This window comes from Strix uralensis, chromosome 1, assembly GCF_047716275.1.
Source record: "Strix uralensis isolate ZFMK-TIS-50842 chromosome 1, bStrUra1, whole genome shotgun sequence".
NCBI lineage: Eukaryota > Metazoa > Chordata > Aves > Strigiformes > Strigidae > Strix > Strix uralensis.
Window position 1 is genome coordinate 163,845,270 of NC_133972.1, and position 143,216 is coordinate 163,988,485.

The 143,216-nt window shown below is 46.5% G+C and overlaps 1 protein-coding gene and 1 long non-coding RNA gene across 2 annotated transcripts; both read left to right on the top strand.

Annotated features, from left to right (window-relative positions):
- Positions 1 to 12,253: 12,253 nt before the first annotated feature.
- Positions 12,254 to 16,226, top strand: MYC (MYC proto-oncogene, bHLH transcription factor). The gene is made up of 3 exons (XM_074887902.1): positions 12,254 to 12,384; positions 13,348 to 14,062; positions 15,090 to 16,226. The coding sequence occupies exons 2-3, from the start codon at positions 13,363 to 13,365 to the stop codon at positions 15,650 to 15,652; spliced, it is 1,263 nt and encodes a 420-aa protein (XP_074744003.1). The 5' UTR covers positions 12,254 to 12,384; positions 13,348 to 13,362; the 3' UTR covers positions 15,653 to 16,226.
- Positions 16,227 to 31,412: 15,186 nt separating this feature from the next.
- Positions 31,413 to 81,197, top strand: LOC141954734 (uncharacterized). The gene is made up of 4 exons (XR_012632230.1): positions 31,413 to 31,590; positions 41,290 to 41,470; positions 73,460 to 73,820; positions 80,920 to 81,197. It is a non-coding gene; the product is annotated as an uncharacterized LOC141954734 (long non-coding RNA).
- Positions 81,198 to 143,216: the final 62,019 nt, after the last annotated feature.

Sequence of the window (143,216 nt, forward strand, 5' to 3'; positions counted from 1 at the left end):
CTTCACTCCAGCTACAGGAATCACACAAGTGGCCCATTACGAGTGAAAGCTCTTCTCCAACTGCCTATATGGTCTCCATATCAGAAGATTGTGGGTGAAACTGGAATGTAGCCTTGCCTACAGGGCTCAGTCTAAAAAAAGGATTACTCAGGGAGTGGAAATCCAGCACAGAGATTGGGAATTTAAGAACCCCTCTTTAGCTCCCCATCAAGAGTGGGATCAGCAGGTGGGACCCACAATGACATCACTGTCCATGCCGAGTTTACAAGCACCCTCAGGTATGCCTCTGAGCTCCCAGCTACCCACGCTTTAATCTTATTCCCAGAGACTCTGCCTAAGGCAATGAGGGGCACCAAATTTTGTGCTCAGTAAGAATATCAAACCATTCCCATGTCCCAAATTTTTCCCTTCCCACTCCCCTTTGGACACTGGTCTAGCCCACAGTCTTTCACCCTGCAACCTATTTTTATCTTCCCTCCAGAGGAAGCAGCATTTACACCAGTTCAAATCCTCCAGCTCCCTCGAGTGCAGGCTGCTGGCCTCTATTTACACGTCACCTCCAAAGCTTTCATTTGGCAGGCAGTCTGGAAAATGCCAGCGTGCTACATTAACCTGCATTTCTTTCTTCATTCACCATTCTTAATCAGTGTTTGGGAATGTATTAACATGGGACTAAGCCACAAAGTTTGCATCTGGGATTTTCTCATGTTCGGAGGAGCTGAGCTAGCACCAGAGCCTGGTGAAGAGTCACCCCTTCTTCACGTAGCACCTCAAAGCTAGCATACAGCAGTGACTCCCTGTTACAGAATTCCCTCTTCTGCTTGAACATACAGTCACTGTGATTTTTTTTCCCCTGCTTTCCCAACTCTAAGCCTCCAAACAGTCATTTGGTCCAGATACTGAAGCTTTTTCAGAAACTACCAGCATTTCTAGCTTAGCCAAAGTCTTTGCCTTCAGGCAATGATGTAACAAAAAGGGAGCAGGGGTAGTGGATGAGTTAACATTAAATCTTTCTATAGCCACTTTAGGAATTAATATATGAGCTAGTTATTACTGAGTTTCATGTGTGTGTGTGATAGATGAGTCTAAGTTTGCAGCAAGATAGTTACTCTGATACCACAGGCTCTGAAATAGCTGCAAGGTCAAAGAGAGGTGGCAGAGGAGACAAGATGACCTCCTCTGCCCTTCCTCAGGTGGCCCATCTCACCAGCCAGGTGCTAGGAGGCAAGCTGAGGTCTGAACTTCACACACCACGATGTCATAGGGAAACATGTAAGTAACAGTCAGCATAACCAAGTGAACAACCCTGCTAAGGATAACTACCAGACACAGCATTGTGCCAAGGACAGAAGTTACTGAGGCAAACTACCAGCACACATCTGTAGATGACCACCCCTCTTCTTTCACCAGATCTTTCCCTTAGGTTTTCAGCAGTACCAACCCATTTGGCAGTAGGGGTAGGTCTACACTTCACCTTTTGTGCAAAGCAGTAATTCAGTGATGCACTGACATATCTGAGGCACTCAGAGCTACCCAGCTTATGGTACAGGCCCTTCTCCACCAATTGCTGATCTCAGAAGACACTGTAAAACCTGTATGGGCAAAGCAAGGTAAGTGAATTTTGTCTAAGCTCTGAGCTGCCATGGGACTACAGGTACTGAGGTCTGCTGGATTAAAGATGTTCAATATCTGTCTCGATCATAATATTGCAGGCACATAACATCACCTACACTCCTTATGCTGTATCATTTTGAGTGACCTACAAATGAGTTCTCCAATTTTCCAAGTACAGAAAAGCTACGGGCAGTTGGGAATCTTCATCACACAACATAATCCAGGAGATTTCCCATTTTTTGATTCCTGGAGAACATCATCTACTCAGTGTTTGGCAAACAGCAGCTTCTGGGACTCTGAGGGAGGTGTACGACAACTCTCACATTGCCAGCAGTGCAGGAGAGAATGACCGAGAATGTAAATGTAAGGATGATCTTGCACCTTCCAATTAGAAATATCACGACTAAATTCCACAGCAAACACACACAGCCTTTGGCTTCACAGACATAATATCATCAGAGATCATTCTCTTTTTGTTTTAAGGGAAAAAAACCAAAGGAAGCTGAGAAAAGCATAAACTGAAGACAGACACACTTTCTGGTTAAATATTATAGCACTAACAACATAATAGTTGTAGATATTAGCACATTGTGGGGGCTGGCATACATATCTACCTAAAGTTCTCATCACATGTGTAGGTAGAACTTGATATTCTGAAGCATTCAGTAGTCTCAACTCTTAACTCATAGAATTTTTGTGATGGTCCATTAAAAAAAAGAAAAAAAAGAAAAAAAAAAAAAAGAATGCACAGTACTTAGTAAGGAGCAGAGCTAGATGGACCTAAAGTGATATATTCTTATTTTTTATTTCTGTTCTCACCAAAAGTGAGATCCATCTCTCATCGCCCATTCCCATGACACTCACAGGAGTGTATATCTACACTGGAACTACACTGGAGCTATATCGGTATAGGAGGGTTATCCTAGATCCTTTAGGCACTATGGTTTGGATCTGCAGATAAGTCCAAATGAAAGTGAATAGGAAGGAGAGATGTTCCCTGCTTCCCAAACAGACAGGCCACGATAGGTTAGAGAAAATCTGGGGCTTCCTAGATTCCCTTGCTGTATTCCTGTATGATGTGTTGGTCCTCTAAACCTCCCTCCCCGCTCCCTATTGCACATCTCACAAGCCCTCTCAGAGCTAACCAGGCAGTACGATCTGTAAAACACACTTGGCCCTACATGATGGGGTCTGAGCATGGTTAAGTGCCTTTGCAATACAAATGATAACAGCAACAATAATGGTTGTAGCTCACTCAGGACCTCTTCTTTCCTTTCTAAGGCTGGGTGTAAATAATGTTCTTATCTTCTAAGAAATACCTCTGGCATCTCTGACTAGGCGATAAGTAGAAAGAAGAGAGACACTCTTAACTGCTGATCAAGAGGGAGAAGAGTGATTAGCATCCTCTGGGGAACACCTTGTTGATGATGGCTGCTTTGCATTGTTGAGGTGTAAGAAGCACCTACATTCCTCCTCCAGACCTCTCAGCTGCTGATGAAGTCAGTTCTACATTAATCCCTCAGCACACTCCTAGTCAGCCCAATTTCTGATCAAAGCTTTTCTTGCCTCTGCAGTCATAATTGCAACCCTCTGTAACCCTCCCCAGTTTGAGAAAGGGACATAGTCTGAACATCAGTAGGAAATAAGACTGTATTTAAGCAACACCAAAAATCTTCTGAAGTAAGAAAATAAAACAAAAACATCCTGCAGAGGGACTAATTAACAGAAAGGCTGAAACAATTTTTGGAGTTGTCACACTGGGGGTTGTGGCCATAGTTCCCTGGTAGCTGGGTTTGATAGGCTAGGCCTCAGCAGTCTCCTGGAATTGCCCATCAGTGCACAGTGCACTGCCCCTTCTGGAGGTTTAGCCCAGTTTCTGCCGTGCACAGACTTAACCAAGGCAAGAAGCAACAGGCTCAGTGAAACAGCACTGCTTGTACAAGGTCAAAGACTGGACTAACACGCAAGGTTTCTGAAACTCACTTAATCTCGAGGAGGAGTGGATCAATGCAGATGTGTGGGCACAACCCACTGCATTGATTTGCATTGTGAGTACCAACAGATCCAAGCTCTCTGTCCTCACCACCCTCAGCAGTGCAAGCAAATGGCATTCATGTGGCTCTGAACCCACGCTGGGATCCAGATCCAGGATCGCAGCCAGACCCAAGATGGTTAGTCTGGGTAGCACCGCCACGAAGCCTGACATCTTCTTGCTGAGGCCTCCCCAGCTTGGGCAACAAAACACAGATATAAGGACATGCACATTTAGGCTCTTTCTGCGCAGCAGGATCAAACTGTGCTTTAAACATCTCAGAAAATATCTGTGAAAGAATGTCCCTCTATCCCAGATATACTTGGTCTCCTGGCAAAGGTGGGCCCCAACGTTGTGTGGGCCTGGTTGCACAATATGAAAAACATGCCAACCAGATCAGAAATACATCTATATCTAGCAACAGCCTACATTTGGATAGTGTAGGAAGAAAATACAACCTCACACTTCCAATTACAGCCCACCTCTTAAATTAGGCAATCCTAGCCCATAGCAATGATGTCCTTTCTCCCCTCTTCTTACACTTTTTATCTCTCCATATTATTGCTCACATGAAACATCCATTTTCAAGTATGGCATTTCCCTTTCTAATAAAATGCAGCAGGAGGTTCCACAGGTTAATTATAAATTGGTTTAAAAAGCATTTACCAAGAAGTGTTTAAAATCCATTTCCCTTAATTTCATTTGATGCAGCATATGTCTTGCAGTGCAAAAGGGAGATGCGGCTTTATTGCCACTATCTGCCAGATGAACATGTTCATCATCAACAGTGCAGGGAGTGATAAGTCCCTTATCTGATACAGAGAGACAAAACACTCCCTCTTTCTTATCAACAAATTGAGTTATCAGCCAAGTGAAGTAGTTTTTAGGTAGCCTTTCTGACTGCGTTTTGCTTTTAAATCCATACTGGCAGCAAATGTTCATGGATGTATTTGCCTCTCTTATGCTCATTTCAAAATGCAGCAGCAGCCACAGATAAGAATGCTTCATCTCCCCAAGACATCTGGTCTGAGTGCTGTTAAACAGTTCTGAATTTGCTCTGATTGCTGGTAAACTAAACTACACCAAAAGTAACAAAAATGATTCTAAAACAATCATACAAAGAACTTAGAGGAACCCTGCATGACCAAAGCCTGCTGACATGACCATCACTAATGGCTTAGGCCACATTTCTCAGTGCTATCCCTTACTTTTGGGTGCCTGACCTGAGAGAATTAGGACCCAGAAACCTTGAAAAGTGCAAGCCCTGATCTAGCCAAGGTAAGGCTTTGCCTATACCTGGCTATGTATGTGCAAATCCATTCAGAATGAACTGCACAGCAAAATAAAGCTAGAGTTAGGGTTGTCAGCCATGTGACATTATGAGGAAACTGTAACAACTGAATGCATTAAAAGGTTTTTAGGTGTGAAGAGTTAGAAACCATCTGACATCTTTTTAGAACTCAGTCTGATGGTATGTTCCCTGCTGGCGTGATCTGTGCTGTGAGCAGCTACTCTGAAAGGCGATGCACAGAGTACTACCCATGAGAAAGGTGTCAGCATCGCACTAACGTGAGCAGAGAACGAACGTGCTCAGTTGTTGGCATGTATTTCTCAGTGATGAAGTCAGTATCATTTTGGTTGAGTGTGGCTGGAAAGTTAACATCATTGGGATAGCACTGGAGAGGATTCATCCCTGACTGCAGGGGTCAACTGTGCTCATTCCCAACTCACCAACATAATTTTTAAATGTGGCTGTTCTCTTCCATAAACCAGCCCTGAGAAGACATGACTTGATAGCAGAAACTCATGGAGGAGACACTTTTAAGTTAGAAATGTTTCTTGTAAATACCTACAAACTCCCTGCTACAAGCTCATCTTCCTCCCTCCCATAAAGACATGATCAAACAGGAGCTCCAAGATTAATATAAGGCTTGTCGACAAGAACGAACATCATCATTTCACCTGCTGAGCAAGACAAGCAAAACCCATGAGTGCTCTTGAGCTTGCTCAGCACAGAGCCAGACAAAAGAGCTCAGACAATCTTCACCAGCAGCTTGAACCAGAGCTCTGGACTTTGCATTGATTCAGATGAGTAGATTGCATACGTCCTTCCACCTCCCCAAAAAATCAAATACAATCACCTAAGAGCTTCAACAACATCAGTAACACCTTCAATCTCCAGTGTTTTCCAAAGCCCATACATACCTACTTTTTTAGAGATTCTCCCTCTACAGTGCTTTCTTTCCCAGAATGTTTTCCTGTGGCTGAACCTGTTAATTTGGTAGCAATCAGATGCCTCATCTTTAAAGCAGCTATTTTGCAACCAGCTGCATTATTCCTGGAAGGGTTGTATACTCTCACCTGTTTGTAGACAGGACTGGATTGTTGGATATTAATTCTTGAAGAGACAAGAGATAATTATAATAATGGCCCAGCTGACAATAGTTTCAATAGTTTCCAGCCTTGCTGTCAGCTGACACATTCCTTCCTCCAGATAATATCTGATACACTCAGATAGTTCTGAAGCTGTGCCTCCACAGGACGTGCCATAAGAACTACAGCAAACTCCGTGCTCCTCTGTTTTCATCCCAAACTTGCAAGAAGTTGTTACAGAAGGGATTGCTTATTTTTCTTGAACATTAATAAGAAACCTGCCTTCTAATCCTTCCCTCCCTTCCAGCTGTGCTGGTGTTCTGGAGCTCCTTCCCATCCCCGATGGCATTAACGCTGAGTGGAGGGGGACTTTCTGCACTTGCAGATGCAATATAGCAGTGGCTCCACATGCATGGGTATGCAGAAGGACTCATTCCTGCTGCCTCACACATGATATTCAGTCCTGTGCAGGACCCAGAACAGGGAGCATGATTCAAAAACTCTCCCCCACCAATGTTGAAGGGCTGGAGGAAGGCGATGGGAGAAGCTCTGATCCCATCTTGGCTCTGAAGATCAAGGCTTTTAAAATTAAAAAGTCTTGACAGTGTTGGTACCTGAAAGGATCATTAAGTAGTTGCAAACAGCCTTAATACTTTAAAGAGGACTTAATCAAGTAGAGCTGGGACGTCTTGACAATCTGATAATTGCAGCATAAAATTCAGAGAATGCAGAGGTCCTGGAGATGCATGACTGGCCTTTTGGGGCTGATTGTTCTGAAACAGCCCTTCCTTCTCTTTTTGAAGAGAAATTTAAATTACCCAGACTTTCAAAAATAACTGTTTATCTTTCACAAGAGCCTTGAAGATCTTCTCATTTATCATGCCCTTAAATCAGTGCAGATTTCCTGTAATTCACCCTTAATCCACAGCTGGACAAAACTTTCTATCAAGGAATGCCAAACTGCTGGTTTTAGTTCAGTCCCTCCCACTTATCCATGTCAAAAGGTGTTAATTTGTGTAGGAAGGGCCGATTCAAACTCTACTCGTATTTTTGGGGCTGCTTCAAGGGACTTAGATTAGTTTACAGGTAGTATATTTAAACAACAAAAATAGCTAGCATTACATAGCTGGTATTGAGATTCTAACATAGTATATGCATCTGAATAGTTTTATTTTATATAGTTAAGAATAAACTTATCAAGGGCTGCCCTGTTAGAAAACAAACTAAAATTTGATACCCAAGACACTCTGATGGTTTGAAAGAATTGCAAAGTGAAACTGTCTGTAAACAAAGTTAAATTAACAGCTGTGGTAATTTTACCTTGAAGCAAAAAAGGTAAAGGTTGTAACACAATGGAAAGACCAAAGATGATAAAAAGGATTTATTCTCTGTATTCAAAAAAGTTAGTTACATTGCAGTGAAGATATTTTCCTTTCTTTCGATCCTGATGTCCTCTTCAATTTTACAGTCACATAGAGCAGGATAAAGCAGGTCAAATACATATGTGTGTGTCTAATGCCAGACCACCTTTAAAAATCACTAATGTTTCTGTTTCACTGAAGACTTGATTTCATATGCAGCTACAGATTGAAAAGTTAACATCTAATATGTTTGGTTTCAACAACCAAAAAATGAAAAAAGTCCTAACTCTGAATCCTGTGTGGGATTGTTTCAAATCTCCTTTGTTTGATTTGAAGACTGGTGTTTGCAGGCCAAGGCAGAGGAGTGGTTCAGGCTCTGTCCCAGTTCTCTTGATGACAAAACTTACTTTTCTGGGACTTCAGTGGGTTTCCATGAAGGACGTGGTACTCGCTACAGTGCTGAGGGAGTAATTTAATATCAACATAACCCTTTCTTTCCCCATCCCTCTACCCATTTAATTTTCTTCTATTTCCTTCTATGTGTTGCCCTTTTCCTGGTGGGAATAAATGGCCTGAATTTTTCTATAGTGAGGATCATAGGCTGGCAGATTATGAGAAGCATGGTGCAGAGGAAGAAGCTGCCATGTTTGCTGCAAGCACTCTTGGGCACATCGCTGAGACTATGTGGGAAAGTAAAATAAATATATTACTCCAGATGCCACTTCCACTTACCCCATGACATCACTCTCTGAAGAAGGACATCCACAAGGCGAGGATGCACAGCCTTGGCTTCCAACAGCGGACGAGAGCTTAGGATTCAATATGCACTACTCCTAGTTTAAAACTAGTGCCTTTTTCTTTTTTTTTTTTTTTTTAATTTATTTTGTGATACTGTTGTGAACCTCACTTTCATATCTACTGATGACACATCATCCACAAAACCCACCGTTTTCTCCTGCACACTTTATCATCATTCTAAAGACTTGTAGCCTATGGCTGGAGCTGCTATACTAGGCTAGCTATGATGGAATCTGCAGAGGAGCTGGTCCCTCTTCATCTTCAACAGGAGGTGTATTTCTGTCTCTGTTTTTCACCACGGTACACAGACAAGGACAGTGGCCCTCCCAGACGTCTGCATTTCTGCAAAGATCGCACTGGGGAAGTCCGTTGAGAAGGTACTTGCTAGTGCAGCATATGAGTCTTTCTGAGCCTGGAAAAGGGGGGTAGGAAGATGTTTTTAATTTAGTCAGTTCTGTGCAGCTTGCAGAAATACTGTCAGCTTCTGCCTACACACATCGCACCTCCTATTATTAAAGAAAGTACAGCCACTGAAAGAGATGAAAAAGTAACATGTTTCTTGTCTGGTTTTTACAGTGATAAGGTGAATCCGATTCTTCTTGCCCCTGTAGCGTGGACCTGCTTTTTGGACTGGGGTAGCTGTTGGAGACATCATTCCCTGCATGGGTGCTATCAGACGCACATAGGTGCACTAAACCTCTTTTAACAGGCAGCTCTGAGTGTGAGGACCACATTTGCTTGGGTAAATCTCTCTCATACATGGAGTTAACACTTTCCAGGACTAATTAATATCTGGTTAATGCTTTCCCATTTCTCACCAGTGGAAGAGCAGCAACCTGCAATGCTGTGGTGAAGTCAAGTGAAAGTTTCAGGAGAAATTTCTGAAGATAGCTACGAATTCGTGGTGACCCTACAACTATTAGACAGCTTATTGTCCACTGAAAAAGAAATTGCAGATGTCTCCTGAAAATAAAACATGCAGTAGGTGGCACAGGCACACATAACATTACAAACTGTCTCAGGGGTTTCCAGATGCAGAGAGGTGTGAGAGCTTTTTCCACCATCTCCACTTCTCTCTCAGGTTTTGCTTTCGTTTCTGCTTCTCACAGGTTCCTGCTCTGCCATCACACATAAATTCCTCCCAGGCTCCCAGTTCAGCCCCCTCCCATTTCCTATATATCACTAAACCCCCCGTGTCAAAACAATCACGTTGACTCTGCTGTCTCCTTAATGTTATACTTGTGTATTTATTCTTTCCGTATAACAGCTATTTTGTCAAAATGGCCTTTTTACTGAAGATTTATACTTACTGATTTCATACCTTGCCTGTGTTCTTTTATAGCTGGGGCTGGACATAAGAAATCAGAGAGATATGTCTTTCTTCATCCATGCTAAAACTGCCACGTAAGAGCTGTGCTGGTACACCTCAGAGTTGGCTCCCCAAGAAAAAGTGAACTTTCAGTCTGCATGAGACCTGAAGAAATCCTATAGAGTATTTTAAAGACTGTTTCCTCTGAAGGCTGTATTGTTTCAATAGCACATTTCTTCCAATCCTCCTTTCCTGTTTTTCCATTCATGTGAACACAGGGTATTTTAAGAGTCCATCTGCTCATGTTACTTATTCCTCACTTCAAGTCATAATCCTCTGTGATACTACAGTTAATTGCTCTGCCTATGATTATATTGCAATCACGAATGGGATTATGATTTTCAACCCTATCTGTAGTGGAGTAATTTCAAGACATTTCTGTTCCGGCTGAACTTCAACAGCTTTTACAATTTTGAGGACGTTTATTGTGTAGCTGGCTATTCTGATGCTGTTCTTAAATAGATAAAAGTGCCCACACCGTGTTTTACACTAGTTGTAACTAGATCAATTTGGATCTTGCACCTTTCTGGCTGAGTTCAGGCCTGCCTTTAGTCACGTTATTTCCATTCACAGCAGCGAGGTTTACTATAGACAGAGGGTGATGTTATTTAAAAATAGCACAATGTATTTTAAGCCATTTCTGAGCAAGGGTAAATCCAATTCTGAAAATGCCAGTAGGTGAAGCATCTACATCACAACTATACAACAGCTCTTGGTTGTTTTATCGCCCTTTCTGCGTAAAGCTGTCCCTCCTTTAGCAACAGGACACGGGACAGGAGAAAACGGTCCAAATTTTGCTTGCAGCCCTCTGCTCCGGGAGGAGTTTGATGTTTGCAAATACCGCCTGGCGAAACGCTGCTCAAAAGAAATGGTTGACAAAAAACAAAAACAAAAAAAAAAAAAAAGAAAAAAAAAGGAAGGGGGGTTTATATTTGGGGTGGGTGGGTGGGGTGCAGCCCACGGGCCCGCGGGGGGGTCGGGGAGCCGCAGGTGCGCGGGGCGGGGGCTGCGCGCTGCCTCCCGCGGGCGCGGACCGGCCGGGAGAGGGCGCGATGGCCCCACGGTAACGGCGGCGGCCGTGGGAACCCGGGGCCGCCCCCAGCGCCGGCGGGCGCTCTCCGGGAGCGGGGAGGGGGGTCCTCCCGCCTGGCGGGAGCCGCATCTCACCATCCCGAGGGCTTGTGCTCGCCGTGCGCGTAGGGAAAAAGCTGGGAAGGGGAATGAATAAATAAATAGACCTGTAGGAATAAAAAAATCCCTGCGGGGTGCCCGCGGTGGGGACGGGACAGCCGCATGGAAGCGTTTGGGGAGCGGGGGGGCACACGGGGTGTCCCTTCATCTCCCGCGGGTGCGAAGCGCAGCGGCGGGGGGGAGGGAGGATGCGCGGGGCGCAGCTCAGCGGGGGCTGGCGGCGGCCCCGGGGGGCGGCGGGGGAACCGCAGGTGCGTGAGCTGCGCCCGCCCGGGCGGCGGGAGAGGGTCGGGGGTGTCCCGACCGCTAACGGTGTGGCGGGGCCGCGGTCCCGGCGGGACCCGCCTGCCCGCCGCGATGGGGGGGGGGGGTCGGGGGGCGCCCCGTCGGGGCTCCGCAGCCGCCGCGGCTCCGCTCCCCTCGGGGGTGACCCAAGGGAAGGGGGGGAATCACCCTGGGACGGGGGGAAGGGGCCGCTGGTGGGGGTCAGAGTCGGGGCGGCACAAGCCGGGGCGGGGGCACAGCCGGGGCCGGTCAGAGGGAGCGTAGCTGCAAGGTGACCCCCGTGGGGCTCTGCCTCCGCCCCCCCGCAGCCTCCTTCTCCCGGTTTAATCCTCAGCAGGCGCCGGCAGAGGCGGGATAATCGAGCGGCGACCGGGGCGGGGGGTGCCCGAGCCACACACGCTCCTTTGTGCCGGCAGCCAGCGCCTCCCCCGCCGCCCCTCGGCCACCCCGCTGCCCCCCCGGGCCCGGCTCGCCCTCGGTGCGCGCCGAAGCCTCTTTGAGGTGGGGAGAGGAGGGTGAAGCCCCTTCCCCGGCCGCCGCCATCGGGGGGCATCGCGCTCTCCCTGCTGGAAAGCCGGCGGGAGGAGGGGAACGACGAGGAGCTGCCTTTTAATCCCTACTCGTATTTTTTTTTTTTTTTTTTTTACTATGTTTACTTCCGACCTCTCCTTGCGCGGCTCGTAGTAAAAAGCCAAAAAAAAAAAAATAGTAAAATAAATAAAAAGGGCCGCGGAGCGCTGCATCGCCTCCCCCCGGCGCGTCTCCCTCCCGTCCGGCGGAGGCAGGGAGAAAACCGTCGCCGCGGATCTCTCCGCAGCCGAGCGGCGGGAAGAGAGGCGGGGAGGGGAGAAGAAGCGCGGAGCAGTAACGCGGGGCAGCGCGGCCGCCCCTTCGCGGCGCGCCCTCCCCGCGGCGGGAGCGCGGAGCTTGCGCGCCTGCCAGCGGCAGGCGGGGGCGCGCCGGCGCGCACGGCGGGAGCGCGCCCAGAGCCCCGCGGTACTGCCCCCGCCCCGCGGCGAGCTCCTGCCCGCCCCTCGCTACCGCTTTAAAGGAGGAAAGCAACTAAACTTCTATTGTACCGGACAGAGCGCGCCGCGCCGCCTTGGACCCTACAGTCTTGCTGCACGCCGCGAAGGCGGCTTCTTTCCGCGGCTCCGTGTGTTTTTTTTAAACCGTGGTGGAAGAGAGCTACGTTCTCTCGGCGTTTTGTCTTTTTCTTTTTTTTTTTTTTTTTTTTTACCGTCCTTTCCGGCGGTTCTTCTTATTTTTTTATTATATATTTTTCCCTTGTTTTGTCGTTCCCCGCACCGCCCGCAATAATTGCCTCGCTACGTCTCGCAGCTGGCGCGTTGGAGAAGCCGGTGAGTTGCGGGGCCCCATCACTCGTTTCCCCGCGGTCGTGGCGTTTGGACTGACACAGGCTGGTGACACCCGGGCTGCCGGCGGGGCTGCGCTCCGCGGACGTGGATACCGACGGTCCCTCCCGAGGGACGCTCGTCTCTGCCGGGGCACCGGCGTTCCCCATCCTTTTTCTTGCGCTCGGATTTTAATTTTTTTTTTCTTTTTTTTAGGGGGGGGCGGGAAAGCATTTGTTTCTCCTGCGTATGCGCGAGCAGGCTATGGTTATTACACATATGGCTTATATGCATATATATATGCGTGTATATATGTATATATGACAAGATTTGGCAAAGTTTGCCAAGGTCCCTGCCCGTGCATTGCCAGCACGCCCAGGTGGGTGGCTGGGGCGCAGCCTGGCTCTTGGCTGGAAGCTGCCCGGCGCCCGCCGCCCCTTCCCGCCCGGCTCCCGGGACGCGGGCTGGGGATGGCGCGGCGACCCGGGAGGGAAGGGGCTCCGTGCGGGCGCCGGCCGGAGCGGTGCCCCGTGGGAGCGCGGCGGAGGGGCGGCAGGCGGGGAGCCGAGCCGAGCCGAGCCGAGCCGGGCGGCGCAGGGCGGCCGAGGTGCGGGAGCCCCTCCGGGGGAGCCGCCGGCCGCGGGGAGGGTGGTCCGGGAGCCGGCGGCAGCCGATCCCTCGGTGGATCAGGTCGCGCCGCCCGGGTGTCCTGTCGAGCTTGGGAGAGGGTGAAGGGAGGTCGTGCATTTGATCTTTTTTTTTTCTTTATTATTATTATAATTTTTTTTTTTTTTTAATTACGAAACGCGGCTGCGCGTTTCCCCGCCGGCGCGGCGCGGGGGGCCGGGAGGGAGCGCTGCGCGCCGGTGGGGGGGGGGGGGGGGGGCCGGTGGCCCCGCCGAGGCCGGGGGGAGCCGGTCCCCGCGGCGAAGCGCGGCTCACCCCCCTCTCCCCTGCTCCTGCCCGCAGGCACCAGCCGCCGCGATGCCGCTCAGCGCCGGCTTCCCCAGCAAGAACTACGACTACGACTACGACTCGGTGCAGCCCTACTTCTACTTCGAGGAGGAGGAGGAGAACTTCTACCTGGCGGCGCAGCAGCGGGGCAGCGAGCTGCAGCCCCCCGCGCCGTCCGAGGACATCTGGAAGAAGTTTGAATTGTTGCCCACGCCGCCCCTCTCCCCCAGCCGCCGCTCCAGCCTGGCCGCCGCCTCCTGCTTCCCCTCCACCGCCGACCAGCTGGAGATAGTGACCGAGCTCCTCGGGGGGGACATGGTCAACCAGAGCTTCATCTGCGACCCGGACGACGAGTCCTTCGTCAAGTCCATCATCATCCAGGACTGCATGTGGAGCGGCTTCTCCGCCGCCGCCAAGCTGGAGAAGGTGGTCTCCGAGAAGCTGGCCACCTACCAGGCGGCCCGCCGGGAGGGGGGCCCCGCCGCCGCCGCCCGCCCCGGCCCGCCGCCCGCCGGCCCGCCGCCGCCGCCGCCCGGCCTCGCCGCCTCCCCCGCCGCCTCGGCCGGCCTCTACCTGCACGACCTGGGCGCCGCCGCCGCCGACTGCATCGACCCGTCGGTGGTCTTCCCCTACCCGCTCAGCGAGCGGGCCCCGCGGGCCGGGCCGCCCGGCGCCAGCCCCGCGTCCCTGCTGGGCGACGACACGCCGCCCACTACCAGCAGCGACTCGGGTGAGCGGGGGCCCACGCGTGCTCGGGGGAGGGCGGGGGGGCTCCGCCGGGGCAGCGGGGGGCGGCCCCGCGCCCGCCTCCCTCCTCACCCCCCCCCTTCCCGCGTGGGCTCTTCTAAATGCCACGTTAGCGAGGCACGGAGAGACTGCCGACGAATTTATTTCCTGGAAAACCAGCCCAGTTTTCCCTCCAGGGGTGGAGGGAAGAAAGGAGCGGGGGGGGGGAAAGGGGGAAGGAAGAGCGGGAGAGAGAAACTTTCATAACGGGGTCAGAGCCGGTCTCCAGCGCGGGGTCCCGGGGCAGCGGGGTCGCGGTGCCCCCGTGGGCTGGGAAGGAGTTAACTCCCGCCCGAGAGCTGCGGGGGGAATGTGCAGTCAGGGAGGCGCTAGTGAAAGTGACTGCAGAGAGTGAATGGGGCTGGGAAAGTTTTAGAAATGCTTCCTTAGGTATTTGACAGCGTGTTCCGCTCCCTCATAAATTTGGTTTGAAAGTGAGTTTCTACTCAAAGCGCTACAGCCTTCTTTTTTTTTTTTTTTTTTTCCTTCCTCCCCTCCCTTGGATTTTCCACAAATTAGCAGATCAAGAGAGATTCAGAAAATGTCTCTGAATACACATGTGTGTTAAGTAAGCTTTCTTTTGAGGCGTGGCCAAAGCCTTCTAAATCCTTAATTAAGGGCAGCTTGAGTCTGGGAGCTTTATTGCGCTGTACTGCTGACAACCGAGGTTAAACTTCCCTTCTATCTTTCATGGGCTCCTTGGAATTATGCAAGATCTTTGAAACTTTTGAAATCAGGGAGCCTGAGTTTGGAGCGAGGTCCGTGTGTCTTATTGCACTTGAAGCCTTGCTTCCTTAAAGGAAAGGCTCTTGGGGGAAGCGGAGTCCAGCAGTATCAAATGGGTTTAAGGAGGGTTTGGTCAATGGGTTCCTCATTGTGCAGCTCAGGAGTAGCCTTCCCTTATAAATACAGTGGTCTTGAGAGTATTTGCACAGATCAGCTTATGAGTAATTTTTTTTTTCCCCTTGCAGAAGAAGAACAAGAGGAAGATGAGGAAATCGATGTCGTTACATTAGCTGAAACAAATGAATCTGAATCCAGCACAGAGTCCAGCACCGACACATCAGAGGAGCACAGTAAGCCCCACCACAGCCCACTGGTTCTCAAACGGTGTCACGTCAACATCCATCAGCACAATTATGCTGCTCCTCCCTCCACCAAGGTTGAATACCCAGCTGCAAAAAGGCTAAAGTTGGACAGTGGCAGAGTTCTCAAACAGATCAGCAACAACCGAAAATGCTCAAGTCCCCGCACGTCAGATTCGGAAGAGAACGACAAGAGGCGAACACACAATGTCCTGGAGCGCCAGAGGAGAAACGAGCTGAAGTTGAGTTTCTTTGCCTTGCGTGACCAGATACCTGAGGTGGCCAACAATGAAAAGGCACCCAAGGTTGTCATCCTGAAAAAAGCCACAGAGTACGTTCTTTCCATCCAGTCAGACGAACACAGACTGATCGCAGAGAAAGAACAGTTACGGAGGAGGAGAGAACAGTTGAAACACAAACTCGAGCAGCTAAGGAACTCTTGTGCGTAGGAACTCTTGGGCATCGCTTAGAATAACCCAGACTAGACTGAAAATATGATAAAATATTAACGTTTCTAATATCATTCATGAACTACACCAGTCCATCGCGTATGGAACTATTGCAACTGCATGCTGTGCGACTTAACTTGAGACTACACAACCTTGGCTGAATCTCCCAAGGGTTTGGCCAGAACCTCAAAACTGCCTCATAATTGATACTTTGGGCATAAGGGATGATGGGACATTCTTCATGCTTGGGGATGAACTCTTCAACTTTTTTTCTTTTAAAATTTTGTATTTAAGGCATTTTTTCATATGAGAATCCAAAAAAAAAGTTGTCCCCAGAATGCTGTATATATTTACACATCTTATTGCCATGTAAATACCTTTAATAAAGCCTTTATAGAAAAATGTGCAACATTAATACACAACAGTTGTGGCAACTGGATTTATACTTGTCTTGAACTTCTGTGCCATAACATTTCACAGTTTTGTTTTTTATTTAAATACATTTTTCTTTTTAAAATGATTTTTATTTTGTTTTTAGATAAATAAATATTTGCCCAAAATATAATTAGCTAAATCCTGTGTAAAGACTTTGCTTTGTCTCCTGCTGTTGTCCATTAGATGCTTATTTCTATGACATCCCTCTCCCTGTCATAGCAGTGAGCTGACAAAGTAAAAAGGGAGTTAGGTGAGAGGAAATGATGATAGTTTTGCAGCTTAGGAGGGAGTTGAGTTTCTTCCTCCCTACTTCTATTAATTCGAGTAGATAAAATCATTGGTCTAATGTGCTTTGTTGGTTCAACCAGTGTTGCCACCAGAGCCTCCATGAAGGTGGTTGTACCAATGTCTGTCTTGGCCATAGTCATATGTCTGCTGAAAGTAAAGCTGAGGTGTTGTATTTTTACCCCAGTGTATGGGGCTCTGCATTCCTTACAAATAATGTATAATTGCATTTTTGGGGCATGACCTTCATTCTGCACTAAGGACGGGGCTACGTATTTTGAGGGTTGCTTTGTAGTAGGCTCACCTTAATTGCTTCCTGTTTGATTTTGAACAGAAGTTAAATAGGATAAGAAAATAAACTGAGATGGTGAGAGTTGAAGTGGTTAAAACAACAGAGTGGTTTCCATATTTAAGTGCTGAAATCAGCAGAGCCAATCTTCCTGGTCAAATGCCCTAACGCTTTATTAATGTGAATAGATGCTTGGGATTTCAGGGAATACAAAGTTTGAGGACACACAAAAGAGAACAAAGGAAAAGAATTCTTGAAGACTATGCTTGGACAGATTCCTAACATTTGCCAGACAAATCATATTTACATTCAGGAATTGTCTCATCAGCTTTGGATGAACCATAAAGTACTTGCTTGACATAGCTCCTAAGATTAGATTTGTTCTTTTTCTCTCCTCCTTTCACCCATTTAGCTTCACTTTGGTCAGAACTTCAGCAAGAAATCCATGAGCCCTTTGATGTGGGGGAAGAAGGTGCTTTTCAAATAGTTGAACCTTGTACTTCTGATTTTCATAATTCCCGTTAAATACACATTTGTTTGGCTTCTAACCATTCGTGGAGCAATGCTGCCAGATAACACCAGTGCCAGAAACCAAGCTGGTTTTCTATTGCTTTTGAGTTTGGAGCGGGAAGAAGAAGGGTTGAGTGTGGGTGTATATGGGATGGGGGGAGGTAGCATTTTATAGACGGGTAGATGCAAAGCCTAGGGTAACCATCCCAACAATTTTGCACATGGGGCTTCCAAAAGCAGGTAAGTGTCTAGATCCCATTTGATGAAGTGCTTTAGGTGCTGGGCTGAAGGTTTCTTGGGGAAAAAAATAATTCTGTTAGAAAAACAGGAGAAAGCAAGGCTTATTTCTTCAATTTGTCTGCACCACCTGCTTGTAACTGGGTTTATAGAAGAGGTCTGCAGTTGCTTTTTTCAGTGTGTGCTTCAGATATTCGCTGATGAGGAAAAAGAATGATGTGAAATGAAGCTGTCAATTGTATCTGAACTGTAAATCAGGACATCTTCCACCTCTGAATAACAGAAAAGTTCTACCTTTTATTAGACAGGATAACTTATTTTAAAAGAACATGAATTTCACTTGTCTTTTGGCTTGTGCCCAGTTTTAGGAATTACTTTGGAACAGAAGCAAGGTCTTCAAGAATTTCTAGCTGCATCCTCATCCTCTGAAACAAACCAAGAGGTGCAGATCCATCCACAAAGTATGAAAAATACATGTCACCTTTGGGTTCCAGTTTCATGTGTTAGCAAAACCTGCTCACTTCCCATTAAGTGAGGTTAGACCACACTGAATAATAAACCTCTTCTTATTTGTTGGCTTCTTAAATCATTTGGAGAATAGTTTGGGTTTTTTCTTCTATATGCAGAAGATCAGTCTCAGTCTTTTGATGAGTAAGATACTTGCAGTTATTTGATTTCTTACTCTGCTCTTTTAATTGAGAATCAGTTCCAGTTACCACTTTCGTACTGGAAGAGCACACCAGATCATGAACAAGATCCCAAACTGCCACTTGAAAGAGTATGATTTTGTGTGATGACACTTTATGACATTTCTTTGTTGAAAGGTTGCAAAGTACCTAAATAATGTAGTATAAAATAAATTTAAAACAGCCTATGGGTGTAGGGGTAAGAAACTTCTGCTCATTAAAATGCTGCTACAATAAAGTGGAAGGTGGCTTCCACTTTCCAACTCAGCGCAAAAGGTTAGGATGTTCGGAAAACACGGACATCCCACAGGAGTTTCCAGGCTGGATTCAGTTAGTAACACATTGTATATGGATAGGAAAGTGTTGGGTTTTGCTGCTGTTTTGGAGCAATAAAGGAGAAAAGCTTATAAAAGAAGCCTCTGAGCCTTGAAATAAAATGCAGTAAGTATTTACGGTGCTTGCCAAACAGCTGTACCAAAACACTACTTGAAGTACAAGGAGCATTTTTAACTTCGGCTCTCTGCTCCTTTTCTTTCACAGGAGATTTCAAGCTACTTCTCTTCCAGAAAAACATTAGGCAAAATATGGCATCAAAGGAAACTAGAAACAAACCATCATGGTGAAAATAAAATTGCCTTTATCATATAACCTCATTGTTTTCATTTAATAATACTGATTTTTAGGGTTCCAATTTAATTTATTTCCTTGTGTATAAATTCTGTCTTTCCAGACAACTAATAATCTAAATTACTTCAGTGTATCAATACAGAATATGCTGGGAGAGCATTGGGATATACAAAAACACCTGTGTCTGCTTAATTCAGCTCCCATCAGAGCCTGTGGAAATTCCATGTTTCTTCCAGGGAAACAGATTCGTGCCAGTGGAGTTGAAAATTTTATCACTGCCTACAAAGAAATCACTTTACTTGCCACTGCCAGAACCACTCTTGCTCCTGCAGCACTCTGCAACCATTGCAGGCAGTTGAGAGATGACAAACATTTCATCAGAGTAGTGTGAAAAGGAGAATTTCAGGTAAGTGGAATAGAATTACTGTAAACTGGAAATAAGCCAGGCCACTTCAGTTAAAATCTGAATTTATTCAAAACAGAAGGTAGAGGTGGTTTGTTTCATCTACAGAGATGAACCATCTTCTAAATACACCGGATTTTTTTAACTAATTTTTTTGATTGATCTGTGTTAGAGTCATCGGCCAGTGAATTATCAGAAAAATAAAACTAAACACTAGGAGATCCTAACAGAGGCAGACAGCTTGTGAAAAGACTCAGAACTTACTTCCCAGCTTACAGTTTTGCTATTACCTCATTTTAAAAGGACATCTATGGGAGTTTCTGAAAAAAGGCTCTGCTGACTGAAAACTAACCCCTGGTTTCCCCTTGAGGTTTCCATGCAGGCAAGGCCTAAACCTGCCTAGAAAAAAAGAAAAAAAAAATCAAGAAATGAGATAGATGAGCCACAAAAGCCGGATTTCATTTCCAGTACAAAACGTCTGACGTTCAGCAAGTTTTACTTACCTTCATGCCATTTACTCATCTCAGGCATAGCTGTAGCATCAGTGGGCACAGGCAACGGAGAGAACGTTATCCCAGATTCAGACTAACAGCTAGGAAGTCAAAGGGCTTTTTTTTCCTAATTCTGCCATTCATCTTCTACAGAGATCTTGGGCAAGGGGAGGGTGCAAGTGTTTGGAGCATCTTGCTGATGGCAGTGGACTCTGCGGTGCAAGTAATGCACATCATGGAAGAGTTGCAGTTACCATGTGTCCAGGTGGGAACAGAGATGGGTGAGACACTGGTCAGGTAGTGACAATACCACCTTTTAATCAGTTCTTGACTATATGACAGAGTATTTTTTCACATCTCTACAGAAGCCGAGCGTCTTGTCTCTAAATGTGTCCAGACTCCCATCTTCCCAGGAAATAAGGTAAGTTATTTTTTCTGATAACAGAGTATGACCTTTGGAGGTGAATATCAGTGCATATAAAAAAGTTTTATTTGCCACCTGCCAAAACTTTAATATTTGTAGTTACCGAGCAAACCTTGCTTCAAGTTGCCACCAATGCATGGGAGCCTGAGCTATGAGGCACATTTGGATGGTCGTGCTTGAAGCCATGGGACATGAGGGAGAAGTTGTTGGCTGAGAATGGAGCTGCACGACTCTGGCTGGCTTTGATGACAAAACATCTTATTTCCACAAGTACCGTTTCCAGTTTCCAGTTTGGTATATGAATTGTGGAGCTATTCCTTGTTCTACACAAGTCTGGGAGAAAGCAGCTAGGTAAGTGAGTTCCTGATATTATGTATTATGGTGATATATTTTGTTGCTAAATTCACCTTTTATGTACGTCTCCCTACAGATCTTGCCATGGCTACTGTTCTGTTGAACACGTTTCCATTCAAGGCAAAACCTTTCTTGCAACCATGTGTAATTTCCATCACAAGCTTCTATGTCCCAGTTATATGGAATTATGTTTTCCCTATAGGCTGAAAAAGAAAACAAAAAAGAAGAAATAAAGGATTAGGTGCTATGAATGAAGAGGTTTTAAAATATAAGCTGCAAAAATGGAGCAACCTGACTGGGTAACAAAGAGTTCCAAGCAGAGACATTAACACTGCTTGGAACTATTTAGCCCCATCAACTTCCTTCATGCTAATTTATCCATGATGGAAAAGGATAGAAATATCAGGAGGAAAAAAAAAAATACAGGAATTGTGCTTTATATACAACTACTATGGGCAGGCAAACCCCCCCCAAACTCTTCAGGCTAAAGTACGAGCATGCATGATCAAACGCAAAGCCCTGCTCCCGCGGCCACGTCCCCTCGGACACCCCCCGCATCGCCACAGGCCTCAGTTGCACAGCACCGCTCCCGTTCCCCAGCACATTTTACTTGCAGGTGCCACACGTGTGCAAGGGGCTGCTCATAGGGATGCAGCTGCTGGCGGGAGAGCTTCTTTCCACTCTTTTTTCTCCCATTAATCTGCTCCGTGACGACAGCAGAAACAAACAAAGCCTCTTGGTGCAGGTAGTTCCTGTGATCTAGTGCCCAGCTGAGCGTCTGACAAAGCGTTTTTTGGCTTGTGACCAAGGCCGTGCTGTGCTAGGGATGAATTAGGGGAAGAGGGATCGACTCTGCAACTGTGTAGATACAGCAAATGCGAACTAAAGGTTTGCACGCTTCCTCGGGGTACAAAAATATCCCCGCTCTTCCTCCCCTGCAGAAAAGTGGTGTCTGCAACACCAGGTGGGCTTCTACCCCTGAACTGCACAGACCCCACATTGCTTAGCTTCCAGACTCGTTCAGTCTGATTTATGTAGTTTATTTAGGTTTATTCAGTCTGATATGGGCAATGCTGTTTCCTAGAATTCTTTGGGTTTTCATTTGACTGCACTACAATCACTCCTTAAATAATTTGTTTTTATTCATGTTATATGTGTCCCAAGGAAAAAAAAAAAACCTGCTCTGTAATAACTGCTGTCAGAACAAGGCTTTCCAACAAGAGTGCTTTTGAGAAACTGGTGTTGAAGTACCTAAAAACAAGTAAAAATCTAGAAAATATAGTGAGGATACTGGATCAGACAGCAAAGATGACCTTCCACCCTCAGTTTCTTTCAGGGCTTTTTCACCATTCCACACTTACTAATTTACTTTTAGGCTACACATTAAACAGGAATAAAGGAGTAACCTGAATCTAAATTAAAAGAATGTAATAAGGTATATTGCAAGCATTATGCTATAAGCCATGTTCCATGTACATACAAATTTCAGAGAGAAATCAAATGTCATCTGTTAGTTTCTGATGAACCTGAACAAAGATACTTTTGCCTTGGACTGGGCTGGGTTTTCAACAGTAAACATTATCACCGTATAACATTTGCAACCCAGCTTTCAAATGTTAGACTTTTTATATTGTATAAATGTGATGGACAAGAGAGGAAAAAGGAGATTTTTTTTTTTTTTACTTTTATCAAACAAGTATTTTTCATAGACAGAGATTTTACAAAAAAATCAATCAGGGTAATAGTTCACCATGAATTTGCTGCAGACGTTATGATTCACAACGGATTCAGAGAAGAAAAGACATATTATTTTGATAAATTGTACTGTTTTGTAATATTAATTTGATCTGCAAAATTCCTCTCATCTGGGGTAAAGCAGATTTTTCTTTGGGCACAAGTAAAATCTTATTATGTGTTCTCGTTATCGTTCATCATTATGGTAAAGAGTAAGATAATATTGTATTGTGCCTAGACTTCTACACTTTGAGGGAATGTAAAAGGCTATATGAATATCTTATGAAGTGATTGCAAAATAAAATTGACATTAAAGTGATTCAACTATGTAACATACTATTCCCTCCCTGGAAAATTGGATTCTTACTGAAAAATGCTTTCCTCCTTTTGCATTTGTGAAAGAGAAAAAAAATGAGTCTCCTGCCCTTATGGAACAATACAGCATTTTCCCATGTTTTACAGGGACAAAAGTATTCATCAGCATCTGTACTTTTATTCAAAATTTAATTTTTGGTGCTTGATTAAAATGAATCCACCCCTTCCCCATTCATTTCAGCATGCTGCCTTAAAACTGAGACCCAAGTGTGACACCCAAAACAGTGAACACAAACTGCAAAAGCATTAATGGGGCTACAGGGGCCAAAAAAATCACCAGATATTTATGACCTGCTTAGCAGCTGGAGCAAAATATCTGGGCAGTGAGGTGACTGCCACGGAGGTCTGTGCAGCTGCACTGTGTTGCCTGGTCATGGGAGTTCCCCCGTCTTTCTAACTCATTTTCAGACTCTTTTTCTTGAAATCAGTGGGCAGATTCCCATTAATGTCATGCACTCCTGTTTGGGAATGCTACATGCCAGAAGATTTTAAGCTCAGTTGATGTTTCCATGAAGTTACTCTGTAAATGTGCCTGTTGCTGGCCCTTGGGGAGCTTGCTCGGGGGAACAGTAAATCCCACCAAAGACTGCTGGCTTCTAGAACAGACACACTACATCCAGACGATGCAAAGTGCTGATCCAGTGTGAACTCACTTTGCCGGTTCAAATCTCTTTAAAATGCTTTGAATAGAAAGCTCTGTCCTGCCAGACATTATGGCAAATCTGGTATCCTACCACAGCCGCTCTAAAATCATCATGAGCACCCCATGTGCACTCAGTGATAATGTTGTTGATAGGAATCATATTGATCTTGCTGGGTGCTCCAGCCATGCATGGTTTCAATTTTGTGACTATGAGGCCACCACAACTTATTTACTCACTAATTTAATTGGGTCTGTCTAAATTAGCTCTCAGTTCATACCTTCCTTTGTCTTGGTGTGCATTGGGAGCAAAATCTCGGCCTCTTCACGAAGCACCACACAAACCACAAAACACTTACTGACTCCAGCAGGGCCAGGATTACAGCCTTAATTTTGCAATCTTTCTTTAATCTTCTCTTAATTAATTTAATTCCGATATCATCATCTAGATTGCCCCATTCATTCAGCATCACAGCATCTATCTCCTCATTCTCACTGGAAGGCTTTGGTAACTTTGCAAATGTTGCAGCTCTATCTCCCATTCCTACCTTTTGATCTTCACTAACAACCTTCTTTTAATGTCTGCTGAGCTCAGCCTTTTATCAGGCAAAGCACTCCACCCTCCCTGGTAGAGGGGGCACTGCTCTGATTAATGTAGGCACAAGGAGCTGATTTTCTACCGTCTGCCTCTCGAGGTGATCCTGCTGGCCTGTACCTGGCTCTGCAGGCAGCTTTAAAACCAGTTCAGCCAAATCCAATTTAAAACTGAAGGGCAGACAGGATTTCATAAAGTTTTATGGCCCGTTCCAGTTGTAACTAATTTCAGGACCTGCATTGTCTCTGCTGGGGGGTTTCTTCTGGTAACATCCTTGGGTGTACAATTCTGGTAGGGGTGGGAAAACGCAGTAACCCACAGATTGCAGCAGGCAGTTCAGGTTGAAAAGTATATAATCCATCTGTGCTCTTGTTCCATTTGCTTTGGTTTATGAAATGAGCTCAGCTGATGCCTCATTTTTTTTTTGCCTAGCCACACAAAAATACCATGCTGTTGCCATATGTACAGTCAATCTCAATAGCACCATCTCAGTATAGAGAAGTTGTCCCCTCTTCTCCTTGGCCTCAGTGTGACTGTGGCTCAGCTGGTGTGAAGGAGGGACCCAGTGAGGAGGACAGGTATTGCAGCTGGGTCAGGGCAAGAGAAGCCCAGAGGTCATGGTGCAGACTTGCGGGACTTGTACCAGCACCCCTCACTGGCCCTCAGTCCATCCCATACCACTGGAACAAAAAGACTTGTTCTGGTATAATCTCTGCCTAGGTGGAAAAAAATCATATTAGCATGACTATGCCCATACTACGTCACTGTAATTCATTGGATTTTTAAAAATGTGTAAATCTTGGTATAACGAGCTCTCGAAAATGCTGAGGCAAGTTAGGCTGTGGAGTTACACAGTAATTTCCCCTGTGCCATACATGATCCAGCCTTTTGGTTCCCTCAGTAAATGGCTGGTAATTTATCTCTATACTGAGCTACCTCCTGCTGACAGTGGACCATTGTGAAATAGCTGTCATGCTGGATATCCTTGTGCCCTTCATCACAGACTCACAGGTGGGTTGAGGTTGGAAGGGACCTCTGGAGGTCATCTGGTACACCCCCCTGCTCAAGCAGGGCCACCTTGAACAGGCTACCCAGGACCATGACCTTTTGACTATGAGCATGGCTTCTGACTATCTCCAAGGATGGAGATTCCACAACCTCCCTGTGCCAGTGCTCAGTGATCAACATCCTGGTCATGACTGCTTTGCAGGGTGGGTCTTATTGTTACACATGATTTAGCACAGAGTATGCCAATTTTCAGAGCTGCTGAGCAGGTCCCATGGTTGCCTCCAACCATGGTTGGGGATGCTCATTGCTTTTAAAGATCAGGCAAAAAAACAGCTGCCGTTTTCCTCTCCTGAAGCAGTAACGATTTCTGGATGAAAAGATAGCGGAGAAAGGATAAATCTGGGGTACAGACACATACAAGTGCACTGCCTGCCCTCTGCCATTTTTTTCAGGGTAACTTTAAACTCTGATGCACTCTGGCTCCCTGGCGAGGCACATTTTCAGAAGCTCTCAGATGTCAGTGGATGCAAAGCTCAGCTGAAACTGAGCACAAATGGAAAATCCTGTCCTTCGGTCTCTCCTGGCACATCAAGGTTTTGCTCTGACCTCTTTAAAATTTACCTGCTCTGCCCTCATTTTCTTACTTCCATTCACTTGTATCTGTTGGGATCATCCGGCTGTAAGACAAACCACCCAAACAGATTGGCATGGCTTCACTGTCATGAGCTAGGGAAAAAAATAACATCCCCAAACTCTGACGGCAGAGACTGGACACTGGCAGGAAGGCAAGTAACAGCACACAGCATCTGTATGGTGCTGGTTTTCTGGAGAGATAGTCTATTTACACGATGCTTTTCATACAACACATGCTTTCTCTACCCATCGTTGCTGAGGTGAAGCTATGCAGCATGACAATAAAATAAGGTGCTCTGCCTAGTAGTGGAAAGGTCTTTTTCCAGCACATATTTCTGTTTGCTTAGATGGGTGGCTAAAAATGGTGTGTTGATTTTAACGAAGATTGATAGTCAACACGAATATACCACCTGCCTCGCTTCTCTGCTGGACGCTCAGCAGAGAGCCTGGAAAAACTTAAACAATGGGATTGCCCGTTGATTTGGGGATTAAAAGCTGTCTGTGGAAGAGCACGCTGAGAAAATGTGCTGAGAGCTGCTGTTGAAGGGGCTAATTCACAGTCTAGTCAAGTAGCTTCATAACCATGTCTATCATGAAAATTTGTTATCAGCATACTGTTTGAATCACAGATCAATGCACACTGATTTTGGCAAATCTAATTAGATTTGATGAGGAAGAACATGTTTGCATTTTTTAGGCTCTGTAGTTCCCATCTCTTTACGTGTAATTTCATTTTTGATTTGTTTAACAGTGATGAAGGGTTGTGAATCATGATACTGCGGAGATGTTAGCCATGGTTACCCCACTCGCTTAGCCTACCCTGTCTGTCACCCTATGCTGAGAATGAGAGCCTGGGAGTTGAGACTCCAGTGCCTCCCAGTTACACCAGCCAGAAGTCAATGTGCGCTCCCTGTATGGCCACAGGCAAGATATTTTACATATCTGCACCTCAGTTTATGTATCTGTGAACTTGGGTGTAGCATATATATGCATCTTGGGGGCATTATAAGACTTCATTGATCACTACTATTTCTAAACTGTTTCCATTTCTTCTCCTTCCAGGGCAAAACACAAAATTATCATCATTTGAGATGTGGAAGGGGCACAGCCTGCTGCTTATCTACCTTTGTGAGTACTGTGCTGCTCTGATTTCAATTTTTGCCTGTAATATGCAATTGATTAGATCTCTTCTTGGTACAGCGAGGATACCAGCTACATGGGAGTCCATTGCGAGGTCAGGGCTTAAATGGGACTCTGGGACTAAACCAGTGAGCCAGTGAGCAGCTTATGACAGACGTCCACACCAGATACTTCTCCCTCCCCCCGTAGGTCTTTCCTACAGTGCCTGTGGAGTTTATTTAGTGGCTGTTAACCAGTTTGCCTATATTCATATTCCCCTCCCAGGGGGAATCCTGTGTCTTGTAGCATAGGAGCAGCAGCATCACGGCTATGAAATGGGCTTCCAACTCCCAGGACAGTGTCCTGGTCCAGTGCACACCTTCACCTCTGACACGGGAGATGGGAAGAAAGAGGCCGGCACAGGACAAAGGCTGAGATGGCTCATTACACCCAGGGTGCAGCCACTGTCTGAGTGGCAAAGAGATGCAAAGGAGGGTGTTGAACCAGGTCTCCCACTTCTTAGGGAGGTGCTGGATCATTATATGAAATGTGGGCAGTGGTGCCACTGTCACCAGCTGTGCTAAAAAGAGCACAAGTCTCCCAACTGCCTCTGAGGGAGATCCCAGCCCTGCAGCCACAATCCAGCCAGCCTGAGCCCCCAGAGGACCCAGCCCCAATGCCTGCCCCATGGCTGCGCCCACTCAGGCACTGCAGGCAACGTCCATAAACAAGCACTTTGGGAAGGTTAAACTTTAAACATGAGTGCGTAGACAGCGACTGGGCTTGAGAGGAGAGGAACACCAGGTCCAGCGTGGGCTTCACACTGTCCCCTGCTCCCATCCTGCTGCTGGAGGAGCACCGTGTGTTGCCCCTGAGCACAAGTCGTGGCTTCATGGGCTGTCAGTGTCACTCTCCCTTGAAAATCGCTCACATGAACGTTGTATATTTGTTATAGATGGAGAGATTAGCGTAAAGGCTAAAAAAAGAAAGTAAACAAAATGGGAAGGACCCTGGGGATACCGCGGTGTTGTATGCCAGCTTGGCTGGTCCAACCTGTTTATAATGTCTAACACAATCACAGGTGCCAAAGAATAACCGACAAGTTAAACAGTTTCCTCTTTGCGATTTAGCAACGGGATCTTTCAGCGAGGAGGGCAGGGCCCCTGCTGTTTTCCCAGGAGCTGAATGCTTCAGAAACAGGAAAGCAGACATGAAGCTCTCCAGAGACGGGTGGCGTTTTACCTGCTTAGTGTGTCTTCTGCTGCTGTTGAGACATACAGTCCTCATGTGGGCACTGCCAGGTGCACAGGGCTCTCCTGGTCTCCTCCTCTCTTCATAGGGCTCAGGGAACCCAAATCAATGTACCCTGGACCTCTGCATGCCCACAGCTGGGTATCTCCAGTCACTTCTCAAGCTGAGCATCTGCTGGTGGATGACCCCTCGGTGTGCCATGCTTAGTGTGGGACATCTCCCTAATGACATGGCATTGGCTTCAGTAGGCTTACACTGTCTCCTGTGACCAGACTATGACTCTTACCTCTCATCTGACCATGTCTTCATGTCCTGGGTTTTCTATCCTGGCTGACAGCACCACTTTCCACTTCTTCTCCCAGGCTTGCAACTTCTGTAGCGATTTTTCACCCCTCACACAAAACAAACAAACTTCTCTCCAAGGACTTGGTCTGTCCCTTTCCCAGGGGCTTCCTTGGGAAATCTGCCTGGGACCCAGATGGTGCTTCCTCCCTCTTTCTTGAACTCTGTCTTCTTTTGCTCACAACATTTGTTTTTTCACTACTGATGCTAAACCTCCAGCTCACAGGTTTGTGAACTCTCCCCCAAACTCAAGCATACTCATCTCTGGATCTACTTTCCATCCTGTCAGTCCATCACAGATTCAGTAATGCAGACACTTGGTTTCACTTTATTCCACTGCTTTCTTGTTTCTTAAATCACATTCAAGCTAATCGTCTTAAATGCTTGCCATAATCTCAAATGGAGTTTTTGCACCTCTCTGCCCTACTAGTTCAGTCTGCACACTCAGAAAGGCATCACTTTAAAATGTCATATTTAGTTTCCTTTTTCTATTCCACAGATTTGGGGAATATATGGAGCATCTGAGTCACATGGTCCCATAGCTGGGCCATCAGTGACAAGTCTGTTATTTCCCTGCTTCATATCAACCCTGCATATCCTCTTTCTCTGGTCTGGAGTCACAGTTAAGCAACCCTGAATGAGAGCCTTAAGAAAACTCCCACTCCTTAGAAGATGTTCCCAATTATTTGCCAAGCATCTTCCCTACAGTCTTTCAGAGAAAGATGAATCATACAGTTTTGGGGCTCTAGCAAAATTGAGTCCAGCTTCATTAACATAGCTGTGTTACAAAATGGATCATCTCTGTTTCCTTTATCCTGTCTCCGTGCTTAATATAGTCATCAAGTAAGGCACCAGCCTTCATTTATGGATAATCTGTATGAAGAAAAGGACAGGCAAAAATTTAGCAACATAATTATATTGGAAGAAAATTACATAAATTCTGGGGAGTGGAACTGGCGTTGATGATGGTGTAATCTGCTCCCACAACTCTAGACGAGGACATTTCTTATACACCTGAGTAGCTGCTGTACTACTCTAACACCTTCCCTCTCTCTATTCTTCATCTTACATTCAACACAGAAGGCAGTGGAAGTCTTTCCAGCAGCTTCAGAAAGTTTCCAGTGTTTGCTCCTGCTCTATTATTGCCACCCGCTCCTGGCTCTTAGAGCTTCGTCCCTACCAAAATCACAGGTGAGTCACCGTCACCTTGAGATGGATCACTGTCTGGGGACAGGTATGCATTTTCTTTAGATTAATACAAGTACTTAAATTAAAAGCCTGGGGAGTAGAAATAAATTATGTTAAGCACCATTGTTTTATACCTTTATTTCATCACAAAATGAAGTTGGTATTGGTAAATACAGCAGGGAGGTGTGTGTAAGGGTGAGGAGAAAAGCCAGTTGTGTCAAATCATAACACCTGCTGCAGAACAAATGGGTGTACACTGGCTTTGAATGCATTCTGGATGGAAATTAGGTGGTTTCTAACCTGCAGAGAAAAAAAGTTCCAAGATAATATCCAGGAAGGTGAAGTGAGGACAAGACACTGATGCTCAACTTGATGCCTTTATGGGCAGGCAGATGTGAAATGATGGCTTCTAGTAGGAGAGGAGCAGATGCAATGACACAGCCCTTTCTTCTGAGCATCTGAGATGACTTAGGTTTTTGGACAGTTCTAGAATTAACCTGGAACAAACTTAATCCCTGGATGAGAGAAGGTATAATTATTGCTACGATTACACACTCTCAGCTGCTTTTTCTGCTCTGCTTCTCCACAACCCATGTTTGGAGGGGGATGTGCAGTGGTTCATTCCAGCCTTAGCTCCACCTACTTGCCCTGGCTGAGGACACTTCACTTTCCAGCTGCCTATGGTCACCAGCTGGAGACTGTCACCTCCGCGCTGTGATAACCACAGGGAGCACGTCACAGCTCTTGTTGGCTCCACTGGTGTTTCACCTAACTTGGCCAGCTTTGCCTGACATGGATTAAGAAGCACTTGTGTGATCCCTGCAGTTGGCAAAGCTGGTGGGGCCACAGACGGAGAGCAATAACAGAGTGCTGGAGGGCAGAAGCCTTCAGCTGGCACAGCCTTGTTACAGCCTGACCCCTGATCTTTGCCTCAGATCTTCTTTTGGCCTCGAAAGAGCGCTCTGCGTCATTTGGCCTTGACTTTGCAGTGTTTAACTTGCAGGGGTGAACTTAGAGCAATGCAATTGCCTCGCATAAGTGTGCTAAGCTGTCATAAAGATGTTTATACACAAGTGCTTTATTGACATGGACTGAGTATATTCAGGCCAGAATACCAGATGATTTTTAGAGTACAACCACTAGAAAGGCTGCAGGGCTGAGCAATACAAACACGGGACATATTCTACAAGCCAGATCCTCTTTTACAGACCAGGCACCACAACCCATGCTGGTGCTAACAGGTACTCACTCAGGTTGTACACACCGCAGGAAAGACACACCGTGTTGTTGCAGAGGTGTTGGCACAGCAGGATTTCAGGTTCCCTCCTGGAAAGAAGCAAAAATAGTACCGGGAAAAAAAATCACTAGTCATTGAAGCTTCTGCTTCATTTCAGTTCCAGCTTGGAATCGAGGAGGATATATTTCATTTTTTCTGTGGTTTTTTTTTTTTTTAAAAAAAAAAAAAAGGAAAATAAAGCTTGTTTCCTCCATATACGGGAGATTTGCTTTTGTTTTAGTGTTTCACCAGTCTGCAGTCTGGTCTGTATTTTTGATGTTGTTTTTTCCAGCACTTGGATGACCGCGAAGCTACTTTCTCTACTTGTATGTGGGATGCTTGTATCCTTCTCTCCTGTGATTATTTGGAGACATCCGTGGCATTTCAGCACTTGAACTCGGGGACATTGGGGTATTTATTTAAATCTACGATTTCCATTAGCAAGTAAACTCGCGGAGTTCGGGAGAAACGGGGCCGGAGGCACCTTTTCAGGTTAAAGGCTGCGGGAGACAAGCAGTGCAGGCTCCCAGATTCCCCATTCGCTGTTCTGGACGCTAATCCCGTTCTTCCGCGGCGTGTGCCTGGACGAGCGGGCCACCCGGCACGGGACGGGGGCCGCGCAGCCTCCCCGCGCACGCTGCGCGCCTCAGCGCCGGCTGCCTCCGCACCTGCGGAGCGCCACCGCCGCCCGCGCGGGTTGTTTCTTTCTTTCTTTCTTTTTGAAGGTTCTGGGGGACGCCGCGGCGCGGGGCGGTGCCGGCGGGGCCGCTCGGCTGCGCGGGGCAGGAGCGCGGAGGCGGGCGCTGCGCGCTGCCCCGGGCTGCGGCCGCCGGCGGCGGGGGGCGGTGACGTCACAGAGCCGCTCGCCAGCACAACGTTCCATTGAGGCGAGCGCGTGCTCCGGCGAGCACATGGGCAGCGGGGCCCGCGCAGCTCCGCGCCCGCCCGCGCCCCTCCGCGCTCCTCCGCGCCGCCCGGCCCTGCCTCGGCCCCACGGCCGGCCCGCCGGACCCCTTCCCGGGGACGGGGGGGCGCGGTGAGTACCGTGGCTGCAGTTGACGGCGGTGGGTGCGGGGAGGTTGTTTGCATGTTTGTGGGGTTCCTTTTATTTATTTATTCTTTTGATTTCCACCCTCTTTTTTTTTTTTTTTTTTTTTTTTTTTCTCCTCACCCCCTTGCTTTATTATCTGTGTCTCCCCGGCGGGGCTTGCAGGTCACGGCGGAGTTTACAGCTTAGGCGCGGGGGCTCGTGCAGATGGAAGTGGGGGGGGGGGAATTGCATTTCATTTTATTTATTTATTTTTTTATTTTTAAAAGCGCTGGCTCGACGGTGGGCTAAAAATAGCAATTGCAAGCCGAAATCCGTGCGGATGGGGAGGCGAAGGGCTCGGGATGCCTCCCAACGTAAATAAATGGCCGCGATAAGGGCCGGCGATGTTTGGGGTCCAGCTTTGCTCCGGAATGACACGGCTCGGTGCGCCCATCCCCCGCGCAGCCCTCCCCCGCCACCCGGCTCCTCCGCGGCCCCGGCGGGGGGACATGGATGACCCCCCCCCCCCCGCCCCCCCTTGCCTCGGGGGGTACCTCGGGGCGGGGGGTGATGGTGGGGTTCCCCGCGGCTCGGGGCCGTGGTGGTTGGTTGCGTCCTCAGCAGCTGCGCGGAAAATGCGCGCTGTGCTCTGGCCGGGTGCGCGGAGGTGCGTGCGGAGCAGGCCTGCTGCTGCCTGCGTGCGTTTGCGAGGTGAATTAAGCTTTTAATCTGCAGAGCCGAACTGTTTTGCTCGGGCCGTCGTTAATATGGGCAATCGAGTTTTAAGCTGGGTAGCACGAGGGCCTGAGGAATAAAAAGGGAAGATTCTTCAGGGGCTCCAAAGACCGTTTTTACAAAGGGTTTTTTAGGCCGTATTTTCCTTAAAGAGCTGTGGAGTTTTCAAGTACAACTTGAATAGGCCGCATTTTATATTTATATGTATAATATTGAAATGTTTTCATTGACAGGGTGCTTTAGGACTTCGGTCTCGATCTTTTAGACTGTTGGTTGCTGCATCTTAAAATACTGTGCGGTGAAATCCCGGCAGAACTGATAATTGTATCTGGAAGATGCTGGAGGCCTTCAGTGAGATCTTTTCAATCCCATATGTGTTGACAAGTTTAGACATGTTTGCCTGTCCACATATCTGGTCAGACACAGTGAGTCGTGAACCCCGCGCTAGTTCCTTTTTCCCAATATGTTAAAAAGTAGACATTATTTAAGTCATTGATTTGGAACAAAAGAGCTTTTCGGGGGGTATATTAGAATGTATTAGCTATTGCTGAATACAAAGAGCACAATATATTATGTACAAGTTATGGCTGTATGAAATGGGAGCATTTATTTCTTCATCGAGCAGAAATACAATCTCACTAATGTCAGTTTGTGCCAACCGCTCTGGATTATCGTAAGAGCACTTATATGTTGTAAAATATGAGGATATTAAAAAAATCTAGCTCTGAAGTGTTGACATCACTGTAAGAAGGATACAGTCTGATATTTAGTCGTGTCTCATAAACATACAGTTTCCTTTCTATTGTGATTTTTAAAATTATTTAATAAATATGTGTATTTTCTAAGCACGTGGACCACTCAGATGCTCTTTTGTGCTAGGTGCTGCATATCTCTTGTAAATGCCAGTTCACACCCCAGGGAGTTTCAAGGGATCTTCTATATATATCGCATCATTTTAGAAATTCACCTCTAACTTTATATTTTTTCCCTCTCTCTCTTCTGTCTCTCACAGCATTAAGTCATGAGTCTGGCTTACAGCTAGCTTAGCATTGTTATAATTCCGATCGATCTCGCTGTGCCCTTGTGTGTTTTAAGTTATATTAAGGTAATCAGTTGTACAGGTGCGGTTTGTCAGCCAATGGGAATGCCTCTGTACCTGTAAAGAGTAAAATATACTGTACATCTATACATCTAGCATCCCTGGGAGAGGGGTTGTGCTGGTCTGACAGCACGGGAACAGCGAGAGCAGTGCCCAGCTCTCTGCCTCTGCAAGGCCTGAAGGGTTCTGCACCCTTTGCATCTGCACCCTGATGTCCACACGTCAGAGCTATTCTGCAATAGCGAAAATAAGGAAGGGCTTAGGCCTGCCACCATTGAAAAGCCCATCTGTTGCAGAAACGAATTGTGTGTTTGAATTAGTTTGTAAAACGGGAATATTGGCTCCCTGGGTGAACGTGCGTGCGTGGAATGTAACTTTGGTGGGAGCTAACGGCTTTCAGAGACGATGGTGAGTTGTGTCTCCTGACAGCACAGCGCGTTTGGGCACCTCTGCAGTCACGGTGTGCTCCCTGCTGAACCTACGTGTACATTTTGGTTTAATTAAGGACTTTATCTGCTAAATTTGGAGTTTATGCTTAATTCTTTGCAAGATTCAAACCGTATCTTCCTGTTTTTAATCAGAATGCTTTACAAAGACAGCTTGTGCTTCCTGGCTGTATATATTACACTAACTTTTATACAAGGAATTGCTGGCAGGGGTAGTGACCCATAGTACTGATGTGGAGCAAGACTAGGGGAAAAAAAAATGCGTATCTGTATGCTTTTAAGATATCGGTGCATCTTGTATTTGTTTGTCACCTTTCAGTTGAAGATATTTAGTGGGTTATTACAGCATCACTATTTTTCTACAGGCCTCTTTCTTCAGGCTTTTTCTGTAATTACAATGGCGCAGTTCTACTACGAATTGCAAGGTAGGGGTTACACCTTACTAAAAAAATATATTTTTTTTTTCCCCATCGGTCTATGCAGATGACAGCACTGGCAGGCCATGGGCAGGGGAAATACTGTTTTTTGAGACCTGGGAGGTGTTTCTGCTGTTCGCAGGAATACTGGGGGTTCGTCCTTTTGCTTCCAGTACATGAATTGAGCAAAGGCTGGTGTCAGGAACCCATGGTGTGGTGCCCTGCAGCTTGGAGCAGTGCGCTGCAGCTGTATATCCATCAGTTAAGCAATGGAAGTGAGTCTGTCAGAGCCTCAGGGGAGCCTCTGTGCTGATCTCAGGGCATTACTGGTAGAGAGGTCGAGGTGGCCGGCAAGTTGCCCCGACTCCTTGCTTCTGGCCAAGGGGATGGTGGTGTGGTCGGAGGTCATGCTTTGTGAGCCAGGTAGGGTGCAGAGCTGCAGACTGAACTAGCGGAGAGGAAGATGCATACCTGGTCAGGAAGCTTTTGCCTGTTTGCAGCAAGGTGATACAGATCTTATTTTGAAGCATGGTGTGTTATTTTCTGTCTCCTCGCTGGCTGGTGGCTTTAGTACTGAACACTGGCAAGATTTATGAAGAGTGAGGTGGGAATAAAGACATAATCTGTCTCTTGGACCCATCAGCACTGCGTATAGGGCACGTTTTCCCTCATCACAGCTGCATCTGTTCCTGAGCCGGTCCGTCATCTTATGTAGCGAAGTGCTTAGTGCCCTGGCAAGCAATACTGCTGTACATCTGCACTGGGTTTATTTGTACCTAGAGATGCAGTGCCTGCTGTTTGCTTGTTGGCACAGTTCAGCGAGGGACAGCATTTTCCGGAGTCACTAGTGTTGTGATAAAGCAGTGTTCCTGAGTCTTTCCTCAGTTCTCTCTCTGGCAAGTGCCAGAGGTTGTTTAGTACAGGGCTTGCTGGTGGTGCTTTTTTCCCGGTCGCTCCAAGGGTGACAGATGAGAAGCAGCAAGATGGTTACCTGGTGCGTGAGCTCCGCTCAGTCAACGACAGCAGTCTGCAGGGTGACACGAACATGGGGACCAGCCAGGCACGCAGAGCGGTCTGGATGGTTTGCAAGCATCCAGATCTGTGTGATCTAAAAGCCTGTTAATGCATCGTTGGTGGTATCATTCTTTATGTGAATTCAAGGTATGGATGTGAATACCAATGTGGATCTGTATCCTGCAAATCAGGGGCTGATTGGTTATCACCCAGGGTTTCCAGGCAGGTTTGTCCCACCCACTCTGATGCCTGTGCTGTCACATCTTCACTGCTATCGATACCTTATATTTCTCAGCGGATATTACAGTTGCATCCCCCATCGCCTCAAAGGAAAAGTGTGCTGGTATAACACATCAGGCAGTACCGGGCTCTCGAATGCAGCAGTGACAGGCAGAGCTAGCACCAAAGCCTGGTAGATAATTCAAATTAGAAATGATGGCAGAGGTCTTCAATGGTAAGGGTGATTAACCACTGGAACAAATTGCCAAGAGAAGGGGAAGATTCTTTCTCTCAGTCATATCTGTCTGTTGTGGTTTGAGTCCAGAGGACAACTGAGCACCATGCAGCCCCTCAGTCACCCCTTTTCCCCGAGCACTGGGAAGGAGAAAATGAAGCAAAAGGCTCAGGAATCAAGATAAGAACAGGGGGGGTGCTCATCCATTATGGTCACAGGCAGAAGACAGACTTGTTAGGGGAAGAAAAAGAACATCACATTAATTCAAATGCTAACAAAACCAACATTTAATGGACAGAGTGGGACAGTGAGAAGCATTATGACATCTTAAAAACACCTCCCCCACCCCTCTCTTCTTCTTGTGTTCAGTTTTGTTCCTGATATCTCTACCTCCTCCCTGCAGGGACAGGGAGTGGGGGATTTTCGGTCAGTCCACTGCTCCTTTCTTCTCAGATGTGGGGAGCACTCCTCTGCATTTTTCCCTTGCTCTCACAGGAGACAGTCTTCCATGAACTTTCTCTGTTGTGAGTTCTTCCCATGGGATGCAGACATTCCTGGACCGCTCCGGCATGGGTCACCTCCACGTGCTGCAGTCCTCCCAGTGCTGAACTACACCAGCGGGGGCTACTTCTTCCTACAGAGTCCTGGAGATCCTCCACAGGCCGCAGGTGAATCTCTGCTCCTCTGGTGGCCTCCATGGTGGTGTGGGGGGTGGCCTTGCTGTCTCACCACGGGATACAGGGGGACTCTGCTCCAGAGCACCTCCCACCTTCCTCCTCCTTCCTTCCACTGACCGTGGTGCTTGTACAGGTGTCCTTCTCATAGCTCCACTTCACAAGTCCCAGCATCCTTCCAGGTTCCCCTTCTTAAATACGTTATCACAGAGGCACAGCCACCATCACTAATTGCCTCAGCCTTGCTAGAGGTGGGTCTGACTTGGAGCTGGGGGAGCTTCCAGAAGCTTCTCACAGGGGATGCTGCTGTGGCCCTGTCTTCCACTACCAAAAGACCCGCCACACAAACCCAGCACACTGCCTTAAAGCCTGAGTCGGAAAAATCAGTAGTTTTGTGTAAGTATTACTGGGTAGGTTCCTGCAAATCAACTCACTAGAAAGTCCCTTGATGGGAAAGGGGAGGTTTGACCATGCCCCCCACTATGAGGTTGGGTTGTGCGGGTGTTGGGAGCCGACCTGCACTGCTGGAGAATGGGCTGAGCTGAGATGGAGCGTGCGGAGCCCAAAGCTGTGGAAGGACTGTGTGTTTGCATGGGAGGGTGTCATTGCCATGAGATGTTTTGGAAGACAGTGTTTTGTCACCTCTTCTGCATGCCTCTGTCAGGAATACCCAGTGCCAAAACATGCGCGTGGCCAAGAGCTGCAGGACTTTGAGAGCTTCTCAAGGGGAGAGAGTGGCATCACCGGGGTTCTCACCTACAAGCTGCGGGCTTGTCCAGGCCCAGGACCCAGCTCCTCTCCGAGGGATAGGCATGAATGGCAGAGAAGCCTAAAGGAAGCAGCAGAAGACTCTCCCTGTTTGGGGGAGAAGAGGTCCCTACCTCAGGAGCAGTGCCCAGAGATGTAGACTGCTTCCTTAGGGGCAGCTGGGGAGCAGAGGTGGGTAGGAGAGGCAAGACCACATCCTGTCATGTAGTTTATTAAGCAGCTTGTGGAGGCCCTCAGCACGATGTGAGTTGTGCTGGGAACACCCAGGCTCTGAAGCAGGCCGGTGCAGGGATTTTAAGGTGGAAAACTCTGGTCCAGTCCTCCTAACCACCCACCATCATCTTCCTTCCATCCAGGCGGTAGGGTCCAGTGCATTTCTCCCGGGCTTTCTCTGACCACTCTTTCTTTGCTGCCCAGCTTCCCTGGATAACTGCTGGTTGGATATCTGGTCTGCACTTCAGCTTTACCGGTGGAATTGAGCTGGTTAAGGGGTATGTCGTACTGGTAACGCCTTTGGTGTGGATGCAGCATCCTGGTAGAAGCCATCATATTAGTACTGCTGTAAGCTCTTCTGCATCAGGGGATTTTTGCAAGGTAGCAAACCCTACAGGGTCAAAGTTGTCCAGAAGCAGGTATGGGCCAGCCTCTCTGCTGCTCACTTACATACTGCTTGCCTTTGGCCTCAGGACATTTTGTGCCTTTCCTGAAGTCTCAACAGCTGGATTGAAGAGATTGCTTGCCTCGCTTTTTTCCTTCCAGTCAGGAGAACTGAAACTTTGATCTTTTCACCGGTGCTTCAGGGGCAGCATCCTGGGAGGTCCTGTATAAATCTCAGCTGGGGCTGGGGGGCTGTTGCCAGTAACTTAGAAAGCAGACGAAAAATCCGATTTAGGAGTTTGTTTTGTTTTTTTAAAAAAAGCAACAACCTGAGACTCTTGATTAACACTTTGTATTTTGAGGCCTAGATTTGATCATATTGCAACCATCTCTTCTTGAGAATGTTGGCTGAGCAAAATCCCAGCCAAAGTAAAATGCATTGCATTGCCTTGTGTGGTTCCCTGCCCAGACAGGGAGCGAGCCCTGAATGCACAAGTGAAAGGGACTTGCAGGCTGTGTGAGGAACAGAGGCTGGAGCGTTACTGCCTGTGTAGGTTTAGGAAAGGTGGCTTTTCCTGGCCAGCTTTTAGCCAGGTGCTGTGTCCTTGCAACTTGGTGTTGGAATGGGTAAGGCTGTCCCTGGCGGTGGTGCAGTGCTGACGTACATGTGACGTTGTGTGTGCTGGTTTATGTGGTGGAACCAGCAGCCGTGGGCTCATGCCTGAGCATGTGGGATGTGGAGCAACGGCCAAAGCCCAGGCTGTGCTCGAACCCTTTACGTTACATCTCCTCTGCATGGAAAAAAAGTCTAGTATGGGTCTCTCTTTGCTAACATTAAAGTTCAGTAACATTATTATCATCATTATCATCACTGTAATTATTATTATTATTAGCTGTGTTGCAGGCATAAAGTTTATTATACATTAATGTAGTCATGCTATAGCAGTCTCTAGACGTGATGTACCAAAACCCCTTTATGCTTCAGCTGATGATGTAAATAGGTAGTCACACCTATCAGTGCCATGACCTGTAATTTAACATGCAGAGCAAAAAGCTACCATACGTTCTTTTGGAAATATTTGGTAATGTTTCCAGCCCTATTTAAATAATAATGGGTTGTTTATTTTTTTTTTCCTCCTTCATAAGAGTAGGAAAGTGTGAAATACACTTTCCCATAAATGATCATGGAGGGAGCAAAGACCAAGAGCTTCGTGCTGCAGCACAGGAAATTGAGATGGTGCTCAGGGGTGTTAGACAGCCGTGTTTGTCATGTGAATTGATGGATTATTTGATTTACAGGTATCTCTCATCTGACTGTGGTTCTTCTCAGTTTGCTTTTGGGGGTGGGGTGGGCAAAGCTCTAAATTTTTCTTATATAAAAATACTAACAAAAAAGTACATGTATTTGATGTTACAGAGGAAAATAATCAGCCTTGTTTACAAACTGGAAGGTTGGTCTGGAGACCCCAGAGGGTTCTTCCCACCAGCACTTCTCTGTTTCTGTGGTAAATGGGGAAAAATTGAAAAGCTGAGCTTCAAGTCTCCATTTGTGGAACAAGATGGAAGGAGGCCCAGCTTTCATGAATGCACAAGATGAGTAAATAAATGGGATTAAGATGAGGAGGTTCAGAGGGGAAGAAAGATACTGCTTTTTGCAGTCCAAGATGCTGAAGCAGTGAGGAGTTTGTCTTGAAATGTTTTCTTTATCTTGGTAGTTAGTATTAAGACCCACAAGTCCTGCTTGTTACAAGTGGCTCAGAGAGATGATGGGTTTACCAGTGCTTGGCTGTGGGTAGGATCTGGGGGCTCTGTCCTTGGCAAGCCATTTCTTCTCCCTCCCCTTCCACTCGTCTGCTTGCCTCTTTCGTCTGTGAATATGTCAGGGCAGACGCTGCCTTTCGTATGGTTGTTCACAGTGTAGGACAGTAGAGCCCTGATGGCAGGTGGATCCTCAGAGCTTCACAGAAATGGTAGAGGTTCTGTACTTCTTCTTGACATGGTTGGAAATGGCATCAGTGACTTCTGTAGGCTGCCATCTTTGAGGGGGAGGTCTGGTGACTGCAACCAACACAGCTAGACAGGAAAAAAGCTTTTGAAAACTTCTCACCAAGTAGCTATATGTTTTAAGTGTAACTGTTGAAGATCTGGAAATAAGACCTTACTTAGCTTTTCTTGGGTACTTTTGTGAGACAAATTACAATAAATAGGATTTCAATTCTGTACATCCCTGTGTTAATTAACTGCTAACGCTGCCTCATGGAGCAAAGTAGTATGGGAGGGATTAAAGAACCTGCAGTCACTTGTGCTGATCCACCATGACTGGGAGAGCTTACAGTTGGTCTTGCTAATACATTTAATCATTTCTAATAATACTAGGAGTGCTAATATTCACTGACAAACACCTGGATCCTATTCTGCTTAGAAAATCTGGATGTTGAGCAGGTAAAAATGCTGTTGTCTCCACTGTGGTAGCAGAAAGACAGCTAAAGCTCATGAAGGTACAAGGTACCATCAGGGACTGGGCTGGCTGGTGGGATCCTGGGAGCCATGCTCTCTTGAAAGTCTTGAAATCTGGGCTAGATCTGTTTAAGGCCTCCCTGAGGTGTGACAAAGCCTGTAGACCCATGAAATACTGCTTTTAACACTAATATTTCATTTGAAGGTATTAAGGGATTTCGATGCCCATTAGAAGTTGGCAAGTGTTAAGGCTGAGCTCATGCAGCTGCAGTTTCACTGGAGGTTTGGCTGGCAGAGCAGGTCTGCCCAGAGATGCTGCTGACCTCCCTCCACAGCGACAGCCTACGGTGGCGTCAGAAGAAGGAGCTTGAAGTCATGTCTGAGCCCTTTGGTGTGGCTGGTACCACAGAAGTGATGAGATTGCCTCCTCCCACCAGTCTCCACACTTGGAGCCCCACACTCTCTTGCAGTAGATGACCTGGCTGGGCAACCCAGGCTCAGGTGACCATGGCGTGAAGATGATCCATAGTTCTCTTTAACCTTTTTGCACCCAGCTGCTTCCAGAGAGCTGAGTTCTTGGACATTGCTAGCTTATTGATGAGGAACAGCTCTCTGAGCTCCAGCAATGCGGAAGAGCATAAGGAAGGAGTTGAAGAGTCTGCCACTGCCATGCTGGCTCTGTTGACTGATGATACCATCCTCAGCTGGTCAGTTGCATTAGTGGGTTAGGAGTGCTCTTGAAGTTCTTCTGGCGATGAGCTCTTCTCTAGCTCTTTTTCTGGTGTTTTTCATCTCTGGCTGATTAGGAGGTGCAGCCCCATCTTCCTGGGAAGACTCCTGATCTTGGCATTGACATTCATTGTGTCTTGGCTTGACAGCAGCAATGTCATACCTGTATAGGGAGCCTGAAAGTGAAGGAAGCTCCAACCAGTCAAGAAGGCTGCAGCCCATCTCTGCCACTGCATGGGCAGCTTGTGATCTCTTTCTATGCTGTCTTCTGTTGGAAATATCGATAAAGTTTTGAGGTCTTTTGTTTTCTTTTTAGGGTGCCATGTGTATTGCCTCAGGTAGCAGAAAGAGTGCTTAAAGCTTTGTGCCAAAGACCGTACCAGCTTTCTGCAAGGAAATGAAGCTCTGCTCTCTGAGAGTCCAGTTTCACATGGCCTGGGCAACCCTAGGAGATAAGGACCACCGCAAACTTCATCATATTGTGCTCCAAGTGCAAGGTATGTTCAACTGAAGGTCCTTTTTCTAAGTATATAATAATGTTTTCTGTAACGTTTAAAGACAGTTAAGGAACACACAAGAAAAGACCCTTCACCACTGGGTTGGAGGACAGAGGAGAAATAACATGCATCAGATGTTAGTTTATCACTTAACACAGTACCTGAAAGATAATCTGGTGATGACTGCAGTGTTTAAACTGAGCATTGGGGAGAATACATTTGACTGTAATTCCAGTTACCTGCAGTGATTGAGCCTTTACAGCATATTAAAAAAAGTTAGGAAACAGTGAGAGTGAGGTATGTACCCAGACATCCTTAACTCTGCCCTCCCTTTCCTCTCTTCACCGCTTTCAAACTAAGGTTAATTACCAGGAATTTTCTGCAGACACAAGACTGGTTTGTAGCACCTTGTTGTATTAACAGGTCAAAGCAAACTGGTTTAATCTAGCAGATGCTTTAAATGTTAAATTATATTTTTCTTTAATTGCCTTGCCTCCTTTATCACCTTGTGGACGGACTCATAGATTCCAAGATAATTCATGTACAAGTCTTGGTCCCCATCTGTTTTGTATGTCCCAAAATGTGATATTTAAACAAACCAGCAGTCATAAGAGGAATTGTGAAGTCAAGATTATGATGGACATTGTGGCCACATTAGTTAGGGGTTGTTCTCTGTGTGGTTTGATGGATGTGGTAGTTCTGATGTGGGTTACTACTTACTACTGGTTGTTTCAGTAATGGGGGATCTTTATGCCATCTTCATTAGTGGTTTAAGTGGGATTTCGGAGAACAGGGAATGGGTGGGTCTTTGCTCAGACTCTGTTGTGGTTGACCCCTTCCTGGCTTCCTGTCTAAAGCAAGATGGTTAGATGTGCCCATCCAGGATTGCCATGTATGGTGAGATGATGGTATCTCCTTTGGCATGTCTTTTGTTCCACTCTGGTCAGCCTGTCTTATTTGCTTGTGCTTTCTATCTATATCTTGGTTTTACTCTAGGTCATTTAGTCTCTGGGACAGAGACTGGCCTTTCTATTCTATTTTTGTTTAACCTCCAGCACAGACACATTTGGTATCTCTAGCTCTTGGTGGTGCTATATGTAATGCTACAAACTAATAGCACTGATATTCCTCCCGAGGATCTGTGGCTATCTCTGCACATGATGGAAATGTGATGGCCATAAATGTGCTGCTGTAGTGTGAATTTTCTGAGATGACTTCTGTGTTGTTTCAGCTCTGAATAGCAGTAAATGTGGGAACCAGCTCGGTCTAAGAAGTGTGCAGAAAGCATCCCTCTGCAGGTGAAGACTGTCTGTGCTGACCTGTCAGAGCCGGTGGCCGGTGGTGGAGTTTTTGCTTTTATTCATGACAGTGTAGCTAAAGCACGGCACAGTTTTTCTACTTGTGCATGTATGTATATATCTATATCCAAGTAACTTCTATGTGTATTTTTTATATATATATATATACACACAAACATGTGTGTGAAAGCATCATTGCCCATTTAGCTCTAACTTTGCTTCCTCCTCCTAGTTGCCCTCTGTTTCTCTTTTTCTGTTCCACTTCATGTTTGTGTTTTATGCCTGTGGTGTTTTTCATGGGCATATTTCCCTTTTCTCTTACCTTATTTCCCCTTTTCTTTCCTATTCTGGCTTTTCATTCTTTACCTTCTCGTCCACATGTTTCTGCTCAGAGTTGATTTACAATTTCTCTTCTGCATGTCTCCTTCCTCTCGCCAGGGCAAGTTGGCTCTTAGCATCTCTGCACACCTCGAGAGTTCGTGGCCTGAGGAGTGGCTGCAGCTGTGCCCTTTATTTCTTGGAAAAAAAGGAATAAGGGAGTCAGAGCTGCTCTCATTTCCCATCTCTCTAAATGAGTCTTAACCTGACAGTTTTGGCTTCTCTTGCCTGCTCTGGATTACAGCTGACGTGGCTGAGTAGATCTTTCTTAGATCTGATGGTAAAGAATAAAATTGGGGTGAGTGGCTATAGTGCTTCTCCCCTGCACCGTGGGCTTGGTGATGCTCCTTCCTTGGCGGTTGCAGTCTGCACTCCAAGCCCAGGCTCTGCATTCCTGCTGTTACCTCTCTTACCTTTCTGCCTCTAATTTTAGTAGCCTTCCAGCTTGCTGCAAGCCCAGGGCTTTTCCATCTGGTTTCAACCCAGTTTCTTCCCTCCTGAGGGATGTGGCCCCAGTTTGTGGTGGTCCTGCGAGGGCTGCCATGCCCTGATGGCAGAGGGCTTTTGGATGCCTGAGCAGTTGAGCAGGTTTGTGCATGCATTGATGATGGCTCGATTTGAGCAATCCCCATCCCTGTGAGAAAATCCTGCCTGGGCAGAGCAGGCAGGCAGCCCTGGGTGCAGGGGGGATTTTAAATGGAATTGAGGGCATGTCCTGCACAGTGCTTCCCACTTCGGTGCAAGCAGTGAGCGCTGTGAAGTGCCGTGTCTTTTAGGGGTTGACTTGTAGATGATAAAGCCGAGTGTTTCGACTGCTTCCGATTATAGAAATGCAGGGATCCAAAATTGGGAAACGCTTTGATGCTGGCAAACATGCTCAATATCACTTGACAGTAGACATTTTATTCTTGGCCGCATCAGTCTTGCAACAGGCAAGTTTGTTGGGTGGCTTTGCTTGCACAGCTGGTTTTTTTTCCCAAAAAAATCCCAGGACTCAGCACTGTGTTTCCCATGCTGGAAAGCCGACTCTTCCCAGCCCTGGTTTGTGGCGTTGGTTTCTTCGATGGGTGGCAATTCCTGAATGTGCCCAGCCTGCGCTCCGCTGAGGTCAGGTCGGGTGAGCTCTGCTGAGCAGTTTAGGCAAGTGGATCTGTGGAGGGGGCTTTCCTTCAGATAGACGGAAAGTTGTGGTGTTTTTTTTTTTTTCTTGGAAAGATGTAACCTGAACAGAAAATTTTAAGGGATATTGTCAGGGTGAATAAACAGAAACCAAACTCCAGACCTTCCCTTTTGTGTTACTGATGATAATATGTGAGGCTTCTTAAATGAAATGTGAACGCTCAGTGTCATGTTTCGTTCAGGATGACTCTTCTTTTTTTTTTTTTCCTCCTTTGCAATGCAGATTGCTTTCACCAATGGTGAAGGTGTCATGGGCCATCCACCCCCTCCCTTCAGCCCCCCTTGGACAAGGGACTATTTCAGGCCATGTTTATAACTTGATCTTGCTGATGACCCTTGCACCCAAGGATCACTTAGTGCCAATTGTTAGGGTGCTTTGCTATTTTCAAGACACTCAGGCTCAATCCCGTTTCCCTTGTACACCCAAATGGAATTTTTTTGCTCTGGTTTAGTTTGGCTCAGGAATGGACTGTTTACCTGCTCACACGTTTGGTGCTGTCAGTCCACTGCACACGGTGATAGCACCTGAACTTCTGTACTAACTGCGGCTTTTGGAGTGGGACACTGAATGACACTGGCTGACTTGGGGAGTGCAGAGGACCTTGTCTTGGGAAGAATAAGGAGCAGGTCATGGCTGAGGCAGACAGCTGGGAAAAATTGTTTTTAAAAGTCAGGTCTGCTTAATGCAGAGCTGTTACTGTGCAGGTTGTCCCAGGTTCGATGGCAAGGCTTGGGCTGTTGCTGGCCCTACATTTTTGGGTTGAAGTATGAAAGACTTGCTTTACCAGGGCAGATGATTGTGTTTTTCTTAGCCAGCATCTTGCCTCTGGTCAAAGCCAGATGTTTCAGAGAAAAAAAGTGGGTGAAAGTGAAATAGATGGCTAAAAAGTGTCCATATTGTATGGGCAATTTTCTACCAAAACGTTTCAAGCTCGGGTTGGCTTGTGCCAAAGTCATGCCTGCTGACTGGAGGGCTTGGTGATGAGTTGTAGGTGATGGATTTCAGCTAGCTTACAGAATCTAAACAAATAAATCTTTTTTTCTTTCTCCCAATATCTAAGTGTGTGGCCTTTGCAACTTGAGTGTCTCTTTTAAGCAGCTAAAAAGTTTTTCTAAGTGAAATATGTTTCTGTGCTGCAGTTGAGAGATAAATATAGCTGATGAATTCAAAGAAGGTCATAGTATGTGTTACGCTGCCTTACCCAGTATTTTTTTTTTCTTTTTGTGGTGATTCTGTGCTAACTCAAAATGGAAAACCTCCTGAAAGATGTTATTTTTCCTGTTGAAAGAAATTACACACCAGAATGCCATTCACTGCCTTACACTGCAACCAATGAAGGATTAAACCCCCCCTCTTCTTCAGCCGAGTGCTGTGTGTTTGGAAAGCAGGCGCGTTTGCAGCTGAGCCAGCTCTAATAATAATAATAATTTAGGTTGAGAAGTTCAGAGCAGCCTGTGATTAGCAGAATAATTATTGAACAGTGTATAAATTGAGAGGTGGGTTTTTGACATGGTGAGAAGAACGCATGCTGCAGCTGCCTGGGGAGGCAATCGGCTCATGTCACCTTGTTGACGTTCCCCATGTAAAACTGGGTGCAGGAGCCGCACAGAGAAAAACATGCTTGTAAAATGATGATTGCTTTTGAGTTTTTCCAGTAAATTCTGCTGATGAAAGAGCAGCCAGAAAACTTGTAAATAAGAGTTTTACACTGTGCTCTGCTCCCCAGGGTAATTTTTTTTTTTAAAGTTTGGATGTGGTTGTTGGATATGTTCTCTCTCTTTGCCAGGAGACCAAACTTTGACTAGCTGTTGGCTCTAGAACCTAAAAAATGGGATAGGAAATGTTCCAAAACTTCTCCTTCACGGGTGCCGGTTCAGATCCGGGTCAGTATGATTGAGAGAGACGTCTCTATTATACGATGCTGCTCTGACATGTATAAAGCCAAATTCGTTGGCTCATAGCTGATGATTCGTTGCCTTAAAATCTAATCTGCCCTGCTGCATAACAGCGAGCAGGGCATTTTACGCATGCTTTCCCCTCCGTGCCTAGTCAGCAAGGGCAGGGTTTCTCCCTGGCAGTGGGCAGGCGGCTGTACTGGAGCTGCTGTACAGGGTGGGTTGGGAGGTGGCACCACGCACACGGGTGGGTGCCGTCTGCCTTCACCAGTGCAAGGCTTCGGGGCAGAACTTACCCCAGGGACATGCACAGGCAGGCCTAGGGTGAGGGTCTGTTGGAACTGATCCAGCCCAGAAAAACCAAGTCGTGTTTGGGAAATGCTTCCTAAGGATGGTGCTGGGACAGACATCTGCAGATCCGGGCCGTGGTCCTGCCTCCACCTGGGCTGCTGCCAGCCTACCTCCCCTCTCCTTTTTTAAAATAATTTATCTGCATATAAATATTGTACCAATAGAAATAAGTCTTTAAGACAAATAGATTTAAGCTAAAATTAATACAGGTTTTACATCAGTTTAACTGAAATCTAGTAGACTGTAGATCTCTTCCAGACTGCCTTAAGTATTTTCATAGGACTCGTATAAACAGAGCCCTGATTTTCCCCCATGATGCTTGCTACTGTAATAGACAAATAATAATAATTTTAAAAAAATGCCTTAATTAGGCTTGTTTTACTTGAGGCAAGCAGGTGGAGTGCATCCTTTGATCCTTTCCAACTCTGTTTTTTGTGATTTTGTGTTTTTCTTTCCTGTATTTCTTTTGTTGACAATAATCAGAAGGATCTGTGTGTTTATGCATGTATGTGCATGTATGGATGCACATACCACACATTCACACACACATACCTGCTCTTTTTCTGTATTATAAAACACATATATTTTTTTCCTTGTGTCAAAGACAACTGGTATTGCCTGCATGCAACTAAACAAGCCATAAAGTTAATACCACTGTCTAAAGTTCAGGAAAGCCCAGTGAACATTCTTCTAATAAGAGGATATTCTGGTCCTCTTGATAATCAGCCCCCCATTGTAAAGTCATTTTGAGTCACAGGTTTAAATCTTTGTTCCAGTGGAAAAAAATTTTATGGGCAGCCCAAACAGGCATTAAATCCTTGTTGGTTTTTTTTTTTTTTTTTTTTTAGCAGGGTTGCTTAAAATAGTACAGATTCTGAATCAGAAGAGTGACTCCAAGAGAAAAGAGAAAAATTGAAACAATACAAATCGTGGTTTGGTGGCACAAACCGTTTGTCCCACCCCAGCCCCTGATAGAAATTTGGCAGAGGCAGCAGTCTGGGTTTCCTCACTGTGAGACACTGCATGCTTGCGATTGCTCTGCACAGTTGGGTTTCCATCTTCCTTGCTGGTGGTCACCCCTCCCTTTTTTTAGGGATGCCAGAAAATTACTTTGGAAGTCAAAACTATGCCAGTTTTGTGCAGATTTATTCCCCTGCTTCCTGCATTCCTCCTGTATTTGCAGGGAAAAGGCTTTTCTGGAAAATACGCCAGCATTTTGGAGACAAGGTGTCCCCATGATTTTGGGTTTTGACCTCTTTCTCCTTTCTCTTCTCCCAAGGGGAGACAAGTAGGACATCCCCAAACAGGTCTGTAGCTTTCCCCACTGGTCCTGGACAGTTTATCCATCGCCTTTGTTTTCAGTGTCTGGGATTGCCATGGCAGCAGCGGTGCTTGGGATTATGATTTCATCATGACAGAGCATCATGTCGAGACAGCCTGTGCCTCGGGGATGGTGTGACTTGTGTGCTGATGAAGTGGCCGGTGGCTCAGAGTCCTCGGTCAGGATGAGCTGGGAAGCTGGGAAACCTGTCCCGATTTTTCCAGTGCTGTAGAGGATGCTCCTGGATGCATGGTGGATTTTGCTGGCAGCATTGTAGAAATGAAGCGCAAAGTTCTGAAATTTGTTTTTGCTCTTCATTGCTGAGAAATCCAGTATTGAAAGGCAGCATTCATCATTTTCTCCTTCTTGTCCAGATGCTGGTCTCAGTGCTGGCATAGCGGCTGGGTACCCCTCAGATGTGGCATCGCCCTTGCGCCTGCTGTGCTGCAGGTGATGGATGCGCTGTCTCTGGTGCAGCCCCTTCCTTACGTTCCGGGGTCCTTGGTGGGGGACCTTCTCCTGGCAGGTGGGCAGGGCTCTCCTTTTAACGAGCCCGTGCTATCTCCATGTGTACCTCTGCTTGTATGCGCTTTGCCCGAGCAAACAAGAACTGCGCTTTCATCGCTGCTTTATCGCACAGGAATGGCAGCCGTGGTGTAAAGAGCTGTTATGCTGCACAGGGTCTGTACTCGCTCAGATTTCCATTCCTCAGTCTCGGGTACTTCCTTTGTTCTCCTGACTCTGATACTGAAGCATCGTTCCAAAATTAAAGTGACAGTGATCTTGGTCTTTTCCTTAGAACAGTCCCTGAGCAGAGAGGAATGGTGAGGTTAGCATCTGGAGCTGACGTATTTATTATTGATGATGCCTTTAAATGATTAAACAAATTTTCCTTGCATTATTTAGGGGTATTATGTTATTCATCATTAGTGGAAAGATGTCTGGAGAAATGTGTGATTCGCACTCACAAATACCTTCTCTCCTCCTTTTGTTGTTTGCTGCCTGTCTTCTCCCAGCTCTTGCTTGTCCTTCTGGAGTCAGTGTTTGTCCTTCTGTTGATACCTCCTGCTGCCTTCCCCCTTGGTGTAGGTGACCCGTGGCTGTGTAAGGGTGAGGTGTCTTTTCTTCTAGACAGGTAGCTTAATTTGCAGTGTCACCAGCACTTATATAAGGGATGTGGTAATCCGGGTAAGGAAATAAGATTTAGAAACTCTTAAGTACATTTGAGAGCTCTTTCTAGCAAATGTTATTTGGATTAATGTTCTTTATTTTACTGTCAAGGATAAGTGGAAGCATGAACAGCCCTGGCGTTAGGTGTGCTTGTATCCCCATGATATGATGGAATATTGCAGCTGGGTTTTATTGCAAAATCAGACAATATTAACTGATAATTAGGTTGTGAAAGGGTAGGCTTCCCTCTGCACCAGTTAGTTTTATTGGATCCTTAAGTCATTAAAGCACATTTTTTTTTCACACAGCAGAAACACTGTTTACAGCATGCAGTTTAAACATGAGACATCTGTTAGCTTACCTGCTGCCCTACAGGACATCAACATCCATTGGTGGAGCTTGGGTTGACCTCCATATAGTAAATTCAATCTTTGAAGCTAGTTGTCTTAAATCATTTATCTAAAAGCTATTTTTTAAAGAAGAGGGAACCTTAACTGTTGATATTAATTCTTTTGGCTGAAACTATATATCTTGCCTTGTGCAGTCTAGGAGGTTGACTGGGGCTGGAGGAGTGTGAGGTGCCTCCACACTAGGTCAGGAGATACGAACCTCAGCTTCAAAGGGGTATGTGGAAAGGATGAAAACTGCACTTTGAGTCAGTGGTTTCCTCAAGAGCGTGCAGAACAGAAATAGCCTTAAGTAAAAAAGAAAAATAATTAGATAAGAGATTCCCCCCCCTTCATTCTTCTTCCTGCCTTTACTAATGTTTGTTTCTGGCTTCCAGACTCAAAAATCCCTCCTGTAGTTGCCTGGAAAAGGGTTAATGCTTTTGTAACTTCTCCCTGTAGATATCTAGAAGGGAAAACAATTTCTTTGCTACTTCTTCACCCTGTTTGCCTCTCGTGCTGGAGAAGGTGAGGTGATTCTCACCTGGCATCTCAAGCTTGCTTGTGTGTCCTTACACGGTCTTTCTGGGAAGAGTGGGGTAACATGAGCAGAGACCTCCCAGATGCATGGCAGCCTCAGAACACAGTGATTTTTGGGAGTGAACCTGGAGGAGGGTCTCTCGAATATTTCAGTGCTCCATGTTTTGCAGCCCTCATCCTTTGGGCAAGCTGTTGAACCCCAATCCACATGGTTATGCAGGGCACCGTGGTGGTACTGAGGGAAAAGAGGCCCCACTCTCTGGCCTTCGCTGACAATCGGTTCAAGTCCAAGAACATAAGGATTTATTGTTTTTCTTATTCCACCTAATCTCTCTACAGAGGCTCTGTTTAATATCTTACCCTTGTTTGAAATGTGGAATTTATCTGCTGCTATTATTATCCCAATGCAAAGGGGCCATGAGACTGTTTCAGCCCAGCCCGGATCACTTTGTGCTGGGGGTCCTGTCTGTGGGATGGGGCTGCTCAGGCCACGTCCTTCGCAAAATAATGTATTTCCCCTCATTCTAGAACAGTCTGTCCCGCAGCTACAGCTCCTTTTCCTCTAAAAATTGTAAGTCGGGTGACAGGCTGCGTGGGATGCTTCTGGAGGTCTCATTCCCCACAGTGAGGTGTCCTTTGTCACTAGACATGCAGAAGGTGCAAAGGAGGCAGAGGATGGTCTCCCTGGCTAGAAACCCCATACAGCCCCAGTCCTGCTTCTGGATTCCTTCCCAGCAATGTCTAACCCATCCTGGGAGCTAAACTGAGTCCTTTCCAGATAGTTGCCGCTGCTGCGTGGAACGCTTCTTGTCACCAGCAATGACTGCCACCTCTCTGAAGTTGCATCCCTCTCCCGATGTCTTCCTCTCCACCTCCCGGGAAGCACTTCTTAGCCAGCCATCCCTTGCGCCGTGGATAACATCCCATTTATCTCCCCTTTAGGGCTGCGCCTGCGCTCACAGTCGGTCACGCGGCTCTCACAGGGCTGTGCTGGCTTTGCCGGCGCTGAGCATCCGTGCGGGCGCGTGGTCCCGGCATGCAGCACTTGCCCCCCTCCGGCCCCCGCTTCGGTGGGGAAAGAAGGAAAAAAAAAAAAACCCTGAATTCTTAACCGCTGACTGCAAAGGGCAATTATTTAGAGGGATTTCAGGCAGAGGGAGCCCAAAACAGTGAGGCTGCTCTGAATCTGAGCTATGAGGCAGCACTGGATGAATCATGGGGGGGAGGAAGAAAATGATCTCTGAGTCATAATCCCTAATACTACAGAGCGGATTTGCTTTGTTTTTTTTGTTGTGTTTTTTTTTTGTGTTCCTGAATGCTGACTAGTGCCCAGAGAAGCAGCGAGAGCCCTTTCTCTGCTGTTTCATCCATGAAGAATGCAGCCCTGTCTCCCGCCTCTTCGTCTCCACGGCTTAACGGAGCGTGGCATCCTCCCCACCTCCCAGCCAAGCCTGAGCCCTGCAAACCCCCCACCACCCAGCTGGGCACCGCTCCCCTCCTCAGAACCCCCCAAATGCCAGCGGTTGCAAGGGTGGGTGCTAGTGCTTTCCAAAACATGTGCCACAGGAGGACCACGGGCTCGCAGCTGTTTGTGCCCCTGCAGCTCTGTCACCACTGGGCAGCAGAAGGAGGGGGGAAAGTGTCCTTAAAATACCCCTGTTTTGCAACCGACACCTGCACTTTGAGCATCTCAAAATGATTTATGAAGAGGGTTTAAAATGGTGGCGGCCACCCAGCACTCACAGCTTGGCAGTATAGATACACTGAAGGGAACTAGCTGTCATCTGCCCGGAAATGTTCCTACAGCTACCTGAGCCTCAGATCCTGAGGAACTTGAAATCTATATATTTTTAGAGGGCATCTGATTTTTGGCATTTTGTTCTGTCAGTCAGCTCTCATTGTGCTTTTAGATTCAGACTGCATGGTGATTCCCCCTCTGTTAAATTCATCTTGATTAGATCTCCCTCCCCAAAAGACGTATGTAATATCAATACTCATTTAGTAAAATATACCTGCCCCTGACCCTTTGCTTGTACCGCAGTAGGGCCAGGGGTGGAGTAACAAACCTGAGTCCCCGGGACTGGTCCCATTTGCAGAGGCAGCAGCGTAAAGAGGCAGTGGATGTCCCTAAAGATGTGGCCAAGAGACCGTCGTGGCTGAAGGGAGCTAAGTTGTGGGTAGCAGAAAGGGCAGCTTCTGCCAGGGGAGCCAAGTTTTGGCTGTCTTGTTATTCTAACCGATTAGATTAATTCTCTGGCTGAAGTAACTAAGTCACATTAATTATGTTACATTACCATTATGAGCTACTGTTTTAGGCTCTGTATGTGTTTAAAAATATTTGTGAGTATTTCCTTTGCTTGAAGCATGCAGAATTGAAAACTAAATGCACTGGTGCACACCCGTACTTGCACACACACCAAAAAGAGGTATGGGCGATTTAAATTTCAGTGAGCAAAGTGTTTCGTTGGGATATGAGACTGTTCTTTTTGCCTGACAGTATCCTTAATTAATTTTTCATTATTAGTGATAGAATAAATCTTCCTTCCCAGAGAAAAGACAGGGTAGCATCCTGGTCCAGGAGTGGCAGCTTGGAGTTCCTGGTGCTGGATCTGAGTTTCACTGCCCCTTGGGTTTCCTACACCTAAAACTGCTTGCATAGAGTGACAATTGATGCTATGAAGTTTATAGGTTGTTTTGTGGTGTTTGGGGTTTTTTTTCCCCCCTTGTGTAAGGTTATTTTTCAGTTTCCTGATGACATTTGCTACCTTTCTGTAGGAAAAGAGGAGGTGGCATTTTGGGGGGGCAGTGTATGTTTGGATGATGCAGATGTTGCCTACGGCAGGTGACGTTATCCACTCCCCTGATGCTGCGTACAGCTCTTCTGCTGGGCAGCTGAAACTGGCTTCCAGAAAAAAAATAAGCTTCTTCAGCAAAGAAAAGGGTTTTTTCTGGTTTTCTTTCCCTGCTGCCTCCATAGAGCTATTTCTAAATCGATTGCATTTCATCAGCATAACTACACTGGTTGGGGCTGTGGTTGTATTCTGAATTTTATTTAATTTTCTTTTCACCATTTTACCAGCTTCTGACACATCTTAAGTACAGATCAAGCCAAGGCAAATGTGAGACGCCTTGGTTTCTTGTCTGTGGAAAGGAGCTATGATGCCTTGGGGTGTGAGGATTGGGAATTTGCGAGTCTCTGGATATGGATTTTTTTTTCTTCCCCCGTGTGTATGAAATTTAAGGGGGAAAGGAAGTCTTGGGATAGTAAAGTGAAATTTGTATTTTGTAAATACTTAGGCATTTGCCTGTATGCAAAATCTTCACAAATTAGGTACTTAATTATTTTTTAAAGGCTCATTACCTGTAGTGATGCAGATGTTGGAGTAAGTGCTCTTACTCTGTTTTGCTGACCTGGAGTGCAGACAGACCTTTTCCCAGTCAAATCCAGCACCTTAACATAGTATCACACCCCCAACCTGCCTGATTGCTGCCTTCAGTTGCTGTCTCAGCCAGCCTGCTTGGGCCAGCCTTGCCTGCTGAAGTGATGTGACCTGTGATGCTGTGATGATAGCAGTCCCTGGCATACAAGCAGGCAGGGAGGGTGGTGATGTTTAAAATATATATCCATTCAGCTGAGCCTGGCTAAGGGTCTGAAATGAGAAGTGGATTCCCTTTGAAAACATCCCCTCCCCTTGTACTAAATCTAAATAAAACTGGAATACTAATTAAATTCATGCACTCTTGGCATGTAGAAGAATCTAAAGACAAGTGCATTAAAGCAGGTGACACGATCCCAGCAGCTTTACTGGGAGGAGGAACGCATTACCGCTGCGAGGCTTTGATAGAATGAGGGCAAACTTGTATAAGATGCCGACGTTTCCTCTTTACTTTATATTTGCATAATTTGCCGTGCTTTCACAGGGCTCCTTGCTTGCAAATAGTTGTCCAAATGTTAAGTAATCCTCACCAGTTTGGGGCTGTCGGTAGCTGTAGTTTCTTGTCTTGAAGGGTGGGGAGGCTTTGTGCTAGACGAGGTTTTGCTAAAGATGGAGTTCCTCAAAGAGACTGGCACCTGGCTGCCAGCACCTGGGACAACCCAGCCATGCACAGCAAGACATGTCTAAATTCAGGCTTGTTATATTCCGGAGTAAATTTGGGTGCTACCTTAATCTGGATTAAAAACAAAACTCGTGGTTATTCCTGAGCAGCTGCAGCTGGAATGTTTTAGGGGATGTACCCTGTGGTTTATTGTGCTGGGGTGGTTTTGGATTTGTCCCCAGCTGGTTGCCCCCAAGCTTTATGGAGGCTGGAAAACAGGTTTTTCCTTGTGTCCTCAGTGCCAATGAGATGTATTTCAGTTTAAGTAAACCCTGGGCTTCAGCCATGCCTGTTCACAGCTGGGCTTTCCTGTTCACTCAGCTGAGAGTTTGAAGGCAAACCCAGAGTCCCAAGTTCACTGTGGAGTCTGTGGGACTGCTCAGATGTGCAAGTAGAGACCTCCCAGCCTCATAGGGAGGTGGGGGTGTCCTGGCTGGTACAAAACCACTGGTCTCATCAAAGCCCTTGCAGCTCCCAAGTCAAACCTTACATTAGAAGGCAGTGGAATACAAGAAATGAATCCATTTGTGTATCCTGGTAGCTGTAGCGGAGCCACTGGGGATGTCCAGAAGGAAATGGTGTCACACGTTGGCAAGGCAGCAGCTGCATTTACTGGCTTAACTGAGATTTGGTCATTGAAAATCTGGAGCTGAAAGGCTAAACTATGAAAGTAATTTTTATCTAAACATGTGGATCTGAAAGCTGGAAACCTATCAAAGGTACAGGCAAAGGATCTGAGTGCCTTTAAAAACAAATGGCTTAGAAGAATACTGAGCAGTAATCTCCAGAGACATCCCAAAAAAGTGGTGGAAGTGTTTGTGGGTAAGAAACCGGGGTGTCTGGTGTAGAAGGGGGGCTGCTGGGAAGTGGGATGGAGACACACTGGGAGGTGGTAGGGACAACCCCTCTCTTAAAACAGAGTCCGATAGAGAAGATTACATTGGATTTATTGTAGCATGTACGTGAAGAGCTTTCAGTGGTGGACAAAGGTGGTGGAGTCTTGCATGTTGCTTAAGAGCTGGGCATGGGTAACAAGAATCAGGCAGAGCAAACTTGGTTCAAAGCTTTGGGAGTTCTTGTCCTTGGAGGAGTGGGGTAATCCCTATGATATATGGCAGTCTCTGTCACGGTGTGGTTTTGTCCTTGCTGGTAGTTTGGGCTTGATGTGTAATTCATGTTTGTGATACATAGCCCAATGCTGAGAAGTGGTTCCGTGTGGTGTAGAAGCAGATTCCTCCTGTCCTCATTGCTGCACCTGTAAAATGGGGTAAATAATATTTATTTTCTCTGCAGTAGACTTTTAAACCTCTGGGTTTCCAGAGTGTCCTGTTACATGTTCAGAATGAGTTTCCATCAGAGGGGATGGGTGTAAGAGTTGTGGCATCTAGGTGGAGGAGGATAAGCAGCAGCCAATTAAGAAATGCTGCTAATGAGAGGAAGAACACAAGAGTGCATAACACTGCTGGGATCACGAAGGTCTCTTCCTTACCCTGATGAGCAGCCAAGGGTTATAATCTCATTAATAAATTTATCAAACTGCATCTTAAGATTGATTGAGCTGCCTGCCTTGCGACTGCTGGAAGGCATCCAGAGCTGGGCATGGCTAGGGACCTTCTTGCTGGAGCCTGAAGTCGTTCATAGCCAGCTGATGCTCATTTGTTCTTGTGCCAGTGTTGTCCTTTAGCTTATATCACTTTTTCTGTGATGGAGACAGCAGTCTCATAACCTCTGAGCGATGCAGGTTCAACACAGGCAGCTCACTCTGTCCTGTCTTCTGAGAGGGGCTCCTCATTCCCCTCCTGCTCCTGACAGCTTGATCCTCTATCGCGCTCTGTTCAAACACATCCTTCTTGAACATAAGTTCCCAGGTAGAACATAGCATCTCAGTGGCAGGCTATCCTGCTGTGACTGGTGTAGCCTTACATCTTCTTTAGATCTACCAGAAATACTTTGCTCTCCAGCATTCTCCAGAGTCATGTTGCCCTTGAAGACCTGCTGTGCTGCCATCCCCAGCGCACCTGCACTCACCTACAGAGAGGTGAAATTTCTAGTGGGACCAGCCTTCACTAAAACTAATCTTCACTCAACTCTGGCACCAAGCCCCAAGCTTGATGTCACTGCGGTACAATGCAGTACTTAAAAGGAGCAACAATGAAAACTTTATTTTTCGTGATTGGGTCTTCTTTACCAGGATTGTTTGGCAATATGGGGTATAAAAAGTACATGTAATATGATGTTTTATTTATTTTTGGTTATAATTGTGGCAGTGATGACTAGGAAGATACAGTTGTAATTCTGTGATGGTTTTGTTCGTAATAGACTTTCTGCTGCTAAGGTGAAATTTCTACTTCCAATTTTCTGCAATCCTCAGGGGCTTCAGTTCTTTGTTTAAACTATTTTCATCTTTTTAAATGTGGGTCACAGGAGCTGAAGTGAAACACCAAAGCTTTTAGGCAGTGCCGTGGTTCACCCGGCTTTCAAGAGGTCCTCCTCTGCGCTGTGGGTTTATTGTAACTCTGGCTACTCATGCAGTGAAGTCAGGACAAGCCCCTGCTGTAGATGGACAAAGATGCTTTTTGCAGCAGTGCAGTTTGAAGTAGATGTGTACTCTGCTGTAAATAAGGGGTTTCTCTCTGGGAGAGGTTTATCTGTACGGTTGTACTTGTGGTTGTAATTTGAGGTCCATCTCCCTGGCTGGCCCTTAGGAATGAACAGGCAGTGCAGAACAGATGCTGACAGGGCCCTTGCTTTCCATGCTTCTTTTCATTTGTGTGTGGAAGGAAAGGGAAAAAAAAGCAGAATTTCTGCTGCAGCTGTTTGAAACAATAAATGAACCACAATATGTGGGTGTTTATTTTTCTCCTCATTTCCTCATTCAGCTTTTATTATTTCTCAGTCTTGGCAGTGGGAAAGACCATTCTGGAGACCTGGAGCCTTGTTTCGGTGACTCCCTGAAACCAGACATATCCCCATTTACTAGAGTGCAGAACCTGCTCACACTCGCTGCTTCCCAGTGTGCTGCTGGGTGGCTCTGCCTTTATGAAGGGTTATTGGTACAAAATGGTCATGGAAACTCATCGCTGTAGAGCCAGTACCTGAGCTACCAAACTGGGGAGTTGAGGTCAGGATGACACATAACCACAGTGACATAATATGCAGGAGGAGGATTGAAGTGGACAGTGGTGGGTAGCAAATGCCTGAGCTGTCCTTACTTCAACTCACCTGGGCTAGGGAGTCAGCACTCTCCTCTACTGCCAGACATGAAGTTATACCCTGGTGAGATTCAGAATAGGTCTGCTGGGGCAAAAACACAAGAGGAAGGCTATCTGAGATAAAAAGTAAGTATCTATATATCCACATGGAAGTACATAGTTAGTTTGAGCAGTGACCCTGTGGTTAAATGGACCTCTAGGGGTTGTGGCAGGTGGTTTCCCAATGATGCAACCCCTTTGGTAGATGTCATGTCTGTCAGCTGTCTGCTCTGCTTCCTGGAGGCTGCCACGCTTGCCATGGGTGGCAGAAGGGGAACCGTGTCAGCTCCTCCGCTGCTACTAGTCGCAGCCGAGGAATTAGTTTAAACTGTTGTTTTAATTAAGCTGTATAATGCAGCAGGTCATTTGTGTGTGCCCAGTGGTGAGTGCGAGCAGGAGCATCCTCTCACGTGTGGGTCTCCTCTCCAAAACATCTGAGGTTGGAGACCGGATGCTGAGCAAGAGTGGTGGTTGGTTTTGATCCCATCTGGTGATTCCTGTGTCACTATGTTTAAAAGCTATCCCTTTCACTGGAAGGCTCACCACATGGTCTCTGGAGGGTTCACATTCTTCAGAGTTATTCCTGGTCTCTTTAGATATGCAGAGCTGTGATCTTTAGGTATTATGGCCTAACATGCCTCAGGCCATCCTAATGAATAGAACTTCATTAGTGCTATTGAACCACTTAAAATAATATACAATAAATTACTGCAGGCTTTTGGGTTGTGTATGTCCATGGGGATGCTTGAGGGCTTGGATTTAGAAGACCGTTTCACAGAGGTCCCTTTATGGGGTGGCACGTGGAAAGGGAGGGTGGCAGGAAGTGGAGATGTTAAGGCAGTTGAGGATCACAAGGTCTCTCATCCCCCAGTGTCCCACAAGTGGGGCTATTTGTACTGCTTCGTTATGCTGCATTAGGGTCGGAAGAGAACAGACTCCCACCATCCCTCCCAGTCCCATGTGTGGTCTTCAATGGCTTTACACTGCCATGAACGTTCATGAGAAGACAGGAAGATTGGATGTCCTCATATCAGTTTGGGCGCATTGATGCAGATCTCTGCCAACGGAATTGTTTTGATTTAAGGAAAATCAGCAATTTCTGTCAGTTTGGGGTTCTGACGAGTGGTGGTATTAGTACATGATCTGCATGGGGAACCATGTGGCAGCTGTGCATGTTCCCAAACCTGTCTGGGAGTGGTCGGACCTCCTCCAATAAAGCTAAAGTGTACTCACAGTTGATGCAGATACTCTTGCTTGCAGCAAGCTGTTCGCATCCAACTTGAGTATCCAGGTGGATCAAGGTTGTCAGCTGTGAGAAAATGTAGCCCTGAGAGGGTGAATTCTTACACAGATTTGGCTTGTGTCACTGAGAATAACAGCTAAACTGAGCTTTGTCAACTCAAGGCCAGAACTTTGGTGTAGCTGTGGAAAGATCAGGTTGGCTTTGGCCATGGATATTGGCACAGTGCATTTCTTGGTGGTAGATGGTGGGAAAGGCCACATCTGCTGTGAAATGAATACTGCTTTCCTTGGAAAAGTACTTACTGAGATAGCAATGATGGATAAGTCTCTCTTGATAAATGTGACTTCACAGATCGTGTTTTCAGCCTCATGGAAAAAAATGGAAAAGGTATCTAATGCGTTGAACTATTTAAAGGACAGGTCTGGAGGTTTGAAGGTAATGCGTTCTAAAAATAAACATTAAAAATCATTCTTGAGCTTGGGCCAGGTTATTTCAAGATCAAAATCGAGGCCAAGGCACTCCACTGTAGTTTTCCAGGTCATTTTTATCGGCTTTGTTAATCCGTGCTGCTTTTGAGGTAGGAAAAAATTGTAATATCTACTAGGATCTTACCACTTTCTTCCTGAAAACATGTTCCTAAGGAGTCCTGACTCTTCTACCAGTCTTATGTTCGCAGCCATGTTGCTGTATTGTGTGAGCCTCTTTTTCTTTGATATATCAGTTTACACATCAGGAAAAAAAGCCCTAGTTTTGGTGCTTTTTTGTATAATAAAGACTCTAGTAACAATTTTTTGGTATGGTGACGTATGTATAGTGACAGCATGTGGATGACTTTAAAGGGGCATAGAAAGACTAAAAAGATAGATAACAAAATAAATAAATAAATTAAAAATTGCCATCAGTGGGAACCCAGATAGGCAGACCAGAACCGGAGCAATTAAGCAGCTAACATAACTTCTTGGGTTTTCTGACATCGCACTGGCTGGCTCCAGCACTTCTGATAGCTCCGAAGTCCATCCTGCTGGATGGCAGAGCTGAGGTGAGCACATTAGCTGGAGCCAGCTGGGCACTGGGGCGGATGTGGAGGAGAGCGAAGCTGAGTTGTGATCAGGCATGAACAACCCGGTCCAGCATGGGAGACAGTGAGAGTATTTTGATGGAACCAACATCAGGTTTGGATCTAAGCATCCTCTTGATGGTAGCTTCTGGCACCTTCCTCTGGGGCTGATGCATTTCTGATATGTTTTCCCTCTGTGAATTTCCCAGATCGCTGTTGCTGACTTTCAGGTCCTGAGTTTGTTGTGCTTTGCTGCCGGGCTGGAGAGCCAGCGGGGTTGGAGCTGGAAAAGCCATCAGGATTTTCGACATGCTGGTGATGTTCTTGCTGCACTCTTCTCTGGTGGCCCTTTTCAGGAAGGGAGCATCAGTCCTCTGCATGAAGCTGCTGCGGCTTTTGCTTGCACCATGATGAGGGGGCAGCCTCTGCAGAGGAATGAATGGGGACTGAGCCCTGTCAGAAGCCACGGGGCATGGGAACAGGCTCTCTTTTCCTGGAACAGCCTGTTCTGATGCCCTGGGCTCTGGGGATGGGTTTGGGCATGGGGTCCCCCCTACTCTGACCTTAACTCGTTGTGTCCTGCGAGGATGTAACTGATCCTGGGACCTGTTGGAGTGAGCAGCCGTGACGGGGCTTGTTTTTCCAAGATAATCTTTTATTGGGAAAGCAGCTCAGCAGATGTAGGTGAAAGGTGATGCTGGCACGCTGCTGGCGCAAGTCGGCCGCTGCTTTCCCGGCTGCGTCCTCGGCTTTTTATAGCCTTGCTGCATCACGCCGCAGCTGCCGCCCACCTCCCAGCAGCTCCGGGATCACGGGGCAGCCTTGGGACCGTGTGTGCCATGTCGGCTGCAGGAGCACACACCGGCGGCTGAGTACGCTGCCACATTAGGTTTGCTGGGTTGCATCAGCCACAAAAGTGTCCAAGCCTATAGCCCCACTCCCAGATGAGCAACGTCAGATGGGTCAGAGGAGGGCAGGAGGTGTCATCTTCTTGAGAAAAACATTATTAAGTTTAATCTCCTATAATAAATACTTTTTTTAAAAAAAATTTGTTGCTGTTTGTTAGCCCTGAATCACAAAGTTCAGTTGTTAGTGTACCACTTACTATATTCTTGATATGTTTAGGTGTGTTCTCCTTCCTTCTTTGTTCCTTTAACCTTGGGAGCTTTCTTTGTCAAATACATCCTGCAGTCTGATTATGTACCATGTGTATCAGCTTTGCATTTGCTATCTTACGTAAATTGGAAAGGAGGTCTGGAAAGGCCACTGACTACTGCTCAGGCATCATCCCCAAGAGAAATGAGTTCAGCCTAGGTAGGAGATTGGCAAAAAAGTCTTGATGAGCAGTCTTCAGAAGGAAGTTATTTCAGTTATTTCAGCCAAATAGCCCTGGGGACTTATGGATTGGGGCTAATATTGCTTCACTTAAGGAAAGATAGCATCACCTGCAATAATCTTCCTCCATCCTTTGTGATAAAGGATGGGCATCTACATGAAAACAGATCTTCTGTTCCCCCACCCTGTCCCTGCAGCAGATTATGACCGTGAGAGACAAATCCTGACTCCATTGAAATTAATGGAGAGGCTGAAGTGGGACTGTTTGCTCCTGGCAAGGGTAAGTCAGATGCTTAAGAAAGGCTGATCTTCTTAAGCAGCTCTTGGGAAGGAGAGGAGCAAAGCTCAGAGCACAGGCAGCAGCTTTGTGTCAGGCACAGCTCCAGTGCTTCAGGCCAGTGGTGACAGATGGATCTGCTTTTGGTATTAATGTATTTGCACAGTAGGTAAGACACATCCCGGACTTTATGTGTGGGTTTGGTAGACATGCTGGCAGACCTTTCCCCTGCCGAGAAGCCCATGTGGAGGTCTCAGCTGAGCCTGGGGCAGGGGAGCCGTGGAAGTGGTGGACGGTCAGTGCTGCAGGAGCAGTTGTACAGGATCCAGGCGTTTTCTCTCCCCATCCAGTGAGCTCAAATTGATGTTTAAACAGCTTCATCCGACCCTACCTTTTTTTTTTCCCTGAAGCAAATCAAAGAGCACTCACCTGCATCGCTTTTTTGGCATGGCGGCAGGGGCAGTGCTTCCAGTAATGGGGTCACGGCAAAGAGCAAAGGGACAGCAATGCCTAACCATGAGATGTGTTGGCAGAGTGAACCCTGCACCTTCCAGGACAGCGTCATCCCTGCAAAAGAAAAGGGACCTTTTGGACTGGAAACTTCCAAGGTCAGGTTGGACGGGGCTCTGAGCAATCTGATCTAGTTGAAGATGTTCCTGCTCCTTGGGGAGGGGTTGGACTAGATTCCCTTTAAGGTCCCTTCCAGCCCCAACCATTCTATGATTCTGTGACTCTTAAATTCTACTGAGACTTACTGAGCAGGCCTTGTATGTAAATACAGTACTTAGCTCCATTCACATACAGCAAGCGGTGTGTGGCTAGGAATTCCTTTGATGCCTTTAGATGCTAATGTAGTGATAAAATAATCCCATTTTCCCTTACTTTTCTTGCAGCATGAAAGCTCTTCAGAAAATCTGGTCATTAAGCATTGAAAAGCCTGGACATGACTAAAATAAATGTATTAGTAGCAATAAATATGTCAGTCTTGGAATAAAAATCAAAAAATGTCCTCTTTGGGTTGCAGGAAGGTTAGTTGGTTTTGTGTGCAGAGTCAAGCATCAAAATGATGGGGGTGCCAACCCTGGGAGGTCATCCATCCACCCAGCTGAGCTGGAGCCTGACTGCTGCCCTGTTTGTGCATGGTGCGGGGTTGGTGGGAGGTGGCTCTGGCAGTGAGGAGCAAACAGCTGGTTCGCTGCAGCTCTCTGCCACTGTTAGGCTGTATATTTATTTTGCAAACACAAGAGAGGCTTATACAGGATCCAGACGTGTTTTCAGGGGTCTTGTTTTTTGTGTTTTGTTTTTTTCCCCTTGATGATGAGGCTGCAATAATCTTTACAAAGGATGAAGCCTTTTACAAAGGATGTAGGCGAAAGAGTGATGGGAATGGAGGCTTGATAGGTCTGATGTGATTTTGTTGAGGAGTATTAAAACTGGTACACGGTAGGGAGTGCTCTGCAAGTACAAGACAATGAGCAAAACATCCTTTCACAAGTGCATGGGACAGGGCAGGTAGAGATGGAGCCCAGTCCTCGGTGGGAATCTTTGCATCAGCAGAAAAATGAGTCCTGGGCTGTAATTTTATAATGTAACTGTATGATTCAATAAATAAAACTTTTCCATGCTGGGTTTAGTTAAATCAATGCAACATCTATGTTTGGATGAAGCCTAATCCTATGTTGTTAGGAAATCTTTCCGAATAATAATATTTTCTTTCACCTCAAGAGAGTCCTGAGCTCGTGCCTGTTGATTTGACTGAGCTGCACATTAAAGCTGCCTGTAATAGCAAGCAAGCATTTATTTGGAATTGCTAGCCGAAATGAGTCAAATTATTCCATGGGCTTCGGTTTAATGGCAAACACTTTCTGTTATTATTTACGGAATATTGAACATGTGCCCTTAGTAAGTGGGAGCTTTAAAAAAAGTAACAGGAAGACAGAGCCTAATCTGCCAAAATGTCTCTGCACTGCTATTCCCAGAGATGTTTTGAAATCTTCACCTCAGTTGCCTTTATGGAGTTGTGTGCCAGCCCTGGAGCACGTGGGGCTTCTCTTGGGCTCCACAGGGATGCTCGGACCTCAAGCCAAGTGTGACAGTGCACAGGGAAAGTCATTACCACTGGGCTTCCATCTGGTTCTTGGAGGAGGAGGCAGCCACTGAGAATTCAGCTATAAAAGGAGCCAAATATTAAGCTTGAAACACATCAGCTGTGCAAGGCGTGATTTACCCTCATTAAAAAATGGCTTTTTTCCTTCTTGGCCCTTAGCCCCTTGCTGCTTCTCAACTAGCTTTGGGCTGGTTTGTTTTACCTGCAAAAAGCGCTCCTAGCAAAAGTAATGTGTGGTTTCCTTTGGGTTGATGAGTTGAGCTGGTCCAGAGGAGCATGGAGAGGAGTAGCAGGCTCAGAAATGTCCCCTTTTGGCCTCGTTGGACCAGAAGTCAATTTGGTGTTTGTGGGGCTGGAACTGTGTTGGACCAATGCCACAGTGATCAGACTTTGCCAGCACTGTGGTCTTCTGCTCGCTCTTTGTCCCACTGGTGCCTTCAGAGGACCAACCCCACCATCCCAACTCTGGTGGCTGACACATCTCTACCTTCTTGGAGATGAAGCAGTGACAGTATGGACGGTTTAACAGGGAGAATTGCAAATCCAGTTTAATAGAGGGATTTCAGGAGTCTGTAGTGGTGTGGGGTTGATGAAAGCAAACGTCAGCTGTGAAGGAGATGCTTCCAGTTGGTTGATTTTACTTTTGAAAAGTAAGGGGCTGGTGCCTTCTGGGGTTTTTTAATAGCATCTAATTAATCTCTCTATTAGCCACTTTCATAATTTTAGCACAACTCCTTTGCTCCTGGGATGGTGTAGTCTTCTGAGAATTTCAGCATTTGTTTGACTATAAAGCATGTTTTTAGCCTTCATGGTGACAGCCTAGATCCTGAAGGCTTAAAGAACAGCTCTAAGATAAAGAACTGAAAATGTAGCGAGCAGGAGGATTATTTTTGTAGCTGGCTTAGTGATTTTTTCCCCTTTTTTTGTAAGCTGGTAAGTAAAGCTGTAGACTAAAAGTTATAATTAAAAAGTAGCAAAAAGTGACTGCAAGCTTCAGACTGGGCCCTGCTCTAGAAAGCCAGGGTGTTTCACGGTGACCAAGCCGCGCATGGGAAGCCGCAGTTCGTTTTGGACAAGGTAAGAAGTGAGTTTGCAGTGAAGTTTCCCAGGAATCCCGCAGCGGTGCCCCGCAAGGGAGCATGGGGCTGCGTGTCAGGATGCAGCTGAGCAGCTCTGGAGGTGGAACAGCAACTCCCATCTCATACCTGTGAGAGGTCTTTGGGGCTAGACGTGTGCCAGTGGGAGAGCTAATGGTTTCCTTGCTGCCACGTGCCTGGCTGTGGGACCTGAGGAAAGAAAGAGGCTTTTGTTTGAGCCCACCGGCAGCCCAAGGAGGTGAAATGGTGCCCACTTGGCTGTGAATAGTGGGATGGAAACCTGGGTAAGCACCAGTTTTCAGTGAATGGGCAAGTACCAAATGTCTGTTTCATAAGGACTTAGAAGAATTAAAGAATTAAAAAAAATGTGTACTAATTAGGCTCGGAGTCAGGCTTATGTGGAGCTTCTCTCTGGCAGACAGGACTCAATAGTTGGTGTGCCCTTGTTACACGCTTCTCTGGGTATATGTGAAACATCTCCACCAGGTATAACAAATGCCTTTTGTTTCTTTTGGAAGAGGAGAAGTCAGCTGGCTGGGAGGCCTCTCCCCTAGCGGTGTTTAGGAAAAATTGACTGATCAGTGCATCTGAACTCTTTGTCATCTCTAATCTCCCATTCAGGTCTTTGTCATAGCTAGTGGTTGCCTCCTGCACACTTGTAGCAACTGTGGAGTCACCAAAGGCTTTTCAGAAGTCTTGGAGGACTCTTTTGGGTTCCCAACTGCCTTTCTTCTGCATTTGTAAGAGGCGATGCAACGTTTTGGTCTAGCTATTGAATATGCAGACCCAGGCAGCTTTGTCCCCTTGTCTGGAGGAGATTGCTGCTGCAGGTGTAGAAGTAGATATTTTAAATGGTTCAGTAGCTTGAACTATTTATAAGTGGGTATTTTTTTTTATTACATTTGATCTTGGAAGTGGAAGAAGTACTGGTACCGCCTCATAAAATCTTCACAAACATGAACCCCTCTGATTCCCACTGCTGTGTTATCCCTGTATGTTGGTGACCAGGTAGTGATGATCTGTATCTGCTGTGGGTGTCTCCTGGTTCAGTTGTTGAGGGATTACCAAGAACAACACAAACTTGGTGATTTTACACCCCATCATGTAACTCTGTTTTATAGCACTGTAGGTCATAGGAGGCTTTACCCCCATAAGAGCTGAATCCCCCCCGTCAGCAGCAAGGTTAGCACCAGAGAGCTCATGGCTCTCTGTACCTCCTTTCAGCCCTGGGTGTTGCTAGAAGGCTCACAGATCTGTACCAGCAAAGACTCTGGAGGTTTGTCTTGCATTGAGGAGAATAGTGCTTTTGCCCAATTATGCTTGAAAAAAGGTCCCAAACAGAAGGATGGACCAACAAAAGCCCAAGCATAGCCCCAGGGGTGCTGTGGAGGAAGTGCTTTTGCCCCTGCTGTGTGTTCTTGTTGAACTGTGTGAAGCATCCTCTCTGTAACAAGGCTGTCTGTCAGGTCTCTGCTGCTCTTGGTGGGCTGAGACACTTCTCACTTTTGACTGGTGAAAGACTACGCAAGGTCCAGCTGTGTTGGCAGCTAGTTGGAACTGGGTCGAGATACAGACCCAGCCCTCAAGCATGGTTGTCCTAAGATGTAGTTTCTCCCATGTGCATGTAAAACCAAAATGAGTTAGAAGAGCAGAAGAAAAGGTAGAGATTAAGCATGAGGTTGTGCTGCTGGTGTCCTGGAGTTTAAGGACTAATGTACCACAAAGTATTGCAGTCCTTGTCCCCACTCCACCTGCGATGAGCAGTGTTCTCCCTGGTGGGTTTTCAGAGGGGTGTTGCAAAAAGCATGTGCTGACTCTCACTCCTCCTAAAACTAATGTGATGGGATGTGTTGTGCGAGGCACCCTCACATGGCCTTTTCCACTGCCTCCGTCCCACAGCACCACACAACCGTCAACCAGTTATGTGCCCTCCTGTGTCTCTCACGGCCCATGTGAAGCAGAGAAGATGAGATAGGTGTAGCCTGGACTGGTGTGGCTCTGCTTCTGCCAGGGTGGTGACCCATCTGTACCTCCTTCCTGGCTGGTGCAGAGGAGCAGGAAAGCCTGTAGTGTGAAATATCTCATCCGATGAAGAGACAGCTGAAGGATCTGCAGTTGCTCTTGCAGCGTGGCCAGGTACCATGTTGGGGTGGTGACGTTGGTCCTCCCTGGGCTGATTGATGTGCTTCACTTAAAACTGTCAGGAAGGGCCCTTAGCCCAGGTGTGGCAACCTGCCTGTCATTTTGATGCACAGATCTTGACTTTTCTTTTGGTAGTTGGTCAGTAGAGACTATTGACTTAAATGAGAGTCTATTTAAAAAAAGCAAGCAAACAAGCAAAACAAAAATCCATTTCCTCCTGCACTTCAAGGGGCTCAGCTTATCTCTCTAAGCTTAGCCTGGGGGCCAGCATTTCTGTAAACCAGCTTTGAAGCCAGAAGCCACAGTCCTGGGAGAGCAGGAAGAGTGAAGTGCTGTCCCTTGCTTTACATGCCTCTGCATTGGATCTGCAAGTCTGATTTTGCCCTCATGCGCATCCCATGCCAGGAATGTTTGGGAACTGAGGTCAGCAATGGGTACCCCACCCTGCAGTGCCCTGTACTGCTGTGTGGTGGGAACAGGCAGCTGGAGGGAGAGTGCAGGGGTTACAGCTCCTCTGGTCTCACCTGCACCCAACTAAAGTTATAATTGCAACACAGGCGCAGTTTGTGCTGGTGTCTTGCACAGATGTTCTGAAATGAAAGAAGGGAAAAAAAAAAAGTCTAGGCTTTTTTTTTTTTTTGATGAGTCAGCTCGTTACTGAGTGACCCACACTCTTGGAGCATCGCTGAGCAGTCAGGTGGATGTTCCTCTTACCCAAGGAGCCTGACTGCATCTCAGAGGGTAGTTGTTGTCAGAGCTGAAAGTGGTTCAGGACTGAAGTGGTCATTCTTGATAGACTTGTTTTTCCTGTGACCTTTTTTTTTTTCTAGGTGAGGCAACTCAGTACCTCTTGAGAATGACACTCTTTAAATTGTAAGGCATCTTTTGCAAAAATGAGGATGTATGGACTGTTTATTTCCATATTAGAGGTGATTTCAACAGCATGGAATAAAATGATTTTTCTTGGTACTTTCACCTACTAAGTTGGGGAACATTACCGTCTTGAATACTATAAAAGGGCTAGCTAATATTTACTTTACAGTTTGTTCCTTTGGTCTTTTCTGTGCAACAGCCTTCCATTTATTAGGAGAGGTTCTCCCCCCAGTCCTCATTAGGGAACATTTTAAAGTTAGTTATACTATGTCAACTGGTGCAGATGGAGCGTAAGGTTATTAAATCTTACTTTGAAAATGGTCCAAGGTGATTGTCCTGGTTTCAGCTGGGACAGAGTTAATTTTCTTCCTAGTAGCTGGTACAGCGCTGTGGTTTGGATTTAGTATGAGAATAATGTTGATAACACAGGGATGTTTCAGTTGTTGCTGAGCAGTGCTTATCCTAAGTTAAGGATTTTTCAGTTTCCCACGCTCTGCCAGCGAGCAGGTGCACAAGAAGCTGGAAGGGAGCACGGCCAGGAGAGCTGACCTGAACTAGCCAAAGGGCTATTCCATACCATAGGACGTCATGCTCAGTGTATAAACTGGGGGGAGTTGGCTGCGAGGGGCCAATCGCTGCTCGGGGACTGGCTGGGCACTGGTCAGCGGGTAGTGAGCAATTGCATCACTTGTCTTTCTTTCTCTCTTCTTGTTATCTCCCTTTTCATTACAATTATTATTACTGTTATTATTATAATTTATTTCAGTTATTAAACTGTTCATAACTCATGAGTTTTACTTTTTTTCACGATTCTCCTCCCCATCACATTGGGGGCGAGGGGAAGGGAAAAGTGAGCGAGTGGCTGCATGGTGCTTAGTTGCTGGCTGGGGTTAAACCACGACAGTGACATGGTGCTTAAAATGTCAGATTGTGGGACATTTGCTTAAAATTTTGCTTTTTGTCTTCCAAACAAAAAGGGTTAGAAGAACAGGGTTCAGTGTAAGGCATCTCAGCAGTGTTTTAAATAATAGCATCCCTGCTTGTGATCCTCATTTGGAATAATTTTGTGAAGACAAAATATCATAGTCATGACCTGCATTTTGTGAGGGAACTTGAGCTGTAAAAATACAACCCCTTGGTCTCTTGGGAGTTGGTTCGGATTGGTTGGCAGACCCATATTGAGTGTGGGTGAGGAGTCCTGTATGGATGCAAGAGAGAAGAATTTGTGTGATGATACCTTCAGTGGAATATCTAAGTTTTCATTTTAAAAGTGCACTTTCTTTTGGAATTATTACAAGAGTTAGTAGTTCTCAGAAGCATTTTTATGTTGCACTTTATGCATTATCAAGCAACTCACCTTTGGGTGGAGGGTGGGTTGGGGTTCCCAATCTACCGGGCAATCCTTCTGTGCTTATCTTTCTCTTTCAAACATCTTTTGGTTGGAGTTCGCAGGAAGGTATTGACTTTTAGGATGAAAAATGCAGGGTGGGACATGGTAAATGGCTACTGCCTCCACCTTGTTTTCCTAAAATACTCTGTAATACAAACAGTGGTTTGTATTACAGAGGATATTTCAGACTGATGCAAGTTTACCAACTCTTGGGGGTTAATGAGCAAACTGTAATGGTCTCCTGATTTGCACTGTTAATTGGGTGTGCATGTGTCTTCACCTGGTCACAGGGTGGTGGAGCATCTGTGAAGTGCCTTCCCCTCATTAATCATGCCCCAGCCATAGCTGCTTTTTCTGATTTAGGAGCAAAAGTCCTAGCTCTAGAGATTGCCTGGAATGTGTCTGTTGGCCAAGCTTGTGAAGCCCTCAAAAGCAGTCAGGTTACTTCAAGAACTTGGTGTTGCTGAGTGAGGAGGAAAAGGAGCCTTTACATTTTTTGGGGGAGGGGGAAATTTGTTTTTAGGGGTTTGTTTTTTTCTCTATTATAAAGATCTAAATATTATAGGCACATGTTAGAAGAGACTGTTACTGATGTCCCTCCATGACTCCACAAAGTAAACAAGTTCATGTTTCCTCACTGCTACAAAACACAAGTACTGTTGACCTGAAACCTCCTGATTTTGCCACTCTCACTGTTATGCCAGGTTCAGTCTATAATTCTTTTCAAATTACATGCCTAAGAACAGAGAGGTTATAGCCAAGGAGAGGTTTTGGAGATGGCTTGAGCTGATTCACCAGCTGGATGTTATTGCAGGGGACAGTCTGGGCTTGATCCTGCCCTCTTCCTTCCACCGATGCTGGTGTCGAGCCTGCTTTAGCTCACTAAACCAGGAGAAAACCATTCCCCATGGTAGCTGGGATACACACTATAGTGATCCGCTGCCTTTCATCAAATACATCTGCAACTGTAGGCTTAAAATGAGCTGCAGAATTTATAGAAAAATAGAAAAGTTGGGGGTTTTTTTCTTATTTTTTTTCTTCTTCTATTGGGTAGCATTGACTTTGATAATCAGTCTTTGCACCTGGAAATGTTCTTCTGTATGGGGATGTAATAAAACCATTGTGAGATGTTCACCTTGTGTTTAGGAGGGGATTTCAGTGTTGGTGAACTGAACACGCGCTGCCCGCGGTGCCTGGTGGGTGGAGCAGTGGAGGTGAATGTCCCCAGTTTCATTCTTGTCTGTAATAAAGTCACTGCTGGAGCTTACTACAGCAGATCATGAGGTTTAACAGGTCCCTTACTACACTTAACTCACATGGCTGGGTTGTAATGAACATGCTGAAGTGGAAAAATAGCCCTTTCCTTAAACAAAAAACACAGGCACAGAAAACACGCTTTGTTTTCTAAATGAGCCATTGCACTTGGGACTCTTTTAACGGTCAAAATTCAACAGGTGGAACTCCTTATTCTTCTCTCTTTCCCCCTTGTATTTCTTAACTAATTAGCAACGAGTCTCTTAAACTTTTTTCATGTGGCTATTAATCATCCAGGGGCTCTCTGTAGCAGGGCATGCTCTGCTTGCTGCTGTTTTTTTTCAGCTCATGTTGACTTGTTCTTGCTGCCCTTGGAGAGCAGCCATGGGCTCAGAGTGCTGCTGTCCGTGTTGAGGCTGATGCCTTATTTGCTCGGAGCTGGACACATGCTCAGCACGCCGTGTTTGTTCATGTGGGTGATGGAACCTTTGTTGTGTACGAGTAACGGAGTTATTCCTCATAAAGGGATGGGGAGGATGAATGTGTTTTTCAAGTGCTGGCTCATGACTTGCAAAATCTGGATGTTCTTCAGGGCTTTGCTGCCAACCTACTGCATGACTTTCAGTAAGTTATTTAGGGCAAGACCTAAACTGTTGGTGTTAGGCAATACTCAAAGGCAGTCTGCAAGGAAGACCCTCTGATTTGAGGGGGAAGCAAAAGGCTGCTGAGAGCCTGGAGTGCAGTGAGCTGTAGCTGGAGGTAGGGTCTTCCTAGCAGGCAGAGTGCTTAGCCTTAACAACCTGGTGCATTTTGAGGATAGAGCCCCAGGAACTGGAAAGTTGACTTTTCAGGCATCTCTCCTGGGCACAAGAGATTTAACTGGGAAGCACTGAGACAGTATCTTCTCCTTACATCCAAGGGTGGAAGGTGCTGAGGTTCCTTCATGTCATGAAGAAAGATGTTTAAAATTAATATTAATCATCTGTTATTGGTTTCTCAGTTGTGCCAACCCTTATAACCTGAGTAGAAAAGCCGATATGTAAAAAACACGACATGTGCAAGATGCTGGTCACTGAGCTCTTCCATAGCCCTTGGGTCCTGCTGCCATCCAGCTGGGCTTGAAGGCAGGTGATGGGAGTGATGTGAGTGGTGTGGTGCATGTGAGGTGGGGGACAAAATACAAGGAAGAAAACAAGAAAATGATGTTTTTGCTCATTGGACAGTGAGGACCGTTGGGCTCGTCTCCCAGGAGAAGTGAGCAAAGTACATATTGACACATCCGTGGTGGAGTCAGGACAAAAAGCCCTGCTGCTGCTCCAGGCACAGCATGATGAAGGTCTGGGTCTGTGGGCAAGTCTCATTTCTCTGGTGACAGAGATTTATCTCTGTTTGCATGCTCATATTTTACAGGTAATTGGTTTATAGAGAAAACCATTAGCTCAAGGATTTTAGGCAGGTGTTCCTGCAGTAGAGAAATAGGTTTTACAGGCGTTTTGAGTGTCATCTAGTCATCAAAGTGGCTGAGGTTCACTGTGTAATTGGTGGGATGGGAGTTATTTTGGGGAATTCGAGTCCTTTTCCAGCTCAGCTCAGGGGGTTGGGTCAGACCTTCTCCGGCTTTGGTTCATTTAATGGAGGGGAGGTTAGGGAATAGTTCATTTCCTAACTGTCCCCATCACTGGAAAAAAACTGGAAGCAAGGGCAAGGCAATTCAGATTTCTTTTTCCATGAATTAACAGACCTCAGCTGCATCTGCAGACATGTCTGCAGACTTCCAGTTGCCTTGTACTGACTTGCATGCTGGATTTTGTAGTTAACAACCCAAATACATTTCAAAGACATCAGATTTTCATGGGTTATGGTGTCGTCCAGTCCTGTTGGTAGCATCACGACGCAGGTTAGCTTGGGTTGCAGTAAGGCTGCATCTTTACTGCAGAGAAGGGAATTTTAATGTTTTCCCTAGGGAGGAAGAAGTTTTGATTCAAAGCAGGTTTTGTACTAGAGGTGATTTAAATATGATCAAAGTCAGTGGAATTTTATTTAAAATAAACACGTGATTCTCCTAATGAACCCTTTAAAGAGAGCATCTGGGGAAAATATAATAGGTTTTTGTACATTTAATTATTCACTTGATTTTTTTTTATATCTGATGACGTTTCCGCTGTTTGAGGATAGATAGGACTTTATTGACACAATTAGCGGATCAAATTATTATCACACCTTTTATTTAATCTTGTGCTATTTGATCTATTTGCTTGCACTTTCATTACTCCTTTACCTGGTTACATTACACAATGATATCACCTTCCTGTCCTGCTGCAGCTAAAACAAAGTGGAAAAAAAACCCCTTTTGGCTCTCAGCTGCTCTCTTCTGTTTTTATTACAGATGAAATAGAAAGCAGTGTTGGACAAAGAGTTATTTGAGTTTCCTTGCAGTGCTTGCTAGGCGTTATTTCTGGGCCTTGTGCGACAGTTTTCATACCTTAAATAACAAACAAAATCCCAGCAACTCTATTCCCAGCACAATTAGTAAAATCAGATTTTAAAAAAAAACAAACAAAAAAACCAAACAACAAAACAAAAACAAAACCCCAAAAACCCCAGAATATGATGGTTTTATATATCTCAAATATATATCAAAATCTTTATGACTAATTACCTGCGTATTTTGAGCCATTTTACTGGGATGTGTTTATTTTCTTTGAACATAGAGGTGGGAAGCGTAGCTCTGCCTGGTAGGAGGTCAAAGAGGGTTGTACTCAAGAGCTGCATGTTTCTGAGATGTCGAGGGTAGGATCCCACTGATGGGCCAGACCTTGGCACGGACTCCTGACGGTGATGCTTCTGACGGTGGGTGGACATTTTCCTCTGAAATCAGGAAGGCAGATGGTCCTGCTGACCTGCTGCCTTATAATGCCTTCTGTCCTTCTCTTCGCTGGTGGAGAAAACACATCACTAGGTTCAGAAGGGGTGGAAAAAAAGGAGTGGAGAGGAAAACTGTCTCATTTCCTCTGACACAAAAAAAAAAAAAAAGAGGGTTTTGGAAGGATCTGTTTAGGTGAGAACTTTTTTTCAGTTGCTGGCTTGTTGTCCTCCTCTGCTTACATCACCTGGCATCTATGAGGCATCTGGAGGTGGTGGCCCCATGGTATGCCTATGCTCAGTGTGACATTCATTTAAATAAACCACACAATTTGAAGAAAAAAGAAAGCAAAAAGGAAAAAAACCCTGAAAACTTCCCCCTGTGCAAAAATAAATCAAAAGATACAGGTTTGCATGGGAATAAGCCTTGTCCAACATGGTAAGAGTTGTCATGTAACGGCCTGTCCCTTTCCTCTCTCTGAAGGTCCCAGCCCCATGCTTCCCACCAGTCTGGAGTAATATTTGGAGGAGCCTGGCAGTGTGGTCCTTCTGGTAGCTCCCAAGGATTTTTAGGATGTATGGACCTCCAAAACCCTCTGGAGAACATCTGCTGCGGATAAAAGCATCTGGAAGTTCCTACTGTGCTTTTAACCTTTTTTTTCCTGGGTCACCTCGTGTCATTTGGGAAGGAAACCTCTCTGTTCTGAGGATTATAGCAAACAGGTCACTTACTGGAATACCTCCCCTTGCATTTTCTCAAGATGGAGCCATTGCTTTACCCAGCAGAAGAATATTTTTTTCTTCTCCCAGAGCTTTTCCAGTTCAGCAGCTCTCACGTCCAGCAGGTATGTACATGGTTTTCCCATTCACTAGCCAGTTTGCTTTCCTGATCTTTAGGAGTTCAGTCGTATTGTTTCCTCACTAGCTTCTGCTGAAGGCAAGACCTTGCAAAGTCCTTGGTGCCATGCTCTGAAGGTGGCTTTTCCTTGTTAGGACCCAATTTGAGATGTAGGTTTGTGTGGAGTGGTGGGGTCAGCTTCTCCTGAAGGTTTTGATGCCCAGCCTAAGCTTCATATCTGAGGAGGGGGATGGAGGTGCTCATATCTGCTCTCCTTATTCCTGCTTCTGGATCACCCTGGACTCTCGGGCAGCTTTCCACTGTGTTTGTAACCCACAGCTGGCACTAGCCACGTGTGGATCAGCTTATAGGACTTTGTTGTCTGGTTTCAGAGGAGATGACATGAGTGTTTATTCCATTTTTCATCATCTTAATTTAACTATTTCTGCTGAAGAACATCATTTTGAGGTTGATTCATCCCATTAAAAAGGAGATGGCTTTAAATTTTAAAATTAAAACTATTCCTATTCAGTGTAGACATGGATGACTCAATAGCTGTAGTGATAACAACCAAATTTGCATTTTTATAATCATTTACAGTGAGTTAGATGCTTTTGTGAAGGTGACAAGCTTTTTTTCTATTTTATCTAATACCAGAACCAGATCATTGTGTTGGTCTCTGTGGGTATCAGTTTGCTGTGAAAGTCATCCTTTTTGGCAGTTGTGCTGATTTGGGTTGAATCTCCTTATGTGTGTTGGCAAATAGATTCCTCCTTCCGCAGGGTGGAGAAAAAGTTAACTCTTTTAATCTAGCTTAATTCTATTTATTTTTACTATACAAAGAGCAGGTGCTGAAGGCAAAGGGCTAAAAATGCTTTGCTATACATTTATTCTGCATTCATATCAGTTTTTGTAAGACATTAAAAGTTTCATCTTCCTGCTTCGTAAGCATGATTTCGCATCAGATTAAAGGAAGGAAATGGGGGGTAGAGAGGGTATGCAGGGGGAAACAAAATCGGTCGCCTCACTCTTGAATTTTACTGCGACCCGTAGGCCAAATTGAGATGGTAGACGAAGATTGAGGATAAAAACATTCTTTGCTTTAACTAGCAGGGAAGTCAAGCACTTGCTGTGTCTGTAAGAGAGGCTAGAGTTAACCACATGGATTTGCACATGGTAGGTGAAAAACAGCATCGTGCCAGGTTGGTGAGGATGGTTGGTGGTCAATCCCTGTGCAACATGGTCATGTGACAAGACAAGACCTTTACCAGGAGGACTGCCTGGAGGCTCAGCCCAGAAGTGTCTGCAAGACACCACCCCTCAGGGAGGATGGGGACCCCTGGCATTGCTTGCATGGGTTTTGTGCTCTGCTGCAGAGGCATCCCCTGGGACCCAGACTTCCCCCCGCTGAACTGTGTTCCTGGTTTGCTCACTCAGCATGTTACAGTCTGGCTCAAATGACATAGAAGATGCACTGAAAAATTATTGTATTTCTTCTGCATGATGCCTCTTCCGTACATTGAAGGCTTGTTTTTGATGGCCGAGAGAGAAGGGCAGCTAGGAAATCTGTATTCTGCAGCTGACTCCTCCAGCAACTCCATCTGTACCTCTGGTGAAATCACCAAATAACTTTGTTTGCTTGGGTCCACATGTGAAAGATGATAACACTACATACAGTGGTGTTTAGATTTTCTCTTCTCCCCTAGCTTTTTGTCCTTCAGCACACAGAAACAATTTACTAAACACATATAAACACTGCTGAGGTTCACCTGGGCTCACCAAGCCAACTCCACTCTCATTTAGATCTGCTGCAAAATGCTGGTTTGCAACTCAGGTTTGGTACGTCGCTGTGTGTTGGGTGTCGGAGCTGGGATCACCCACTGAGATGCCCCTGGCTGGGCCTTCCGATAGCTTGGGCATCCCAGGATCCCACTGACCTCCCAGTCCTACTGGGTCTTCTGCTGGTGGAGCCAGAGGGAAGGCATGGCTGGTCTGTGCAGGATCTGGCCCTGGGTGAGCAGACTGGTGAATACCACTGTAGAGCAGCTCCAATGAGGGCTTTGCTCAGAGCCTTCTCCTGGTCCTATGCACCAAATTAAGAAACTAAAAATCCAGATTTGGCTGTGTCTTCGACTTGGGTCTCAGCCCTTCCCCAGCACTGAAATTCCTGGTATTTTATTAACTAGTTCCTAACAGCTTCTAAGGCACCTGTGAAAGAAGGATCACTCACTGGCAGTACGAGCTTTTTATCTACAGTTAAAGCAAACACATTGATATCTAAAGTCTTTTTTTTTTTTTTAAAGCCAGCTGTTTGATAAAGACGTTGCAAACCAGATCTCCCACTTGTTCCTGTAAGGTGTGAAAAGGTTCTTTGTCAGCAGTGCATTGCAGTGGAATGAGCTTTATCTTTTGTATGTAGCTAGGAGCTTGGGTTTTCCTCCTTGCAGGCAAAGAAAAACCTAATTAGAGCCTTGCACACTTCAAGAAGACTTGAAGCATATGTGCAAAATGTGTTTGTTGGTCTCCTCCTAGCCCTTGTTGCTTAAGCTTTTAGGAAGAGCATCTCTGTAATTTGATGCGAGGAAGTTCCTGGGTTTCCTCTTGTTTAGAGAGCAAGAAGAGGTGTAATCACCACTTGTACAAAGATCTCTTCATGGATCTTGAGTATGACAAGAGGCGTTGGCTACAGGTCTGGAGTACAAGCAGAGTGGTTACACTCACCCCAGAAAATGGAGTACCAGTTGCTCTGTTGCAGTGGTGCAGTCACTTTGGTGCTTCTGGATATGCCTGTTTGGAGGCCAAACAAAACCTGCCCATTACCTGGGTAACATAGAGCAGCCCCAGCGGTGCTTGGGCCTGTGCTGACACTGAGCAAGGAGAAAAGCTGTGGTAGAAGTACCTCAGATCTTGGGTTCTTCATTGCCCCTTGCAGAGGGGGTCACACAAGGCCTTGCAGGCACCTGAGAGCCTGCTGGTACCTGGGGGCGGCCCGAGAATTAGAGCTTGGTGAAGAACGATGTTTCGGTTGCAAATTTACAGCTGTCTTTTATGGGGAAGCAGAATCATCTTGGGTTTTGTTCAGAGCCAGTCTCATCCTGCACGGATGTGGGGCAGCTTCAAAGGGAGTGTAATTTAAGGGCTTTCCCCTCAGTCAGTGTGAGCATCCGGGCTGGGGGGCTACCAGGTGCATCCTTGGGTGCGAGTTAAAAGATGAACTCTATCAGCATTTAAAATGCTTGCTGGTAAAATAGCAAAGCCTTTCAGTCAGGGTGCAGAGTGTTAGGTCAGAATGTCCTTTAGGGGGTAGGTCTATGGACAGATGCATGTTATTAAAAAAAAATACAGAAAGCTTCAGTTTGGCTGCTTGTGAGGGTAATGTATTTGGGTGTGTGTTTCAAAAGCACAGAACTGATTATAAAAATCATGGATGGGCTAAGTCAGTATTAACAATGGTTGGATGACAGTGAAAAGCAGCCCTGGCACATTGCAGGGATGTTCTTGTCATGACTAACCTCTCTCACTCTCACCCGAGAGGAATTTTTTAGTGCCCAGCACAGACAAGCACTGAAATTGCAGGTTTGCAGAAGTTTTCAAATGTCTCCCCAGCTGGCAGCAAATAAAGGAATTGCAAGTATTTATTGGTTTAAGGAAAAAAAACCCCAAACCCTCAAAGCTATAAAATAAATTTGACAATGAAGGGTTTTTTTTAGGGAGTCTTACTTTCTTTATGGCTTTGTGAGTTGAATGTATTGAAACCTGGCAAAGGAAGAGGATTTAATCTACAGATGCCATCTTTTGCTTGATGGTTTCCTGCTTCTAAAATTACTCCCAGTTCTCTGGAATTGGGGCTGAAACTAGTTTCAGCTTTCAGTTTGTGGGCAACCTACCTTACCCACTTCAGCAGGCTGGATTTGCAGGGGTTGAGGGCAGCAAATGCAAGTCAAGTGCTTTTAAAGATTCTTATCTTGGCTGCCAAAAGTCCCTTTGCCACTTCTAAAATATCTACGGCTGATTATTTGGATTCGCTTCTTCCTCTGCTTGGGGAAAATGCTGAAGCCACTGATGCTGAAATTACGGTTCGATCTTTCTTTCCCTGTATTGCCCTGGGGAAGTTTGAAGGAGAGCATGCCCAGGGTGAGGGATGCTGATGGACATGTGCTTATCCTGCCGCTGTTGACCCTGGGACTGTGGTTTGGAGGACGTTGGCTTTTGCTTGCCGGGCAGTGGCGAGAGCCAGCCCGAGCAAAGCAAATTAATTGTGGATCTCAGTCCTTAGGTTATGCTTAAACCTTCAACCTCTTTTGCAGCGTGCATTTTCTCTCCTTAGGCTCTGTCTCTCTCTTGGGGCACTTGTTGACAGCATCTTGGCATGTGCCATTTGTGCCCAAACTTTGTGGCCTCATTGCAGGGCATCTAACTGGGGATACCCAAGGTCATATTTCTATTTATTTCTATAAGTAAATTAATATTCATATATTTTTAAAGGTCTGGAAAAATCCTGCTAGTACGTGTTGAATGATCCTCTGGCGCTTCATGGTTTTGCTTGGTGATTTATATTGACTAAAGAATCGTAGTCATTACTTTTACAATAAAGATCTTTCTTAATGTGTGATCTCTGCTTTTTCCATGAGCGCCTGCAGCTGCAGGTGCTGACTAACTATGCACAGTAAATACTTAACTATCTGCTGACTTATGGTGCTGCTTCAGGTTGCAAAGAAGCAGTGAACTATCACAAGATGTATCATTACTAAAGCCAGCAAAGCAAGAGTATCTGCTTGGCTCCTGAATCCTTTGCATTGCTTTGAGGGGATCTGCAGAGCTGAAGGTGTCGACAGGCTGTTTTCTTGGGCTCCCGTCTGCTGAGCAGCATTATGTGGATTAATATTGAGGAACTCTTAGTGAAATTTATCTCATGCCACGAAAATGTAAAGCCTCCAAAGCTGGCTGGCATCCCAAGGCTGCGAGAGGCCCTTGGAGGGGCCATTGGTGAAGGTGGCAGGATTTGCAGCGTCCCAAAGCCGTGAATGGGATATGATCTGAAGAGTTTGTAATTAAGTTTTAATGGTTTCTGATTTCGGGCAAAGGACAAAAACTGGCAGGCAGGAATGACTGCCATGGGGCCAGCCTGCCACTAAGGGAAGGCATCCGCCCAATCTTCTGGTCCTGCGGCGTGGAGCCCAGTTCAGAAACACAGAACACCGTTCTGGGCAATTTTGTGTTCTGAGGGTGTTTCTTGAGCTGGAAGTAAATCTCACACCCATCCTTCTGTTTTTTTTCCCTGGCAATGTTTTGGGGATCCTGTGGTTTTGCCGGCTCTGCTTTTGCAGGAAACCATCATTGTGCTGCCTCCTTTTTACCTTTGCAGAATCAAAACCAGGAGGTTAAATTAGAGATCCTAGGCTCCAGCAGCAAAAAGGGGACCTGAGCCTGTGCTCTGCTGCCATGAAATAAAAAACCTCTATATTTTTATATAGGTTATCATACATAAGTTGGGGGATGAGGCACAGATGCATCCCAGCCATGGTGCATCTGCAAGGTGGACCCCTGCCCACTGTCCAGGTGAGAGGTCCGTCTCCAGCCTAGGCTCAACACCCCAGTTTCCCTGGCTGAAAGGGAGTGCTGGAGGCATTCACTGGGGCACTGAGCGATGCTGGGACCCCCACACTGTCCCAGCTCCCTGCGGGCTATGGGGGCTTTTGCTGCCTTTCAGCTTGGCCACCTCCACAGCGCAGATGTGCCCTCCCACCAGCTGACACCATCCTGGTGGCCATCACCTTCCCCGCTGGCACCATCACTTGGTTTTCATTAAGGTTTTGCAAGGAGCAACTCTTTCTGTCGGGGTCCCTGTGCAGGTTTATCCAGGGCTGCATTTACATCAGCATCAGGTGGTTTTCATTTGACCTTTGCCCTCCTTAAAAATTAAATACTGAGGTATTAGGAAGAGAAGTAATCTCTCAGATAAGCATTTTTTCCCTGCTCTTCTGTAATTCACGGGGGAGCTGGCTTACCCTGCCTGTGGATGACTAAGGAGGAAATTCTTTTTTGGTTAGGATAATGCTGTAAGTTCACTGGATTTTTTTTTTATCGTGGGTTTATCACTTCCTCCCTTCAAATTCCTAACTCTTTCTGTGCAAGGCAGGAAAAAAACAAGGGTGACCACAAGTTATGGAATTTGCTTTCTGTGGAAAAGATGCTGAACAGCTAAATAATGCTCTCAGGTTAGACATGGTTTGCATGGGGGATTTGCTCCATATCCAGTTATATAAACAGAATGGGTAAGAGTCATGAATATTCTAGCAGCTACTGTTTTTCAAATGTGGATTTTTTTAACATTGGAGTTAATTAACGCTCGTATCTCTTGAATATAGGTGAGTGTAAGCCCGCTCATCATGCAGACGGGGAGGAGGATTGGATTTATTGCAGGTCTCTGAGAGTCGGCAGGGTCAAAGTCAAGTTTATGTGTAAAGAGTTTCTGGTTTGTCTTGTTAATCTCCATACCTCCCTTTTTTTATAGAGGGGATCTGGATGTGTGTCTCTAGAGAACACAGATGGAGTTTGGCCAGAGAGACCTTGCCTTTCAGTTAAACACGTGTTTATTCTTACAGTGTTTGCTTCCTGGTGGTGTTACGATGATTGCACTGTTGATCCTTCTGCAAAGGCTTGACAGTGCTGCTGAAAAGCTTTGACACTGCAAAGCATTGTTTACTTGTGAAAGTATTATTATATTTTGAATATCTATTATTCATCTCTTGTGCTAAAAGTGACATTATATCATAAAATTGCTCTTAGATTTCAGAGCTTTGAGGAAAAGCTGTTTTTTGTCCCTGGCTCCCTGTGACAGTGCTGGGAAGTGATTTACCCTTTGTATCTCTGTAGTCCCCTTTTATGAATTGTGAGTGACAGCAGGAAAGTATAAAAGAGTGCAGAGGAGCTGGTTTTGATGTTCATAAAAGGCTTTGATAAAAGATGCAGCACGTAGACTTGATATTATTTCCTATTTTTAACTTCTTAAGAGCATAAAGCGCTCAGATCCAATATTTATGTAAAAGGAGAAAGAGGGGGGCCGTATTTCTTCTTTTTTTTTCCTCTTTGTTTTTCTTTTTCAGGACCAGGTGAATTAAAATAGAAGAGTGTCTCTCTTCCATGCCCCAGTAGAATTTTGCTTTCTTCCACGAAGCATCTATGTCTTGTCTTCCATGAAGCATTGGTAAAGCCGACTGCCATGGTGTTAACAGTGTGGATGATGCTGGAGGAGACCAGCTGCGGTTTCAAAGGCTCCTTGGTTGTAGGCTCATGCCTTCAACCTCCCGGTTACGGCTCCAGTGGACCCACCAGCCGTGGTGATGTCCCCTGACACCTGAAGAAATAAAACATGGGAAAGCCAGGGCAGCTCCTCTCCTTTTGCTAAAAGTCAGATCACAGTAAAGTCATCTCTGTAATAAGTAGCCTTGCTTGCTCCATAGAGATGAGAGGCTGTGTGCAATGCTGGGTAATTGGGGTTTTACTGATGAAGGTGCTTGTCATTATTTCCAGCCTCCATGTTGCAGTCTCCTCTTTAATCTCGTCTGCAAGTATGGCTTGTCTGCAGTGGGCCTGTGTACTTGTGCATATTCATGTGCATGTGAGCACATCCATAAAACTCCATCAGGTGCTTTCCTGTGTGCGTAGGCACACCTGGATACCTGGATAGAAAGTATGTGTGAGGAGGAGTGCGGGTAGCACATGCACTCATGGCATTGGCACGGCCATTTGCACGACTGGGTTCTTCATCCATGCAAGGGCCTTCATGCTGGGTATCGAGACTCCTAATGATGACAGCATGCAAACCTGACTTTGAGATCTACCTGATGATAAAAGTGTTTCTTTTGCTTGACACCACTTTTTCTGTTTTATTGGGGCGAAATGCCTTGAAACACCTTGTGCCGGAGAGGAGGGATCCTGTTATCCCCCGGAGAACCCCAGGACAGAGCAATGTTACCGAGTCCTACCTTGCTGCAGTGCTGATAAAGAGTTTGTCTCGGTGGGATGAGCATAGTTATAGCTGTCAGTGGTGGTTTTGAGTTCTTCAGTAATGTGCACTCGTCTGAGAGGCTGTTCAAATCAGATGCTGGGTTTGAAGTAGCTGGACTCAGGCAAAGACATACCAACCTCTCACCCATCTGAGGTGAGTGAGCACCTTCTGCTTAGTTCCTCACACAAGAACTTTTATGCGAAACCATAAAAACGAAGGGAATTACCAGCCTTGGGCAGTCATCAGAAGATGCAGAGAAATGTGTTTGCTTGGATGGTGTCTCCCTGCCTCTGCTGTTCCTCTGGGAGCTTGCAAAGCTGAACACTTAGCGTCTGCAGGGTGGGATGCTCCTTTGGGATGTGTTGGCATAGCACTATGCCTGCTTGATAGCCTTGCCTCTCATGTGGACCTTCATGGTGGTGAGTCTCCAGTTATTATCCCAAATGGAAGACTCCAGAAGTGTTTACCTGGGCCCACACATGACTTTATGTGATGAATAAATTGAAATCACCATGTCGGAAGCACAGTCTTAATTTTTTTCTTGGCCCACCCGTGAAACTGTGTAACACCACGTACAAGAAGGTGCTGTCATCTTCTGCTGCGTGATTTGTTGGGCTTGGCTAGCTTATAGCAGAAGTGTGTTGGCACATATGGGTGTCTTTTCAACTCTGACAGGTTGTCCAGTTAGCCAAAAAGTTTGGGTATTCTCAGTTATTCGATAGAGTATAGGAGGACTTTGTTGTGCCATTGGAGTGGACACTACGGTAAATTGGAAAAGCTGTTGATGAATCCAGGAGAGACAGAAGGGACAGGTCAGGGCAGGACTTGTTGAGCAGGAGTGACACTGTGCCGTGCCCCACCTGCAGCAGGTTGGTTGTATGGGCTCAGATTCTTGGAGGTGTTTGCACCCTGCCTTGGTGCATGCTGTGCAGCAGCTCAGGTGCTTCAGTTGCATTTCCAGAAGCAATCCAGCCACCTCGCTGCGAGTTGGGGAGGAGTGGGCTCCGGAGCACACCAGGGGCTCACCAAAACCTGGGGCTCTGTGGCATTGAGCAGAGCTGTGCCAAAGCATGTGATGAAACATGGACCTTGGTTGGCGGGAGCTGCGGTTCCTCTGCTTTTGAAAGCATCTGGGCAAGGTGCCCCAAATCAACCACCAGAGAAAGTGTCCAGATTAAGGATCTGGTAAGCATCAGGGTCCCCTCTGCTGTGTTTTCAGGCTCTTCTGTAATCAGCTGTCATTTCTAGATCTGGGCATATTGGAGTATGGATTGAAACTTAAACAAACAGTGACTCTTCTGTAAATATTTAGCTCGCACTGTTTAGGAGCTGCTGGGAGCAGGAGACAAAATAAATTTAAAGTTCATGACTTTCTAAAGAAGCTATAAGAGGATGGCACTCAGTCACCAGATTCTCTGGCATGTAGGTTTTCAATAGCTGTTCCTCCTCTTTCTTTTTTCCTGAAGAAGAGGATGTATTTAAGCATCCTTTGCAGAGACATGAGGTTGCACTCTTCCAGTGTTTACATGGCTGCATTGGGGATTCAAATCAATGCAAAAGTCATCTTCAGCTTGGCTGGTATAGCTGGGTGTGCAAGAAGAGCTATGATATGGAGTAAATGGATGATGTTCCCTGGCCCTACACATCTTCTTTTGTGTATTTGGACTGGTCATCTGAAGTACGTACATCTGCGTGGAAGAGGGGGATGTATCTCTGAGTGTGTGCTTTTATCTGGCCACCGCGATACCAGGGCAGTGGCTTGCGCCTGGGCTGGCTGCAGACAAAGGAGCTGGGGTCCCTGGTGGGGCTTGCATAGACAGCACTAAATCTTGGGCTGCCACATTGTTCCAGCTCTTGCAAAAGCCTCGATAGTGAGGTAGACCTATCCCTGTCAGCCTTTTTTGCCTCTTAAATATGAAGATAATATCCTTTCTGTACAAGAGCTCTTGCAAGAATGGGAAAGAATGAAACATGCTGATAAGAAATGGTATCAGTAGCTGAGATGGGCAGAGGCATGCATGCTTTGAATAAGCAGGGAACTTGATGATGCACAAGAGTCTGGAATTATTGATTAAAAAGAAAAAAGATAGATCACTGATTATTTTCTTTTTCTCTCCCCTTGCTCTTCTAATGCAAAGTACTTGCAGTTGGACTAGATGATGGTTGTAGGTCCCTTCCAATTGAACTATCCCATCCCTACCCTACCCTACCCTACCCTATCAATATAACAGTAAATATTTGTCATGCCCTGTGAGATGCTTTGCAACTGCTTGCACCACCCCTGCCCCTGGTTGCAGCATCCTGGGGCTTTCTGTACCAGGACGCTCAGTGTGCCCTGTCCCCGTGGTGGACTGCTTTGCCTGGAAGATTAATGGGAGAGGAGAAAATGCAGGGGAAGAACGGGTAAGAAAAAGGTAAATTCCTCATTTGCCAGCTTGTTGAAACCACTTTTGGGGTTTGAGAGAAAATGTCAGTGTTTGAGTTGGAGGTGGTGGCGAGCTTGATGGTTTTTCTCTTTCAATAGTTTCTTTTAGTGCCCTTCCTAATTTAAAAGGAGGAGTTTAAATTATTAATGTTTTACCTCCAAAGCAGAGGGATTCCAAAGCCTTTGGCAAATCTCTGCTGAAGCATCTAGCTTAAAAAAGAGCATCATGCTTTTTGCCAACTCCGTCTTTGACAGAAGCCCCTCCTTGTGTCCACGAGAAGCAGTAAATCTGCAGAGGTGGACAAAGACCTTGATTTATGTAGAGAGCAATTTTCTCCAGTGATGTTTGGCCAGAAAACATAAAGATGATAATGATTTTTATTTTTTGGCATAGATTTTGCAGATCTCTGTGTTTCTGCCTGTTGCTGAAGTAACACTCTGCCACGGGTGAGTGCCAGTTCTCAGTCCGAGATGCTTGGGTGCTGCCTGCGAGGGATGGGTGCCCTTACCTGGTCATTTTGGCCCCAATCCCTGCAGCATCCTGATGGTGAGAGGCAGCTGAGACTTCAGACATTGATCTTCACCAAAGCTGTAGTTAGAGCTTAAGCCTTCTGTTAGATTTATGACACATTTGCCTGCTAAACCTCCCCATTCACTTTGGGTATTTGTCCTGATTTTGTACCAAATCTCCTTCTTGCTACTTGAACTGAAGAATAAAGTATTATAACTTTTGCTTGGGGCAGCTGTCCAAGGGATATATTGGGATACACTTGGCTTTTGACAAAAAGGACTTTAGTCTCCAGCCCTGTCAGTCTCTCTGGCTCCTGGAAGTTTTCCTTCCAAATGGTTACTTCAAACCTCAGAGAAGAAGTTTGTGTTTTTTCAGAGCTATGATTAATGCCATTTTTACGCTTCGTTGCAAAATGCCACACAATGAATGAGACCAGCAGGGTGGTGGTTTATGGGTGGGAGGAAAAAAAAAAATCATCAAACAAACGCTTTCAGATGCTGTTTTGGAAGAGTGATGTGTGTATGCGTTATATAATCTCCTGTAAACTCTGGGGTTGCATTCCTATTAAAAGGAAGGGGGGAAAAAAGGCTTAAACCTCATCTATGGAAAGAATGTCAGAAATAGAGGGAAGTTTAATAATTATGGTCTTTTTTGCACCAGGTCAGTGAAAGCTAATTTAACGTACAGGATTGCAATGCAGTATGTCTTTACAATTACAGAATCACAGGGTGGTTGAAGCTGGAAGGGACCTCTGGAAGTCACCTGGTCCAACCTCCCAGCCCAGGCAGGGATACCTACAGCCAGTTGCCCAGGACCACGTCCAGATGGCTTTGGAATATCTCCACAGATGGAGACTCCACAACCTCCCTGGGCAAGGTGTGCCAGTGCTTGGTCACCCTAACAGTAAAATTAGTCATAGTGCGTTGTATTTCAGCGAGTTGGTCAGAGGTTCCTGCTTGTTCCTGGTGCAGCTTGGAAAGTTTGTGTTTGTGTGTGTGGTTTTGGGTCGAAGTTGGCTTGAGTGCGTGGGGTACGTGGGTCTGCAGCTGAACCCTGTGACTTGGGCTTGGCAATGCTTGGTTGGGGCTTGGGAACCAGTTGGGCTTGGCACAAGGTGCTACATATGGTCCCCTCGCCAGTGTGCAAGGAGGGTTGCTGTGTGATGGCGGGGTGTCTGAGAGCTTGTGGTCCCTCTGGTTTGGTTTTGAGGCTGGGTCTGTAGCTAGCTCTGCTGACTTCTGTTCCCTTTCCCTTGACACCATGTACCTATTCCCAGTCAGTGAGTCACTTTGCTACAGGAATCTGGGACTCTTTTATCAGCATAAAATGAAGCTAATTACACCTTTGAAGTGCTCAGCATCAGTGGACTTGCATCATCAGGTGCTTCCCAGAAAGCCCTGTCTTCATGGCAGACCCAGGGAAAAGACGCTGAGGGGTTTACTGTGGCTATGTGCCCAACGTGTCCCCATTTTGGGGACACAGAGGATGCTAGTGCACGTGAAAGGTCACTTAAACCCCTGTGGGGACATTGGGGTCAGCACAAATTTGCTTCCCGGTGGCTTTGTGTGTGCGCATCCCTCACGTGTGGAAAACAAAAGCAAAGCCTAAGACTCTGCTCAGGATCTGGTTCCTCCGCTTGGTCTCTAGTGTTTCCTTCTGTCCTTCTTCATGGAAAACAGTAGCCCTTGTTGTTCTTGGTGCATTTTTTTTTCTCTAAGCCACTTTTTTTTCGTGCCTTCTCAGTTGCTGATAAGTAATGGGAATGGCAGGAATGAGATGATGGCTCCCAGTGAATGCTCCTGCTGTCCACAGACGTGTCCCATCAGCATGTTCAGCCCTCGTGCCAGTGAGAGGGGTGTTTTCTCATTAAAAATAGACCACAGACAATGCCACTTCCTGAGGACTGTGATTTATCATTTAATAACAAGTGGTTACTCATTTCCTTCGGAAAACTTTCTGGAAGTGTTATTTTGCTTTCTCCCCTTGCTTCCTTTTTTTTTAAATTTCTTTCAAAGCCCTGCATTACCCTTCAGAGCCACTGTGTCTGTTATATGAAGTGTTGCCTTTTCAAGTGGAAATCATATTTATGATTTAAAGATCATGAAAAAACAAGTCTTAACCCTTTGGGTGTGAGCTTTTCTTTGTAAGCTCCTGCAGCCCTGAAGTCCTAGCTCAGCCAAGGGAAATAGCAACAGAAAGACAGCTGGGTAGGTGAGACTTGGAAGAAAAACGGTGGTGCTTATCCTGAATGAGGAATGGATGATCTGCTTGATCTGACTTTAAAGAAAATTTTAAATAACTGCAAAAGTCTTACCTGTCATACCTCCTGGTGTAGCAAGTTCTCCTGGAGGATGGAGGGCTCACAGAACTGCTAGGCAAACTCATAACAAGTCTGGTATTTTAGTGACTTTACCAAAAAAAGTGCTTAAAGCTGTTCAGTAGTTCTTGAGGAAATCCTGACAGCTTGATAAACAAACTCGGGAAATGTGCTGAAGATGAAATCATTGTAAGTGGGTACTTAAGAAGCTAAAAGAAGTGGTTCGCTGTTGGATCAGGAAGGCATTTTGAGGATCAGTAACAGATTGGCTGGTAGACTTCAGAGGATACGGAAGATGAAATGAAACAAGAGATGTTGCAAGTACTTTAGGTGATAGCATCTTCTGTTACAGTTGTCTCAATGAGCTGCAGGGGTGGTTTGAAGACAAGAAAAATAAATTCAGTAAAGACAAGTGCAGAGAAGTGCTCTTGGAAATTGGATGCACGTACCCAAAATGAGCAGTAACAGGTTAACTGCAGAAAGGGATCCGGGAGCTGCAGTGAATCACAAACTGATTGTGAATCAACGGTCAGATGCTGTTACAAGAAAGGCAGATCTTGAACAGCCCACCAAAAAATGGAAAAGGTAATAGTTCAGTCTTGGTTGTCATGTAAAACCTTGCTTGAAATACAACATCCAGGCTCAGCCCCTCTATTTTTAATATGAAGGCAGATGGTTTGGGAAAATGAAGCTTGTGTTTGGGAAACTTCACTTAGGAGGAATAGCTGGAAAATTTGAATATGCTAAACCTAGGGGAAAAAAAGCAATGGATGTGTCAGGCTATGTCAGGCCATGGTTTGATGGGATGCTGTCTTCAGCAGTAATTTTGGAGCCAGGTTATCTCTGTTCTCCTCGTGTTGGCTGTACTGTGGCTCATCATATGGTGGGTTGTGTAGCCACAACCCATATGTCCACACTGTGAGCTGGGACAAGCAACTTTTGGTAGTATAGAAAAAGCTGAAATATATCCCCAAAATGATTTCAAAATATGGCTATGCAGTTTTGCCTGGATGGCAGTTGGCATGCAGGAGAAACGAAGGAGGGCTGGGAGAGGAGAGGTGAATGAGCACCTGGTAGACTTGAGACTTGAAGGGAACATAGCAGATGTGAGACATCCAGGAAGGTGGTGTGAGCAGTGCAGCACCCGTTGTCTCTCCATGTCTGAGGACAGGACTAGAAGAAAATTGCATACAGGGACGTGCTTCTTTGGATGCTGTCTTCCAGTGCATCACCTCCGTCGTGCCTGGTAGCAGTGGAGTAGGCTGGCATTTCTCAAAGCGTAGGTTCCAGCTCCTGGTGGTGGTGGTGAAAGAGAATGAGTGATGCTGGAGCTGGCCCAAAAAGCGTTAGAAGCCGCTTTGTTAGCAGCACAGCAGCCCTTCCCGGATGGTAGAGTGAGCGGTGCTCGTCGCTGGGAACTGCAGCCGAGTCCTGCTTCCTTCTTGGCAGCGCTGTGCCCGTGTTGCCTTGGAGAGTGGCATGAAGGCAAACAAGCCAAGAGAGAGTTCAGGGCTGGGTGGCTGTTTGATGTCCCTTCTGGCCCAGCGTTTCTGCAGTCCTTGCATCCAGATTTTGGCATAACTTCTGCCCTTGTCGGTCCTGCTGAGGCCGAGTGTCCCAACACCTCCTGATGTTCTGAATCCAAATTTCTGACATCACTGCATTTCACTTGGGTTTTCGGCTCTTGGGAGTAGTTTGGTTGACCACAAATTGGTCACTCTGTGCTGTGATGCAAGCTGATGATTTCCTTCCCTGCGGATGCTAAACCAAATACCCCTGCAACTGCTGTCTGACGGTGATGTTACTCGGCTGGTGGTTGCAGCCAGTGAGAATGTTCTGGATCCATGCAAGCCTAGATGATTCAAGCTGATACTTATGCTTATAATTAAATGATAAATGCCTGACCTGTTCTGTCCTACCAGCTGTACCCCCTAGGGAAAAGAGGGGTTTTATTGCAAGAAGAAAGGATATTCTGGTATTGGCTGGTTGATAATGAGAATGCATAGCATCAAAGCTGAAACAGCGTGTGCTGGGTTTTAAAATCACAGGAGGATATAAAAGTGCCTTGAAGAGGAAGATCATAGATAAGTGGACCTACTGGATATGCCTGGTCTTTTTTTGTAGGCTGCAGAGCTTTCCTCAGTGGTTTGCAGGGTTCCCTTGCCTTGCTGCATCCCTGCACAGCACAGAGCACAGAGTCTCTGTCTGCTGTCTTGGAGGATGTAGATGTAAGCCTTGCTAGGAAGCTCTAGGCTTCAGTTCTAGCTTAGTTGATGCTAAAACTCCCGTGGATAAAAAAATATAAATGCTTGCTATGCTTGTTTGTGTTGTGTGACATGCTGGCTCTGAATCTGACTTGTGTTGATCTAGGTTGCTTAAAAAATAAAAGCAGCATAGTAATTTGTCTTAAAAAAGGTACAGAGAAAGTGAAGAAGGGAACAAGCAATTTGATATTCATTGCCTTTTCAAGGCTAACAGGCTGGGGCTTACACTGGGAAAAAGTCAAATCCCCAGGCGGTTCCTACGCACCACAATATCAAAAGGAGTGATCACCTAATGTAGTTTGCTGGATGGGAAACTTGTAGCAGGGCTGGTGTGGCAGGACTGTTGATAGCAGAGCTTCAGAGCTCTTCAATACAGTCAGTCAAGTTGTAGTGACATCTCGAGGATGTGTCTTTGGGCACGCGGAAAACCCATCTTCTGCAAAACACAGTGTGTGGTTTGGGTGATGCTGAAGGTCTTTATTTTCTCAAATGCTCAAAAGGTGCAGGGTGAGCCTTGAGGATTGGGGGTTGAGCTTTTTTTTTCCTTCATGACTTCTTCCACATTTGTACTTCTGGAGCATGCAGAATAACGTCTCTGGGCTTGCTCTGTCTCTTCCTTGGTTCGCTTCTGCTCACCTTCCTTTGACCACTTCCTTCCCCAGCTGCCCAGTGGATTTTTGACTAGGATTCCCTTCTGCTCCTTTCCCCACCTGTTATCTTCCTCACTGCTCTGTTACTTCCCAAAAAGAGAGCAAAGGAGAATAAGCACCTGGAGGGTGCCAAGCCCGGTTCCAATCTGGTGATGGGGGGCTGGAGGGGAGTGCACTGGCCTTGAGATCTGGGGCAGGCTCACTGCTTGCAGAGCCGCTGTGGGGAGCCTATATCCAGCTGGTCACCCTTTTCATGCCCAGGCGTGCTATTTGCTAGCATCACCTTTGCCCTGCATTTTCTGGGTGTTTCTCTGTGCAATAATACATGTGTCATATTAAAAAAAATAAAATAAAATGAAAGTAGTAGAAGCTGTGAGGCTTCTGGGTTGGGTCACCACCTCTGCCCGGTCAGTATGGGAAGAAGAATCTCCTCCTGCAGAGCTGTAGCCACCGAGTCCTCTGGCAAACAGCGCTGCCTGCGTGCAGCCGGCCAGGGCGCCTTGGGGCAGCACCAGCTCCGGGTCTGCGCCGAACCTTGCCCTGCTCTGTCTAACGCACCGTTGCGGCTGCAAGTCCTGCTCCCATGCTCACGTGGGAACCTCGCTTGGGAACGTCTCTGGAGGATGGGGTCGTGACGCCCTGGCACACCACCGTGCTTGTATTAATGAGTCCATGGGGGTAGTCCTGGTGGCTGTGTCTACTGAAATCTCTGGCCACACGCAGCTCTTTTGCCCAGATCTTGCAAGTGTCAGGATTGTGGCTGGCTCTTATAACCCGCTGGTGCATTCTGGCTTCTCTGTGATGCTCCCTGTATTTTGGCTCTCTCCTTCTGTAGATTTGCACCCCTAAATCATTATGTTTTGCTGATTGAGGATGCCAATTAAATTCAGACACCAGAGTGAAAAGAGTAGGCTTATTTTACTGTTAATAATTAAAAGGATATAACCAAGTAATACAGAAAATAAGCAATAAGAAAAATACAGAATAGTACACTTAATTATTACTACATACAGTTAATTATAGAGAATAAGCAAGGCAATGCACCTAATCATTACTACACGATGGGGAGAATAGTGATTAAGAAAGATACATCACCACTTGCATTGTTACCAACATCCAGATCCGCAGTCGCTGGGGAGCTCCGGTTACAGCGAGGATTTGGAGAGCCTGTCCCGGCAAGTGGGAAATCCTACATGGTACGTCCGTCTGTAGGTGAGGCAGCCAAAGTCGCTGTGAGCGGGTCCAGCCTTATATACCTAAAAATCAGCAAGTCACAATAACTTGCACTTTTCTTTGAGCGGAAACATCTTGTTTCATCCTCCTGTTGGATTCCACCCAAAGTCTGGCCAGGGCTCGGGGGAGAGAATCAAGGGAGTTTCTAACAAGGCCAAACACTTGGGTTCTCAGCCTTGAACACTGCTAAACAAGGGAAGTTGGATACGCATTCTCACAGCATTTCATTCTCACTACTGATTATATTTTGTCTAAGCTATGTCTTTCACTAGTGAGCATACATATTTCATTAATGATCAGATACTACTAATAAATGCTAATGGTAATACAGATTTAGTAATTAGCAGATACTAATAATGGATAACGTTTGGTTGTGAGGTTCATCTAGAGGTCAGCTTTGTTTCAGGGCCTATTATTCAGGTCCTAGCACTACACATTATCATCAGCATGTTTTAGCAGGGCTCCCACTGGCATATGCGCTCTTCCTCTCTATGCTTGGGCTTGAAAAGCCATGTGGAAGAGTCTTGCTCATGCTTGGTCCAGGGGAGACCTCATGTCTGCATTTGTCCTTCTACCCACCCATGTCTAAGGGGCAGAGGGATGTGTTAGAGGAGAGCAGCTGCGTGCGAGTGGGTCCCCAGGTTTCCCTCTCACATTGCCCTTGGCCTGCACTGCTGCTGGAGAAGAGCCGTTACGGTTTCCCTGCCAGCCAGCCCCGGCCCATGGCAGTGGTGGTGGTGGGGCACACGAGCCTGAGGAAGTGCCTGTGCTTGGAGCCACCACAGCTGAGGAGCCCTTGAGCTCTTTGGGGGAAACTGGTGGTTACAGCAGTGTTTTGTGCTTCGATACAGGTGAAAGAGGGGGCCTCATGTTAACCTATAAAAGGTTCGCTTTGGGAGTGTGGAGGTGGAAGGGACTGGCAGTAGTCCAAGCTATGTGTTTCACAGCCCCTGTCAGTGGGTATCAGGAAGCAGAAAAGCTGCCTATCTGGGGGCAGCATCCATCATGCTTCACCACCATCCGTCTCACCTCTGCCTGCCTGCTCCAAAAATTGTTCCTGTCTTGGAAGTATAACGATGGCAAGAGGAGTAGGATGCAGGACCTCAGAGTGGGAATCATCTGATACCCGCAAGGAGATGTTTAATGTTGTTGTTCTTCCCTTGATGCATTTGTCCCAGGGCTTTTGGTGCTGCAGGGCATGCTGAGCAGGTGGATACCAAACAGCATTTGTACCCAAATGGATCATCCATCCTCTGATCCGTTCTCCTGTGAAAGCATCTCTCAGGCGGGTTCAGTGCCTTGGCTGGGCGGTACCCACGTGGGGCATCCCCACTGCGGAGAGCTCTGTGTCATCCTCACGGGATGGCTGCTTGTGTGTGCAGGTCTACCGTGGCTTTGCTTTCACCAGCTCACCTCCCAGTGCACTTGCTCAGGGCAAGGCATCGGTGTGCCAAAAGCAGGGAGCCTCTGCTGGCAACCACTGGACAGTGATGGACCAAGCTCTGCTCTCCACACCAGCTTTCTCTCCTTGTTGCTGTTCCCCAATTTTCCACTCACCTCCCTCCAGCTCCGTGGCTGGGGGCTGCCAGTGACTGTCCCCGGCTGAAGCCTTGCCCCAGCACCTTCCTTCACTCTTCTACCCTGCTTTTCCCTCCCTCTCTGGCTGCTGGGTTGCTCTAATCGACTTTGGCTTTTGTCCCAGGAACAGCCTCTCAGTACACACAAACCAGGAAGGCTAAAATAACACTTTAAAATTGTTAAATAAATAGCGATCGGGCTCTGCTTAAATGGGAAACGCAGCTTAATTTGTTAAAGGTTTTTTTGTCCTGCCTTGGACGGGGGATTCAGCTGGGCGTGTGTGTGTGAAGCGTTTCTTGTAGTTTGTAATCTGCATGTCATGGCCCCAAGTGGGCAGAGAAGGGTTATGTGACTCTGAGTTACTAAACACTTACAGTAAAAGTGTAGTCATCCTGAACCTCATCCAAAGAGCTTTAGGTTTTTGGGTTTTTGTTTTTTGGTTTTTTTAACTTCTTTTCCTCTGTCCTGGCAGGATGCTGCTGCGTCACTTGCATTCTTTACCCTGGCTGCCTTGTTGGGAAGGCAGAAATCCTGCGAGCCCATTGGTAACTCTTTCAAGGCTGCCAGCAGCGGTCCAGGCACCTATATCCCACTCCATTCCCTCTCCAAGAGCTTTGTGCATAGTGCAAGTGCATCCCTTCTCCCCCAGCAGAGGAGCAGCTGCCCTTCAGGCAGAGGTGCCCATCTTTCTGAAACACAAAAAACCCTCATTTCTCTCTTGCACCTTTTCAGATCTCGAGCAAAAATAGAATAGCAGTTTATTGTCATGTGAGAGAGTGAGGATGGGAAGCTTTGTTTTCCAAACAGTGTTTGGAAAATGCCCAAGGAAGACAGCTGCTGGCAGAGGCTCTGCTGAGTGGGAGCAGGGATTGACTTGGGTACCAAAATGTGTGTGTCGGGATGAGAAATGCATTTCTCTGGAAGGACATGAAAAACTGGCCACTTCTCAGCACACAGTTCCCTCCTGGGGCTCATCCTGTGGGAGCCTGGAGAGGTGACACTGGGGTTGGTTGTCTTCTGTGCCTTGGTGCTGCTCATGTGCAGAATATATTAGTGTCTTTCCCAGGCAGCTCCAAAGGTATCCCAAGGCTTGGTCCATTGGAAAGAAAACAAGACGCTCTCCAAGATTGTGCTGGCAATTGCCTCCGTTAAGCACCGAAAGGCACCCCGCTACATTATTTTGAATTTGAGCAACCTGATCTCGTGGAAGGTGTCCCTACCCATGGCGGAGGGTTGGAACTAGACGATCTTTAAGGTCCTTTCCAACCCAAACCATTCTATGATTCTATGATTTTAGCAAGGGATACAGAAATTGCTGTTGCAGCTGGGGCAGCGGTCGTTGCTGCTGGCAGTGGGGCTCTGTGCCGGGGAAGGCTGGGCAGGCGGCATGTGAGCAGTGAACCATCTGCACCCTGCAGAGCTGTGCATTGGGGGTCGGGTTCTGCTGCTCTTTGCAAGTAAAAAAACAGTAACTGCAAGTAGGTTTCTTTATAGGTCATTAATTGTTCAGTCAGCTCTTCCCTGGCTTTCAGAGGGGCTATTTCTCATGAGGAATGGTTTCCACACTGGCTCCGTGGAGGTGCCAAGGCTCCGTAGCACAGGAGCGAGCTGCGGTCCCACCAGGTACCAGGGCATCCACACTGTACAGAGCCACAGGGATCCAACTTTTCTTTTTTCTGGGTTACACCTTCCCCCCTGCTCTCCCTCACCCATGGTGGGGTTGCACAGACTACATCTGGGCTCCCCTTTCTCCATCGCTCCTTGCTGCAGCACTGCTCGTTTAGGCGCTACACTGGGACCTGTTGCTCTTTCAGGCTCCTCTCCATTTTTTTTTAACACATGGATTATTCCAGTCCACTGTTCTGAATAGTAGAAACTTGTCTGTGTTTTGGGAGACAGTTGGGGGAAAAAATAACCTTTACTCCCTGTAGTAGGAATTGCATGAGTCAAAATTTTACATTTCCTTCTTCAGATGCCCAAAGCTGTTCATGTAAGGATGAGTTGTGGGGTCAGAGAGGGGCTTTGCCCTTCTGCCGCACCAGCTGTGAGGGCTGCAAGTGCGGTCTGTCTGTCTGAATGTGTGATGAGAGCAGAGTAAAACTGCAGTCATGGCCTGAGCAGGGATACCCAAAATTAACATTAAAAGGAAAGGAAGGAGTTGTCTGAATACAACCTGCAAGCCTTTAATTCTTTGTGATGGTGATACCCTGAGCCTGGTTATCTCGAGAATCAGTGTTGCTGCAGGGATGGAAACAGCTGATTCTGTATGGGAAGCAGAAGGTTTGATAGAAGGTATAATAATATCTCTTAGATGTTTTAATTTTCCCCTTTTCATCCCAAACTGTAAGTGCAGAGTTTCCTCCACTTTGAATGTGTCTTTTTATGTTGGCCCGCCTTTCAGATTGGGTAAAATCATGTTTCTTCAATATATAAAATGAATCTGTCAGCCTGGTGTTGTACTTCAGCCTCCCAAAGAGACAAGCGAGCATAAAGCAAGAAGATTCACTGCATACTAAAATGCTCCACTTATTAAAAAAAAAAAAAAAAAAATCCTCTGTGAACATCCTATTTCAACTCTGCAGTAAAACTCACCGGTCAGTAAATGGTGGATCTCCTGTTCCCATGGAGAAAGGCAGTTGCAGACTTAAGAGGTTGCTGTGGGAAAGGGGAAGAAAAAAATAATCAAAAAGATCCACTCTTGGCCTTGCAAACAAAGGTTGCCTTGGATTGCGGTCACATGTTGCAGTTCAGCTGATCTTGCTCATGCCAAAAGGGGAAAGATTTTTAGTACTTGCCTGAAGCCCACTGAACTGGTTTAGGGAATTAATTAGCAGAAAATTACTCACCTTTTTTTTTTTTCCCTAGCTAGTTTTCTCTTAGAACCGATTGCCCTTCATTGACTCACCAGGTCAGGGAAGCCAGGAGGAGCTGGGACAGGACTACCTCCTTGATGATACATGGCCATTGTGTGAATTTAACTGTGATTTAAAATTGCACCATCAACAAATGTCTTCTGTTTTTTCCCTGTTGAAGATGAAGGTGTCTCTCAGGTACCCAAATCTGGGATGCTGCCAAGCTTTGCAAATCATACCCGGGGGCCAAGTTGCATCAAGAATATCAGGGCAGAAGCACCTGAAAGAACATTTGGGGGTTAATTGCAACCCCCAGGCACATCAAATGAACTGATAAACTGGTGTTGGTGGAAACCTCACTGTGCATGTGTCTGTATTCAGTAAATACTGTTGGCCAGGTCAACCTCCTTCTCTTGGGTACGCCCCTCTGTCCGTGCTGAGGGGAGATGTTCAGGAGACCCTCATATGGCTGGACGTCATGTGACATTACACAAAATCCACTGCTTTCTCTTGGTTGGTATTTAGGTAAGTATGTATGTTACATGCATTATACATGGCTTTTTGGGGCAAAGCCAGCATAACAGGTTTAGCTTTCCTCCTGGGTGGTTTTCTCAGGGCTTAGGGCTTACTTTTGATCTTTTTAAAGTGTATGAGGTCCCTCGGTTTCAGAGGGTACTTCTCTGAGAGGTATGGTCTCAGCAGAGCCGGGTATTGAAATGCTTTCCAGGATTTTGTCACCTTGCCCATGTGTGTACTGGGTCTGGCTGGGTCTGGAGAGCTGCCAGGCTCCAGTCCCTGGGAGCACCACTGCCCAGCTCAAGCCAGGCTTTTGCCTCTGCAGTACCCCATTATCTTTAATTATTGGGGGAAGAAGTCAAGTATACCTAAGACCCCAGACCTGCTCATTTTGAATGGGCTGGTGGTTATTTTCTCTTTTTTTTTTTGAAACCTGGAAGATTATGGATTAGGGCTGCTGAATTAAAAACAAGGAGTGAAAATCAAATTTAAAAAAAAATTTTATGGTGAAAAAGCCTATCGCTGTTTCTTGGGTGAGGCAGAACAAAATACTTGCCACTTCTAAGTTTCCTGTGCTCCCTTGTGGCATCACGCGCTTTGTTTGCAGCACCCTGTTCCGGAGATGAAAAGCTTTGGTGCATGCTCCCTTCAGGGCAATGTGGATTTCTTCTCAAAAATCTCAGTTCTAGCAACCGGTTTCATAAATGCCTAAAAAATGAGGCTTGTACCTTATCTCTTGGGAGATCGTTGATGGATCCATTTCTCAGAAAGATATTTTATTCAGTCCTTTAATGCCATGCCACTCCCTTCATTCAGATGCCTGGAGTCTTTTATCACGTCTCCTCTTACTCATTGCTTAGCCAAGTTGGGCATATTTAGTTCTTTTAATCTTTCCTCCTAACTCAACTGTCTTTAATCATCCTTCTTGATGTCAGAGCGTTTGATGCCCACTTTTACGGAAAATAAGCCTAGGTTTTTTTTTTTGGTGTGCGTGTGAATTGCTTGGGAAAGGTCCCAGGAGAGCAGCCATAGCTCCACAGCCGGTTGCCCAGACTCATGCCTGGATTCCTCAAAAGCTCCCTCAAATGTCTTGGTGTGGGCGCCAGGGAAGATTTCTGGCTTACCTTGTACGCCATTGCACTTGGCACCCTCTGGGATTAATTAATGTGTTTATATGTTGAGTGTGGGCAGCAGCACCCCCCCAAGATGTTTCATGGGTTGGGTTTCCAGGGGCAGATTTCTCTGGGCATCTGCAGGAGGGTGCAGGTGCTGATGGTGTTTATGGAAAATGGGCCCAGAAAGGTTACCATAACCTACATTTCTTTCCTGTACCCGCCAGCAACAAGAGCAAGGGGGAGGTTTAATTTGCTTCTATGACCTCAAAAGCAAAGCCTGGTGGTGATCAGATGTTTTTAGGTGCCCATGCTGCAGGTCAGGGCAATGTTTCTAGGCGCTGCTAGGGATGGTGGCCCCTTCTTGCTGCAGGTATTGATGCAGTCTTTCATGAGTAATTAATCTATTTTGCACCCAAAAATATCATTCACAGCTTTTTTAATCAGTTTGAAAGTAAGGATTGCTGCTAGCTGTTACCAAGCTAAGCACTGCATCCTTTCAGGGCAGAGTCTTCAAACTTGGCTATCTGAAGTTGACTGCCTCCTTTCCTGCATTGAGATGTCCCAAGTCCCCCCAACGTACCTTCTGGAAAACTTTTTCTTTTCAGTGGGAGCTGTTTCAGAAAGCTTGACTGAATAATTTTCTTAAAATCTGACCAAGCTCAGATGCTGACTCGAAGGGGTTAAGGCACTGGATCTCCAGGTTTTCTGGGTCTGGGCCATTGCAGTGCAGTTTGGGATGGCATCCCTGACACGACTTTGAATTACAGAGCACTTGGCAGGGAGTTAAAGGAGGCCAAAGCCTGCCTGTCCCTCCTCCACCTCCCGTTATGAGGAATGCTTCTCATACTCTCCCAAATTTAGCAGTTCGGATATGGCTGAGTTAAGTACGATGAGGCTATTCTTACGGTAATAAAGGTCCCCATACCCTGCTCTGCCTCAATCTCAGGCTGCCCGAGCATCTGTGTGATATATGGCTGTGTGATGTATGGCAGCCCTGACAAGGAGTCCTGTTGCCTGAGAGGAAAGAGAGGATGGGGACCTAGATGGTGGGAGAAAACAGACTGCTGGGACCACCACCCAGCATGGCACTGGGGACCTGAGCAACAGCCTGATGTCCATCTGGCTGTCCTGTGCAACCCTGGGGCTGTAACATGGAGTGTCAGCAAGGAATGGAGGTCACCATGAGAAAAAGCCCACATCCTCTCTGAGATGCTGCTGGGATGTTCTGGGTCACGGAGCAGGGATCTGCTGCCTCCACCCCTTTCCTCACAGCTCTTTGCCAGCCCTGAGCGAGCACCACAGGAAGGGTATTTCTTCATCATCCCAGGCTCCCTGGCTGGCACTCCTGGCTGTGTGTCCTCCCATTACTCTTTAGGAGCGCTTGGGGGATTGCCTTAGAGTTGACAGTGGACATCTCAGGAAGACCTCATCATGCTCTCTTTAGTGCCCCGTTGCTGGGTCATCATGGGTGTTCATCATGGGACAGGCTGTAGGGCTCCATCCCTGATGCTGGTCCTTTTGCTGCTACAGAGGAATGTGCTGCCACCTCAGCCACTCATGGGGGCTCCTGTTCCCTCCCCAATTTATATATATCTATTTAAATAGATAATATATATTAAAATAAAATAATAGATGTATTTTCTGCAGTTTATATATAATTGCTTTCCAGTGCAGCCTTATTTTGAAGAACTGAGGAAGTGAAGCTTTTCAGTTGCAGGGAGGGAACAAGGTTGGGCTTGCTGACATTTCTTTTGTTGTAATGTCATATAGGTCTCGGATGACTGCGAAAAGGGCAGAGGATGAGCGTGTGGAAGGGAGGTCAGATCCTGCCAGGGTTTCCTGGGAAATGAGGTGAGTAATGACAGCATTCAGCACTTGTAAGCTTGGAGATAAAAGTCTTCCTGGGCTTCCCAGCACCCTTTGAGTGAGACCTCCCCTGTTGAAGCTCCAGACTTCATTTTTGTTAGAGGTTTCCCTGTATTTTGGCTCTTCAGGGGAGGATTTTAGACTGCTGATGCGCTTGGGGATCTCAGAAGGGCTGGAGGCTTATCCTGAATATGTTGAGATCTGTGCATCACACAGATATTGTTTCTGGCTGGTTTTGGGCTTCACAGCTCCTCTAGATTTAGAGACCTCTGCTGTAATTACCTGCTGCTGAACCAGTCATCATTACCCTCCCAGCCTCCTTTCACAGTCGCTGGAGGAAAATGGATATTTTTAGGAAGCACCTGACCCTGGCCTGCGGTAGGCATCTGCATGGTATGAATCATTCCCTACAATACCTGCTTCTCCACACTGTCCGGGCATCTGGGGTGGCTTGTTTGGATGTAGGGTCTGCAAGGCATGTGTAATGTCTGCACCTTGTGTAAAAGGACTGGAGTTCAGGATGCTTGCTTGTGGCTTGGAGTGTCCAGACCCACTGCATGAAAGCCTGGGCTTCTCCTAAGCTGCCCTTAAATTTTCTTCAGGGTTTGGACACAGCTTAACTCTGTGAGCCAGTTGTCTGAGACTGCTCTCAGCATTTATACACCCTGACTGGTAGTGTAAGTATGTTCCTGAAGGATAGGGTATGATAGCTGAGGAGGTCTCAGTCCAACTGGGCCATCTCACACTGGCTGTTGCAGTCCCAGTGGGGACCAGCAAGATGACTTCATCCCCAGGAGATGACTGCAGCCCCAGGAGCCACTGCACTGAGACCCGGTGAAGTTGCTGGGGCTGCCCATGAACCTCCTGGGAACCAGCCCTGGAGCTGCCCTGGCCTCGGGCTTTTCCAGTAATGTGGCTTGTGGCTTTTCAGCTGCAGGAAGGTTTGGAGCAATGCTTACCCTGTCCCTGTGGGGGTCTGACACTCGTAGTGGGAGCATCCACATCCCAGTAACTCGGCTATGGTGTCGCAGCCCACAGGTGCAGTAACGTGAAGAACTGAGACCTGTGTGTCAGGGCTTGGTTGATTAGCATCTCCCTTGAGAGCTTTTGTGCACTTCACTGCATCTCCCGTGCAGGGGAAATTCCCCCCCAGATAGCTGTCTGCCTTTGCTTGGCTGCCTCCTCCACTTCACCTTCTTTTTTTTTTTTTGACGGACAGGGACGTTTCTTTCCACGCATGTTTGCAGAGTGCTCAGCCTGTGCTGGCTAGTCTGTACTGCAGTGTGGAAAAATATTGAGTAGAAAATATTAAAATTTAGATGTACAAGCTGTTGTATCTAAGCAGACTCATCTCTGAAAGATTTTTGGTATGCTTTTGTTTCTGCTGATGCCCTCAATATGTTCTCAGAGGTGCATCGTGTTGAGAAAGAGGGATTTATGTTGATAGTCCACCATCAAGATCGTCACCTTAAATCAAGGAACAAATATAATTTGCCATGATACATCAATCTTGTTTAGTTTTAAATGGGCAAAGATTGTGTGTTTTTCTTATATATAGGGTTTCTTCTGCAATTTACTGTTATCTTTTCTGTGTTACTAGTCTTTTCACTGCAGCGCTGGAGAAACGCTTCCTTTTATAGTGAGAAACACTGTCACAGGGAAATTATGTGGTCACAACCCTTTGCCTGAGCCCTGGCCATGTTCAAGTGGGGGACACATACATCTGCCTTCTGCGTCTACTTTGGGGACCAGGAGATGTTGCAGGGACTCATGGTGCCCTTGGGTTCAATGCTTGCTTCTTCTGCTGGTCTCAGCTCTCAGGTCATGCCTTGGTTCTCTGTCTTTATTTAGAGTTGTGGTGAGAATTACATTACGGATGAGTGATGTAACAGGAGATCCTAGTGCTGTGTCTAAGCAAGGGTGATGCTTTCTGCAGTGTCAGTGTTCCCAGGAAAGAGCTTCATTTTTACACAGCTGCTGGCTGGCTGGCTGGCTTTTAGACGATAAAGTTCACTCCAGCTGGCTTCACTTCTCCATCCGTCCTTTTTTGTGAGCATCTTTGTGCCGGGCTGACACCTCGGACATCAGTGAGAGCATTTGGGGCTTAGAGATGTGGAACTACAGAGCCTGTGTCCTAGTGCGAGGCTCTACACTTTCGCTGGATTTGGTTTGCTGGGATGCTTCGGGATTCTGGGTTATGGAAAGCAGGAGGATGGGCTCATCTCTATCTTGACCAAGATAAAATGATCAGCCTGCCTGAAGTGAGGAGGGTTTTAGAAGTCTCAGTGACACCAGCTAAAGGGTGTGAATTGGGGGTGGGTGGAGTAGAAGGTTTGTTATCTGTTTCCCGGCAGCTAAAAGCAGGTGTTCAGTCAACCAGGAGTTGCCCTAAAGGCAGAGAATAAGGATGCAAATGACTTGTGAAACATAAAAGGAACCATCTGAATGCCCCTTTCTGCCACTAACAAAGTTTACCTTCACCCTGGATAATTTGCATGAGCAAGCTGATCAGTCCTGAGAAAAGGCAGTTGGGTCTAATGTGACAAGATAACTCTGTCAAACCTAAGGATCTTGCAAAGAGGCAAAAATCAGGGCAAAATCCCGAGGCCAGGCCAGGAGATATAAAATACGAAAGGGTGGGCTGTGGCAGTGCTGCCCCTGAGGAGAGGGGTCCTCAGGTGTGGGCAGAATTTTCATCAGCCATTAATTGCCAACAGCGGCTGGTTGGCACTTGTGAGGTGCCTGCAACAAAGCTTCCTCCAGGTTTCACAGTAATTCAGCTAAAGCAACGCCGATCCACAGTATAGGAGTGTAGGGAGCAGGTTAAAACTTTCTTTGATTAATGCAATCTGAGGAGCATTGGGTGAGCAGAGCTTGCTGAGCTGCTGCCCATTAGACTGTTGCAAGTATGACATTAGACCAGTTAGTTTAAACCTACCTGGAAAGGCTTTTAGGCTGTGCTTTGCCCTATGCTTGATGCGGTAGCAGTACTTAAATCCAACCAGTTGCTGCAGCTCAAGGGGTAGCTGGTTAAGTGTTGACATCCCTTAGATTGAAACCTGTCCTGGGTCCACTGCTTTGGATTTAGGACCCTTCTTGGCGATGCTGCGTGCGCTGGGGAGCAGCACTGAGCTGTTGCTCTTCCTGTCCCACCCTGATTCTGCTGCGGATCAGTTTTACACCCAACCTGGTCTTACACCTAACGAAACCTTTTAATGAATTTAATTTTTTTGGCTGTGATTTGGACCTGCACACGTCCTGTCAGGTGCCGTCAGCTCAGCCGTGGCTGCAGATGGCTTGTCTCCCCCCATCTCTTGCCTGTGCTTTCCTGCGGTGTGACATGCCCCGCTTCATTTCATTGATATTTTCACTAATATTCCCGATGTTAATGAGTACTTCTTCAGCGCTCCCCAAAGTCAAGACGCTGACTCTTTCACTGCAAGGGTTAAATGCTTATTTATTTTGTGGGCTGCTCCTCCCCCTTTCTGATTTCACTTGATATATGCAGGATGTGATGATAAAAATCCGCTTGAGCTGTCTTCTATTTCAGTAATTTTTACTTCTTTAAAGTAGCTTCATGGGGTGATGAGCGTGTGCGTGGGTGCCTGGATGGGGAGGTGGGGAGGGAGCAGCAGGCTGGGCAGCCCCACGCTCTCTGCAGGCTCCATCTGTGCTGGTTTTGGCTGGGCTAGAGTTAATTTTTGTCATAGTAGCTAGTATGGGGGTATGTTTTGGATTTTTGCTGGAAACACTGTTGATAATTCAGGGATGTTTTCATTGTTGCTGAGCAGTGCTTACACAGAGTCAAGGCCTTTTCTGCTTCTCACACCACCCCACCAGCGAGTAGGTTGGGGATGCACAAGAAGTTCAAGGGGACTCGGCTGTGACAGCTGACTCCAACTGACTGAAGGGTATTCCATACCATATGATGTTGTGCTCAGCAATATAAAGCTGAGGGAAGAAGAAGGAAGTGAGGGGACATGTTCAGAGTGATCATGTTTGTCTTCCCAAGTAACCGTTATGTGTGATGGAGCCCTTCTTTCCTGGAGATGGCTGAACACCTGCCTGCTGATGGGAAGTGGTGAATGAATTTCTTATTTTTGCTTTACCTATTAAACTGCCTTTATCTCAACCCATGAGTTTTCTCACTTTTACTCTTCCAATTCTCCCCTCTATCCTGCTGTGGAAGGAGTGAGTGAGCGGCTGTGTAGGGCTTAGTAGCCAGCTGGGGTTAAACCACAACACCATCCTTGTCCGTGTGGACACCCAGATGTTTGATCAAAGGTTTTGAGGCGTTACATCCTCTCAGACCTGTTGCTATAAATCTGGAAAAAATAGATGGTGACGTTGTTCAGTCTGGTCTTCCCTCAGCTCCTTGCATTTTCCTCTTCGAGATTCAGCTGCTCCTCATCAGTGGCTCCCAGCATTGTCTGGGCCAGCTGGCGACTTGCTGCGTTCGGTGGTTACACATGTCTGTGCCTAGAGAGAGCACGGCATCAGTACAGATTTGTACAATCTCCTTTGCTTGGTGTGTATGGCTGTGTGGGTCCCCTGTGTTCATGAGGAAGATCCAGTAGCAGGCTGTGCATATATTTAGTTGAACCAGGTGTTTTCTGGTCTTTTTTTTTTTAGGTTTTGCATCAGTGGGTTCAGTCTGCTGCTTCCTATTAAAGTTAACGGTGTCTATGGATGGTTGAATCACACACATATAAAAAACTGTTCTCAGAGGTGGTTTGTATCATCTGTATGTTTTTCTTGAGTATCTTCTCAACACCCCCTTGCCTTTGCCCTCCTCACATATGCAGAGCTGCCCTGACCTTGACTGTGTTTCCTGGGAAGCTTGAGGATGTAACAAGGGGAGTTGAGGGACATCATCCAGATGTGATCCATAGTGGGGACCTGGAGAAGAGCAAAACTAGGGGGGAGGCAGGGAAGTCCTGGGGGAGCAGCTGGGCCATTGGTGTCTCTGACAACACAGCAGGACCCAAGGGAGACCCCCCGAAACGATGACTGGGAGGGACTGTGGGAGGTCTCTAGTGCCACCACCACTGGAGCAGGGCAGCTAGCACCTCCAGGGATGGAGACATCCCCACTCTTCAGGTGACCCCTTTCAACACTGCACCACCTTTCTCGTAGGAAAGCTTTCTACTTGTCCTTTGTGGCCACAACTTGTGGATGTTGCTCTTTGTTACGTAGTCTGTCTCAGCTGCAGTGGGGTAGATGTTGAAGGGCTTGGGAGGAAGCAGGGAGAGGCATCCTCTGGACCATTTGCTGGCAAGAAGTGATGGCACTGGCAGGCAGCAAATATATCTGCAGCATGTCCTGCAGCGAAGTCTCATTTGGGGAGATGTTGTCCTTGTGCAGATCTTTTTCTTTAATAAATTCGGCTGTTTTGTGAAAAACTGTGTTCATTTTCTGAACTATGAAGTTGCGTATTGAAAACCAATATGGAGTAAAGGGGACCAAGGTCAAGAAGGATTAATTATCAAAACTGGGGCATATTCTGCTAACATCCAGGTGCTCTGGGGGTAATGTTTCTTAACCATAACCCTGAGTCATAACTGCCTGCTCTATTGCAATATGCAACCAGACCAGTATCGCCCTGGAGAAGGTGGCATGCAGGCTGGAGCTGAGAGGCTTGAGGGGTCCACGTTGATGGGGCTGGCAGGTGCATGGTGCCAGTGCACCATCATGGAAGGGGGGATTAAAAATCAGACAGGAAAGCACATGAACCAAACTGCCAGACAACTGCATATGTTGTGTTTTCATTTTTTTCCTTTTGTTCAAGTGTATTTGCTTGAATTTGTCAACTGGATTCCCATAAGAGGACCTGAGAGGTATTTAACAGCAATAGATGGAGCTCAGCTGTGGAGGAAAGGGTTGCCCTTGTGTGAGGGGGGTTTATTGCTCCAAGCAGACATGCTAGGAGCTGCTGACCTGGAATGAGGTGGGTGTTTTGCCATCTTGTCGTTCCTTGTGGTCACGACAGGGAGAGCTGATGTTCCTTCAAATTGGCCATTCATAGTGACATGCCAGGAATACCTCCTTACTGGGTTGCCATCCTTCCGTGGGAAGGCATCAGATATACATTGTGATGGGGATTAACTCATTAGACCTTACCATATAGATAATGCTTTACAAATGATCTTTTCCTGGGAAGATTTCCTATCTGGGCATGGTCCCAAAGAGCATAAAGTGGATGGTTCTGGCTATTTTATGTTACTCCCAAGTGCCTTGGTATTTTGGATAAACAGCTGAAGCTGCGATCCTTTCCTTGTGCTCTTCCCTGTGGTGATGCCGCTGGTGCGGGCAGGGCTGCTGCACAGTTGAACAGAACCAGGTGGGGATGGGGCAGAATGGGCATTCCTTGTCTCTGCCTGCTGGGAAGTCATGTACCACATAGGTTATCTGGGAAGAGATGTCTTGACGATGGGGGGAAAATGGATTGTCTTGCCAAATTGGATTTTCATATTTCTGTAACAGTTGTGCTAAAAAACCCAATAAATCTTGATGCATCTTGGGATTCATTTTTGTGTGTTTTCTGAGAGCATAAATGAAGGCTTTTAAAGCAGTTTCATTTTCCAAGCAGGGGAAGAGCCCAGGCTTGAGTGTGGGACACCCCGGTCGTGGTATTGCCACATACTTGTGGCCTTGGACAGGTCACACAGCTGGACCAAAAGTGTGTCTTCACAGCCAAAATGCTGGCTCGTTTGGAGATGTTGTACTGGCATGACTCTGCCAGTTGGAGCTGGTATTTGATGGATTTCACTGCTCCTGAATGGCTGTGGTTAGGAGTCAGGTGAGGCTAGGTGTGAAATCTTAAAAACTGTTTTCCAATGTAAGCTCCACTTAGATTCTGTAGGAAGAGGAGGAACAAATGATACTTTGGAGCAGCCTGTTCCTCCATGAACCATGGAAAGTTTCCAGACAGCTGGCTTACATTAGATACCTAACTGCTAGACAGCTGAGGTTAGGGAGAGAGCAGTCCCACCTTTTAATTTCTTGGTATCTCTGTTGCTTGTATGTAAAATGAGTTTAATGAGTCCTTGTTTCCCTGAAACAGAGGATAAATACAAAATTTGGAGCTGCTGCCTGGCTACAGGGAAGATGGGTGATTGCATTTGGGATAACAGGCTATGGGCAGCATCTTTGAAACTGCCAGCGTGCCAGGAGTTAATGAACATGCTTGGGTTTCTCCTGATGAACCGCTGTGTGGAGGCTTTGAAAGCAATTTTACTGCTGCACGCCACCACAACCTTTTTATTTAAGATGTTCCTTTCACGAAGCTTCAAATAGCACCCACGTCAGACTGAAATCAAATTCTCCAGGAGAGATTAGGACAATTTTCCTTGAGGTTTCTGTTGTGGTCGCTTGCAGGAGAAAAAAAGGAGGGTAAGATAACCAAGGTCAGCACCTCACTTCAAGCTGCCAGTAGGGCTCCTCTGGGGGAGAGAGGGATTGAGTTACCTCACACCTGTAATTCATCCCTCCTTCCCACAACCAAATAATCCAGCAAAACAGCAGCGAAAAGGATGGGAAAGTTAGGAAAACTTTTTGCTGTAAACCGAGCTGGGCAGATGATGCTCAGAGCTGTGTTGGTGTCTTGGGCACAGATTTCTCTTTGGAAAGCGCTGTGGAGGGATTCTACCCAAGGTTTTGCAATAAAAGCCCTGATGCCCATTAAGTGTGGAGGTGAGTGTGCCTCTTCAGGTGTGCCATGCTTGCCCCTGTCTTGGTGGTAGGTCTTAATTTTTGGGTGTAGTGATTCAGATTACGTTTTGTACTTATTGTTGCTCTGTGTACGTGTTGCCTTTATTTGAATTTGATTAATTGCTGCTTAATATTATAGCAGATCAGTACTACCTTGTATTTATTGGGTTTACCTTTTCAGAGTTGTTAAATGATTCCCAGCCTTGGGATGCTTGTGTGCCCCCTTTGATGCCCTTGGGCACATTATCCAATTGTGATAAAAACTTTCTGGCCCATTCTCATTCATTTTCAGTCTTGTTTTGCACTGTAACTTGATTGATACGAAATCATTGAGCTAACTACAATATTACTCTATTCTCAAGGATGGCATCCTGGCATTCCCTGCCAGCATTACTTTTTGTCTAGTTAATGTTAGACTAGCCTTCAGGGAATAGATTTTGGAAAGTTATTTCTGAGTTCTGCTGATTTTTTGCAATGTCAGGGCTGCATGATTTTAAGAAAATTGCATTTCAGCAGCAGGCTGGCTTAGGCAGCACACTGGTGCACTCTGTGATGCCAAGGAAATAATTTGCTGCAGTGCTCTAATGCATGCAATCCTTGTTTTTCCTGGGATAACTCCATGGACCATCTGGCTGATTTTTCTCTTGTGAGATCTGACTTTATCATTGTCTGTTGCGGTATGTAGGGCTCCAAGCCAAGAATATCCGCTATTTTTGAAATGTGATCATTACAGTTCAGAATAGGCTTTTTTCCATGATCTTAAAAGATTTTGCCATTTCTCTAATAAGCTAATTTTATCCCTGCTTTGGCATCTGTACGACTTGGTGTTATTTTTGTGTGTCCTTTATATATATCTTATATATAGCTCTGTGAGTGTACGTGTTACTGTATGCGATGTATACGCTGCCTGTCTTGCCTGCATTGTCACGATGAAACCATTCTCAGTTTTGTGGTGGGATCTTGAGTCAGACATGTTGGGTCTAACCAGTCCGTTGCCAGACCTCTCTGCGACCTGTCCCAGTTCACTTCCCTTCGTCCCCAAATAAGATCATTGCTCCAACTGGGCAAGAGAAGACATGAACCATCCAGCACCGTTTCAGTTGCCTGTAGGTGAGGGATGCCTGGGCTTTGTAGCTGCTAGGTGGAAGCCCACAAATGTCCGAGTTAGAGGTGCTTGTCGACTGCGTGTGTGTAAACGGGCACGGGTCCACAAATGTGGTCAAACCATATATGGGGAAAATGGCTTTAAAAATAGGGATGAAACTGCCCTGAAAGAGGAGGGGAAACATGCTGGACCATGACTAGGGTGTCACGGGCATGGATGAAGGCTGGAGACAGCAGCTGGGGCAGAGATGGAACACGTGGTGGTGGGTGGAGAAGAAGATCAGTGGGAGCAACTCTGCGCTGGATGGCAGACTTGAAAAGGAAAATTCTGATTTGGATATGGAGATCATTAATTGGTGCAAGCTGGTTCCCCTGTTGTTACTTATACACCTTACTTTACTACTTTGCTTACTTTGCTTTCCTAGTGTGCCTGCCAGAGTCATGTGCATGGACTTAGTAACTGGGTTGAAGGACTCCGACAATGCCAGCATGCTTTCGGGGCAGAAAAGGAGCCAAAATTAACCACAGGGTCAAGTCACGGAAGAAAAGTGGAGCCTCGCGGTCAACTCCAACCTGAAGGAACCCATGAAGCAAAGTGCCCACTTAATGCACCCATCTTTTGCTCCTGATTGGAAGAGGACATTCTCATTGCATGGACATTCATGGTCTTTTTATGATGTCATCTCTTTAAGGCCTCTGCATAGTCATGATGGTATCTACCAAGGAGATGGTCATAATGATATCAACCAAGGAGGTGGAGACCTGGTCTATTGTGACTTTGTCAGTTTTACATATTTGCCTAATGTAAATCACAGTGCGGCTGAATTGATGGGCTTTGTCGTAGGCAAGTAAAGGTTTCCAAGAAGCTCTAGATTGATGATCAAGAAGCTTGTAGATTGATGACCTGAAAACAGGCACATAAATATGTGAGATATGTAGTGGGAAGGATGACTTGTTCCTTTAAGGCTGTTGGGTTTTTACTAGGAGAATGCGAGGCTGAAATTATTACAGGTAGATGTGCTGTGTACCTTGACTGCCAGTTTTGAGGTCATCAGGTGAGATAGGCGTTAAGCCAGAGCAGGATACTGCCACCTCCAACAAGGGTCTTGGTGGGTGTGGTGTGACAGGGCAGACTATAAACTGGATTTTAGCTTGATTTTACATCAGGTTGCTGGGCTGAAGGAAGAGGCAGCTCTTGGTTTAAGGAGCATTGCAGCTTGCCACCAAGAGGGCTGTGACTGATCAGTGCTGATGGTCCTCCATCCTCTCAGCTGGGGTTGTTACTGGTGGTGGGATCAAAAAATACCATTTTCCTGCAAAGGAGGAGACCTTACAGTGTGATAGGGGCCACAAAGGTGTTCAAACGTTGAGCCTGAGTTTTGTCACTAAATATCACCATCAGTCAGTGAGAGCTGTGAAGATAGAAAGGTTTCAGCAGTATGAAGTTACTGAAGGAGGCAAGACATTCAACATGATTAGCTTAATATTCATTCAAACCATAGGGAGTTTAGGATGGGTTGGTGAGTGTATGGGCATGAGCAAGCCTTCCAAAATTGGTGTGAGTCCTATCAGCCAAAGGGGGTTTTTCCCAGGTTGGTCCTTATGTTCTTGAAGCAAGGCAGGTTGAATGTCATTGTAGCTGACTCTGCAGGAAGGCTCTGGCTGACGCTGTGGCAACAACACTCAAAATTATGTATTATTCCCTTCACAGATGAAGCTAGAACAAGAAAAATGTCCTGTGTCAACCTGGCCTTTGAAATACAAATGAGTAAGACCAACCTCACTTGTAAATGTCATGGTGTGCTTTGTGCTCCTGCTTTGTAATGTGCTTGCTTTTCTTTCCTGGTTAATGCATTTTCAGGCTTTTGCTTCAAGTGATGCTTCAACAAAAGGGAAGAGAGTCACCGTGCTGTGTGTGGAGTCCCACAGGGCTGTTTCCCCACTGGGGAGCTGCACTGACCTTGGGTCAACTCAAAACCATCGGCACAGGCACTGTGCTCCTGTGAAAGCCCAGCTGATGGTGAAAGTACCTGCAGCCTCATTTTCTTATGTTGTCAAATTTGGGGGACCGGTGCATGAAGGGGTGCTGCACAACTCTTTGACTTGACAGCCATGGCTTTTTCTATATGCTGTAAGTCTCATTCAGGGTCTTTTTGCATCCATCTGTCAGGTAGAGTGTGCTTACTTGCTGAAAGCCATTCCTCCTGTCATAAGGGTGAGTTATCCTCTATGGGACCACCAGTTTGTCTGGCCAGCCAGGCAAGCTTGATGCAAGCCAGGGTGCCGTGCTTGCTGAATCACCTTTGGGGTCAGCTCTCTGCTGCCTTTTGCATGATGTGGTTTTGGGATTTGCACTAATCCATGCAGCTTCTTTGTGAGCTTCTTCCCCTCAAAACTGAATCATGAGGCATATAGAGAGCCAAGATTGGAATAGGATACATTGCTTCTGCAGAGAAGCTCGTTACAGAAACTAATTGTGTTATTTTGGGTTATACCACGATGGTCTGGCTGGTTTTGATGATGTTTCCATTCTGTCTGATTAACCTGATGGTGACAGTAAAACAAAAAATAACATTAAAAGTGAATAAAAACCTCACGATATTTCAGATGCCAGAGGATGCTCATCCTCAAAACGTAATTGTTTTAAACTATTTTGATGATTAGTTCAAGCCAGCTTTACAGACTCCTATTTGAGCAATGGACATTTCTGTGGAGTTAATCAGAAAGAACTTCAGTTTCTTTTACCATGAGCAAAAATAGCTCTCAGACTTAGGACAATGTGTAACAGCAATGACTGGATCTGTTGACTTAGCCAGAAATATGCAGCCAGTTAAAAAAAAAAAAAATCTGGAAATATTTCACAGGCCTCTGAATCAGTGCTGAAAATCACTGCTGAGCTTTACTTGCAGTTGGTGAATGAAGTTGTTGAGAGGCATAGTAGGAGTGCAGCAGTGCCGGAGATGCTCTTTTGTGTTCAGGTGGAGCAGAGAAATGCTCATCCTCCTCATCTCTTGGTCTGCCCATCTGCAAGGGCTGAGCATCCCAGGATGGACTTAACCCCATGCCTTTTTGCTTCAGTCTGAGAGAGGAGAAAAGAAGCCTGTGAGCAAAAAGTAAGAGTCCTGGACCAAATTTTTGGCTGATGAGTTTTGCTAGATCAGAGCTGTTTTCTAAGCGTGATGGAGCCTAGAGAACACTCATCCATCCCAGCTTTGATGCTGCAGGGTGGCAATTCACATGCCTGTAGCCAGCGCTGCGTGGTGGGTAAATGAAGCGACCTGGCTGGCACAGAGGTGCTCGGGTGCCCCAGTGAAGGGTGCCCCAGGATGTCCCATCAAACTGGCATTATCCAGCATTTGAGGTCCAGGAGATGGACCAAATCCATGCCCATCTGACGGCAGGTGAGGGCTGGGAGCTGCTGTGCATTTCCCCTTTTCTGCCGTTCTCAAGGGGAGCACTGTGCTCCGCCTGTATCCCATAATGGGACTGTTTCTCTAATCCAAACTGTGTGGGTTTGGCAGGATATTGGGATCCTATGTGATGTGGAGGGGGCAGCTATCATATGCATCCTTTCTGGCTGGTTAATATGCTAGCTTGCAGTGTATTTTTTCCCCCCTTCTTCTGTTTTCAGCATTTTAGTTAAAAACATAAACAGCCTGGTGTTGTGTAACAGGCTGCCGGGGCTGTTGCTCATCCCTATGATGCTCAACCAGGGAGGATACACTCAGGAGCTGATGGTCCAGCCCTGTGCCGGAGTGCCTCCCTGTGCATTAGTGTGATTTAAAAAAATGTGGTGGGAGCCTTCCCAGACTGAAACAGGCTTTGCCTTTCCCGCATGAGCTCAGCTTTTTTTTACAACACTCTGAGCTCAGCATTTTTTACAACACTCTCCTTATGCCCTTATGGGGGTTGATGTCTTTCCAGAAGCCTGGAGTTGGGATAGAGACCCACGGCTGGAGCATCTGCTGGAGCTCCCTGGACAAAGCACTGAGCCTGCTGCTCTCTGAGGAGGAACCTGCCAGGCAGTTTGCCCATAAACTGATAGTATTTGGTATGGTAAAACAGGGCTTTGTAAATAGTTTTAGTGATGGCAGGGCCATGCCAGTTTGATCAGTCACGTTCATAAGATAAATAATGTTCTTGTTAGAAGGAAGGTGCTGAAATATTCCCTGTAGCCCCTTGCAAACAGCCAGTGCGATCGGTGAAGATTTACTGTCCCCCCTCTCCATTTCTCTTTCTGTTTCCTGTTCATCTCTGTTGATAATTTTGAGTCTTTCTGCTTCGTGTTTCTTTAACTTTTTGTTCACTTAACTTCCAAGGCATGCTGTTAACTTTATTGAGTTTAAATGCTTTTGCGTTTGCTGTGTTGAGCAGTGCATGCCAGCTGGATCATTGCTGTTATCTCAGGTTTCCTCACGTCTTACCACAGGCTGCTTTAGATTGCAAAGATGTATTTGTTGAAAAAAGGAAGATTTCCACAAAAACGGCCATCACACCTCTGACGCTTTCAAGTGCAACTCCTGTTGAACTTCTGTCCTGTTTTATCTTGGCAGTTAAAAGATGATTAAAGGAGCAGGGATCCCGATTTCAGCTATGTTTATTGCACACGTGTGACTTTGCGTGCATGCTACTTTTGCAGTTGGATGTCCAGCAGACTGGTTGGTGATGGTTGCAGGCACTTTTGGGCATGCACACAAGCCCACAGCATCACTGCCTGTCATGAGTGCTGCAGCCACAAGCACTGAAGTGGCAGACCCCTGGGGGGATCAGCAGCAGTGCCTGGGGGGTTTGGGTGAGCTCTTGTGGGGAAATGTGAGCTTCATCTGGCTGAGCCCCCACCTTTGGAAACTGGGAATAGGTCCAAATTTACCGCTCGCTGCACCTTTCCTCCCTGTGCAATATCTCCTGTCTTCTCCTCCAGATTGCTTTCCATTTCCCAGCCCTGTGCTGACACAGTCTGGGTAGGAGCATCACAGGCTTCTGTGCAACACATCAGCCTTGTGCTACCATACTGACTTACCTCAGTGATACCCTGATGGATGGTGGTAGCGATAGATACCCCTTCTCAGCCCAACCCTTCTTTACTGGGTGTGTTGTCCACCCCGCATGGAGACAACCAGCAAAGTCCTTCAAAGCCCAAGCATCAGCTTGTAAAGGTGGAACCTCTTTTGGATGTGAATTTGCACATGAAGGTTGGTTGAGGTTAGGTCTGAAGCTTTTCCAAATTGTCATGTTTGGAAAGCATTCCTGCCTCATGGAAGCTGCAGGTAGTCACAGCTTGAAGGCTGCTGCTCTAGGCAAGGTCAGCAAGTACTGAGTGGGTGGTGTGCGGGGTCTGCCAGTGCTGCCGACGCCGGCTCCCTGGCCAAGGTGTCACTCTGATGGTGGCCAGAGTGAGTCACCTCCAGCATCTCCTCCCTTACACACGAGGGCTTGGTGGCTCTTTGCGTGCTGCTCTGTGAAATGCTCGGGGCCTTGCTGGCGAGAGGGTCTCCAGAGATGCCCCAAGTGTGTTGTTGGGTTTAGAGAGGAGTGGTGCTTTTACAGGTGGGTGAAACAGTAAACAGGCCAACTGTGACCCCGCTGAAATAATTTCCGAAGAAAATTCTATTTTAAAAAAATAAAAAAAATAAAAATCAAACATTGAAGTGTTTTGAGATCTTGCAGCTGCTCCTGCCTTGGGATGAACCTCCAGTGGTTAGCAGTGCCTATGGGAAAGGGAGCTGGGAGAGGTGGAGTTCGGATGAGTTCAAGTCCAGAGAAGGGCACTGAGATTGAAGAGTTATCCTTGGGAAAGGTGGGTGTAAAGCCATTTGGTGAAAGAGCAAGAGGAGGGAGTGGATTAGGTGGACAAGTTGTTTCACAGAATGGTTTATTTCTTAGATTGCAGGTGCTTTGTACTATTAGCATCCAAATGGCTCCAGCTGATCTTTAGAGTCAGTGTTTTGTTGAAAAGCAAAGAGCAAAAGAGCTGTGGGGAATACAGCATTTCTTTTATTTTTTGGTTGCTGAATATATTTCTCTGCAAAGTTGACTTAGCAGTGAGACTGTATGTGGCTTATTTTGGGAGCACTGTTTCTTTGAAACACAAGACATTTATCATTTTTGCTGCGTTTTTTTCTTCTTTTTCCTCTGTTCTTTCTTAAACTTGTTTATGCAGAAAACAATATAAAGTGACAAAACTGTAACTAATTTTTTACACCCGCTGTTCCCCAGTGGTCTGGATTGTAAACCAACAGCAGCAGCTACCGTCTTGTCTCGTTCCTCCTCTGTGTGAACCTGCTCTCCGGCAGCAAAACTGGGTGCTGTGCTGTTTTCCACTTCTGTGCCCTTCTCAGGAGCTGGTTTCACGACAGTTACAACCCATTACTGGCATCGTGGGGTGAGCCAGCAGTGTGGCTTTGATCCAGATCAGCCCTGGGCATTCAATTGCCTCTCCGTGGGATTGGGCTAAACTTGCCACGTGAAGGTTACGTTGCCTTGCTGTGTTTGGGCTAGCTTCATGCCGACTGCAGGAGGACAGATGATACAAGATTGGGTGTAAAATTAGTGGGGCACATGGATGATGACTGACATGGCTTTACCTGGCACCGCTTTTGGGCAGATGTGGACTTGATGAACATCACCACATTGTGCCACCTCGCAAAGGTTCTGCAGCAGCAGCAGGGGCTGCAGAGCCTCTGACAGCATCCTGATGAACTGTTGCCTCAGGTCTTGTGTCAGCAACAGATGACATTTTTACATACAAATTACAAAGTTGGGGTTTTTTTAAAGTGACTGAGCGGATTTTACTGTGTCATTTATCGAGGTATTTTCATCCCAGCTCAGATCATTAATCCTATGAATCTGCCCGCCACCTGATTTGCCCCCATAGTACTCACTTTATCTGCCTTCCCCTGTCTCTGTAACATCCCCACACTCTAGTGAGACTCCTTCACACCCTTCCCATTTATCCCTGTGTTTTAATTCTTGCTGCTCTTACACCTTTTGTAGGATTCTGCCATCCTTGCTCTATTTTCTGATGGCTTGGAAACCTCCTTTTTTTTTTTTTTTTTTTTCTGCTTGGTTTTCTGCAAGTCTCTTTTTCTGCAGTGCTTCTTTCTGTGTTTGAAGCATCCTCTGCATACTCATAATATCTTGGAGTGAAGCCAAAATATAGAGGACCACCAGAACTTGCCTGAAAGAATGGGAGATCTGGCAATCTTTTCCACCAGAGATCTTCCAGAGTCTGCAATGTCTGAATTTATGTGGTCCATGGGACAAAGATCTTTAGGGAGCAAGAGCTGCACGAGACATGTTGGGGAAATGATGGACCACGAGGTCCCTTGTGCTGCAGGTTGGTGTATCCAGCTTTGCTCCCTGTGCAGTGCCGATGCTGTCTCACTGGTGAGTTGTCCTCCCTCTGCGACCCAGGGCCACCAGCGTCCTGTGGGCAGGAGAAGCCGGCGTAACCTCTGCCACCTCTCCTCCTGTCAGGCACCTGCCGTTTGCCTCCAGCCCCTCTGTGCTTACCCTTAATTTCAGCTCCTTGGCTGCATTGCTGTGGCACGGGGCTGTGTGCCCCTGCCCTGACTCAGCCCTGCTGAAACATCCCTACTCCCTCACCCAGGGCTGCGAATATCTGGGTGCTCATTTGGGGCCATTTTTGATAGTCTGGTGAAGTCTTTCCACCAAACTCATCACTTCTGACTTGGTCCTTGCATCCCCACATCTCCCTTTGAGTTTGCATCCCATGAGTTTGCATCCAATGTATATCTATGCATTGAGATGATAAAGTTTTGTGTTTTGGGTTTTTTTCTCTTCAAAAAGGTCAATTGTTTCAAGAGTCCTGAAAGTGCTGAGGTGTAGGTGGTCATTGATTTTTTCTCCTCTAAACTGTCTTGAAACTAATCCAAGCCCTCCATAGATAAACACAGCATAGGGTGTAATTTTATTTCAACAGAAGCTCCTTTTATTTTGGTGTATGGTTTTCTTGTCACCCACGTACATCTAGAAATAGGCTTTCTTCTCATGTGTTTACTGAGGCGTTCAAGCTAAACGTGATTGAGCCTGGTGGCTGCTTGGATGGTTCATCGGGCACTTCCAGGTGCCATCTGTACACAAGAACGTTGATGATGCAGCAAACGGCTATTTTCCCACCTTTAATGGACACCTGTTATTGGAGGTGCCTTTTGATGATCACTCAGGGTCTTAAAGGCTTCTTTGTACATTCACATTTATCTTTGTGTTGGCTAAATTTCAACTCACTTTCTTCCCTGTGAACAATTTCCTTTTTGTTGAATAAACTGTTCCTCACAAACCGTAGCAATAAGGTCACTGCTGTTGGTGGGGGTTTTGTTTGGTTGGGTTGGGTTTTTAGCAGCTGTTTCTGCCCAAGGTTGGATTTCTCTTCATTATGCACCTTCTAACTGGTTCTCCAAACATTTCTTACCTTGTGGGTTCCTAAACTTTTTTTTATGATGGAGGTGTGGAAATGTAAGTCTTATGACTATAGAGTTTCTTGTATTATTTTTCCCAGACCCCTACAATATGGTACATGATTCCCCAAGGACCAAATGGCTTGAAAGCCACCGTTCAAACAGGGCAGAGTAGTACATTTGTTCACTTAAATCTGTTCTTTCTAATAGTTACTAATCGTGGTTATTAGGAATTTTCTGGGTCGTTGATGATTTATAACCCTTCTATTCTCATGTAACTGTTGTGGAGGACAAAATCAAAGGTCTGGATGACATTTGCCCAGGGCACCCACTTTGGGCATATGAGCTTGAGCAGAGAGCTGTACTACTGTGACTTTGTGGCTTTTGTCTTAAGCTTTGTTGAATTCCACTTGGCTTTGGGCACAAGTGGAGCAAGCCCAGGTCTGTCTGCACATGTCTAGGTAGACACATACTACTTGGATCATGTTGAAATCCTAGCTCATCGAAGCCTTAGGGGGACCTTCTTGCCTTTGACTGTACCTGTGAACTGTGTAGCACTGCATGTACAAATTAGTCAAAGTGAGCCTGAAAACGCCTGTAATGTGTAATTGTTAAGTTATACAAAAAGGGAGTAGTTTGTGTTCAACCAAGCAGAATCTTGCTTTTTCCCAGAGAACAGTGTTTTCAGCCTTTCACTCTTTGGAGAAACCCTCATCAAAAGTGCTGGTAGCTGACCTACAGGACAGGTGACTGCAAGGTGGAAGCTCTTGCCCAAGAAACACTTTAACGTGCATATGTGCAAAATGTCTGGTGTGAGCCGTGGGAAATGCTTCCCACTGGGGAAGGCAGAGTGTGTCTCCTGCAGTGCAGATGCCGTGGGGTCCCTCTGCATCGCGCAGATCAATCCCAAATCTGCAGAGATGTGGCTCAGCCCAGCAAGAAGCACTAAAAGAGATAGGAGAGCTCTCACTTTGTCTAAGTTCTATAGAGCCTGTGGTTTATGCCTGGCTTCTCTCATTACAGTGTCAGTTCAGGCCAAGTTCAACTAAAGGATGAGTGAGAAAGGGGGGAAAAAAACCCCAACCCTGCTGTGTGTGCATCTTCTTTTTGTGCTGCAGTGCACAGGTCTCATGTGGCTATTGGATTTTCATCAGTCAGCGAGCTGGCGGCGCCGTGCTGCGTGGGGCTGGCAGCACCGGTGGCAGAGTGAGGCAGGCTCAGCCCTGCCCACAGCACGGTCAGGCCTAGAGCCTGGTGGAAGAACTTGCCTTGCAAGCCTCTTCTGGACAGCAGAGGGAAAGCCATCTCTGCATGGGCTTGCTTTTTTTTTTTTTCAGTGTCTTTCAATCTGCTAGTAGCATCCACAGAGCCGTGCAAATCTGTGACTCTGTGTCAGAGCTGCCTGGGGTGTGAGCTGTGATACTCAGGGGTTGTGTTCCTGGCTGATTGGGTATCATCTCCTTGATTTGATAGCAGAGATGCTGGTGCACATGTAGGGACTGGAGCTATGGCAGAGTTTGGACCAGAGTGCTCTGGTCTGCCCCTGTTTCTGGGGCTAAATGACAGCAGGGACTGCTTGGTGGTGGTCACCTTTGGATGACAAAAATGGAGGGAGTGCAAAGATTCAGAGATCCAGACTAGCTCATCTGGTCCACAGGAGCACAGTGACACTGATGAGACAGCTGAGACAGCTGTGGTTGTTCAGCCTGGAGAAGAGAAGGCTCCAGGGAGACCTTATTGCAGCCTTTCAATATTTCAAGGGGGCTTATAAGAAAGATGGGGACAGACTTTTTATTAAGGCTTGTTGTGATAGGACAAGGGATAACGGTTTTAAACTAAAAGAGGGTAGATTCAGACTAGATAATAAGGAACTTTTTTTATGACGAGGATGGTGAAACACTGGAGCGGGCTGCCCGGACAGCTGGCAAATAGCCTATCCCTTGAAGCATTCAAGGTCAGGTTGGGGCTTTGAGCATCCTGATCTAGTTGAAGATGTCCCTGCTCATTGCAGGGCAGTTGGACTAGATGAACTTCAAAGGTCCCTTACAACCCATATTATTCTGTGATTCTGTGATTTCCAGTCTAGTAGAGAGAACATCACTGAAGTGCAGTCATGGTCAAGTAGTCAGCATGAAGCTTGTGCTTGCAGACAAGGGTAACGCTGTGTTCTTCAGCACGTACAAAAAATCATCATGGGATGCCTTCACTGCTACCAAGAGTGGTGTGTCAAGAGATGCTAGTAATAACTGGTGGGAACACTTTGTGCTATGATTTGTGTGGGAACAAATAGAATGTTGTCATACCTAGATGCAACAACAGAGCACCTGGATGTTGGTGCACTGTGAAATGTCCTCAGGTAAGTTGCGGCTTCCTGGAAACATTATGCGAGTGGACTTCTTGGCCATGTTCTCTACTGTAAATCTGGGGATCATACCTAGTGCAAGCAGATATCTTGACCTTCATGGGTGTTAAAACATGTTATTTACACCACTGTGACACTAGGAGCACTAACTGTGCCCCAGAGCCTATCGTTCTTTGTACAAATGTTGAATCAAAGGCTGTCTGTCCATCCCTCAAGGAGCTTACAGTCTGGATCAATGACGGAAGGTTGTGGTTGGATACATGCAGATGGGGGAGTAAAATAAAAATGCCAGGACACTATTGATCATCTTGACAAATGCGTCTCAGAACACCAGCAGCTTCACAGTTACTGAGTTTTCTTGTAAATGTCACAACAAGGGAGAGTTTTGATGAAGTCAGTTTGGTGTGGCAGACATTAGAGAGCAATTCCTACCAGACAAGAAAGGGGCAGGAAGAGATAAAATATCATTCAGTGTCAAAGATGTTTTCCACTGACTGGCCCAAGAGAGCAGCTTCCTAAGTAGAAGTCAGCATTGTAAGAGTCAACAGCAGATAGTGGGTACTGTAAGGTGTGGGATAAGCCTTGAAAGTTAGAGGGGTCTTTTGTGATGAGATAGGGAATGTGGTGGCATACTCTTTGGTCAGGAGAAGTTGGGTTTCTCAGGGAAGGGTAGTTGTGTTGGCTGTGATGTGGGAAAGTAAAAGCTTTGGTGACAATGGCAGGTTCAGATGCTGGATGAAGGAATGTCCAAAAGATGTCCTGAGACTTAATTTTGAACATAAGGAGACCAGCCTGGAGTAGAGAGTCTGTGCAGAGGAGGGCTGGATATGTGTTTCTGGTGGAGGTGAAGAGAAGGTAGAGAAGGATGGGGCCATGGCTGGAGCCGCAGGGAGGGGGTGGGGATGAGGAGGGAAGCCTGAAGTTGAACTGGGGGATGATGAAGAGGTAGCAAGGAAGAGATGAAGGATGGTGCTGTCAGAGGCAGGTTTGAGGAGCCAAGGCCAAGCAGAGTGATGTGTGGATTCTGACCTTTGGCTAAGGAACCACTAAATTTTTCAGTAAAATCATGAATAAATAATATTATTGCTTCTGGACCCAGACAGGATCTTCTGTAGATAAACTGGTGCAGATAGTGAAAAGCTTTGGGTGTAACATCATCCTGGGGTGCATCAGACACAATATAAGCAGCCAGTCAAAAGAGGTGATTATCCTGCTGTATTCAGTGCTGGTGTGGCCTCACCTTGAATACTGGGTGCAGTGCTGGGCCCCACCATTTAAGAAGGATGTGAAGGTCCTTGAATGTGTCTGGAGGAAGGCAACAAAGCTGGTGAAAGGGCTAGAAGGAATGTCCTATGAGGAGTGGCTGAGGACTTAGGGCTTGTCTAGCTTGGAGAGAAGGAGGCTGAGGGGTGACCTCATTGCTCTCTACAGCCTCCTGAGGAGGGGAAGGGGAGAGGGAGGTGCTGAGCTCTTCTCCCTGGGATCCAGGAATGGTTCAAAGCTGCGCCAGGGGAGGTTGAGACTGGACATTAGGAATCATTTCTTTACCAAGAGGGTAGTGAAACACTGGAACAGGCTTCCTAGAGAGGTGGTTGATGTCCCAAGCCTGTCAGTGTTTAAGAAGCATTTGGTCATCTCTGAATTGGTTAGGCAGTTGGACTTGACCATTGTAGGTCCCTTTCAACTGAAGTAGTCTAATCTAGTCTATTCTACTCTAGTCTAGTCTATTCTGTCATCAGAAGTGGCTTTGTGTGTGTGCTTTGGTGAGGGACCCATGCTACACCCCTGCCCAGCAAGGTGTCTGCCTGGCTCCACGCGCTTTCCATCCCATCTCCGTACACTCATGGTGGGGATGCTATTCCCATAAAACAGGCATGTGCTGACGTCTGCGCCTGGTTACACAAGCTGGCTCTGGAAAACCTCTGCTCCTAGATTACAAACATAGCAGGGCTCTGTCTGCAAAGGTGTAAGGTTACAAAACACACACTTGCACACTCGCACGGCTTAACCAAAACCACCTCATTTTTAGCAGTTTGTGAGGGTTTATTCATTACACTGTGGCAGAGGAATGCAGGAATGTGAGCAGCGTTAAACCTATTCATCTGGCAGGGAGACATCTCCTCTCCCCTGCTCCAGCCTGCTGGCTTTAATGATAATTGCATCTCTTGAGTTGTTGAGTTGGCTCCCTGCCACAGCGGCCCTCCTCACGGAGATGTGTGTGGCACAGCATTGGGAAGGAAGGCTGGAGCCGGGAAAGAGTTTAGGATGATGCTTTGGAGCAAGGTTGTCTTTCCCTCTGGGATGCACCCCACACCCTGCCCTGCATCCTGCCCTGCATCCCACCCCACTCACACCTCCTTCCAGGCTCCTCTGCCGTGGGCAGCTGACTGCTTCCAAAAAGGCTTTTGTGTTCCTCCTGGTATTAGCTCTGCCAGGGAGAGAAAACCTGACAGTGCCTCCCTGGCAAGCCCTCGACACTGCAGATGTCCTCAGCTGAGCCTTGAATGGCTCCTGCCTCCTTCCCAAAGGGCCTGTCCTGCAAGTCCTGGGCCACGCGGCCAGCATGGGCAGCGAGATTTGTGGATGCTCTTTTGCGCCTGAGTCAATGCAGGGAGGAGACTGACAGTCATTTCATAACTCTTGTGTATCCTGCTGGGGAATTTATTTTGTCATTATTATTATTATTATTATTATTATTATTATTATTATTATTATTATTATTATTATTATTATATTTCTTTAGTGCCTCTGATTAACTATCCCCAGGTGCATCTAACAATATATTATGGCATTTAAAAATCAAGTATTGATTTCAAAAGCTTTGTCACTTTAAAAATGGGAAATAAAAAAAAGATGGCAGCAGTAGTTTTTGTTGGCTTGTTAAGAATTTGAAAGATGCAATAAAATCGGATTTTAGGTTTATTTGCGCTGCCCGTTCCCAGGGGAGGAATGCAGTGTTCTGCACGACCCGGCTGCTTGCGGCAGCTGCTGCTGTCGCTGCTCTCAGCTCTGCTGCTGGAGTTTCACATAAAGGGCCTGGGAAGTTGGGGAAACTGGTAACGCTGGATCCATAATGCAAAGATGAGTATTACATACTAGCTGTGGATGCACAGGCTGGGCAGCTGGAGAGTTTGACGACAGAGTGAGTGGCACGGGTACAATAGCACTGTCAACCTCATAGAAGCAGGTACAGCTGATTTGAGCCACAGAGACATATAGAAGATTTTATTGAAGGTAGCGTTAAGGTCTGTCTTTAAAGGACACTGTATTGAAGGGTCTTTAATGAGAGTGGAAGCAGCCTAATTCAGTCAGTTATCTGGGGACCAGCCATTAACTGGAGACCCCAAGGTTACTCATGCTGCACAGTGCCGAAGAGGAGACAGCCTGTGCCTAAAAGATGACATAAAATTAGCCATGCTTCAACAGCTGGGATGCATTTGGATAGAGTCTATCAATTGCACTTGTACTGTGAAATTTTGGTTAAACCCTCTTTCCCAGCAGGACTGGGTGATGCATAGTTAAGCAGTAAAGAGGTTTGTGTAGCAGCCCCATGGTTGGGATGCTCAGGTGCAGTGCTTTGGTACCCAACATCTGGATTTTAGGCCAGGTCACTAAGCTGCTTTGTGCCCATGGTCCATAGCTGTACAGCAAGAACTGGGGCAGAGGTGGTCTTCCATGCTCCATATCAAGCTTATTTTTAGTCATGGGTATTGCTGGTAGATAGTTCCTGTCCAGTTTCCTCTTGGTCAAATTGGTGGACTGCTCTGGAGGGGTGACCTTTGAACACATCATCCTTAGTTGCTATGATGATAATCCTTTAATTGTTCATTTGTATGGTAATTTAAGAGGTTACGAGAAAACCAAGTGAATTAACATGAGGAAGGTGAGGGGATGGGATAGACAAGATGCGGTCACTAGAGCAAGTGACTCAGTCAAGCACCGTCACAACTGCAGCCCCTGGCTTTGTGTCTGCTGCTGCTGGAAAGATCCAGCTTTGCAACCTTTGGGTAACTCTAAGGTCCTGTTTGCTTTGATAGGAACTCTGTATGGTGAGATCCACTCCACACCATGTATCTCTTTGTTTCTCTGAAATGCCTTCTCCCAGTCACCCTGGTGCACAGTTGTTTAACCCAGACCTTGGACACAGAGGGTTTGGGACTGGGCAGTGGTAACAGAACAGAGATCTTCAGTGCTTTTTGGTGTTTTTTGCATTGATCTTATTTCATGGATGGGGAAACTGAGGCACGCCTGCTACTTCCACTGACAGCCCTTGCTCTCTGAGGCAAGTCAGCATTCCTAAGCTTTAAAAACAGCTTATTTCTGATGGGAAACAAAAAAAAAAAAAAAAGGAAGAAAGAAACATGGTGTATTTTGGACTATCCTCTTAGCAGGGACAGTGGCCACTGCTTTCCACCCCGTGTGATGGTGGGGCACACCCCACCCTGGGAATTACGGTGGTGCCGCGTAACCGCCCCAGCTCACCTGCTGGTAACTCGTACCCTGCGGCAAGGCAGCATGGTGGGATGGATAGACTTGTGCTGAACCAGTCCTGTCTTCTCCTCTCCCAGCGGGTTGTTGGGCAACATTGGATGGGTTGCTCAACCTTTCTGAATTGCAGTTTCTTCATCGGGATGATGATGCTAACAGCGCTTAAGTAGTCTTTTAAGTGCTTTAAGATCTGTGGAAGCAAATTAAAAGAGATAGGAGAGTGGGTGGGGGGAGGGAAGGGATGCAAGTGTCAGGAATTTAATTGGGAAATCTTTTTCATCATATCACCTTTGTATTTATTCTGATCCCGTTGCTACCGTTGGCTTTCTAGAGCTAGATCAAGACTGCGGTTCATGCAAGGCCCTGAACCTTGCTGTTTCTATTGGGTGATGCTTGACATCATTACTGTGCTAACAGCAGTGGCAAGGCTGATAAAAAATATTCGTGTCTCCTGGAATGTAACCTCTTCGGGATGAAGAGGTCCTGGCACTGCACTCTGCCCAGATTTAGCTGCAGATAATGGAGTTTTTCCTACCGACATCTTAGGACGATGCATGGTCATATGACACAGTCCTTTCATAGCATCCTCGCCACGCCAGCCCTCCTCCAGGGGCTTTCTTGTCCGGCAGCAGGTGGTCGACTTCCATTTCGGTGTTCGGGCCATGCCAGCCGTGCATTGTCCAGTCAGTCAGGGCACAGCTGGCGACTCTGCACTTGCTCAGCAGTCGTTGCATCCCTCTCCTGCGATCTCCGGCTGAGCTCAGCCCCGCGTGTATGCACACGCAGGGGAGCGGGGCGCGCCGGCAATCCTCCCTCCTCCTCTCTGGTGCCGGGGCTGGCTGGCAAGCCAGCATCAAAGCAAAATTTCCAACTCGTGTCTCTTTTCTTGGAGGCTGCCTGGCTCCAGCATTGGCTCTCGGTGACGTTGAAGCCTGCCTGGGAATGGGCGCGACTCCCGCATAGCTCCTGGGTCAACTCTCATTAGGAAGGGCGTATGCTTCGGAGAGGGTGAGCTGTGCCTCTGATTTTGTTTTGCCGCCTAGCAGCCAGGCTGCAAAGCCAGGACGCAGAGCTGGGTTTCTTCCCCAGGGCTTGTTCTCACCGGCGCTTGCCCTGGCTGGCAGCCCTGGGTGGCGCAGAGCCGTGATTAACGCCAGCACGGCAGCAATGCCCTGGATGGCCAAGCCCTTCCTGCACGCGCTGGGCTGTTCTGCGGGACCCCTGGGTGGGTGCCCCATCAGAGCCTCTCTTTAGTTTGGGGTGGAGGTCTCACCCCTCACCACAAGTTTCCCTGTGCACTCTGTGGTGGTGAAAGACATCTCCAGGGCAGAAGTCACAGCCCCCAGTTCTGGTGCTGTTGTTCTCCAGGGTCCTTCCAGAGCTGGTGGCCCTGGGATTGCTCAGAAACCCAAACTGGGTACTTTGCTAGAAAAAAAGGGGTGGTAATGAGTGCCAGATACAAGGAGTGAGTTGTTCTGCCCTCTCCACACCAGGTGAAGAGACCCAGGCTTCAGAAGCTCCCTGGGGATGGTTCCCAGCTTGTCAGTGCCCAGCGTTACTCGGGTTACTGGGTGAAATTGGGTCCTGTCCCCACATCCTCCCACTGACCTGGATCATCATCACTCATGCTTTGGGTCCGTCAGAGTGCAGTCACTGGAGCAGCTTGGGTGCTTTTAGGAGGTAGGGTGTGTGCGTTGTTCACTCGGCTCCTTGAAGGACGAGAAGGAACAGGTTGCTCAGAGAGGCTGTAGCTGCCCCATCCCTGGAAACATTCAAGGTCAGGTTGGATGGGGCTCTGAGCAACCTGATCTAGTTGAAGATGTCCCTGCTCATTGCAGGGGCGTTGGACTAGATGATCTTTACAGGTCCCTTCCAGCCCAAACCATTCTATGGTTCCATGAGGCAACCCCCAGCCCAGCTAACCCAGAGGGGCAAGTGGGGTGCAGAGTATCCCCTCAGCCTTGGCACAGAGTGGTAGGAGCTGGGGGAGTGGAGGACAGAGGCTGACGCAGCACATGGTGGCGTGAACGGCAAAGGGATGGTTGTGTGCATGGAAGGGAGGTCTGAGCATTCATGTTGCTCAATTACAAATTGCTCCCAAAATGGGTGGCTCATGGCCTTTTTAAAGGCTATCACTGATTAACACAGACCCAGCCTGTGCCTGCTCTTCGTTAGTGGGATGTATTGGTCTCAAAGCCAGCTGCAGAGACAAAGCATGGGATTTTTTTGCATCTTGCCACAGGATGCGCCTTTCTGGGCACCGAAGGACATAGCATAAATACTTAACAGCAAATAATAAATACACATATTTGTCCTGTGTAAGTATATACAAGGCTGTATAAGATAACTGCACTTGAAGAGATCAGCATCTTGTTACTCCTCCACTGCTTGTTGGTCAGGAAAACTGGTGAAGTCTTCATGTTGTTTGATGGTGTTTTAGCTCATGCCTGCATTGTCCCTGATACATACCAAGCTTCACATGTGGGTTTCACATAGGTAAGCACCTAGTCAGTAATGGCTTACCTTGGGTTTGCAGATGATATTTCTAGCTGGCTCCTCTGGTGCTGCGGGATCATACGGTAAGCCAGTCAGCTGAGAAATTGGATCACTTAGCCAAATTCAGTCCAGTCAGCTGAGAAATGGGATCACTTAGCCAAATTCAGTCCAGTTTTTGGGTAGCACACATAAATACAGCTAGTCACTAAAAATAAAAGCCCGTGGCCACGTTTGGTAGATCATGCCTTCGGCAGCCAAGCAGCGTTAACATGAAATCCAGGCATCCTTCTGCACTGCTGCATCCAAAACCATTTCAGGCTGCTGACAGCGTAGGATGTCACTGAACCCACTCACAACGGGTAACCCATCCAGCTGATGTGACTCTCTATTTCTCTCTCCCCTGGGTTGTTATTATGTAGGTTCAGTTCCCTAATCCCGTTCATGGTCTTGCATGGCAAACTGGCATGTGCTGGCATGGCTGAGAGGGAGGAACAAATGGAAACAATATCATGGGTTGGTCCCAGTGCCAAAAAGCTTGTGGGGGAGAGTCACAGGCGTAATCACATTGAAACCTTGGGAGTTGCAGCTGAACGGGGAACCTCCTCAGGCTTTCTGCCTCTCCACTCTGCCCCACTCCCTGGGGTGGTTTTGTTGATGATAATAAATGGGAAAGTCTCCGCACCCAAGTACCTGCACACGCAGTTTATTCCTTTGCACCCTTGCTTTTAGAGTTAGCAGCACAAAGTGGTGGAGGTTGGGAGAGTTTTCGATACTACTTTTCACATCCTCATCTGTTTCCATATTTGCATCCCATCTTGATACTCTCTGTCAGCATTGGTCCAGAGCAAGACCACCCCTGGTTGGTGTGAGGTTGGGAGGAGCTGCGCCAAGTGTGAGGTTTGAGGCTGGATGCTCACACTGGCCTTTTTTGTCCATCTTGCCCCGGATTAACCAAGATCCCCCTCCCACCAGCCATGTTTCTGTACGGCTTGTGTGGAGCTGGGTTTTGAACCTTTTGCTGGGCTGTTTTCTCAGCAGTGGGTTGCTTGCCAGCATCCTCATTGCAGAATGGAGATGGAGTCATTGATGTCCCTGCTCGTTGCAGGGGATTTGGACTAGATGACATTTGAAGGTCCCTTCCAACCCAACCCATTCTATGATTCTGTGGTCCAGCAGGTGATTATTTCTAACCAGCCCAAGGGAGCCCCTTTTGGAAAAGGGGAGAGGGGATACATCCTTCCCCTCCACAGCTTTCTTCCAGTGAGTGGTATTTATGAGATGCACCATTTCCCTCAGCGCAGAGTGCAGTAACACCAAACCTCTTTTCTTTGATCCAGGACTTTTAACAGAGCAGCATGACGCTCCTGTGCTAGCCAAACAGCTTTGATTCTGCCATGCAATGTGGTGTGCATGTGTCCAGGTTGACAGGGGTTATAAACACCCATTTCCTTGCAAAGTTTCCCTTGCAGAACTGGAGAGTAAATAAAACCAAAGCTCACTATTGCAGTTTGATTTTTTTTTTATTTTTTCCTAATGGCCCATGTATTTTTAGCACTTATTACTGGATGCAAGGGGATGCTGCATCAGTGTGTACCTGCTGTGTCCCTTGCTAGCTCACAGCTCTCATCCCACGTGCAAGAGAGGATGCTAACAACAGCTAGGTTGCAAAAAGGTGTTTTCCTGTAAATCCTGGAGACAAATTGCTCTAATGGGAGGTGACCTGCTGCAAACTTGTGGCCAGAAGAAGACGGATGGTTTTGAGCAGGGGTGTTGTGACCCGAAACTTAAGCCTATGGCTGGGTCACTGCCCTTCTTTCAAGTTGTTTTCACTGGGCTGGAAGCTTTCTTGTTACTAACGGAGTTGCATCCAGGGAGCATCTGAAAGGTCTCTTAACCCTTTGCTGTGCAGTGAAAGCAGAAAGGAATGATAATACAGTAAATCCAGAGCAACCCAAAAAAGACTCTGAAAGGCTGAAAAAAACCACAAAGGAGGATGCTGGGTTTGTATTGCCTGTTCAGCAAACAGCCCGCATCTGGCTTAGCATTGCACCAAAGGTTTATACAGTAGTTCAGTGCCATTTGGGATGTAACACAGGTAACAGCGCTTTTTTCGTCTCTTCTCCCTTCATCTTTGCTCTAATGCATTTGACCAAATTACAGTGCAAATCTGTGGCTATATAAATACCAAGCAGGGGGAAAAAAAAAAACAGCAGAAACCGCAGGCATTGTTTAGGTGGTTCTTTGATGTAGTTCACCCATGAATATAAACTCTGTGAGACTTGTGGGATGGTTTTGTGCTAAAAGGGGCTTGAGACTGGTTTGTTGGGTGCCTTATAAAAACACTTCACAGACGTTTCCCATCCCATCCTTTCTCTCTTAATGCGTGTGCCTTTCAGAAAAGGTGCTTGTACTCTCAGCTCCCACGATTAATCCCGTTTTACTTCATGAATATTGCTTGGGATCTGCAATTTCTACATACATTGAACACTTTGAAGGATGTAAGGCCAGGTTCAGGCACTGCTGGACCCATCTTCTACATTAGCATCTTGGCTTTCGCTGGACTCGTAGGGAATGACGTGTTGCTTGGGGCATATTATGCAGCCAGTGTTGGAGTCAGGAGTGGGACCACTCTGACAGCACAGGGTCTGCAGCAAGGAAGGAAAGGACAAGGCCATTTGGCAGCTGGGATGTTTATTTGTTTGGGAGTGCGTGGGGGGAACTAGTTTGTGATGCTTGGGAATAAATTTGGCCTGATACTTAAGTATCAGCTCCCAGGAAATTGCCATCAGAGTAATTAGCGTGCACTGACTTATTTGTACAGTGATAACAGCAGGAAAGTATTGAAGCAGGAAAAACAAACACATTATTCATCTAAACCTTCAATCCACAGCCTTTACCTGACAGTTCACAATTTGTGATACGCAGGTCTATTTTTAGGCTTCCAAGTCAGGCGGGCTCTTTTTTCTTTGTTTGTTTTGCATTTTGTTTTTTATTTTGCTGACATAAATTGGAAATGAATCTGTGCTTAGAGATAAACAGATGCATTTTTAAAATAAACCTTTTGAATACCAAAGAGTGTTTTCAGTGGAACTGCTGAAGCATTGGTACAAGGCTCTTGAAAGTTGTGCCTTTGCAAGTGGGATGAAGATGGCAGCCAGGCTTGGCAGAAGGAGCTTGCTGTGTGGGTGCAGCTGTGGATACTGGAATGAGATCCCTGTTTCTATCAAAAGCATTTGGTGTGACCATGAGCATCTTCTTTAGCCCAGGTTTCCCTGCTCGGTGGCAAGCGCTGCTTAGCCAGCCAGGTTAGAATTGCCCTTCGAGATGTGAGCACCGAGGAGAAGGTTTAGTAACTTGGTAATAATTACTATTAATGAGAGGCTGTGGGAGAATGGCACGGGGTCACAGGAGTTTGTGGTCATGAAGAGGATGTTGGGGAAGGGCATCCTTGTATGTGTGAGTATATGGAAGAGTTGGTAGACAGCAGGAGATGTTTGGAAACTGGAGAAAAAAGTGGGTGTGGAGAAACACGTGGATTCACCTTGGAGTGGAAACAGTGGGGGTGAAAGTGTTTGCTCTGCCCTTCCTTTCCTCTCCTCTCCCTCTTTACAGAGGCGTCACCCCCAGACACCTGCAGCAGCGATTCCCTGACAGGCACTTGTGCTAAATCCTTTGAAAGCTGCTCTTCTCCTTTGGCTATTAGAAATAAATAAAAAGGGTGGGGGCAGAAGACAGGCTGTCTGCAGGGGAAAAGAGATGAAGGGCCCAGGGGTTTCTCCTGGAGATGGGTTTTGTGAACAGCTGAGGAAATCACCAGGCAAAGCACCTCCCACAGCCAGAAGCTATATCAGGGGCACCCCTAGCTGCAAATGCAGTGCAGATAAATCAGAGTTAAAGTGCCTTTTTTAAATACCAAAGGCTTTTAAGTATTTGAGCCAGCCATCAAAAAGGTGAGTTACAATCTACATATCTTGAGATCTTTGCATGGAGCCTGCATGCCTCCGTGGAAGGTGGGGCTTAGGCAAACACCAGCAATACAGCTCAAATCAAAGGTAAATGAGTGAAACTTGTGACCTCCCTTACCCAAGATTCAGCCTGGCTGACACAATGGTCCTTAAAGGCTTAGGAAGTGATTTCCATGCTTTGCAGCCCCAAAAGTTCATCCCCATCCCTAACTCCCCCGTATTTGCCAGCCACCACATGCAGGTTTGGGTCTGGCAGAGGCTGGATTTTGACTGCAGCTTCCAGGTTTCTTAGGGAGCGATAGCAGCTCCTTGATTTTTGTGCCACAGGTTAGTTCACTCTCTTAATCCTATCGCTGTCACAGCGGGACTGCACATTTTAAGCTCTGTAGGGAGAAGAGACAGAGGTGAGGGAAGGTATTGCAAATGTACAACCATGAACCAACACCATGATGATGAAGACTTCATACAAACCAGCCAGGAGCTGGGATTTGCTTTCTGTTTGCAGGAAGGGCTGGACCAGGGCATTTACATCCTTTGGGTTTTTCAGGTCTTTAAGAGACGATGCAGTGAGGCACGACTTTTGAGGCTTAGAGGAACCTGGCAGATGTGAAAATTGTGGAGTTGAGAAGCACAAAGGGAACCTGGAAGCCTAAATATGATTAACATCAATGGGTGTTTCAGAGCATCAGAGTTGGGAGTTTCATTCCTTTAGCTCAAGTGCCTTTAGTCCGTGGGCATGGACCTCCTTACGCTCATTCAGCCTGTGTGAACAGAGAAATTAAGGTGTGACAATAATAGAAGCAAAGCAAAGTCATCAGCAAGGTATAAAAATATAACATGCATGTGTACATAAAGCTAGATATTTAAGACTACTTTTCCATATCCGTGACTTTCAAATATTTTTTGTGATTTATAAACACTTCCCAATCTATAAAATGTAGATGGTCCCTCCCCTGTTTAGAAAGGAAGGCAAAATTTTTATGTTTATATTTTCACATGTCTCCAGAAGCTACAGCTTTTGAGAAGTGCACCAAATCTTGAGAGACTGTGTCCTGAGAGACAGTGTGGGTCTGGATGAAGTTGCATGGTGTTATTTGGTGAGGTTCATGTTGAAAGAACGAAAGAAACCCAAGACAATGCAGCCCTCTCCACCAGCAGAGCTGCTGAAGCTATATGTACTATGTATCATGCTAACAACTTTTGAAGTAGAGCTATGTCCTTTCTTTGGGAGAGAGTAGCTTCTTCTCACCCTCCAAAATAGTTGTGGGGGTATCAGGTTAATGTGATCATCTGCAACATTCAGATGCCAAACTGGCCTCCCACCAGCCTTATCCTAACATTGATCGGGATTGTGGTGGTTTGCCTTTTGATGATGATGATGATGATGATGATGATGTGTCATTATTGCTGCTGCTGGAGACAATTTTGGCAGGCCTCCATTCCCAGTATAATTAGCCCTCCTATTTCCACCTTTTTTTCCCCACCCTCTTCCTAAGCCATTAAGACAAAGTGTGGTCAAAAGTAAATCTCCTTATTAAAATATTTAGAGCCTTTTTAATGCCAGATGCTGGAGAAACACTTCTGTAATCCTGTGGGCTTCACAGCATTTCAGATGAGTGACTTCAAAACACCTGTATTAAAGTAATGTAAAACTAGTTTGGAGGAACATGGATCAGCAGAAATTAATGGGTTTTCTTTAACAGCTGCTTTTACAAATGCACCCAGCTCTGATTCATATCTCAGTCATCGCTGGCACTGGTCCTCTGACTAGCTCTGCTGGCCCCTGATTTAAGGGCATCAGAGATGCCAATTTGGGATCCCCAAACTATCCCTTTGCCATCTCTGGGTTTTTGGGAGCCACAGATTTGCTGAGAAGATGTGGTTCTGCTAACCAGTTTTTGAGTGATGGGCAGTCTGCTGTGTTGCCTGTGCTCTTCTATATGATCCTCCTGAACATCGTCTCTAGCCCAGAGGCATGATTAGATATTTATCCTCATGTCCTCTGCATGAGAGAGCAAGCCATTAGCAGATGGGGCACTGAGGCACAGGCTAATTGAATTGCTACTGCCATAAGCTGTACCACAGGGAAGGAGAGAAAAAGGCTCCTGGTCCAGTATGCTGTTGTACATGAGGTTGCAGTGCCAGTCTGCGGGTGTTGCAGCTCCAGGCTAGGTCACAACTGTGTCTGGGAAAACACATTATCTACATCCAAAGCAGAGAAACCCAGCAGCCCTCAGGTAACTTGTCTGGAAAAACTACCAATAACCGGTGAAATCTCAAAAGCAGAAATTAAGGAACAGTGTCAGAACACAACTGGTTTCCACTGGTTTACTGCTGTTTTAACAAGCTCAGAAGGTCAGCCTGCTCTGATGAATGACTTTCCTCTTGCCCGCTGCGGTATGACACCTGCAGAGGTGTCCCTGGCTTGTTCCTGACACCCGGGATGGGAGGACCATGCTCATGACTGGGATTTCTGGCATAAGCATCTGGGGAAGGTGATTCCTTTCTCGATTTTATTTCCATTTCCTCATCCACTGCTAAATCTGGCTGCCAAATGCCTGTGGCCAGCTCTGCCGGAAAGCTAATTGAAGAGACATCCCTCCAAACGATGGCTGGTACCGGAGAGCCACGATTGTCCCATCTTCTCAGCTCCCAAGGAGGGGAAGGGAATATGTGTGCTGGGAAACCACTTGAGAAGAAATCTTTCTGGCTGTAAAAGACAATCTAATCCCCTTCTTTTGGAATTAAAAAAAACAAACAGTGTGCTTTTTGTAGAGTCACAGACCAGCCCAGGTTGGAAGCGAGCTTGAAATATCATCTGGTCCAACCTTTTGTCGGAAAGGCAGCCTAGATGAGATTATTTAGCACCTTGTCCAGTTCCATCTTGAAAACCTCCAGTGATGGGGACTTTACCACGTCCTGGGGAGCTTGTTCCAATGAACAATTGTTCTCACTGTAAAAAACTTATTTCTTATGTTGTGCTTTGTTTCTGCCCCATTGGTGTAATTTTTTGATGTGTTTTTGTCTGGTTGTGATTTTTCACAGTTCCTTAGCTGGAAAACAAAACAAAACAAAACGGTGTGGATTTCTTGGTTTAACAGCTTCTCGTGGTGGGGATGTGGCGCTTTTGCTGCTCTTCGGCAAAATCCACATTTTGGCAGTGATGGGGTGCAGAGGACCTGTGGATGGGGCAGGGATTTCTGGGGCTGGAGGGGCCCAGCCACCGATAATTGGGCCTCTTGTTCTTAATACCTCATTGATTTCTAGGTTTTAAGGTCATGGTGCTTGTTTAGTCCAACCTGCTGTGTAACAGAGATTCCTTGAATTAGTTTCCACTCCAGGTTCAGCAGTTGTGGATGAACCCAGAAGTGCATTGTGGGGGGAACAAGAGAAGCAAGTGGAATCCCATCTTATTTTAAATATTGCCAGTGCTGCATCGTTGGTCATGCCAGTTGGAGGACTTTTCGCTCTGTTAATTACCTGCCGTGTTGAAAAACGGTGTCTTTGTTTCTGGTTTGTTTTCTGTCGAGCTTCAACTTTCAACCTTTGGTCTTGTTATGCCTTTGTCTGGTAGACTGAAGAGCACTCTTCCTGACAGGTACTTACAGGCTGCAAGGTACCTTTTAACTTTCTCTTTGATTGACTTCCTTGAGCTCCTTGGTACAAGCCTGGTTTTGTTCTTGCGGCTGTCCTCTGAACTCTCTCCAGTTTTTCCAAAATTATTCTTGAAGTGTGGGTACAAGTATTAAACCTCACACTCCCATCAACTGTGCCAACGCAAGGCCCAAAGATAACAGGGCCTCTTTGCTGGTACGTGACATCCCTTATTTGTGCATCCAAGCATTGTGGACCTGCCTTGTGAGCTCACGTTGGGCTAATTATGCCTCTTACCTCAGCCAGTCCTGTAGGTCTCGTATGTTTGAAAAGTTTCCATGTAGCCATTTCTTTAATACATCAAGCATCTCATTAGTCTTTTTGATGTATTTTTTTCTTGATTTGCATTCTGAAAGGAGTTTTAGTCCAACCTTTCTCACTGTACCAGACACATGTCAAAAATCTTTATATAGCTGAGAGCTGCTACAAACGTATTTTACAGAGCTGGGGGAATGAAAGTGATTCAGAAGAGGGGAGTAACACTGAGATGTATCTCCAATGCATGGTGGGACAGGACAGACTGCATGCCACTGGGCTCTAGAGTCCTGCAGTTTCTTTTTAACTCTTTAGCTCTTGATAGATCACTTTCCTCTGTGGAGATTAACTATGGAGATGGTTAACCTGCAAGCCCTGTGCCAGCCAAACCTGTTGTTGCTGGTGATGGAGTATAGCACCAAGCTCCTTGCTAGGGAGTCGTGGGTTGGCTGCCCCCATTGAGGGTTTGGGTCAGTGCTAGCGTATTTCTAGACATCAGACACAGAGGGCTGACTGTATTTCCAATTGGGATGCTATTAGTGTTATGTTGTTTCTTACATATAATGACTCAGAGGAAACAGAGGTGTTGATCTGATGGGGAACCTAGAAAGCCTTTTGGTAATAACATCCAGATGTTTTCTTAGCACACCTGCCTAAGCCACTGTTGAATTCTGTGCCTTCAGCAACCCTGCTGATGCATTTTACTGCCTGCTGCTATGTGTGATGCTAATTTATTAGTAATGCAGGAATGGAGGAGGGGGAAATTTAGACAGCAGCAGAGGCAGGGACAACCAGCTGCTGAGGAAGCGTGGGAGAGGAAGGCAATCCAGACCATAACCCAAATTATTCTTGCTTTTACCATTCAGGTGTAGGGTGTTTGGAGGTAGTTTGGCATGTAATTGTTGTAAGTACTGTGCCCCAGGTTTGCCTGGTTACAGGTCACTGTGTACCTGTGCTGTTGCAGCTCAGCCATCTGGGCAAGACATTTGTCTGTCTGAACAGTGACTTCAGCTGAGAACAGGGCAGGCTCTGCTTGTGCAATGTGTGAAAAGATATTCCTGCCTGTCCCCTTATTTGTGGGAAGCTGTTTCGCTCCCTGGTTGTATCTGTGTTTAGCACTTCAACACTGCCGTGCTAATCCCCCTGCCAGGATTGTCAGCATGTGGTGTTCCTCCCAGGGAGGGTCAGCTTTGGGACAGCTCAGCTGCCTAGTGCCCAGGCTTTGGGTGGCCAGGATGCTACTGGAAGCTGTGCTTTTAATGTCACTGTGTCAGCGTCGTGCCCTGCCCAGGGGAATATCGCTGTCAGCCTGAGGATAATGCTCTGTAATTCCAGATGCCCTGAGCCATGCAGTCTCTTTCTAGGCTGCACAGTGCAAACCCTTAATTTACAGTTACAGCCCTTCCAATACATACCTGGCCCTAGTGTGTGCTGAAGCTTCTCACACCACAGTGCTCTTTCTTCCTCTTCCTCAATGACTTCTGCTGGTGACTAATTTTCAACGTCACAGAGGGCATGTCTTCAGAGCAGACCAGTTTGCGGTGCTCACTGGAAAGCACTGACGTGGACACCTGGTCTTGAAAGGTGCTTGGCAGCCACAAGGTCTTTGAATAAAAAAAAAATCTCATCTCCCAAAATTAGGGCTAGTGTGTCACCTCCTTCCAGGGGTGGTGAGGTGACGTTGGAGGTTGTGCAGGTTAAAATGGGGAAGAATGTGAAAGCATGTGGTTGGAGTGTGGCGCTTCAGTGGGAAGGGGACGTGGATGTGGTAGGTGTGTGTGTGATTGATGGCCCAAAGGCGTAGATCTCATCCTATTCGTGTTTCTTCCTCTCTAATGCCTGACACAGCGTCATGACCTGGCCAAGGATGGGCCATCAGGTGCATTTGGTTGCATGGCGAGCGGCAGGCCTGGCCCAGTGCTTCCTGGGGTGGAGATGGATGTGATGAATAGCATTGTACAACCCAAGAGGAGCCTGCGGCAGCTTGGTATGTGTGCGTGTGGGCCTTTAGAGAATCAGGCCCTCAGAACAGCACAGCAGGTCTTGGAGCAGGAGAGACAGTGTGGCATGTAAATACTTGACATGTGAATACAGAAAGCAGCAAGAGATGGTCCATCTCTGGAGTTGTGGATGGCACTGTCGCCCTCATGGCTTGGGCACTGTTTCCAATTCCCGTCTTCCTAGTTGTGCTTCCCATGCTCCCAGGGAATGCCAGAGCCATTTGCTTCACCACACCAGTTATGATCTTGTTTCCTCTGGCAATGAGGTGATCCACTCCTCTCAGCTTCCCTAGTGAAAATGTGTTTGAGCTTTGTTGGCTTTGTACCTCCTGTGCCACGTTCTGCACCCAAGGGAGGGGTTTCTTCAGCAGTATAGACCAGGCCTCCTGCTTCTCCTGCCAGCCTGTCTCTGTAACTGAGAACATTAAATCTGGGTAAGACCAAATGTCCACTGATAAAAGATCTCTTCTTTTATGATGCTAAATTACAAGTTATTTTCAGCTACCTCTTAAACCTGAACTAGTTTTTGTGTCACCTACCCTGGCAAACCTCCTTACTGGGTTGGAGTTTGCAGATCGTTCCTAATGAGATAGGGCTGTCAGTTCCTTCTTCTGCATCTCTTGCCATCCAAAGAAGCCTTGTAGATATCTCCATCGTGTTGATTCTCCATCTCTTTGAAATGTCCCCTGAAAGCAGATGAAGGCTTGTTATTTCTTTCTCAGGACCATTATGTTGGACTGCTTTCGTCTGACTAGTGTCCATGGGAGGAACTCCTGGACATTCTGAAAATCTTCAGTTCCTGATAAAGTACCTAGATACTGTGCTTCTGTTTCTCTCTGTACACAAAAAACTGTGGTTTTTGACAAAACTTAGAATTTAATCTAGATCTGATTTTTTTAATTTTCCCTGACTCCTCATTGGACCAGTGTTTTTATACCCAGTGGAGCAATGTCTGCATTAGTATTAATCAACACGCAATGTGGTCATTTTGCTACTCTATGTGACTATGTAGGTGAGCACTTAAATTGTTTTAGGGTAGAATTTACATGTAAAACTAACTGTATTGCATTGTGCATTAAAATCCATTTAATTTTATTAAGGTACTTCAGTGTTTCCTTTGTCGGCATTTGAGCTGACTGGGAATTTTTCACTAATACGTCACTGTGTTGAAGTTGAATCCACCCTCAGGAGAGAGTCGACTTCAATAAGTCCTCCTTTTTGGGAAAAGTATAGTAAAATTCTGAAGAGGGTTGGCTACTGACAGTGCATCTAAACTTTCCAACTGTGTTTGTATTTTGATTTGTATTTGAAATTACTCTTTCTTTCTAATGCAAGTTGCAGTCAAAAGTATAGAAGCTTATGGCACCAAAGGGAAATTTTCCAATCATTGAAACAAAGTGCTTCATATCAAAATGAGTTTGAATGTAGCAACCTTCAGAATTTCAAGATTTTTATCTTTTGGTTTTTTTTCACTCATTTAAAATAGGAAAAAAAGTAATCGAGATCTTGAAACCCTGCAAGGATGATAGAATTGGGTGTTTTCAGCTTTGACATCCCTTGTTTATCTCTGTTTGAGTAGTACCTTCTGTTGGGTGAGTTTGCAGGCAAGAAGAAAGTGTTCTTCCATCAGTACTGCAAGATCAGGGTATCCCTTGAAGGGTGAACCAGACATTACTCTCTTTTAATACTAACAGAAATCATGTATAAAACCTGAAAGTCTGTCAATCTGTTCTGATCCAGATACTAAAATTGTTTGTTCTTTATAGGTGCATCCACTGTTTGGATGATGAAGTTTTACAAGCTATGATTTGTCTTGGATTACAATATTTCAGAAGACTTCCTGAACTCACCAGGCAACCCTCCCCCTACATTTTGGCAACTGGGGAGCTTAAGTTTCTATCTCCAATATCACACAAGAAGAAAGAATGGGGTTGGCTGTTTTGCAGTAGTGACTAAAATCAATGCTGTGTTGCTGCTGGGATTGCTCTAAAGGAGAAAAGCCTGGAGTATAGCTCTTGTGTTAGACATGGATTTTGCTTCGGAGGAGAGTGGACAAGGAAAAATACAGGAGGAAGGAGGAGTGGTGATACTACAAGCCAGCTTCCTGACCTCCAGAGTGGGACTGAAGCTTCATAACAAGGTAAAAAAAAAAACCAAACCAGACAAACATTTTCTCTCCTTCCCACCTCACTCAAATATCCATCAGACAAGAAATGGGATGAGTCCAGGCACTGATTTTTGATTGAGTAGTTTCTCCTACTGCCCCCAACCTCCTTCCTGTTCCCTTGCCTGCTTCCCGTGTCCTGTGTCACCCATGCCTGTCTCTGCAGACCTCATTGCAGAGGCCAACAGACACTTCAGCAGGCTTCATGTAAAAATGATCAGCAAATCTCTACAGTCTTACTTATCCACATATCTAAGACTTAATTTTTCAAGCATCTCTGCTCACACACACACACTAAATATATCACTTCTGGAGGAAGCTTTGTGCCTTTATGCCAGAGGAACTTACTGCTTTATATTTGGAAGTGAGGATAACAAGTCCCTCACACTCATCTGCATTGTTTGCAGCTCCAGCTCCAGAGCATGGCAGTGATGTATTTTCCAAACTGATGAGATACAAAGAGAGCTGAAATAAATGGGCTTATCACATTGCCTCATCCAAAGCCACAAGAGGAGAAAGGCAGGAGCTGGAAAAAATAGAGCAAAATTACCTGGTTTCGATTTACCACCTTTGGAGAATTGAAAAATGTTGGTTGCAGAAAAGAAAGTTGAAGCTTGATTAATTTTTTAGCTTCTCTCCTAACGCAAACGTTTTTCTTTATAAACATGTGCGGCTCCTCGCTTGTTGTGCCCTGGTCTCCAGAGAGCTGGAAGCATTCCTCAGAGGAGAAGGCTGGCCAGGGTGGCAAAGGGGTGTCTTCAGCTTGGTTTCTTTGAGTGACACAGCTCAACTGGCATGAGGGACATGTGGCTTTCCTCTGCAGCACTTTATGCAGTCTGGCTGGTTCATGTGAAGGCTGTGTGGTGATGAGGGTGGAAGGGTTCATCAGACTCTTCCTCTGAGGTTGCTATGTGTGATGTTGCCGTGAAGGCCATGCCAGTGTGTGCATGCAGACCTGTATCATCATGTTAACATTAGCTAATAAATTTGTTGATGAAAAATGCAGAATTGAAGTCCATTGAGATTAAAATGCCCTAGTTTTTTGCAGATCAAAGGTTTCCCTGCTCCCTCTCACCCCTGTGTCTCAGCACTGAGCTGGAAGGACCATCTCTTAGTATTAGCGAGAAGTTTTTAATCTCTGTGACTCATTCAGTCGCTGGTTTAACTGCTGATATTTCCAGTGAGAATACCAATGACATGGGTAGATCTGGTGATGGGAAGATAACACAGGCCAGGAAGCAACACTGATTTCACATCAATGAAGAGGCTATCTGTGACCAAGTGTGTAGCTACTACATTTCTATAGAGGGTTTGAATCAGAGAGAGGAAGGACACTTTCAAGGTCTGGGTCTGGAAGCACCAAATTGAAATATTTGCAGGTTAAGTGTGAGTTTCTGTTTCAGACTGAACATTCAGATGTTAATGTTCAGTCTGAGAGTGAAATTCTCCCATTTAAAGGTGATGGTGGGGAAGTGTGTGATACATGTTGAACAGCAGCCCTGCTGTTGAAGATGAGGGGGAATAGAAGTGGCTGTACAGAGTGAGACCATCTAGTTTGATATCTCCCTTGATGGTAACCAAGACAGTAAAGAGTATACGAAGGAGCTCTCTAGGGGTGAGCCTTGCCTAGCAGATCCTCCCAGGAACCAGTGTTTAAAAGTGTTAAGTGCTTCTTGGGAGTGTCTTTGAGTTGTTCCCATGAATCAGATGCTCCTGTTGCAGCTCAGGTTAGGGAGCTCATTAGGTTAGGGAACTCATTACTCTGAGCAACCCAAGCCATGCAATGTCTAGCCCAGTATCACGTTTATATGGAGGAATAGCCCAGGTCAACTAAATCAGAAGTGTTAAATTGGACTTGGCAGGGGAACGTCACAGCACTGAGTGGACCGATGGTCCTGCTCTAACAGCTAGGGCTTATCTCAGGAGAGTGGAGTTCAGCCCTCGGTCCTGTGTAATTCTGTCACTTAACCCCTCTGCTTCCTCCCCTGGAAGGAATCTACTGACACTTCATAGAGAGCACCGGTCATATCTGTGGGTGTAAGTTCCTGTGTAACAAGTAGGATTTAATGAGAGGAAGACACCTTAGAAAATCCTGCTCAGCCCTGTCTTCATTAGTCTGTTCATTAGTACTTCTTCATTAGTACTGTTGTCTTCTCAGTGGCTTGATGCTCAGAGGAGAGAGATACAACCCCTTGTATCTCGTAGGAGCCTCTTCCAGGTCTCCAAAGAAGAATGGAGTGTAATTTGGCACTTATTATTTCAGTGCATCAGCTTTTCTGAGTCTGGGAGTGCTCTTAGCACAAGCAAATAAATTACCCGTCTCATTTTGCTGCGTGCTCTGCAGCCAGCCATATGTTTGAGCCTGATAGAGATTCTTATCTCACAGGCTAAAATTACTCAATGGAGGATGACATTTCTTATCAAGGGCTTTGCTGAATCAGAGAGTGGCCCTGGCACCCAGCTCTGAGACACCGCTCCTCTTTGTCCAGCCTCCCAGCCCGGCGATAAATGGATTTGCGTTTGTGGGTCAGAGGCACTTACGTCAAGGTTTTGTTGCAGATTGAGGCTCTGAGGGTTGTCTGTATGCCCAGGAGAATGTGAAATTGAGGAGGGGAAGTGAGGATGTTCATTTAACTAAAATGGAGGGGCCTACAGCTGTGCAAACACATCTTCACTTGGAAGGTCCTAGTATGCATGGCTGATAACTTCAGGCTTCACAGCCAGTAGGAGCCAGAGACCCTCTTCTCCCACTGCATGTGAAGGCTTTGCTTATAATTAGGCGGTGTGATAACCATCCCCTTCTACCAGCAGCCCTAGCTTTTCTCCAGACTTACAGCTTGCATAAAGCTTCATCTCTCCATCCTCCCACCTCTTTAATGGGTGGGTTATTTTCCTTCCTCTCTTTCCCTTTCTCTCTTGCATGCTTTGGAGTTTTATCTGGTAGCTGCTGATGATTCAAGGTGTTCTCTGGGTGTTAAGCAGGTAGAGAGAGCCAGGGAGAAACAACTGCTCTTTCTTACAGCTTCTTCCTGCACAGCATCTTCCCTTTGTCTTCTCTTTGCCTCTTTGCAGAACCGACAGCATGGAGTGTTCAGCTTCTGCCGTACATCTGGGCAAAGCTCTTGATGGAGAGCGGAGGGACCTGTTAGTGGATTGTCCTTTCCTCTAGCTGAGCTCTGTCCACGAAGGCAGGTTTGTCCCTCGGAGCCCAGCTGGGCAGAAAGCAAGACCAGTCACCCACCCAGCCAGCAGGCATGGTCAAACTCTCCATAAGAGGTTCCTGGAAAAGGCAGCTCTGAATTAGCATCTTTGTTTTCTCCTCACAGGATGGTGTCTTTGCCAGGTAAATACTCTCTTACAGTGTTGTACTAAGGACAAGGCAGGGTCATTGTCTCAGCTCAAAATAAACCTGGTTAAATACTGTCTTCCACATGTAGGGGTTGAAAGAGAGTGTCTGCATGTGCACCATGGGTTTCTTCTGTTCAGTGGTCACAAATGAGTTTTTCAGATTTTCTGTGACCATAGCAAGTTACTTCACTCGCCCTTTAATTACAAATAACTTCAGGCTGGCCTGTGGCAGCCACTTAATGCACAGCAGGAGGTCAAGTCCCAGAAGTCCAGCCAAAGACGTACTTTAGGTCAGTATCAGGTTGATAACCATGCCAGGTATGGTGAGGACATTGTGGCTGAAGGTCCCACAATGAGCGCCGCCACCAGCTCAGCCCTGGTGTGCTCTCAGGAGCATGGGGCAGGTCTTGTAATGATACTGCCTAGCACAGGCTTCATTTTGAAGAGCCAAATCACCAGCACAGCTTTGTGCAGTGCCTTGTGAGAAAGGAAATAACAGCTCTCCGTGGTGTGGTGGCGGGCCAAAGCCACGCCATGGGTGACTCCTTCAGGAGGCTCTTCTGCCATTTGCATCAGCTGTCCTATTCATCACCCTGTGAGAAATGCTGAGCAGGGGCTGATGGATGCAGCATCCTCAGGGAGCCCCATCCCTGGGGCAAGGCCGTGGTGGTCAGAGAGCAGGACAGTGCTGCTCTCCTTGCAGGTGTCACCATCCCCAGGGATGTGCAGCCTTGCTCCTTCTGCGTCCACAGCCTGATTTTGAGGTTTATCCATGTTCTTCTTCCTCCTTTCTGTAGCACAGCCCAGCACCCATCAAAGCTCATAGCACAGGGGTCGCAGGCACCTCTGTGTGCCGTCACATGTGAGCTGGGTCCCTCCTCTTTCAGACTTTCTTTCTGCACCATTTCCCTCCCCAAATCATGCTGAGTCACCCTGGCCTTTGCCGCAGCGACCTCGGGCTGGCCCGTCAGCCCCTGGCCTTGCGCCACCACTGCTGCCCAAACACCGGTGCCCTGAGGTCATGCTGGGATGACGGTCTCCAGGGTGGTGGATGACCAGTTGGCCCTTGCTTCACTCCCTGGCGGGGTCCGTACGACATCGCACCACAGTCAGGTTTTTCCCGTTACCCCTAGCTCCTGCTCAGGTATCTGTTAATCGCCAGTTTGCCTTTGGGTGTAGCACTGTCCCATCCTGGTGAAATGGGTGGTTGCCTCAGGGTGGGGATTGGGGACAGTCGCAGGGAAGCACCGTGCTTGGGGCTGGTGGCAGATGGGATGACCAGCCGGCATAGCCAGGTCACTCCCAGCTGAGTCAGCCTGGCTTGTCGTGCCAGGTGCCTGATGTTTATCCTAGTGCAGGATCATGTTGGATTTTAATGGCTTTAAACTCCCAACAGGGGAGGTTTAGACTGGACATTAGGAAAAAATTTTTCACAGAAAGAGTGGTCAGACAGTGGAATAGGCTGCCCAGGGAGGTGGTGGAGTCACCATCCCTGGATGTGTTTAAGGGTCGTTTAGATGAGATGTTGGGGGATATGGTGTAGGGGAGAGCTTTGTGGAGTAGGGCTGATGGTTGGACTCGATGATCCCAAGGGTCTTTTCCAACCTGAATGATTCTGTGGTTCTGTAATTTGTTAAAAGAAAGAGGAGAGGGGTTTCCCTCTAACTGCTGACTGTGTGCTTTGTCTGTCCATCATCTCGGGCATCGAGTCTCACTGTGGCTTCTGAACTGCTGCAGATAACCTTGGCTGAGTTGGACTCAGGCAGCATACCCACAGTGTGCATCCCACTTTTGCACGGTGTGCACCTTATATACTCACAGCGTGCTCCCTGCATACCCATAGCAAGCATCCAGCATACCCACAGCATGCACCCCATATACCCATGGCATGCAACCCACACACCCATGGCATCATGACATGTACCCCACATACCCACAGCATGCACCCAGTATACCCATAGCATGTTCATTTCAAGCATGTCAAGATTACGTGCCAGGTAGCAGAACTTGAGGTGATAAGGAGAGTTCACGTCTTTGCTTTCAGTTCTCAGACTGAGTTTGCAGTTGGAAAAAAAACCCCAAACCTGTCATTTTATTTGTCA

Coding starts and splice junctions, on each gene's coding strand:
- MYC (XM_074887902.1), top strand. CDS start 13,363: ATGCCGCTCAGCGCCGGCTTCCCCAGCAAGAACTACGACTACGACTAC. Junction 14,063..15,089: donor CACTACCAGCAGCGACTCGG/GTGAGCGGGGGC, acceptor TTCCCCTTGCAG/AAGAAGAACAAGAGGAAGAT.